Source organism: Dermacentor andersoni, chromosome 2 (genome assembly GCF_023375885.2).
Source record: "Dermacentor andersoni chromosome 2, qqDerAnde1_hic_scaffold, whole genome shotgun sequence".
NCBI lineage: Eukaryota > Metazoa > Arthropoda > Arachnida > Ixodida > Ixodidae > Dermacentor > Dermacentor andersoni.
Window position 1 is genome coordinate 123,522,918 of NC_092815.1, and position 144,179 is coordinate 123,667,096.

The following is a 144,179-nucleotide window of genomic DNA, read 5'->3' on the forward strand; positions in this document are numbered from 1 at the left end:
TAGATCCTAACAACAGAGACAAGTGAAAATTGTGTCACGCATACGCGAAAAACATCGTGTAATATGTGTAATGGGTGCTGTTTTCTGTTTTAGTTGATCGTGTTATTTTTGTTGGTCAAACAGACATACAAAGGGGGAACTTTTTCATTGGATTGAAGAAAAAGCCTAGCTGAAGTTCACGAATGGACAGTAATAGAAAGTGGTGGTGCGCCCTTTTGGGAGTTGTCGGTTGTCATTGGAATTTTCGCTCGCTCATATTTTTTTTTAATTCTCTGAAATGAAAGACGTAGTTCCACTTGTAGGTAGAATCGGGTACTGCTCTGTTTTTTTTTTATTGATGCGCAAAGATCAACGCGATGGTCACAAGGATAAGAGTAAAAATTTGAGCGATATCAATTCAGAAGTTCATATGCACGAGTACAAAAAGATTGTCTCGCCAGTTCACAAGATGCGAGTGTTCCTGCGAAGGCACTAATGAAGTTCCTCGAGAATGCCACATTTCAAACTCAATAGTCGCGAACACGGACACTAAAGCCGCAGAAGCACACAAAGAAAATGCAACACATGATCAAGAAGAGAGATTGCAAAAAAGACAGCAGATATCATTGATGATTTCGACAACAGCATTCTCCCGATGGGAAGACAAGCATCATATTTTCTTGCTTGTCTTGGTTGCCTGCTTCTTAAACTATTTCATCCACCCTCTACGTGGAACATTAAGAAACTCCAGTGGTCAGGGAGTTTTGAGGGCGGATGGATGCGCATAAACAATTTACTTATTATAGTATTTGAAAGGTAAGTAGAATTTGTGATTTTACAAAAAGTGTTGCGTGCAATAAATAAGATCTCACGTTTTCGTCTTTTTAATGTACGCAACCTCCTTTCTGTACGGCATAGTAATCCATATTGTGAAAATCGAACTTAAGTGCAGGAATATACTTTAGTATTCTGAGACTCCCCTTGTATAAGTAAGCTATATTTATTTACCCAAAACGCATAGCGTTTAATCAAATCCAATCAGATCTTTATTTTCCATCAGGTGTATTAAGATGTATTATTCTCAATTAAATAGGTAAATCCTCATTCCGATGTTTCATTTTCTGCGCCATTAGAACCTTTTACAAGTTAAATGTATTTCATTCCACTAGTTTTGCTAAAGCTCGTTTATCTTTATTTGCTTTCTTTTTGCCGTTGTGGAGCGGAGCAAAACAATTTCAAAGCACGTACACCTTTGAGTTGGACTGTCGCATGGTATTTCTTATTACTTCCAAAATTTAAGTTTCCTTGCATCATTGTTTTGTATCCAGTTTTTCTGTAAATCAAAACTGTAGTCTGTGTGGAGCGCAAGACCTTGCCCTAATTCCCCAGCACTGTTGTAGGGACGATAGCACGTGCTTAGCGCGCTGGTTTCACAAATGCATATTGTCATAATGCCATGGGTTGGTATCCTACTGGCGCCGCTTGTGGGAAAGCTCTATTTTTCTTCACGCTGCGGCCGTGACGACGCTGGAAATCACGAGGTTGCCTGACGACGACAGAAAAGCTTGGCTGTCTGTCGTCGATGACAACAGTCGTGCTCAATGTAATAGAAACGACGGCTGGACAAGGCAAACCCATTTGCGAACTCTTAACTGCTCACACAGTTAAAAATCATCCATACCACATTCCGTCGGAATCTGTGTATGCCAGCTTTCATTGTTTCTTGCTGTTCTTGTTTATAGACCATCTGCAGGTATAGAGCACACAACCAACTTAGGCACAATGTCACAGGGAAATGCCTAGCTCAGCATAAAATTGTGGCGCTCGAACATATGCGTCCTGTATAAAACTAACGAGACGCCAAGAAACCAGACAAAGAGCTACTCATTGTTCCAACTTCTTCTCCGTCTTCTTTTGCAGTGCCCGCCTGCTCCGTTTATTCGTCTTTTTCTACATACTCCCGCCCCCCAGTATTGTTGTCCGATTGAAGCTTGTACAATTTCAGCACTGGCCTTCTTATAAGCTTGCCATCTTGAGCTCTCACGCGGCAGGCTCAAATTATTCCATCTTTAACAGGGAAGACGTCCACAACTCGTCCCAGTGGCGAAATATCTCTAGAAATGTTAGGTTCCTCGATGAGTACTACATCATCTACTTGTAGACTGCTACTAGGATGCAATGGGTAGAGCAGAAGCGCCCACAGCTCGAGGAGGTATTCTTTCTTCCATCGGATCCACAGGTTGTCCACGAGCTTCTGGTGGTATCTCAACTTCTTGCTGAGGTCACGTCGCGTAACCTGTGCACTTCGAGTTTCGTCGTCACTGTTGGTTCGCTCTTGAGAGGCAAGAAATGAGCTCCCGACCAGAAAATGAGCAGGACACAGAGGAGAGGGCTCTCTAGCGTCCGTACAAGTATAGGTTAGGGGTCTTGAATTGATAACCACCTCTACCTCCAGCAGCACAGTCTCTGTTTCTTCGATGTTATGCTTGCTCCTTCCCAGCACTTTGCGTAAAGATGACTTGACTGATCGGATAAGTCTCTCCCACCAGATGCCCCAGCAAGGCGCACCTGGCGTAATAAATTTCCATTCTATGCGATGCGTCAAGAGCAAAGATGCCAATAGAGAGCTCTTCATGGTGTTCCAAATGTCGCATAGGCCTCGCGATGCTCTCTTAAATGCGAGAGCATTATCGGAGTACAGTGTTGCGGATACTCTACGAGCCAAAAACCTACGGAACTCTAGTTGAAAGGAGCTTGTAGAGATTCCACTCGTCAATTCAAGGTGTACAGCTCTCGTGGTCGCACGTGTCATCAACGGAATATAAGCTTTGTATGTAACTTCATCAGTCTCATGTTGATTTGCATATAGTGGGCCTGCAAAGTCTAATCCCACAACTTCAAACGGCCGTGATGTGAGAATACTGGCTTTAGTCATTGGCGCAAATTGCACCTTTACAGGTTTGCCATTGTATTTTTTGCAGAGAAAGCAAGCTTTTAAGATCCGTTTAACTTCTTGTCGAGCACGTATAACCCAATGACGCTGTCGAATGCTCATCATAGTGCTTGCCATACCGCCATGTAAAACTGCAGTGAGCCTCAGTAACAACTAAGGCCGTGAAGGGATGCCTTTGCGGTAGAATAACTGGGTGCTTTTCGTCATACGTAGCGTTCATTCTTTCAAGTCGGCCACCAAGTCGAAGCTGCCCGCTGTGTTCAAGGTAAGCGTGGAGATCGCGCAGTACGGAGTGTTTCTGGACAGTGTCTCTAAGCCGAAGGTGTTCAATGTCATTCGTGAATACTTCGAGCTGGACACGACAGATCCAGAACATTTCAGCCTTGCTTAGCTCCTCTGTTGACATAGTTCCACCGAGCGACGTTTGAATATGACGACATCGATCCACGAATCTAAATACTCAGGCGGTGATGCGCAGGAGCTTCTGTAGGTTGCCAAACTTCCTTAAGTAATTAAGGGTGTCCATTATTCTCGGCGCTTGAAGAAGTACATGTTGCGTGTCACACTCTGACTTTTCGTTGATCGGTGTGCTCATGTCCGAGTCTGTAGGCCAGGTTGATCTTGGCTGCGATAACCATTCAGCTCCCCTCCACGAGCTGCGACATGTACGTAGAATCTTTAAACATACGCCCCTAGTCAATAAATCTGACGGGTTGTCTTCTCCTAGGCAGTAACGCCATAGCAGTGGGTCAGCAAATGCTGTGATTTCAGTCACTGTGTGCTTTACAAGCTGACCCAACTTGTTGCCGTCACCCCGGATCCAGCTCAGTGTGATCGTTGAGTCTGTCCACATGACGCAGGGAAAATGCGTTGAATCCCACGATGAGCGGATATATTTTAATAATCTGGCTCCTACAACCGCAGCCATGAGCTCGCGCTTCGGCAGTGTTAAAATCTTGGTAAACGCTACTCGAGACTTCGCTACTATTAGTGATGTAGCTGTATTTCCGCCGTCATCAACTGTTTTCAAATAGGCACATGCTCCATAAGCCTTCAGGCTGGCGTCGACGAATATACGCAGCTCTGCCTTCTCGACCGCTCCATATAGCCCATCTCTCACGCAGCGCGGAATCTTGATGAGGCTAAGCTGCATTACGTCTGCGCACCATGCTGTCCATGCCGTCTTGATCTCCTCTGGTAACCAGTCATCCCAAGACTGGCCTAAAACCCACAGGCGTTGAAACAAAAGCTTTGCAGTGATGGTGAAAGGCGAGGGAATACCAAGAGGGTCGAAAATTCGGGAAGCAGCCTTGATAAGTGCACGTCTTGTGTCCGGCTGAGCTGAGGCTGAGTATTGGGCAATATGTTTGGAAGAAAATTTGAAGTAATCAGTTTCTGTATCCCATTGCATTCTCAAAACTGCAGTTGATTCCCTTGACGCACCTTCCACTTGCTTCTCCTGGTTGTCGACAATGTTCTGTAGTTGCTGGTTATTGGTCTTCCATTTTCTGAGACTCATGCCTGCATCTCGCATAATTGCCTTCGATCGCTAATAGATGCTCCTACCACCTTCAAATGTCTCTGCAACCACCAGTAAATCGTCTACATAAAAGTACTTCTTCAAAATAGAAGCAAGCGCTTTGTCCTCACAAGCGTTGTCCAAGCGATGATGAATAGTCGTCATGAGCAAGAAAGGGCTTGATGTCGATCCTAATGGCACCCGGGTCATGCACCATTCGACAATGTTACTGTTTTGGATGGCGGGAATGGCATCAAACCAGAGGAAGCGGAATGCATCTCGGTCGGTCGGACCACCGAAAGCGAAGCAGTACTTGTAGTAACTATAGGTTGAGGTCCACCCCTTTATCCAGGCAGTCGTTGAGTGATGGAAAGCCTTGAGCGTGTGACGATGCGTCGAACCCGACCCGGAGCTTGGTGGTCAGCGATTCCTCTCGTATAACTTCCCGACGTGGCATATAATAGGTGGCCCGATCAATAGGAACACTCTTAGGCACCACTTCAGCGTGTCCTAGCTACAGGTATTGTCGGATGACTGCGTTGTACCGCCCCAATAATCCTTCATTCATTGATAGCCTCTTTGCCAGTTTTTGTAGACGTGCGAGCGCGGTATTACGGTTCCTTTCAAGTAGCTGTTTCTGATCTTCTTTCCAAGGCAGCGCCACGGTGTATCTGCCATTTTTCTTGCGAATTGTTCATTGGAACCGTGCAATGAACTCAGGAGAGGGAGGTTTGCCAGAATCTGTGATGCCCATTGCTTCGAGCTGCCTGAGCGATTGTAGAATCTGCAATGTTGTGTCATCGTCAGTAATCGTTTACACTCGCCAAACGCAGACCATAACGTTAGCGTCGCAGTCAAGAAAGCCTTGTGGCGACTCGCTCCTTGCAGTGTCCATCCGAATTCCGTGTTGATTGCGACCAGTCCTGGAATTTCTATGCTCCTTGCAACTTCTCCCGTCATGATTTCCCAAAGATGGTCAGCTCCAATCAACAAGTTGAGGCCGTTCTCAGTATCCGCTTGAAGAAAATTCTTGCCGTCAGCAAGAAATTTGCCCTCACATCGCAGCTTCCGAATGAAGTTATCAGCTGTCGGCGCAGCAATGTCGTGACAGATAACTGGAACTATAATCGCTTGGACAATATGGATGTCGGAACAGTGCTGACTACACAGTGGTACTTCAACAACCTTTCGTATTTGAGCAGAACTTGGGGATACGTTGCCAAACATGTTGAATGAAATTCTGGTTTCTCCCAGTACCTGCAGTTGTAGTTTTACAGCCAGATCTTCTGTGATAAATGATCACTGACTGCCTCCATCCATAATCCCTCTGATGTATCTGGACCTCTTATTTTTAACGACAAAAGCGCGAAAAGTCTGCAGGTACACTTCTCTATCCGTCTTTGCGCAAGCGTTTGTGGAATCTCTGTCGCAAAGCGTTACTGATTTCGACGAGGCTATTCCTGCTGTGCTACCGCTGGTCTCCAAATTACCGCTGTAGTATCTTTATTTCTGTAGTTCGGGTCACACATACTCGAGTCGTGTCTTCCGTGTCAAGCTGAGCACGTGAGTTTGACATGGCAAGACCGTGCCTGGTGACCTCGTGATGTACATCTATAACAGCGGTTATCCTTAGCTAGCTTCTCTTTTTTTGGAAACAAGAGATAGGTTGGCGTCACAGGCGCGTATACCGTGCTTCTTAGACTGACAAAAAAAAAACACTCGCTCCAGCTGTATGATGCACTGTGCAGTATGGAAGCGGTGCTGCTCCCTCGAGTTCTCTCAGCACGGTCATCGACAGACCGTTGGGAAGCTGTGTTGCACTGCTCTCGGCTGTCTAACCCAACACGTGTGAACATAAGCACCTCTTTTTAACTCCGCTTCCGATGTTTCAGCTGCCAGTGCTGGCTCCGAAAGGTTTGTATCAGGCCCATGTTGACGTAAAGTCTGACTCCGCTTTCGTCGCGTGTATGCAAGAACAATCTCGTATGGCAATGCCTTCTGTAGAATATCTATTAGCATTGCAGAGAAACTGAGAGTGGGTACTTTTAGTGCAGTCAGACAGCGGATATTTAGTTGCGCGGCATCATATAGCTGCCTGAGGCCTCGTACGTCGTTTTCGTACATTACATGAGGTAGATGGCGAAGCGCTGTCAGATGGTGCTGCACTATCCTTTGACAATCACCAAAACGTTCTTTGAGAAGTGCTACGGCATCTGAGTAGCAAGCTTCAGAAGTCGGTAAACCGGCAATGGCCGTTGCCGCTTCCCCAACAAGATAATGCCGTAAATAGAAAAACTTCGTTGTTGTCGATATAGCGTTGTTGAGATGTACAGTCTGCTCGAACTGCTCCCAGAAACGGGCCCATTTGTGAATGTCGCCTTTAAATGTCGGCATATCAAGATTCGGTAGCCTTGGTCCAATTCTGGGCATAGCGTCAGGAACTGTCGGGGTTGCCTTCTGAGGAGCAGACTCCGCTGTACTGTCCACGCGTCCCAAAGCGTCGATCTTGCACCGAATCTCAGCAAGCATGCTGATAACTTGATCGTTATATTGTGCAGCAGTTACGTATTCTGCTTCGAGGTGATCGTCGGCAATGTGCCCTTCCAGTGCATAGTTAAGTTTCGAGAGCTTGTTGTTGCTAGCAGATAGACGGTCAAAAATACCTGAAAGCTTGGGCTTGCCCACGGTAGGATTTGTAAGTAGCAACTGTGCTTCCTGCAGAATCTTCGCATACTGTGCTCGTCGAGCCGACCGCTTGGTTTTGAGGCAATCCATTCGATTAGCTCTTGATAGATGTCTCGTCTCCACGCCGATCATGAACGATGCGTTATCCAGTCATTCCTCGCCGCTCGCAGCGCGAAGCGGTAGAGTAGAAGGCCCTTGGAGACGTGCGATGAAGGTAACGAGTCGGCACGGAGGTTCTCGGCACCAAAATGTATAAAACTAACGAGATGCGAAGAAACCAGACAAAGAGCTACTCATTGTTCAAATTTCACGGGGCAGGCAGTGCCCGCCTGCCCCGTTTATTCGTCTTTTTCTACACGTCTTTTTATGACGGCGATGGAATGACGATCGGCTTATGACGGCGACCGACTGCGGGACGACGGCGGCATGACGATACTCCGTGACGGCGATAGAAGGAAATCCTGGCATGGCATGACGACACCAGAATGGCTGGGAGGAAATGTTATGTCGTGAATGTTTATACCTCATACAAGCGTAGCTCTTGGCGCGATAAAGCATCGCTGTTTTTACTAAAACATTGCATACACATTATTTGCTCTCCTTTGGCTAGAAGTTTTATTCACGCATGTTGCACGCCTTACAACTAGCCGAGGTGATTCCAATATGCAAAAATGGAGACAGTAACCTTCAGGAGCACTACCATCTGAGTACTAAGTGTTATTAACATAGTACTCGAAAATGTTACAGCGACATGGGTACTAAATTTCTTCGATCACAAATACGTGCTAACACGTAGCCAGCGTGTCTTTCGCAGAAAGACATCAACCTGCATGCCAATGTTATCTTTTTCAGATAAGGTGAATTACTAACGAAAAATAATATGATTCCAGTTGCTTTTTATTGGTGTTCAAAAAAGCTTGCGATACGGTTCATTATGATTTACTACTTAACAAACTGAAACGCTATGTCTTCCGGGACGCGGGGGGGGGGAGGGGAGGAAGTCTCAAATTTATTCGATACTACCCTTAGAACACAATACAAATGGTTCTGTTTTTCTACGTTAATTGAGATTTTTTTGGCAGTCACATCGAAAGTCCCCCAGTAAACAGTGTAGGGCTCATCTTATTTTTTCGTTAGGTGAATAACCTTCTCTTAAGGCTGCATAGCTTCACTCCTGTCATGTATGCAGATGACAATGCACTTATTTGTGCACATGAGCCCATGACTGAACCCCTCCGTCAGCTAACGAAGAAATTGGACTAATTTCCGTCTGGTTTCGTGCCAGTAAGGTGCTCTTAAACATTAAGAAGACGAAATATAATGTGATTCTTCACACAAATGTATCGCATTGGACTCGTGGGTGCTTCAGGCTGAAGAAAAAGCTATAGAAAGAATGAGTAACCTAACGTATTTAAGCACCCTATGGGACCCTCATATCAGCGAGAAAATTCATATTCATTTTCTGTACGGAAATGTTATTTATTTTAGTTTATGTGCTTTACGCTTTCGAAATTTCGCCGTTTCCTTGATGCAGCGACTTTCATAATGACCAATCTTGCCCTATCTTTTAGTCAGCTACTATATCATATAGGATCTTGAGGCGATACATACAGTTCTTACATAAAACAATGTGCAGTACTGCAAAAACGCGGATATTTTGTCAAACTCAAATTCTGCGACCCCTACTAAACCCCTTGCCAAGGTGCTTATTGACAGGGTACGCAAGGAGCGAGAGGTGGAACTCAGTGTGGCAGTCAGAACCCTGCGAGCAGTCAGAACCGGCCCCGTGCGCAAAGCGCTAGTGATGCGCCAGACTGTCTGGCACTTCTTCTTCATTGCATATAATATGCAGGAGATGCGCCTGCCTAACCGCTGGTTCTTTGTTACATTTGTCCCGCGGACAAAGCGCTATCCTGGCGATCTAAGCATATATTGACACAGAGGGATCGTAGAAGGGCTTGAGCCGCTCTACGGGAACAGTTTCACGACCGCGGCGGCTTTGATCAGAAGATGGAGACACAGGGTCTACGGCATAGTTCATAGTGGAGGTTTGCGCATTTGCACGGTAGAAGCCATGGTATCTTGGATACAATTTAAAGGAAAGGCCGGAGGCTAAAGGTGCGACCCACGGCCAAACCAAAGAATCGGAAGGCAAGCTTGGGGGGTCAGAGGCACCACGACGGTGCTTCTTGTGTGTTTGATCAGTGGTGCTAAGGCAATGGGCGAGTTGTCTGCATTCTTGAGCATACTGCACCCTTAATATGCAGGAACACATTCCGATGAATCAGGCTTGTAGGGTAGAATTGTATCGATGGCGCAGGAAGGTTCGCGGCCATGCAGTAAGCAAAACGGAGAAAACCCAGCGGTCATCTAAGTGGCAATATTATAGGCGATCATTACCAACGGAAGCACAGTGTCCTAGCTAGAATGGTGGGACGCGACGTACATGGCAACCATGTCGCCAAGGGTACGGTGGCAACGCTCCGTCAGCCCGTTGGTCCACCGGTGGTACACGCTAGTGGTGCGGTGCATGATGTGACACTCCTTCAGAAGCAACGTCACGAATTCCGATACAAAAGCGTAGCGTCGATCCTTAAGACATTCCCGAGGCGCTCCGTGATGAAGAACAAAATGCCGCAGCATAAATTATGCAACGTCTTGGGCAGTTGCAGATTGGCAGCGGTTTCTGTATACTGTGTGAGATAATCCACTGCAAAGATAACCCAGCGGTTACTTGCATCGGTACAAGGACACGGACCGCAAAGGTCAATTCGGACCCTATCAAAATGACCAGATGAACAAGGAAGCTGCTGAAAGGTGCGGCAGTGGAATTAAGGAGGGACTTTTGGTGCCGGCAGTCGAGGCAGCAGCGCAAGTACTTGCAAACAATCTGGTACGTGCCAGGCCAGCAATACTGGAGCCGGAGGCGGGTGTAGGTCATTAACACGCCACCGTGTGCATATGGCGCAACAGTTGCCCGATCAGCGAGAAACTCCAAAAGCGAACAAATCCACGAGTCTTTGCTCTCCTCAGAGCACATGCCATGCATGGCAAATTCTGACAGGACAAAATTTAGTGGGCAAAAATAGCGTACGTCAGATGAAATTTGTGAGCGGGAGAGAGCGTCGGTATCGGTGTGCTTGCGTCCAGGGTGGTACACGACCTGGATGTCGTACTATTGCAAACAAAGCGCCCAATATGTAGAGGGGCCAGGGGGGCCTTTCAATGAGGAGAGCCAGCACCACATCAAATGGGCGGCCGCATAAGTAAGCTCAAAATTTGTAGCAGCCCAAGGTATTGCTAATGACTCCTTTTCTGCAACAGAGCAGTTAGCTCCAAATTTGTGAGCGTGCTGCTAACATAAGCAACGATGAGAGGTGCTTATGTTACGTAAACCAACTCAAACATGTTCCTCCTCAAGAACATCTTTGAGTTGTGCGAGAAGCGCCCCAAGGTTGACTCCAGTAGCATCTGAACGGACTTCAGTTGGGGCCTTCAGTTGATCAAAATGTCGCAGAATAGGAGAAGAGGTGAGCATACGGCGTATGGTCGTGAACGCGTCATTAGACGCTTTCGACCAGGCGTAGAGGGTGTTGTCTTCAGCCAGCAGCTGTGTCAAAGTAGCGATTATCTTAGCGAAGTTTGGAGGGGTGGACGTGGAGCAAAGTGTGGCCTTGCAGAGACGTCAGCGTACCTCAGGGGCGCGGCGATGGTAGGCTGTAGAATAGCAGCTGGCAGGCACTCAGCGACTTGTTTGTTGACGACAGTCTGTATCCCCTAGGTCAATGGGGATTCTGGTTGCACGTTCGTAAAGGGTACCACGCAAAGCTGTCAAGCAACTTCTCGCATGAACTCCTTCATCTGGTGTACTATAGAGCACTCATCAAAGCCTAGAGTCAGACCGGCGACAGAGGAGAATTCTGAGGGTGGATGTCGTGCGACTATTCGCTGCCTTTGAAGTTCGTTCTAACTCTGGTACAGCACAATGACGAAAGACACTGTGGTGTGTTTCAGGCAACCAACATCTGGAAGGCGTCATACTCAATTACACTGGGAATATGCCTGATCTTGTCGGCTTTAGGCATCGTGGCGTCGGCTCTGTTGCACAGATTAACGATGTCATCGACGCAACTGGTGAAATGCTCATCTGGTTGCTCGGCGCGTCCGCGTAGGTGTTGTTCGGCCTGAAGTCTACAGACAGCAAGACGGCCTCAGACTTTCCTGAAATTGGTCTTGAACCTAGACCATGTCCGACGTCGGATTCGTGGTTACGATACCACACATGTGGACTGTTTCTCAAGTAGAAAATTACGTTGTTGAGCTTTGCCCTATCGTACAAGTGGTTGTGCGTGCTGACTCTTTCGTACGCGACGAACCAGTTCTCGACTTCGTGATCTCCGGTACCCACGACAATTACAGGATCCCACTGACTCGATAAGCCAGGACAGGTGACACCGTGCCTGCAGCTCGCTTGGCCGGAGAGTCAGGCATGGCTCGAGAAGTCTGGGCTAGCTCGTGCGGCGTTGGTCGAGATTGCTCAAGAATTCGGCTTCGAAGTTCCAGTGTTGATGCAGTCGTACGCTGCAACCTCCACTAATTGTCAAGGTGTATATTGACAGGGTACGCAAAGAGCAAGAGGTGGAACTCGGTCCTGGAGTCATAACCCTGCGAGCAGTTAGACCCGTCCCCTTGCGTAAAGCGCTGGTGATGCGTCTGGCTAACCGGTGGTTCTTCTTCGTTATGCCCTATGAAGTCGATACCAAATCGCGCCTCTACACCTGCTTCCTATTCGACAAAGAATATCCGCAGGACTTCATGGATTGTCCGCAAAAGAACCGAACGTACAGAGCCTATAGCGGACGTCCGAGGGACGATCGATAGACGTAAGTCGGGCCGATATTTCTTGTCCAAAAATGAAAATCCTATGGACGTCCGCTCCAAATCACTTGCTGACGTATTCGTACGTCTGGTTTAGGATTGCAAAGGGACGTTCTCAGGACAACGCCTGTGGAGTTTTGCTAAATACGCTGGATGCAGATTTTATACTGCAGGAAAGCACACGGGCTGTTGTGTCTGGCTGCTGTGTAAAGAAGTAGCCTAACCATTTTTAATCAATTTGTTCATGTGCGTGTGGATTATATTTACTCAGAGGCGGTGTAAATAACTCTGCAAATTTCTCGACAGTCAGTGCACAGCACCTGCTATAAATTGTACATTGTGCATGACTTTCCTCACAAATTACGCCGTCACACAAACATCGCACGATACATGCATATTAATTACTAAATGTAACCGAGACGTCTTTATTAAACACTGCAGAAAGATAACATATTGGGACACGCGTTGTCTTCATAAATTGCATAGGTGGACGTCAAGCTCAAACTTTATTGGTGTCCTCCCATCAGTGAGATTTTTTTTTCTGTAGCATAATGAAGTCATGACAAAAGGACTCATTGTCTGTGTACTTTTATATATCTACCCATGAACACAGAACTATCTCAAAGATCCCCGTTGGGAAACCACAGACACCTGAATAACATGTTTAACAAGGATAATGAAAATCTGGTTGCAAACGCAGAATACCCTCGGACGCCCTTCTTTTTACTACAACAAATAATTTCTGCCTAATACAAAACAGGCTGTCTCCGGGCACCGCGCGCCTTCGTGTTTGCTTACAGTCAACGATGGTGAGGATGATTAAGCATTAATAATGATGGCATGCACTTCGCAATTATGTAATTTGATTATGTAAATAAAAAGTTGGAAGCACTGTCCTGTGTGTGTGTGTGCGTGTGTGTGTGTGTGTGTGTGTGTGTGTGTGTGTGTGTGTGTGTGTGTGTGTGTGTGTGTGTGTGTGTGTGTGTGTGTGTGCGTGCGTACGCGCGTGCGTGCGTGTGTGTGTGTGTGTGTGTGTGTGTGTGTGTGTGTGTGTGTGAGTGTGTGTGTGTGTGTGTGTGTGTGTGTGTGTGTGTGTGTGTGTGTGTGTGTGTGTGTGTGTGTGTGTGTGTGTGTGTGTGTGTGTGTGTGTGTGTGTGTGTGTGTGTGTGTGTGTGTGTGTGTGTGTGTGTGTGTGTGTTTAAAGAGAGAGAGATCTTGGCGTTGGCCCAGTGACTGGAGTTGTCTACTTTCGTTGGCCAGGCATGTGCTCATGGTCGTGATGCTGCTGTCGTTCAGTTGTCGCAGTCGTTCCATGGTCCTCATTCCCGCTTCAGGATGCTGCTATCTCCATGCCGTCGGCGTCCCGCCTTCTATCCTGCACCCAGTGGGCCCAGTTGTCTAATGCCGTTGTCCACTAGGTATGCATTTGCGGTCGGGACGCCCATCGTGTTCGTTAAATAGTTTTCCTTCCAGCTTTGTCATACGAGTCTCATCATACCGACGCCTCCACGCCTTCGTCACCATACGCTCCCCATGCATTTCTTGTCACGCTGCTATCGCCATGCCGTCGTAGTCAGTAAATCGTTGTCAATCCAGCCTCGTGGTCTCACTCACGTCATGGTGTCGCCGTCATGCATCTAACTCCAACCCCGGCGGCCCATTGAACTTGTTTACGCTGAATATGACAGCAAGTGCTTTCTTTCCTCGCTTGCTATGTCTTTCTCTTCGTTTTCTTGTTTTGCTTCCGAGAGCTTCCGTGCAGCTGGTCTTGCGCAGGCATCTGGAAAAGTATAAAAAACAAGGTATTGAGGCTAAACTCTAGTTGACATCCAGGAAAAGTGAAGCATTTTTGGTGCGATTGTTTCATGAAATGTTTGTCTAAATGAAGTGTGGTTTTCGAGATGTAAATATTAGTATTAAAGAGCAGCATGTTATACGAAAAAATTGTTTTGTTTGCAGTGAATTATAGACATGCTAGATATTTTATAGAAGTGTTTACATGCAGTACATCATGTATTACTGGCTTAAATTTCAGTGGTGTCCATAGTGTCGTGCTGCCGTAGCGGCGTTTGTGGGCCATCAGATTCTTCTGTACAACTATGGATCGAAACGTGCCAAGTGCCTCAACGCGCCGGCTTGCACGAATACAGTACTGTGCCCGGCGGTGCTGAAACAGTTCAACCCGGCATTTTCGGGCGAGTGCCCGCACTGTGGGGAGGCATTTGCGGACACATACCACATGGTGTGGGCGTGCCCCTCCAACCCTGCTTTCCCCCCAAACCCCCATCCTACCCGAGAGGACAGGGAGGCCGCCCTGCTCGGCTGCTCAACCCTCCAAGACCAACGTGCCCTGGTGGCCCGAGCCATAGCCGCTGCAGAAGCTACGGGGGTCCCGGACTAGGGACCCACCCCCTATACTTTGTAAGGGCTGGGCCCTTAGGGCTCAGCTCACACCTGTCATGTAAATAGAACAAATAAAATTTATCACCACCACCACCACCACCTCGAGAAAGGGTATTCTATGCCACTTGCCGACGCATACGTTCCTGGCGTAACGGTTTCAATATGTGTTCTAATCCTCTGTTCGAATCCAGCGGTCGGACAATGTTATTAATATTTATTGAATTATTTATACCACGGCACATTGTTGCAAATTATAGCGTTTACAAAGTCACAAAGCCGTTCAAGCCAGGGGAACGAAGTTTAGGTAAATCCATGTAGATACTAACCATCAATCTGATACTGGCTGAATTGCCCTGCTTGCCGCTCTCTTAGACAATTGGGACACAGTTCCTTCTCGCAATTATTGTATGATATTCACTGCTTGAAACGGTAAGCAACCTCTTCGCTGCACCGTTTCTAGATGGCACCATCCTTTTACGCGTTTAGCGTTAGACACCGGATACGCACAAAAAAGGGCGAGGAACTCGGCAAAAGAAAGCTTCGCTTTAAATGTTGTACGTCAACCTCGAAAAACGGCTTGAAAGTCAACACTAGCTGCACGATCAATAGAGTCTACCGTGGCCGTGGACACGCATGCAAAGGCACACGCTTCGGAGTCCACACTATCAGGCGACACAACGCAACCCCTTGACCAGAAGTAGAACCAACGTCCCTGCCGCCAGTGATGAAAAAAGCCACATACCCTAACGCAGCTCTCCAAACTCACAATCGGCGACTGAACGAGTTGCAAGAAATGCATACCAATCCAAAGGCCAAGATAGCTGAGCAGGGTGCTGCCTAAGTTGAAGCGCCATTAAAAACATACGCTCAATAGATAATGCGCCAAATATTCGACCGTTTCGCGAGCTACTCAATAACCACACAGAGGGAATGGTCTCTACACAAGTGAATGCTCCGATGGCTGCATTACCGTGGCATGAAGAGTACGACCCACCAGCATAACAGGACTCCTTCTTACCGTACCACAGGCACTCGGCCAAATGAACAGTACAGTAATGACGAACAATCCCGCAGTGTGGCAGTCGAACTGTAGAGTGGCTGCTTGAAAACGGAACCTTCTCATGTAGTACATTGCCGCTCAAGACCTTCGACTAGAAATGCTTCTACTTCAAGGCACTAACCAAGCACCTCATCTTACGAACCATACCAGGGTGTCTACCAAGTTGACATTTCCAAATTCCCTGAGTTTTCCATCCTTTCTCTAAGTGCCTTTGCAAAATTTTCTGAATGAGACATACCTTTTTTATATGTCAAGGCGGGCTGACACCATGTTGCGCTATGCTGTCACTCTCTAGTAAGCATGTTGATACAAAAAATGACTTTTTGCAATTTGGATACTAAGCTGTAATGTTTATTTTATTCAAAAAAACAGAAGCAAGGTGTTAGAAAAATGTACAACGAATAAAAGATATTTGAAAATATCGCAGAACTCAGTCCAAATCGAGTCGAGCATGTTCAAATACCAATGAAATACGCAAGCAGATATTTTCGAATGTGAGCTCATCAGTATGAGGCCTGAACTTTTTCGCAACTAAGATACTCTCGTAGCAGCTGGAAAGTCAACCTCAACTGTCCTCACATACTCTCAGCCCGTACACAACACCTCAAAGTTGGGTTGCACTGCTTTAGAGCTTATTTTTGTTAGGATGAGGGACATCTGCATTTCGGCTCAGCCAACACTTTATTTAGTACAATCTTCTTCGAAAAGACAGCGGCACGCTTCCTTTCCCGTTGACTCCTCAATGCATGAATCCTTTCCGTTCTCGTCCTTCCACCACGCCTTCGCCCCAAGGACCATTTGAAGCATCCGGTTGGTCAGTTGTAGAGTCAACGTCCAATTTTCCGGACTCCCAAAGGGCCTCGAAAATGTCCGAAAAATTGGACAGTCGGAAAAAATGAATGCATGTATAACTGCCCTTAAACGCTCACATCGCCCCAGGGACGTCACAAAAAGCTCTGGAAGCCTGCTAGTAAACATATTAGGCATGTCGGTGCTCATCGTGCGATAGCATACGGGTATGCACGCATGTATAATTAAGAATACATACTGTGTCCCGTAGTATTCGCCCCTTCCCACGCCTGTTAAGCTTCACCGCAATAATTTGTGTATGTTTTGTCATTTAACGGCACTGTAATGAAGTGAAGCTGACTTTCATAAAACGTCATTATGCAACGGGTTGTTTTCCGAGCTTCGAAGCCAATCTGGAGGATCATAACGGCGGAGTCGGTGTCATTGCTGACAGAGGTGAATTCTCTTAATGAAAAAAATGGTAACGCACTTCACGAAGCTTAATAGCGAACGTAAAAGCCGCTAGACCTGGCGTTGCCACGGTGGTGGCTACGGCGGCCAGCGGGTCTGCCTGCTAGAGCGCCGGTTCGAGGCGGCAACATAATGAAAATGGTGGCGGTGGTGGCTTTGATTAATGACGTTTTGGGCCTGCAGTTACGGCAGAAATTCCGAAATATAGGTCGGCGAAGTCTGCTTGGATCCAAAATTTCAGACGTTGACTCTATGGGGCACGTGGTGGCGCCGCGAAGCTGTCACCATGGAAAATCAGAAAACTTGGGAGGCTGGAAAATCGGTCATTTACTGCACTCTACAAACTCCTCGAGCCGACAACACGCCGTCAAATACGATTTGTTGCGATTCATCTGTTACAGGAGCCGGCATTAGTGCGACTTTTGATCACTATCAATAAAATTACAGTTAATTTTCCCTGATAGAAGTACACATTCCCTGAGTTTTCCTTGATTATTACCATAACATTCAACTTCCCTGAGAATTCCTGGTTTTTCCTGTTGGTAGACACCCTGCATACGGCGTACAGCCATAGTGGAACATTAGTCATTCTGATTCGCAAAGATATAGAAGTAGATGCTGTCCACAGCACGGAGCAAGGCTTCACTGTACGCAATTCTCCCAATTAAAATAGACAATAGCAAGACGTAGCCACAGATTTTTATCACAGTTCTGCAGCCCACGCAAGCAAAAAGTAGACTTTTTCAGGGAGATGGCGAATCTGCGGCCAACACAATCGTTGGACCATCTAATAGCAGGCGACTTCAACGCACTACACACATCATGGAGATACACGAAAAACATGTCCACGAGATGCGCATCACTCCTCCCTGTAAAACAGGCCTGCTAACTTTCCTTAACAATACCGAATCCCCAATGCGTCACGAAAATTTTGCAGACAGCGTCAAGACTCCCGATCTGGCCTTCGTTAAGATGACCGTCAGTGCAATGGGCACACACGAATGATACCTTAACCAGTGACCGCACTCTCAAACAGAGAATTCTGCAAATCAGCGGATTTCCAAAATGTCAGCGCAAGCATCATTTCACGGACTGGGATTAGTTCCGCAAGTAACATGTAGGATACTTTCTAGAAATGAGCCTGAAAAATTAGGTACGGGCTGCTTAAGTAAGGAATCCACACACACACACGATGGAGATAATAGGGATATGGGAACAGCCCAGCAGAGCTGAATATCTTCTTCATATCAAGGAGGCCCGACATGTCCTCCTCAAGAGATGGAAAAGAAATAATCTCCGTCAGAAACTACACTCACGCCTCAATATGCTCCACGAACAGATCGTTCAATGAACATCTCACTCGTGAGCAAAGGTACGATATGTGTAACAAGCTCAACCTCGCACTTAATATAAGCTCCATGTATTTTTAATCTGTTCACCCATTGACCCAACGCAGACAAAGAGGGAAACATCCCATGAGCTCCGGAAGCTGATGGAAACATTCGAGAAGACCACCTAACTATTTAACGAGCTTAGCCAAATGCACATTGCGTATCCACAACCACACTATGCAGACTACAAAAGCACAGAGACAACAAATGAAGGTCTCATTGGCCCGATCACTCTGGCAGAATTACAAGCATGCCTTAGCAGAAACGAAGTCATATAAAGTGCCCGGATCAGACTAAATTATGACACAGTTTCGCAACCTTAATAAAGCCGACCATGCAAGTTGCTTAAGTAAATGAGAAATGCATAGGACACGGGCAGCTTGCCAGAAGAATGCAAGGCAGCCATCATCATCTTCATTCTGAACCCTAGCAAGCCCCAAGCTATTGCTGATCTCAGTCCGATATTGCTAACAGCACGCGTCCGTACACGGATTAAGAGACATCTTAGTCACCCTCAAAAAAACCTACACCTGCCCCAGAATTTTATTGCATACTGGTATCACTTATCTGCTTAGTCGTTCTGCTACAGCTCCGCGAAGATATCACGAAGCAACCAAGCAGCAACAATGAACAGCATTCATGAAGCTTTCAGAGCATTGGCCTTAGATGTGCGCCAGAAAAATACGAGTTGCTTCTGGTTCATCAAGAAATGAGTTAATCACTCATCGTGCTAATTGTTTACGAATATTTGCCAATTGGCCATCCTAACTGTGCTAAAATACTCGTCCTCCATATTCACAAACATGGTGGTCTGGCTACGACGGTGCAGCATCGGCTCAGGCAAGGAGAACAAGCGCTGCACATCATGCATAGGGTCTCCAAGCTAACCAATGGAGGGAAGGAGGTGGATATGCTGCAACTGCGAGACGAACTAATTATGTCGCGCCTGCGGTACCACCTGCCACACATCATCACTGGCCCGCAATACATCATTCGCTTTGATTCCCTCATCCAGAAGGCGACAAAGCTGGCCCTCGGCATTCTGTTTAGTGCCACTGCTAAGCTCCTCCTAGACATGGGCTGCTATAATATGTTCACTGAACAGTCAGTATTTAGCAATGCCAACGACCAACAGGACCTTGCTGCGTTCATCAGTGCTGCACTGAAGAATACCGCAAGCGAGGCTCTGGACTGAGGGGTTTTCCACCACACCCACCTAACCTCAAATAAAGGTTTTCTTTCTCTCTGTCGATTTCTCTTTCTTTCTTTCTCTCTCTTTCTGTCGCTCTCTCTCTCTCAATATATTACCGGAACATATAGAGAACTGTCAAGTATTTCCATATGTTTCCGTCCAGATTTGTGTTGTGGACACAGCGGACATAACTGACACATAAATGTATGTCTTAGCGACATATGGAGAACAATGGCAAGTTAGTATTTTCGCCCCACACGTGCACGTCATATGTGTAGTTTGGGCAATATAACATCTTGTGCCAGCACTTCTTCGTTATTTGTGGTTTCTCTAACAGGAACCATTGACGGTGTGCGTATTCGCGGGATCGTTGCTTAAACAGTTTATCACCTACTTTTTTAACGGGATATAGTGCCCTCCGCAATAGGACTGGCGTTGGAAAAACTCAACGTGCAGTTGCTAAAAACGTGTTCGCACAAGCTGTCAGCTTCTGATCACCTTCCTATATAGTTCACTCCAGTTCGCAGGATCATCTGTGCGTTTAGGGGACATCTCGTTTTTAAATGAAAGAAATGATGGCATCTACAAAATTAACTGACGAGATCGAACATATGCACACTTTATGGTAAGAAAAAAAAATCTATTATTGAAATGTTACACATTTTTGTGAAGACGTCGCAAGATTTGGGCAGTTCTTGTACTTTTCTTGCCATGTGGCTAAAACAGGTTCCTGTCTCTTAAGCGTAAAGCCCCTTTAAAGTAGCTGTAATAAACTTTTTCAGAGAAGATATTGGGTAGCTGGCTCCAGCCTTGACTCGGCGTATTCTTTCTTGTCGAAACGCCGCGTTGTCCCTGCAGTTGTCCGCTATTCCGCCACCTATAGCATCGATGTACAGCCACAGTCTACTGGATTTTAACAGCTCTGTAAGTAATACTTATGGTTGGTTAGGCTGGATACTTCTTTGGCCATGAATGAGGCTGAATGTGCTGAAGTACGCTAGCAACTGTCGCATGTGTCAGAGAGCGAAACATCACTTTGCGTGCCAACGAGGGTTGTATAAATTCATTCTTTTAAAGTCACAATCTAGGGCTAAGGCGTGTAATAATGTGCAGTGTTTAGGGTCCGTATGCCACGAAGCCCGCAAAAGGATTATTGCGTCTTCGTCCTCAGTAACCACTTTACAAATTTGGTCAATCTATTTCCACTTCGCACCATCCTTCAGGACAACCTTACCAATCGCTTAGATGTTACATTGCTATCATTTTGTCCCTAGACTGGAAAACTTTATTATGGCCGTGAAGGACGCTCTTATAGCACGTAGCGGGTGTCTCCAACGTAGGGACCGACAGGGAGTACCTGGCGTCCGTTTCGCGGGCCTGCTGGACGGCCCATTACTGGTCGGCAAGCAGCAAGCTTCTGAGGGACTTCTCCCACTTGTCCAAGGTATAGTCGGGAGTAGCGTTTCCACACTCCCAGAGCATGTGTGCGAGTGCCACCGCGTCTCCGCACGAGGGGCACGTGTCGCTGGGGTACGCGTCGGGGTAGAAAATGTGTAATTTGGCAGGGCTTGGGTACATGTGCGTATCTAGTAAGCGTGGTGTTAGCATCTGCGGCCTGTTTGGGGTGTGGTGGCGAAAAGGTGCGGGGCATCAGGTAGAAGTGTTTTGTGATTTCGTTGTACGTAATGAGAGCGTCCCGGTTGTCCTCTAGCTCGACAAGATGGGGTTGCCCGGAGACGGCGTAGTCGGTAAGCGCGCACGCTGCGTTGTGGACGATTTCGTTGAAGCTGGACGGGGCGCCCGGCGCTCGACCGAGATGGACAGGGAACCACATCACAGTGTGGTGCTTGAAGGTGCTAAATACTGCTGCCAATATATACAACGTGTTCTGACGAGCGCTGATAAAGCACATATTATAGTCTTATATTATATCCCTTTATGAGTAAAAAGGACGGGCACGGCTCAAGCGCATAGCCACTATTACTTAAGCACTAAAATCACAAACAATTATATTTTATTTCTTCGACACCGTCGCGAAATCATAGCTGCACTTAGCCCTCGTCAAACCTTAAAGGAAGGTAGACGAGCCGCTAGAGGTTGGCCATCACAGGGCTGCAGCTTTCTTCATTGTAAGCCTCAATCCTTGTGCCGCAGATGTCGTCGTAATAGCCCACGCAATTTTGCGGTATATTGCTCACAGCTTCCCTGGTCACCCACAAGATGCACACTGCGAGGATGGGAAGCATGAGTTACATTAGGAACTCGACCCACAGAATAAACGTACACATAAAACAGCATAATCTGCTACGAACGCATAATAAATCTCGCGTTTTTCTTTTCTTTTCTTTTCAACGCGTACTCACAACGAATAATAGATTTGCCTTATGTGAAATGGACAATTGGAAATTCCACGTTCGCGATACTCACTTGGCCCTTTCCTACGCTCAATTAATAACCGCAGTGATACATTTCGACAACCATCAACCCTCATTAACACACACAAATGCTCACTATTTCCCCCTGCAATCTCTCAATGGAAAAGCTTACCTAACAGTGTTGTGTGTTGTAATACCATGGAGTCTCTTGTTCCAAGTTCAAACCATTCATTTATTTTCATGATTGCTTCTTTTTCACATCTGTAACCGCTGCTACAAAGGCCGTTTAGGCCTGCGGTATGTTCAAGTAAAAAAAAATCAGATTGTAGTTTTATTGCGTGCCAAAACAATGGTCTGATTATGCATCAAGCCGTAGTGGGTGGGATCCCAGATTAATTTTAACCACCTCAGGTTCTTTAAATTTGAAAATGTGGCTGCTACGGCTGAGACTCAAACCCGCGATGCATTGTCGTGTATGAACTCTTTGCAGTTTATTAACTGCTATGGCAGCCATCGCTTGATTAACACATTCCACCTCACTGAGCCAGGCGGTGCAGCTCATTGAACTGGATCATTTGTTGAATACATTTGCGTGATCATTTAAGTGATGTTTACCGATTGTATAATGCATCGTGGCACGTGTATGAAAAGCTGTTTTCTTTTTTTATTTCAACATAAAACATAATCTGACCCAATTAAGGACGCGATGAAAGGAGCATACGATCATAGTTGTCATACACTGCAAGCTATACGTTCCTGCTTTTAGTTGAATTAAAGCGAAGCCCTAATTCATCCCAAGATTTGACGAAGTGGGATAATGACAAGCAGGATTGCTGGAGCTATGATCAGCAATAAGTCACTGACGAAATGTCGCAAGTTATATTCGCAAATTTGTCACTGACGAAATCTCGCAAATTTGTATTATATGCAAATAATTGTTTTCTTCCCGGCAGCTCCAAGTATAGCCAGTGACAGGGCGATCGGTGAGCAAATCTCTCCTATTTCTTTCGGAATGGATCAAGCACAGGCTATTGCGAAAAAAATTAAGTTCTGTTCAATATATCTATGCATATTTAATGCGGGTACGTCACTGTCACGTGGTGAGTTTTCGCAGTCTTGTGATGTGATGTGAAACAATGGCGAAGTGAGCGCACCATGAAAACGTTTGACCATTAACAAAGGGATAATGTCGAAAAATATGTGGAATCGGAACTGATTATTTTCATTTTCTCGGGTCTAATTATGCATAATCACTCTATACAGGTCATGTCAGATGGGAAGCTATCGCGTTTTTCGTGACGTCGTGTGACAGACGGGCGAAGCGAGGGTGTTGATCAATGTTAGGCAAAATGTTGACCAATCGTGGAGGGCTCATTGCAGAAATGGAATAAAAACAGTTTAGAATAGCTTTAGGTTACAGCTCCCCTAGCTAGAAAAAGTTTATTCTGAGGTATTATGTTACAGACCCACGATATGATTATGAGGCACCCCAGATTACTTCTTGGCCCCTGTGGTTGCGAATAAACCTAGAGCACGAGCGTTTTTGCATTTCGCTACATAAAATTACCGCCGCCACGGCCGGACCTGCAACTTCGAACTCAAGATGACTAGGCCATAATCGACGAGGAGAAAGGAAACCGAGGGCCCCATTTTTATTAGTCATATCATGAGAAACCCACAAACAAGCGCACCTTACATTACATGCACAAATTAAATTAATTAAAGTGATAAATTATTTGAAGTGAAAGTGGAAGAAAAAATAACTGGCCATAGGTGGGTTCGTTCCCCTTTTCGGCCAGCTGTTTTTTGTTTTTTTTTCATTCTCTTCAATTTGCATTTTTATCATTTCTTTAATTCAATTATTAAGTGCATGCAATTTACCCTATGTTTTCCTCGGTGTTTTTATTAATGCTACAAGTGCCATCGCAAGTTTCCCGCTCTGACACGACAGAATTGTGCCACCTCTGGCTCGCAGTGGCATTTGTGAAGGCCTACTCGTTCAGCATTGGAATGGGGGATACGTGTATGTGGGACTCTTCTGGAACTATAGAAACGATTGAACATATACTATGTCTCGGTCCTCAGTACGATGTGGAGCGTGAATCTCTCCGGACATCGTTGAACCGGCTGGCCGAACTCTAGACCACTTTCGGAAATGAAAATCCTAGGACCATAGCCGTACGCATTGATGGCCCAGAAATCTACGAAAGCGTTGTTACACTACCTCAAATCTACAAGCCTTGGCTCCCGTGTGTAGACTCGGTGCGAATGTTTAAAAGCGCGAAACTTTGTTCTCTCTATGTTCTTTCTCTTTTTTTCTTCCTATATCCTATAGGCTAGTTTAGCAGAACAGACATTGTTTGGGATATCATAGGCCTTAGTGAGATTAGAAGAACTGGTGAAGCTTATACAGTGCTGACTAACGGCAATGTCCTCTGCTATAGTGGCCTCCCAAATAAGAAGCATTACGGCATTGGATTCCTAATCCTCAATGACATAGCGGGCAACATTGACGAATTTTACAGCATTAATGAAAGAGTAGCAGTTGTCGTAATCAAACTTAATAAGACGTTTCGATTGAAGGTAGTACTAGCCTACACTCCAACATCCAGTCACGATGATGAAGTAGATCAGTTTTACGAACATGATGAATAAGAATGAGAAAAGTGCAAACTCAGTATACTGTAGTAATGGGCGACTTCAACGCAAAAGTGGGGAAAAAGCAAGCTAGTGAACAAACAATATGCAACTACAACGTCGATGCTAGGAAAGCTAGAGGAGAGATGTTGGTATAATTCACAGAAAGAAATAAACTGTGAATAATGAACACCTTCTTGAGGAAGCGCAGGAAAGAAACGTGGACCTGGAAACGCCCTAATTGTGAAACAAGAAATAAAATTGATTTCACACTTTGTGCCGATCCCAGCATTGTGCAGGATGTAGAAGACTTAGGTAGGGTAAAGGGCTGTGATCATGGGTTAGTGAAGTCTAGAATAGACCTCAAATTGAAGAGCGAAAGAGTAAAGCTGGTCAAAAAGAAACAAACCAACCTAGACGCAGTAAGGGTAAAAGCGCAATTCAGGTTGGCACTTGCGAACAAATATGCAGCCTTAGGCCACAGAGAGATGATAATGACATAGATGTATTGAATCAAACCGCAACGTGGCTGGCTTCAAAAGCAGCAATTGAAGTGGCAGGTAAGGCACGAAAGCAACCGGTACGTAAGCGTTCTCAAGTAACAAAGAGTCTGATAAAGAATCCACAAAGAATGAAAGTGTCCAACGCAAGAGGTAATATAGAATTCGCGCAACTGTCAAAACCGATCGACAAGGTGAAAATAAGGGACATTCGAAATTATAACGTGAGAAGGACTGAAGCAACTGTAAAAATGGACCCAGCTGTAATCAGTGAGATGGAAACCTGGCATAGGACAAACCAATATGTATGCACTGAAACATAAGCAGGGTATTATTATCAGCAATCTAGAAGGTGTGGTAAGATCCGCGGAATAATTCTATGCTGACCTGTACAGCACCCAGAGGAGTCAGAATGCCTTCATTCAAAGCAGTAACGTAGATATAGAAACTCTTCCTATAACTAGCGATGAGGTCAGAAGGACCTTGGAAGACATGAAACGGAGAATAGCGGCAGGAGAGGACGAAAATAACAGTCGATTTAATCAAAGATGGAGGAGACATGATACTTGGAAAACTGGCCGCTCTATATATCCAGTGTATATTGACTGCAAGGGTCCCAGAAAACTGGAGGAATGCAAATATTATTCTAATCCACAAAAAGGGAGACGTTAAAGAATTGAAAAATTATAGGCCCATTAGCTTACTCCCCGTATTATATAAAATATTGACCAAGATATTTTCCAATAGCATAAGGGCAACAGTGGGCTTTAGCAGGACAAGGGAACATGCTGGCTTTTCAGTAAGCGATGCTCTACAATGGATCACTTCCATGTCATTAAGCAGGTAATCGAGCAATGCACAGAGTACAATCAGCCTCTCTTTATGGCTTTCATAGATTACGAAAAGGCATTTGATTCAGTAGAAGTACCAGCAGTCATAGAGGCATTACGTAATCAAGGAGTACAGACCGCTTGTATAGACATCTTGGAATATACCTACAGATTCCACAGCTACCTTAATTCTGCACAAGAAAAGTAGGAAGATAGCTATAAAGAAAGGGGTCAGACAAGGAGACACAATCTCTCCAAAGCTATTCACCGCGTGCTTGGAAGTATGCAAGCTATTAATCTGGGAAGGCATAGGACTAAGGATCGACGGCGAATATCACAGCAACTTTCGGTTTCAATAGAACATGGTGCTTGGCTAGTTGGTGATGAATTCTTTAAAACTTATGGTAACGCTTAAATGGACAAACACGCAGTTCGGTTGTGCGCATGTGTTGTGCTTGTCTTAAATTTTAACTCTTTTCAAGTAACGTTCCCTCGTCGTCGTCTCGTCTTGTCACCGTGTGTTCGAACCTTCGGTTTGCCGGTGGCATTGTTCTATTCAACAATACTGCAGACAAATTACAAAAAATGACTGAGGGTCTTAACCGAGAAAGTGCAAGAGTGGGGGGTGGGTTGAAGATTAGTATGCAAAAGACAAAGATAGTGATGAATAGCAGGGCAAGGAAACAAGACTCCAGGATCACCAGTTAGCCTCTAGAGTCTGTGAAGGAGTATGTTTACCTAGGTCAACTAATCATAGGGAACTCTGATCATGAGACGGAAATTAATAGAAGAATAAAAATGGTTTGGGTTGCATACGGCAGACATTGTCAGCGCCTGACTGGAAGCTTACCATTATCATTAAAAAGGAAGGTGTACAATCAGTGCATTTTACCGGCGCTTACATATGGGGCAGAAACTTGGAGACTGACAAAGAAGCTTGAGAACAAGTTAAAGAACGCGGAAAGAGCGATGGAACGAAGAATGCTAGGCATAACGTTAAGACACAGAAAGAGAGCGGTTTGGATCAGAGAGCAAACGGGTATACCCGATATTCTAATTGACATTAAGACAAAAAAGTGGAGCTGGGCAGGTCATGTAATGCGTAGGTTAGATAATCGCTCGACCATTAGGGTTACAGAATGGGTACCAAGAGAAGGGAACTGCAATCGAGGACGGCAGAATGCTAGATGGGGCGATGAAATTGGCGAATTCGCGGGCGCTAGTTGGAATCTGTTGGTGCAGGACAGGGGTAATTGGAGATGGCAGGGAGAGGCCTTCGTCCTGCAGCGGACATGAAAAGGGCTGATGATGATGGTGGTGGTGGTGGTGTGCTGATGATGATACCCCTTCCCCCTGTGCAACTTAGCAAACCGGACGCGCGTCTGGTAAACCTCCCTGTCTTTCCTCTCTTCTATCTCTCTCTCTCTCTCTTTTGTTAGTTGACTTCTCATGGTAGGCCCTAACTAGATAAATACAGCGGTGTGTGCGATACCGGGCTTTTCTGTATGGTTACGCTCGTCATCCCACCACATAACCAGATTGGAACAGAACGTTTATCAGATTAGCAGATCACTGAAGCGGATACTCAAGTAATCAGAGAGAAAAGAGCGATATTTTTATTTCTGGCGCGTAACTGCACATTGCATACGTAGGAAAAGGCACACCATTGTAGAAGCGGCACGCACCTGAATCCACCCAGCATCGATTTCATTATCTTCACCCAACTATGCAACTGAGGCTGTTACCTAGGCTTGCGCTAAACGAGGAAACAATGCTGTGCCACTTACACTTGGGCGTCACATTCACCTATGCGTATACATGTCTGATTGGAGTGCCTGCTCTGGCAATGCCTGCGGTGTCAAGGAGACTATAGACATCTAATGTGCTTCTGCCCATCTTTTGAAAATTTAAGGCATGACCTATGCATAGCTTTAAGTTAGTCAGATAGAAAACCTTTCACCTTGAACAAGCTTTGGGGACTGCGGCCTCGCATATGGCAGCTACAAAAAGCCACAAAAGCGGAGCTACGATTTTTTGAAACCTCCCGGTTTGAGCAACCATCGGTAATCCGGGCTGAGTGACTGTCAGTGGATATAGAGCAGAAAACTTTACCACGTCCACGATATCGGCGGTGGACTTCCACTTCTTCTTTTAATCTTTCCCTCTATTTTCCCTTCCCCTAGTACAGGGTAGCCAACCGGGCTCAGTCCTGGTTAAGCTCCCTGCGTTTCATTTATCATTTTCTGTCTCTCTTTGCCCAAAGACACCTCATTCTATCTGTACAAGAAATTCATGAAGAACAATGTGGAGAGCTTGAACAAGTCTATGCGTGTGAGGTTAACGACGCTGATGTCATGGAAAATTTTATGGCATTTTTTCTATTATTGTACTTGCTAATACGTCAGTTGTATAGTTTTCGAGCATATATTTAGCTAGTCTGTGCGGCGTTGCTGTCAGAATAGGCCGTAGAATGTTTCCTGGGGTCGTTTCAGGTTATATGATTTCATGGCACTACACTATCTAATGTTGAATTCCAATGGCGGAGTCGGAGCAAGTTTTTCTGCTCGTTTCGGAGCAAGTTTGTTTCAATGGCAGAGTGAGGGCGGGAGTAAGATGTTCCAATGAGAGAGTCGGAGGGGATTCAGAGCGGGAGTCACTCCGTGGAGCAGAAAAAGATGCTCCGCCAAAATCGGCGGAGTGGACCGGAACTCTGCGTGACGTATTTCCTTTACCCCGTTTGTCTACTGGGAGGCGCCACCGGTCACGACTCGCGAGGAAGCAAAAGCTGCTGCACGCTTGGCGAGATATCCATTCCGCACTTGTAAAAAAACAACAGGTGAACGGCGTTGAAGAGACAAGTGAGCGGTGCGGCGGTGCTGGGATCAAACAGCGGAAGGAAATGACAACACGCAAGGTATCCTGGGTAACTCGGCGATAGAAGTTCCGCTTCCGCCTTGCTCCGGCGGCGCAGGTTGTGTTCCACTCGCGGATTTCGAGGCGTTGCTCTACGCCAGAGTCGAGTGCTCGCTCGTGGAGTCTGTCGGCTGCTCCGACTCCGCCATTGGAATCCAGCATAATGCTCCCAGAGTACGCGAGGACGGCTGAAGGTTTCGTATTACACCCGCCATGGTCGCGTTGTTGCTTTGGTGTTGCGCTTCTAAGCACGAGGTCGTGGGATCAAATCCCAGATACAGCAGCCGCATGTCGATGGGGGCGAACTGCAAAAACACACGTGCTTACATTTTGGTGCACGTTAAAGAGCCCCAGGTGGTCTAAATTAATCAGGAGTGCCTCATAGCCAGATCGTGCTTTTGACAAGTAAAACTCCACAATTTAATTAAGTTTCGTATCACACCTTGTTTGGTCTTATAAGGAATTTCCAGCACAGTGCACGCCTTGTAGTCAGTATAGATAAAGTTGGCAACTTTGTCAGATCCATCCCCTGAAAGTACGAAAAAAAAATCCTTTGCAAAACACAGAGCACATTAGCGTTTGCAGATAAAGCACTCATAAATACGAGTAAATCATAAGGAGAACTATTCCTCTTCTTCCCGTTCACTACATAGCAGAAGTCTCGAATCTGGCAGGTTAGGGCTTTTCAGGTAGTATACGATGGCTTATTGGTCAGCTGCTGGCTCCTAACGTTCACTCACTTCGTGACGTCATTGGTCAAAAGGAGGTTCTACATTCGTCGCCATCGCCATGAGTGGCGCTGAGGAACACTCCCCGTGTTAGATTTTCTACGCAACACAAATGCCCAAAATGTGGACGTGGGAACAGCCGCTACCGTAGCACAATCATTAGGGCAACGCGCGCATAATACGGAGGTACTGAGTTCGGTTCTGACCGGCTGTAAATTTGTTTTTCACCCACTTTCATATCCCTTTACCTCATCATTTCTTCATTTAAATCAAAAGCAACAAATTATTTTCCCGCTGCTTTGCATGGCTTCAATAACTGTTGGTTGCATATGGATATACCTAACAAAAGTTGGACCCCTCGTTTCCCGTTCTTCTCGTTCATTACGTAAAAACAGGCCATGCCAAGCGTTTTTCACATTTCGCGTTGCCAACTCATTCACAACTGCAGCCAGGATCCCAGCCCATTAGGTCACGCTTGCCTTCAGAACGCCATGCCCGTAATATCAATCAGTTCAGGTATTGAAAACGACTCCTTCTCATAATCGGCGCACGTAACTGCGCGCTTACCTTCTAATGGTGTGTACACAGGTTTGTCAGGGCTAGCTCCTTCTCTCAGATTGAAGGTTATGTTTTTTCTGTAAAACAGAATTGTCAGTTGGTTAGTTTACGTAACATTTTCATGGCCCACAAATATTGAGTTTTCAAACTGTTTCAAGGTCAACCTAATAGCTCAAGTATTTTACACGTGCTGGAGTCCGGCCAACGGCCGCTTGCCATGACACAGCGAATAACATGGTTTTGCTGCAAAATGTAGCGCCTCGACTTGGAACGTCTGTTCAAAGCTACAGTATCCACGATTGTGCGTCTTCTAAGCAAGAGGCTTGGCATTTGGTGCCATGGTGCCCCCATGAGATGATACTTCAATGTTTGAGCGAGCATTAGGATAATGCTTGGACTTCGTATATTAATATGTGCCAGAATTCTGCTCTGATAGACCTGGGTAACTCGAGATTCCACCTCAGGAAAAGTTGGCACGCACCCCCAGCATAAGTGTCAAGACGTCGTATAGTCCTTTGGCTGAATTTGTTTTCCTACCTGCTTTGTCAGGACAGAATTTCTGCAACATCCAAGTAGAACTTGAATTGCGCCGTCGCCTGGCTAAGATGACAGATTATAAACATGGAACATCCCTTTAGTGAATCGGCATCCCTGCCCAGCTCCTGAGCCTTCCAAATGCCCTTTACTGTAAGCGCATATTTTTTTACGCCATTATCATTCTTCGGCCACTTTACCCTCTCTGCGGTATGTTTGTGTCTCCAGTGGGCATTGGTCTCTGTCGATGACAAAGAAGAAAGTTCAAAAGATGCTGGCATGCCAACTGTCTCAAGCGTCGCTGACACATAGTTTACTACTAGCCGCTAACCTATTAAATGATGTGCGCCGCTGTTTCTCCGTATCTAACCTTCCTCATGCCGCAGCATGGTTCATTGGGTTTAGATAACTGAGTTGTGGCCAAATAGACAACTTGGACCCCTGGGTATTTGCAACTAGGTATGTACAACTTAGTATGTGTCCATTCTTGTTTAATCACTCAGAATCGGCATGTGCGCCACTCTCTAAAGACAAATGCTTTAATATTTCGCAGGTGCGGGGCTGACTGTGACCTGCGTCACACGGCATACTCAGGCACAGTATCCCAGCGCATTAACGCGCTGCGCAACAAATGCGTACGGGCAGTGAGGAAACAGTTCTCGGCGTTCGTCCCTACCAGCGTGCCAAGAATCTCGGAGGTTGAGGGCGGACTTCGCGGCAGTGCCGCTAGGTAGCACAGCTAGGGAGCCCAGAGATACGCGTGAGAGAGATAGATGCCTGGCTGCATTACACGCCTTTACATAACGCGTTTCGGCGGTGGCAATATGCTGCGTCGCTACATTGCTTTAATGCTGACTGCCTTAACGTCGACATTCATCATAAGATGCGTTCTGTCGGATCCTTTATATTTGTATTCCTTGATTTTCTTCGCAAATCGTATCATTAAAGTATGGGCAGTGAGGAAACTCTGCTTGCACGTTGCGGAACCAGTGAACTTAGCTCTCTGAAATCGCTTTTTGGAGCGTTGTTCGCAGATAACAGCGCTTCTTCATTCCCAACAAATTTTCGACGCTAGGATATTCGCACTGGTAAACGTGATTACCGCGAGTAGTGTGAACGTGGCTTGTTGATCTAAATTACAAGCAATTTTCGTTCGTATCACCGACATAAAAAAGCTCCTACTTTTGACCAAAGCACGAAGCGTTGGCAAAACACAGCGCAGCGTAGCACGCCGTAGCAGTCGCAGGGTTTAAACTTGTATTACTTTCAGTTTCAGCAGAGATTGAAAGTGGTGTATTGACTCCCCTAGTGTTAGACAGGGGTAATTGGATATCGCTGGGAGAGGCCTTTGTCCTGCAGCGGGAAACAATAGATGATGGTAATGACGATAATGATGATGAACTTTCTGCGCATAGTCAAATTTCCCAACTTGTGTTCTGAGATGACGGCGTGCTTTGGCCACCGAGTATCCTGAAGCAGACCCGAAGAGTCAAGTGATCACGGCCGACCCGCGAACTGGCCGAGCTACTGGCTTTCGACTTAAAACACAAGTGTCTGCAGACACCCACATTGCAGATAACCGAGCCCATCAAACGCCTCGAATGCCTCGAGTTTTCCCATTCTCATCGCTGGTTTTAATCCTCTGCAACAACGTACTGCAACTCCTTGACATCATTTACGTTGTCTGAAGGCGTACATTTCGAGCCAACAGTTTTTTTTTTTTTCTCTTCATTTCTTAACGGCCAACTATGGTGGCTGTGCAATTTCTGGACATGTTTATTCACATAGGCATTTTCTTCTGCGGTAGACTACAAAGCTACACAATTCCTTCATGATCTCGACTCCATAATCCCGATATGCCGAATACTGGAACGATTGATGCTGTTGAAATCACTTCTTTTGAGCTTGCTTCTTGCTTGGGTTCACTGAAGTCAAGTGGTCGACTGATCCTATTGCAGTTTATTTCTGCAAATACCTGATGATAACTGACAGCTTGCTGACCGCTTTCGTGTTCCTTAATTTCATAACGCTTGCCTTTTTACGCTAGGAATATAACGTATTTGATGCAATAAAGGCCTTGAAGAATTGCCAATAAGGGCTCGCACTCTTTCGAGGATAATGTATCCGTCATCTTTGATCGGAACAACTTCTATTCCACATTCCGAGGGGTAGGCAGCGCACCGCGGTTGAAGGACAAAAGGAAGTGGTCGAGGCGAGCGCGGTTTAACAAATGTTTATTTTTTCAAAGAAGTGATTAAATATGCAGAGAATCGGATCATGTGATGAAGTGATGCGTAGAAGTTGTTGCGCTGCTCACCCTTAGAAATATGTTCAGTCACCAACTCGCCCGGGTTTCTGTGCTAATTCTATTCCAGCTTTCCCGCCCGTTTTTCACGGGAAATACTCAGTAAAACTATGACAAGATTATCCAAAAAAACTTGAGGCTTCCATATCCTGTGTACAAGTCAACATTTCAGTAAAGAGTTCATCTTGGTCTTGGATTACATCATTGCAGTTATTCATGAAACTTTTCTGTTTAACTTTGCTTGCAAACAGCTTCTGCTCGCTCCTATTCTGTTTCATTTTTTTTAGTAGTCGTGTATGAATATTTTAAACCTCGAATAGAAATTGAATAGCTTTGCTAATCCGTTCGTAACTTTTTAGAGATTTCACTCTTCGAACTTCTCTAATATTCATCCCTTTCTAAAAATATTAGGGACAACAATAATTCTAGGCTGCATGAAGAAATACTGATGCAAGGGGAGGTTCTCCGAAATGATTCTGCTGTACAGAACTCTGGTTCTGGTTCAGGCATGCGCGTTTCTGAGCGAACGCATCGAGAGGATAAGTTATGGACAATAGTTACCAGTCGTTAAATGAGCACATTTCGCCTTACGCAGCCTACGAACTTGATCTCTCCATTTAAGCAGCGCAACTTATCATTTAGCCAATCGCAACATATAGTTTGATTCATTCATAACGATATGCGACGCTAAATTACTACAGTTAGTGCTATCAACTAATAGTACAGACTACACTACATGCTCCTGGGGAGAGGTTGTGGTTATTTTTTATTGCTCTCACTTTCTTTGTGCGCTAATAAGTTCACATTTGCTTTCTTTTACATTTAAATGTTTCACGGTTTGCCGGATATTAAGTTATTAACAGCAGTGGACCGCATAAATAAGATAAATGATCCTTTTGTTGCCATACAGACTTCCAGAAATCATTATGATTCAGTTTATTTAGAAATTGAAACCATTCCGTATTCTAGTTGATGTTCGAAGATAACTTTTCGCTAACATTCGTGTCCTATTTCATTATAAAATACCACTACTGGTATACCTCTTGTTTTCACGATAATATCGTCGTCTTGTGATTGTTGAATGTTTCTTGTGTCTTCATTTCAAACGGTTACATAATATCATCTTTCTTGTAAATCTCGACAGTTCTTACACTTAAACCTACGCTCGACAACTCTCTGGCGCTTCGTTCTTCAGTCTATCGTAACTTGGAAAACCTTATTGTTTTCCTAGGCACCTGAACCCTGATTGCAATTTCGGCTTGTTCAACCACTTCTGCGTAGTAGCCAATTAGCACCTCTAAAATGTGCACGTCCTCTTCAATTGAAGCTGCATACTTATTTATAAGACTAGCCTGAAGTCCTGTGCTTTATCATGCGAACTTTAGCATGCAAATTAACATAACATCTGAGGTAACATCTGACATAACATTTCAATTCATGTTCGTTCTTTGCGAATCTTCTATTGTACCCACTCCTGCCATATCTATTGTAGGGCGGCAGTATGTAAAATCAATAAATAAATATAGCAACTAACATTTGACCCATAATCAAGCGACCTCTTCCCTAATTACCCTAACAATTGTACTTTTGCATGATGCTGGAAATATTAAACGCCATCATTGTGACTTTGTAAGTGCTGCTGATAGAAATTAGCAAATTGCAACCTGTAAAAATTTCAGGTAGAAGATATGATCTGGACACTCAATTTGATCTCACTTCTCGTGGCCGTTGAGGCCTGGTATAAGCCACGTGTAGGTGACCGTGTGGCCTTCCTCATTATAATTAGTCCGGACAGTCGTGAGGCATTCAAGGTCTCCGTCTTTGTCGGTGTCGAATATTGCGATGGCAACTGGGAAAATCTCGAACATCTGCAACACATGAAGATTTCCACTTGAAGAATTCCTGAAGTGCCCGCAATTACAGCGAATTCCGACGCGGTTTTGCTTGAATGCCAAGTTGGCTGTAAAACGCAAGAACCTATTCATGTTAGTAAGTGATCCGCGCTCAGAATTTTCTATAGAATTTACGTACGGCACGGTGCATGCAACCCTGATAAAACATATATGCTGACCACCACACAGAGTTAGCTCGCTCTCAGCAGCAGCAACGTGCAAAGCAGCAAATGCATGTGTTGTATAGTAGTTTATGTAATATTTATCTTCTATATCTTATATTTTATCTCGCCTTCACTGTCCGTCATTTACTACATTTTTTGTGTAGAGTACTGATTATCGTTATCGTGCGATAAAAATTATTCTTAGAACTACGTTACGACATAGCCAAAATACCTACGTACAGCTGGCTCCACGACGAGATTGGCACCAGAATAATGGGTAGACATGTGCGTACATGCCAATCATTTAAAAGCGAGCAGGCCTCGACAGATTGCCGCTATAGGACGTAGAACATAATTTACTTTTATTATTTGCTGCGCAAATAGCCTTGCAGGGGGTCTGCGAGCGCAGCATGTCACCTATCACAACATTGAGAATCTTTAATCCCCCACTCGTATCGGCTCCCCACGCTTCCATACGCTGTTTATTTAATTATCCTTTGTTAATTATCTTTCTGTTCATGAGTGTCACGGCTTTTTACCTTGTTCTGTCCTCTGTGCTGCTTTTCGCTTTTAGCGCAAATCAACTCGCTCAGCTCAATATTGCATTGTCATTTGCTTTTCGCTTCTCTGAGAATCATTCGTAGATTACCTTACGCCATATTGATTTCTGATGCATCGCGAAAGAGCAGAAAGGGGTGAGTGAGCGATTGCTTTGCCTCAAAGGGCATAGCAAGTTTACGCGCCCTTGCTCGAGGAAAGTTACAATAAAGGAGTTCGTCACGCTTGCTTTTGACAAGCCAAGCACGGCTGATGTTACCTTTGATACGCTGTAAAGTCCACGCGATGTAGCTAAACGTAAAGCAAACGTAAATCTACAGAGAAAAGATTATAGCGACGGTACTAGTAAGCAGAAAGCAAAACAAAAGCAATATCAAAACATTTGACTTTCTTTTTTTAAAAGAAAGTATTTCTACAAAATACAGAATTTGCTAAAAGGGGAACTAAAAAAAATTCGCGCTGTAATCACACTGTGAAAATTGCCAGAAACAGCACATGAATAAAACGAATGTTTGCATTAAGCAGAAACGATTAAGGAAAGCCAAGTTTTGGCACGAATGCCTGTTCCTAAAAAAATATAAACGTTTTGATTAGTGAGACGGCTCGGAAGGATAAGTGTTGTGACCAAGCGCATCGGGGAAACATAGCACACGGAAAATGAATCCACCTGTATTCTAGCTACAAATGTTAAGGTTACGCAGAATGACACTGCGCCAGTCATTAACTAATTCTTCCTTACGGAAGTTCACCATTCAGTGCTATGGGCGTGAAAAAAAAACGTCCCTCATGTGACACATGGTGCCGGACGCGTAGTTGTTGTCAATGAATGACTTTCTCAAACTTCGGGAAATGAAAAATGGATAGTTGTTACGTCAATACAGAATACTGCTGGCTCAAAATAACGCAGGAGACAGGCGGCCTTGGGTTTGGATAAGTAGTTTGGACATGTGGTTTACTCTGTACTTTACGGTATAGCGGCAAATATGCTCGACCCGACAAGAAGCTGAGCGGGTTTATGAAAGCATGCGCTAAATAATCACAACGAGGAACGCAAGCGCTGCCACTTCCATGCTTCGTGCTCGGCACTGGTTTCTCGTGCTTTCTTTTCTTTTTTTTTTTTTTGTACATCTGATGCAAAAATCATTTCCTTACATGTAATCAAATAAGTGATAAAATACCTGGTTAATTTATTCATTAATTTTCTGGGTCGCTCCCGATAATACGCGTAGCAAGCAAGAAATATGAGCCAGCTCATAACCAAAGCAGGCGCGTTAACCAATGTTCACTCTATAATAATAATAATAAGACGAAGAAGAATAGTAATAATAATAGTAATAACTACATACATAAGTATACAGAAACCTGGCCTACCGAAGCCAAGAGGCGGTTTTAAGGGCAAGTGTAGCAAAATCTGCGAGCTGAGGAATGATAGCACGTTTTTGAGCTAGTTTCCATGTAGTTTAGAGAATAGTAAGAAAAAACCGGATGTGGACGGTATAATTAGGCAGGGTTTACATCTGGCTTATCCATACTTCAAGCCCATGTCGTCTAGCGATGTTCGTTAAAGCTGCGGCTTCACCTTAAAGACTTAGCGCCCCACGACCTCAGCGCACAAACCTTGAAGGCATCTGTAACGCCGTGCGTTAGACGGTGCTTGGCTTGGCCCGCAGCAAGTGGGGCGCCTAGCCACAACATGGCGCCAACGACGAAGAGGCAAGGAACAGCCGCCCGCATGTTTCCGCTAAGAGCTTCTGCTCGTCTACCAGCCTGCGCTAGCTATTTGGCACTGCAACAAAGCTGAACTTGCCAGAGAACAGGGGTAGGCCCTTTACAGGGAGGTGGCGTTCTTATATATAGCTCCTTGTTGAGAGTGTACGATAAGAAAAAGAGAGGCGTGCCACCTATTTTACCAGGAAATGTCCAACATCTGTGGCATTCATTCAGGCAGTTTTGACAAGAAAAACAAGGGATTCCTCGGGTGGTCAACTAATAGTTCCAATGAATGTGTCGGAGTGTGTCACATATGAAATCTTTCTAGTCCGACAACTCATGCACAGCGCGCTTGGTTCTTATCTGGAGCTCATTAAGTTTCCTGATTGAAATTTTTCTCCAACTGGACGTAAGGGCGCAAGAATATTACAGGGCATATTGAAAAATCATAACACAGGTGCTTGCAGCCCTAGCCTCATTTTTGTAGCTGCGCCATTCAAACGCCTCATTACGGAGGCCTGATATACTGTCGTTCGCTGGCCTATGCAAGGTGTTCATTTCCAATGTGTCAAGCGGGTCTGTTACTCACCGCTTCTGGTATTGTTCTTCGCACTTAATTATTTTTCCGCGATGTGCAAAAACGATATCATCCGCACATGCGTAAGGCGTATGATGCACCATTGAATGAATTAATATAGTGACACTGGCAGTGGCACAACGACGTCATTGTACTGTAAAGCTACCTCTGCCCTCCGAGATTTTTTATGTTACTCGACTGTTTGTCGACCACCAACAATATTCCGATCGCGCTCAAATACCAAGGCTTGGCATAACTACTGACAACTAATCCTCAAATAGCGCGTTCTCTCTATCGCTGTGAGGTAAACATCCTGAAAAAAAGGAAAAAGGACAAAGCTGAATCTATGGATATGGCTTGGCCGGTTAAGACTTATGCCAGGTCTAACTGGAAACGGGGGGGGGGGCGGAGGGGGGGGGGGGGAGGTTTGCATGTCTCCTAGTAACAGTACTAACTAACATCGACTGAACCTGACAATACGACGAAAATAAAGAGCGACCGCTTATCAATGAAGCTCGCAGCAAGCTAAGAAATATGGTAAAGTTGGATTGTTAAGTGCTATCCAAAATAGTAGCTTACTATTACAAGCTCCTGGCGACGTTTTCGCGACCCTCAAGACTCCAAGCGTACAAGGAAGCTGGAAGAATGCCGACGTCGCATTAATCCATGAGAATAGATGTTTAAAGAATCGAAGAATAATACCTCCATTAGCTTGCTTACAGCATTCTGCACAATATACACCAAAGAAACTTGTAATAGAATCAGTGCAGCACTTGACATCAGTCAACGCAGCGAACAGGCTTGCTTCAGGAAAGGGGTATTCTACCATAGATCGCATCAGTTTTGTCAATTTCATCATTTGTTTAGTTGAGAAATCTGCGGCATACAACCCGCCATTGCGTATGGTTTTCATAAATTATGAAAATACACTCCATTCAGTAAACATACCTACATGGAGTCACGAAGGCATTGCGTATAGTCAAGCAGTACGTGAAGTATACGTGAATATCTTAGCAAATATCTATAAAGACCCCACAGAAAATTTAATTCTTCACAAGAAAAGGCGAAAAATATTGATCAATAAAGGAGTCAGGTGAGAATGCACAATCTTTTTATTGTTATTCAGTGCTTCTTTAGAAGTATTCACTCTAGTAGACAGTGACGGACTAAGAGGTGAGTATCCACGGCGAAGAACTCAGCACCTTGCAGCTTGCAGATGACACCGTCCTGTTCTGCAACGCCAGACAGGAGTTGCAAGAAATTATAGGTGATCTTAGCCGATAAAGTGTAAGAGCAGGTTTGAACAGTAATATTCAGAATACAATGTTAATGCTCATAGCGCGACAACCGTACAAGAATTCATGATGGGTCGCCACCCTCTAGAATCTTGGCAAAAGTACGTTTAGATTTACAGAAGAATAAGCATACACTGGTGCAGTCAAAGGCGGTGTGGCGACGATGGCACAACGACAATTTGATGGCAACTGTGAAACTATTCCGATGGTATAACGACGGCAGCATGACAACGACGGCATTAAGACAGTGGGTTAAAAAAATTGTCAATCACGATGATGGTGTGAACACACCGGTATGGCGAGATTCGGATGACTAGGCTGAAATAATGAGGATGGAAGGACAACACCGGCGGAAGGACGACACCGGAAGGACAACAACCAGGGCGGCATGGCAGCGAATTCATGACAACGGCGGTATGATAACGGGGCGATGACGATCAGCAAATGGTACCGATAGTATAACGACGACAACGTGGCGATGTCGGCATGTGGACAGTGGGATCACGACATCTGCATGATGACGACTCTATGACGACGATGGCGGAAAAAAAATTAAATATTGATTTTCGGATATTATGGGACAAAACCACGATATGACTATGAGGCACGCCGCAGTGAGGGGCTCTGGATAAATATTGACCAACTGGGGTCCTTTAACGTGCACCCGATGATGGAACACGATTGTTCTTTTTGCATTTCGCCGATCATGGCGGGAAGATGACGGCATGACCAAAATCGGACGACGAAGCTGTAACGACCACGATGGTGTTTCAGAGTCGGTGCCTCTCCCGTGCACTTTCCTTGTCTTTTGTCTATGAGTGCTGCGCAAACATCAACATGAACACGAGGGCATTCCTTAACTGTTGTTACTCAGATGCACAAAAACACTTGCGGATTATCATCTATGCCGCTCTTTTTGTTCTTTTCATGGCAGGATAATTATTGCCAAACTAAGTACTGATGTGGCGAGAATGTTTTAAAATGGTACACACAGAGATTGAGATTGTTTACGGCGATTAATAAACGTCGAAGGTAAAACGCTTCTCCCGCAACTGACTCACGGAGGTGTTACATGCCGCAGCCACGTCTTCAGCAATACGATCAGAAGTTCAACCCTTTTTCAATATTTATGTTTGTTTAAAAAAAGTTTGTTTAGAACAGTGGCCTAATGTGCATGTCGTCGTCGGCCTGACATGTCTGAAACGCGGATTATATAGAGCGGGATAAATCGTATCGTCACACTGATCCTCTCACTGATGTTTGCTGGTTTTCTTCCTCTACTTCTCTCGTAACAATGGCCGAAGTTCTAATCCACGCTGTCCTTTTGAATGTCGGCATCGATTTCATAATCCTGTTGATTTGTTAAACAGCGCGAACAAAATGGTGCTTACTGCGGAACCATCTGCAAAGCTTTGCTTTCCTTTGGTTTCCGTCTGTAAGATCAAGCAGAATGGTCACTACACTGTGAAATGAGATATGTGCGCAAGCACATAACCACAGTCCGTTTATTTTGTGTTCTTGCTGTATTATTGGCGATTACTGCTAACCGCACAGTAATCGCCAAATGATAGCAACAAAAAACGAATTATCGTGTTCGTATAGAAAATAAGAAGAATTAGCACATCTTGAAATATATAAGTACATTGGTGCAGCTTGTGACGCATTTCAAAATTAAAGTAAATGCATAAATAACCTCTGCAAAACAGAAAGCTGCGCCTGCTCCACACTCCGACCAGGTGTGTCAACTATAAGAATGATATATTTAGGCATACTTCTCAGTCGCCTAGCATGTCATCTTGCATCTTCGCAACTTGCGGAGTACTGTTACCTTGGTGCTCTAATAGCGCATATGCGAACTTCCCACAGATCGAGTTTGACCCCCATAATATGGCGGACTTGACCACAGAAGTGGAAATAAAACAGGCATGCACAAGTACGTGCCGCTATTCATGTCGCTGTTGCTCCCTAACTGTAATCTTGCTGTTTGCCAGCCTACACTCAGCTAATGGGGTGGTGAGAGGGAGGTCGGTCATCTTCTGTAGGGCAACCTAATTATATGTAAAAGCCCGCTTCCAATATTTCGCGGATCCCCTAATAGTATCCAAAGGCAAGTGATCTGAATAGTGTCGTACTCTAGACGTATAGATCACGCAGGGCCACTGTTCAGTTAAGCAGATGAGGCTAAAGAAAACTGGACTGCTTCAGAAAAATAAAGTGATACAATTTTGCTCCGAAAGACTGGGCACGGAATTCACGACAGCGCAGTTTGAAAGGGTACACCGATAAGGGAAGATTACGAAAGGTAGGGTGAGGCCCATTATTGCGAAAATGACATTTTTCAAAGACAAAGGCCGCATGTTGTCTTCTGCACGCAAACCAAGAGGGTCTGCTTTTTTAATTCGCGAAGATTTTTCGGCATCTGCCCGGCAGGCAAGAAAGCAGCTAATTTCTTTCGCCAAAACATAAGCTAAGCTTTTTACGTTATCAACCGACCGACTGTGCATTGGGAAGCCATTTACATTTTTGATAGCGCTCGCAAAACCGTTGTTCCTTGCGGGAAATAGCAACAAACCACACTGCATGAGGTGAACCGTAGAAAGTTAAAGCCAGCTGTAATCGCGCTATCATTATCGATATCTTTCACAAATATCCGAAGTCTGTTGCCTAAACGCGACGCTATTGCCTCATTTATTGATCACTGCAGTTCAGATAGTCTTGTTCTTACTGAAACATGGCTACACCCTGAAATGCCAGATAATGAAATATTTCCACATGATAGCACATTTAACATGTTAAGGTGTGATCGCACTGAAAAGAGAGGTGGTGGCGTACTCCTTGGTATCAAAGAACAGTTACCTCGCAAGTTAATAATGTAGATTCCAGTATTGAGATAGTATGGGGGGGGGGGGGGGAAGGGCTGAATGTCGAACCTACAGGAACAAGCTACTGATAGGATGTTGTTATCGTCCTCCTGATAGAAACCTGTACTTTCTTGTCGAGCTGTGCAATATTATTTCACAAGCTCTTGAGCTCTGTCAAGCTGATATCGTCTATCTTTTTGGTGACTTTAATTTTCTTTGATCGAATGGAATAATCTATCATCCTCTTGCCATGCAACAATGGAGTTCATTTCTTTAATGTTATATTTCAATTTATTCCAAATGATTGTGCAACCCAACCGTGACACTAACGCTTCGGATTCAGTTTTCACTAACGCCCCATGAAACAGTTGGTGAAGTTGCTTGCTTAGACGGTTTCAGCGATCACAAGCTACTACAACTTACTCTTAAGATCCCCTTGCAATTTACAGGCGTCTCAAACATAACCATAAGTGATTACAACAGAGGGGACTATGACAAAGTTAACAAAGAACTTCAAACATTTCTTTTTGGCACCTTTTTACATTCCTTTTCTGCTCGGTCAGTACACCAAAATTGGCTTCTGTTTAAAGAAAAGCTGTCCGCATTAGTGGAAACGTATATCCCTGTAATCAGAATAACAGGCGATGGACAGAACCCTTGGTTCACCAAGTACCTTCGGAGGCTAAGAAACAAGAAAAAAAAGGCTATACGCAATTGCAAAGCGTAGAAACTCACCCGCGGTATGGGATAAGTATGGCTCATTTTAGAAAGATTACTGCTCGTCTTTAAGAGAGGCTAAAGAAACATTCTACTCTCAAAATCTACTTTCACTATTCAAAGACAACCCCCAAAATTTCTGACAGGCTATTTTACCTAATAGTGGCTCGCATCACATCTCACTAAGTGATGGTAATCAAGCGCCAATCAGTGACAAGGAATGCCCAGTCATCCTTACTGCGTTTTTTCCATCCATATTCACAACAGGAACCCGCCGGGGTTGCTCAGTGGCTATGGTGTTGGGCTGCTGAGCATGAGGTCGCGGAATAGAATCCCGGCCACGGCAGCCGCATTTCGAAGGGGGCGAATGCGAAAACACCCGTGTACTTAGATTTAAGTGCACGTTAATATTTCCGGAGTCCTCAACTACGGCGTGCTTCATGATCAGAAAGTGGTTTTGGCACGTAAAACCCCATAATTTTTTTTCACAGTAGAAGACCATTCAAATTTGCCACAAGTCACTGATCTAGATTACAAGCACATGAAATCCATCGATGCAACAGAGGATGGTATTACAGGTCTCATAAGTAACCTTAAGTTGACTAGTTCTTCGGGTGCCGATAATATTAACTAAGAATTCTCGAAAAATACAGTCAGACTATCTAGCAAATATTTATGTCTTATTTTCCGCCAGTCGTCATCATTAGGCCAGCTTCCCTTAGACTTAAATATTCCAAAAGTAATACCAGTACGTAAAAGTTGCAGCAAGAATTCCCCAGAAAACTATCGTCCAATATCTTTGACTAGTATTTGCTGCAAAATGCTTGAACATACCATTGCATCTCACCTATATCATCATCTGTAATCAAATATATTTTTCTTTAATAACCAACATGGGTTTAGGAAAGGCGTCTCATGTGGGAGCCAGTTACTAGAATTCACTAGACTTGCATTTTAACATGGACAGATGGACAGGATTCTTTAAACAGATGGCATTTTTCTCGACTTCTCCAAAGCCGTCGACCGTGTAGCTAACTGCCGTTTAATTTCCAAGTTATCCGTTCTCGAACTAAACTACCAAACGCTCTCCTGGATTCGTAACTTTCTAACAAAACCTGAGCAACTTACAGTCGTTAATAATTTTACGTCACCCCTTGTATATTTCAGTTCCGGTGTACCGCAGTGCAGCGTACTAGGACTCTTGCATTTACTAATTTACGTCAATTATCTGCCCAATAACATCTCATCCTGCTCGCGTGTTTTTGTCCATGACTGTATATCACATCGACAAATTCGCAGCCTTGATGATCATCGCATTCTTCAAGAGGACCTTCATCTCGTTACCAAATGGTCCGAAGACTCGCAAATGAAACTTAACTCGTCTAAATGCAAAGTAATGACATTCACGCGAAAAACTTCAAATGATAGCTTTGCCTATTATATAAATACAAATCTAGTATCTCCGGCATCAGTATCTAAATATCTAGGCGTTAATCTTACACCGAGCCTTTCCTGGGCCTTCGACATCGGACAGTGCGCACGTCGCATTGTGCGCATGTCTGTTCATTGGCGCACATCGCGCAAATGAGCAGACAACTACTGAATCCGCAGTTTTCATCATAACAAATATATTCATCTGTACGTATGTCATGGCATACAATACGTGTCACATATGTGCCATGTGTCTCTCTCTCTCATCTCTTTTTTTCAATTTATTGTTTCAGTTTTGTTTGTTTTACGTGCTCGCGCTATGTGCGTTATCTTGTGTGATTGATACGCCGCTTTTTATGCTACCGTGAACTGTACTTTTCATTCCTTTCCTGACAACTATTTGTATTGCTTTAGCGTTTTATTTCTAACGCTGTTTTGCAAGCACGTTATCATTGAAAACCTTTTTAGCTCCCCTTTCTAGCTCTCACGTATCGGTTTTCTGTTGTCATTTGTTCAACGACGCCCCCCTTACTGAGTGCTCCCCTTGGGGCCTGTAAGGTACTTCGAAGTAAATAAATAAACGAACTTGAAGTCACACCATATTTACTAACACAATGATAAAATACAGCGTGCGGTACGTACAGAATACTCGCCGAAATGAGCCTATTGTCATCTACAATTATCTGAGTGCCATCGAGACAAGCAGAAAGCCAATCCAATTGCACTTTTATTATGTATTGTACGGAACTCTTGTGGCAAACGTACTTGGCAAGGGGCGCCAGCCAAGGGCGTCGATACCAAAAATGTGGTGCGTTCTTCCTTCACATATAAATATGAGCGCCAACTTCCCCTCTGGAATGAAGTATTTAGTTACAACAGCTGGATTTTGAACGCTACATCAGTACCGAAAGTAGTAAGCGAAGTCTCCTTTCCTTCGCATCCGCCTATATCCTGACACAATGACTTATTGTTAATATATGGGTTGGCGAAAGTGTGTTTTTCGCATTGTGTTCCTTAATTTTACTGACTCTTATTCCGTCCGAGTTGCAACATGTGTTTCAGTTCTTGTTCATTGGCACGAGAATATACCAATACTTCTGAGGGCCCTGATGTGTATGCCACATTTTTTAAATATAGTTCTTACACATGATTTTAACAAAGGGAATGGAAAATTATAGCTTGCTGCGAAGCTCTTAGTAAAACCTGCAGACTGCTTTGATAGAAATTTGGAATGGATTGTGTGCATAAGCTCTGCAGGGGGTACGGGATAACGAACGGTAGAAAAATCGTGCAGAAACTATCGAATAGGGTATAGGCGTAGCTCAGCACTACATCTGTCAATCCGAGAAGGAATGACCACGCTTAAAAGATGTCTCTTTGCCATTGTAGACATAATTTATCAAACTCATACTGGGCCTTATCAGGAGTTATACGCCCTACAAGTGTCCAATTTGTTACAAAAACATCCTGCTTGCTCGGATATGACCCCCCCCCCCCCCCTTCCCCATCTCTCGACAAGTACGGTCCCGACGGCAAGACAAAGGAATACCGAACACCTTCGAACACAACGTAACGTGTCCGTCTCCACAGGGAGCGCAAACGCGGGAGACTGAGGCGAGCGCAGAAGTCCCAATCATCTACGAGTGCGTCTGGCTCGAGTGGCGCAGGGCAATCTCAGGCGTAACCACTAAAAGGAGGTCATTTCGCATGAGGGTCGATTCGCTCGCTGCTGCTGCTGCGCTTCCTCACTGCAGCGTTTTTGAAAGCGAGTTTCCGCGGTCATCAAGTGAGATGCGTTCATCTTTGCTTGTGCGCCCGTGACACCATGCTTGGTGATTCAGTTAGTATGCCTTTGTTTATGACTTCAGACGGCCGATGAAGTGCTATCCATACTTCCTATAGCTGTCGACTAATTTGCTATTTCAAAAGATGCTTCGCTTATCGGTCGAAACTGCGACTTCTTATTTGCTTTTGCAGATCAATTATTTTTGCAGACATTCATAATCAATTCTCATGTAATCCTAAAATTAGTATTGCTGTTTTGCGTCGCGCGCAAGTTTTCGTGCCGGTTTACACTTAATTTCGCGTACTTTCGCCAAGCGGTAAAACGTTCGTAATTACACCTTGTATTCTTGCCTCCGGTGGATACAAGGTCTGTTGTCTGGTATTATGTAGCTACTTCGCTGCCTGAGCTCAGAATAAAATGCAGTATAATATCATATCAGAGCTGAAACCCTTCGCACCAGGAGGCCACTTTAGCGCGTTCGCTCGTGTATGGTCGTGTACGCTCGTGTCCGGAGAAGTATACTACGTAGATGAATGATGACCCAATTTCGATCGTGCATTCAGGTGGGATGGGCGTATAGCGTGTCTGATAGCATATGACAGATACAACAGTCGGTGCAAGTTTGATGAACGCTTGACATGGCTGCTAATGCACTTCGCAGTCCTTTCCTGTGGACCTATGAAAAGTGTCACCGAGATTGTCTTTGTAGTACACAATGCACAAACTAAAAAGGAAGCTGATCCACGCAAGTGACACAGCGATGTATTCAGAATTTGTCACAGCAGTTTATGTTAGAACGTAATTTTTTCCGACACCTGCAAGAAGATAACATTTCTATGTTTCAGTCATTTACCACAGTGGGGTTTCTTTTTTGATTAGGGTTTTTGGAATTGTGGGGGGTGACTGACCCATGTAATGTACTCGTACATTACATGGGTCAGTCACCCATGTAATGGGTTGTACGTTTTACAATTGCTCGTGTACAGGTCGTCTACGTTGTATGCTGCTAACAGACATGCTAAATAGCTCGATTGTTAATTTTTTTTTTCTTGTTACAGTGTATGTTAGCTGATGTGTTTCAAATTTGCTTCTCGCGTATTCTCTTACACTTGTATGTTCATCAGGTTGTAGGCATACTACTCATTAATTATTTGCACAGTTCTCTTGTTCCGGTAGGTAGGCCGTAGTAAGGTGTTAATGCACACCTTTCGCCGGACCTATGGGTCACAAACCAAGGTATACCTTTGCTCGCAATTCTGCTGTGAACAAGAATTCGTTAAACGAGCATAATGAAATATAGAAAAATATTTATTTGATTCGAAAGCACGAAATGTAACACCTTTGAAGACAGAACTGGCTACATATTAAAAACTCACTCAGATGGGCGGATATTTGGTCCTCCTTATAAGGAATAGCAAAAGAATGTAGTATACGTAAACCTAGTAGTTTGGCCCGTTAGTTAAGCGAAAGAACATCACGCAAGATTAACCGGTCCTAATGCCGCTGTATCAAGAACTGGTGAGCACATTGTCGATGCCTTGTGTACTCCATTTCCCACATTGCAAGCATCCATACGAAAAGAGGCTTATCTCACTGCTCTTATTCACGTCCCCCCAAAAATGGACGTCACGTACTGAAAAAACATACTCGGGAGCAAGAAACGCGCTCAAGTAATACGCGGCGATCCGTCGTAACAATAAGTGCGCGAGTTGTGCCTCTAATACCTCTATCATCGGCCTATCTTACGTCCATTGCAGAGCGAAGACTTCTTCCAGAGATCTCCAAGGATCCTCGTGTTGCGCCAGCTGACAGCTTCTTATATGACTGGAAGATATTTACGAATTACTTGTCCCACAGATAAAATAAACTACTGCATGGTGAAACCAGCGGAATGAGACATCTATGACTTCCGTAACATTTGAAGCGTGACCCGCAAGCTCTGAAACACCCTACATTGCATCTCCTACATTATTGGGACAAAAAATAACCTATACTATATTGGCATGTAACTACTAAGCATTATCATTTTTTTAGTTATTGCCGGCTCAAGGAAATCGCAATGATTAAAACAACGACACCTATACGTCGTCTCAGCAACAACTTGCAGTGCAGCAAATGCTACGAGGCTTGCTAAGGCACCACCACGTGCTCTGCTTGAGCAGCATAGTGCGCAACAGAATATAGTTCCATGTTTTAGCGTCGGTTATGTTACAGATTCACAGGTTTAATATAAACAATGGCTGTATAACACTTTGTGTATTTAATAACGTCCCAAATAGGTATTTTTATTACGTGCATTTTCGTGCCTTCCCAACATAAATTTGACGCTGGCTTAGTATACCCGTTATCGATATAGCCCTTCGCTAATGTTACTGATGGCCCGACCTCCGTTATCCAATCCCCAGTAACATTTTACCAATGAACAGTGAAATTCCTGAAGAAAAAGTGCAAGGTAAAATAAAAATTATGCAGATCCAATGCACATGTTCGCTTCTATGTGAAGCGAAGCTTTAGTAAAGTGGTTAATTCAGTTTTTAACAACTAACGGCGATGCGTCGAATTTTGTTTACTTCCATCTTTTTGTATGCCCACCACAAACGTCGCAACTTTGGCGTCATGCAAGTTTTATGGTTATGGACTGCATCGTTCACGAGCCATGCCGAAATGAAAAGGCTCATTCAGGTGGATGCACAGAAAAAATACCAGACGTATCAAGCAAGGTTTGGGCGTTCTGTAACTCTTGTGTCACAGTGAGACTTATTCATACTGCAGGATTCGCCAACAACGGGCACATTCTCAGCGGTACATACCGAATGGCTAAACAAAACAATTACATGAAGAAACATGAAATATAATGTACCATTCTAATAACAAATCGTTGTCCTTTAGAGATATCTGTGAACCGACCTCAAATACTCAGGATTCGTGCAGCAATAATATTGGGTACATGCCCAATCCAGTAAATTTAACTGATTCTTGAATTTATTTTTTCAGTAGTGAGCATTATTATTATTATTATTATTATTATTATTATTATTATTATTATTATTATTATTATTATTATTATTATTATTATTTTACCAGTTCCTAAAAAACTATTTGTCCGGCCGCTCGCAGGTGATATCTTTAGATAACGAGTTATTCATCAATAACAAGCTACCTTTGAAAGCTGGAGTGCCTCAAGGCTCTATATTGTCTCCTCTTCTTTTTAACATATTTATAAATGATTTTTCTTCAGCTGTATCGAAGTGTATGATATTTCAGTATGCAGATGACACTGTCCTTTTAACTAAACATATCTGTTATTCAAAAGCAATTGCGTTACTTCAAGAGAGTGCGTACGATGCAGTGACCTGGTTTGCTAACAACTGTTTGTCAATAAACAAAGAAAAAACAAAAATGTTATGTTTTAGAAATCTACTTAAAGCAACGGTTACAAATTTACCCTTGTTTCTGCACTGTCGTACTTGTCAATCGTGTCAGTGTGCCCCTGTAGAATATGTAAACTCCATTAAATACCTTGGTGTTTTCTTTGACAGTGACCTCTCATGGAATGATCACATGACATATATTTGCGGCAGGCTCAGAAGTGTTTCCTCGCTGCTTTTTAACATTAAATCCATTGTTCTGATGTCTGTAAAAATCACTATCATGCACGCCTTAGCATACAGTGTGTTACGTTATGGCATTACATTGTTCGGGTTTTGCTCATCTCGATGGCTCTGTCGAATTGACAGAATTCTAAAAAATATGTTGAAGTCCATTGCTTATAACTCTTCCTCGGCCGGTAATGTGAACTTATCTATACATCTGGGTCTTCCGTCATTTAAAACTTTGTTCACTCAAACGGTTGTGGTAAAACATTTTTGGAACCATGATTTCAAACAGGAATATATTGCTCCCCGTGCACTGCGGAAAACATAGCGTTATTTAGTCCCGCACTGCAACACAAGATTTGGTAAAGCTAGTAGGTATGCTTATGTCCCAAGAATATTTAATGACCTACCTGATCATATATTTACTGCGACTTCGAAACGAACATTGAAAAAAATGTTGAAGGCGCTATAAGATATGTGTAATACTACATTTCTCTTTTCTTGTTTCTTGTATTTCTTTTGTCAGTGATTTCAGCTGAGTTTTTGTTTCATTGTTGTGTGATTAACTTCACAAGCTTTTAATTTCTGTACATGTTGCCATTTTGACTTTGTTTGCCGACATGCCGGGCCAAGTCACGCAAGCCACTTCCTTGGCTTTGACGGGCCTGCCTTCTGATGTACGATTATTGTAAGATGGCAACAATAAATATTATTATTATTATTATTATTATTATTATTATTATTATTATTATCATCATTATTATTGCCGCCCAAAATGCAAAGCAAACGCGAACAGGCCGGTCTAAGGCTCAGTAATAATAATAGTAAAAATAAAAATAATACGCTCGTAATGTACCATGTGATTTCAGGTGCACTGTACTCAAGGCGACAAAGAAGCCTCACCACGTTTCCTTACATCGTGTTTGTAAACTAGCCACATTTAAAATTGTTTGTGCAGGTTCCACTTTTGTTTCTCTAAATTTCAGTACTATAGTTTGCCCCGTCAAACCGCCGGCTTCATGGCCGGTATTATGTATTGGGTAAGCACCATATTTAGAATCAAACAAGCAAGGCTATCCCATTAGTTCCAAACGCCGTCACAGACAGTGCAGTACAGAAGCCCTGAAATGAGGGCGTCCTCTCACTAAGAAAATAAACTGTATTCTCACATTCTGTCTTTTTCTCTCGCTCTCTCGCGCTCTCTAGGTTTGAGAGTATGACTTTGCAAGTTATGGCTGACAGCCTAGAGGAGACTGTGGCCGTAAAGAGAATGCTGCGCGGTTATTGAAGCTGTAGACATTTATACAAGAAGCAGTAATTACGTCTCTTATTTCTATGTTTTGCGAGATCGTTCTTTTTTCGCTCAGAAAGCTTTTACTAAAATAAGGGCGTTCCCTGGAAAAAGAAATGACAACCTTCATCATCGCCATCATAGGGGGGACGCCAGGAAATCTGCAGTTAGAAAATTCTCTTTCAGTTCTGACTGGTCGTTCTTTTTAAGGCTTCCTCACTACATACCGGCATTTTAGCTGAGATTCTGGAGGTTACATTGGCTCTACAAAAAGTGAACTCATCAATCTCGGAAGTTGTAATAGTAACGGATTATTTATCGTTATATCCAACTAGCTCTCACTTCAAATAGTGGTTCACATATTTCACGTACATTTCATTGTATAATACCCTCTCACTCAAGATTAGTTAGATTGGTATGAGTGCCTGGTCACAAAGGATTAGATATGAATTAATTAGCAGACAGTTTGGCGATTGCAGCCCTTAATGGTCCGATTCTCTCGGTCTTTTCTGTAACAGCTTTCATAACTGCTGCTAGGCTCAGGAGACGTTCAATCATGCAAGACTCCTGGAAATTATGATTAACAAATTTAAATGATTATCAACATCTCCTATTTCCATGGACCAGCAACTTCTGCTATAATAGAGAAGTCGAAGTCCTGTCACTAAATTCCAACGTCGAATACCTACATTAATCTATTATCTACATCTCATTGGTCTGGCGCCCTCCTCCTTGTGCTCATACTGTGGTGAGGACGAGACAATAGAACACTCCTCCCTGTGATGCCGCCATTTTTCTTCCTTAAAGAAACCTACTTTAGAAGGACAAATTCATGGCGCTGGATTGAATATAACGTTTCCCGATATTCTATCTTTGGGAGTGTCTTCATTGGGAAATTATCACAGGGACGTTGGTGCAGAGGTTGTGTGGTATGTAATTGAATGAAGACGATTTTCCTGCTAAATTTTAAATTTTTTGTTTGACTTCACTCTTTTTAGCTATTCAGAACTTCCCAATAGTGATACTTTTTAGGTTCATAAAATCGTTTTCTTAGGTCAGACAATTCTTTGCCAATTCCCCGCAGTGGGTATGAGCCACTGTTGTAGGCAAACAAACAAACGGAACAGCCTGATGGAGAAAGGAGCGCCGGGGCCCAGCAGCCTGCGCTCGCACTCACTGGCTGTGCCAAACACTACTCCACCCAGTGAGGCTGACAGTGTCTGCGGTCAGCACGGCTGCGCGTGCTGCCTTGAGAGCAGAGTCTGTGAGTCATGTCTCATCTTTGCCTAGCAAACCGCGGGTAACGTGTCACCGCTAAGATCTGAGCCATCAGCTAGCATTTTGTACCGAAATATGAGAGACAACAGGGCCAACATTTCAACGTTTTTCATAACTGCGTGGGCTAAAGACAAATGTGAGGCTCATCCCGAAGAGCGACCTGAACAGCCTCCTAATTTCACGTGTTTGCCTTGGTTCTACAGCCTTGTTTCTGCAGCTTTGTTTCTACGACAAGGTCTACGTTTTGGTTTTCCCAAAACGGACGCCTAAAGCGATGTCCCAAGCAGTATAAGCTACATGTTGTTACTACTGCATGCTCTCAATATAGCAATTGCATGTCTCGACGTATATTTTAATGAAAAACAAGTAACAGTGCCCACCTTTTGTCCAACCGGGAGCTCCATTCTACAGCGTTATTTTGCATGTATTGGCTGTGCAATTGCAAAGTTCAACCTATTGTCAAAGAAGCGGTCTTGTAAGTCTACCAGTAGCTGTTGGTGTATTGTGCGTTGTTTCAAGCAAGAGCCTCACGTGCAATATTACAAGGACAAATAGTCAGATTTTGTGTCGGTACCATTGCAGTGCATTAGTTGTGAAGATAATACAATCAAGCATACACTTCATGCGGACCAGCTTCACCTATTATTTTACGGTTGCATACTCACGCCTGGCATCATTGATGATCGCCATATGTGTCACCCCTAGTAATACGCGAATACTAGCACATTAACGCCTTGCTGGACAAGGCTAACTACTAGGCACTTAACTGCATCAGCTGCGCCAAATGCTAGTTCTGCAACAGTTTTAGTGTTTTGAGCGGTATAAAGAATTGAGACAGCCTCAGAGTGGGCCCCTGCTACGAGCTGGCGAGCTCTCAAACTAACATGGAAGGCGATGCGCTAATGTTGACGGCGAAAGCTTAATTTCTTCAACGCTTAGTCTAACACGTGAGTGGTTAGTTGATGTTAAAAGTTACCTTGCGTGCACCACTGCTGTTCGTCTGCGTAACACACAGAACAAACAGGGAGAGATGTCTTTGCTTGAGGCGTTGTGTGCCATATTTTATAACATCTGAGAGGGTTGAGCATCGTCATTGCCTTACATGCCACATCGCACCGTAGCATAAGTATTAAACTTGGATTCGGGGGCTGCACGTGCCAAAATCACTATCGGCACGCCGTAGTGGCAGACTGCGGATAGATTTTGACACCGTGATGTTCTTTCGCGGGTCCCAAAATCTAAGTGAACGTGCGTTTTCTATTTCGCCCCCGTCAAAATGCGGCTAGGGCGCTTGGGATCAAATGCGCGACCTCTAACAATGCCATAGCGGCGAAGCTACCACGGCGGGCACAGAAGGGCTGATTTGACGGTCGACCGCTTCCGTAGTGCCGCCTGGACCCTGAGGTGCGCTCGTTAATTAATACGGCTCTGCTTCTGTGCGCCTTGCGTAATTTGTCCACTTGACATATTTGTATGGTGTTTATTTTTCAGAAATACCAGGAACGTACTATACGGTATCTTAAACTTAAGCTTATCCAGTTTCCCCGCAACCGCTGTCCTATAGTAGGAATGTTTCCTTGCCTTCCCACGCCACCTCCCCACCCTCCCTATTGTATCGGAACTGCCTCTTCTCCTGCCTCCTTTCTACAGTTCTATGTACATCCCATGTGGACTCGCACGTTAGTGGAAAGGGAAGCGCTACAGTTTCTTCGGTGCTTTTGAGGGGGGTCACAGATAATTACAACTGTCAAGAGGCTAAGGAGGCGCCGCCCAGGGAGCTCCAGAGGGCGTTGTGTACATTCTACGCTGTGGGGTTCTAACGAGTTGCTTGCATCGCCTTTCATCTCTGACTCGCTCCTGTCATGCATACACTCGCTCTTAACCACCCCGGATCTGGTATGCTAGACAGCAGCAGCAGCAGCAGCAGCAGCAGTGAGAATGTCGAAGGAAGAGACAAACAAAGCTTCGCTTTAAAAAGTTACAGTGACGTTTCCCTATGTGAACACGGGTGCCGCGCAAGCGTATGGGTGTTATAGAGCACACGACGCTATTGGCCCTCGGTGCGCCTAGACGACTACACTGTTAGCCACGCAGGTCATATTCAAGACACGGTTTCGCGTGGCTACGTCATACGTAGCAGCAGCCGGAGTAGAATGCCCCGTTGTAAACATTCGCTTACTCTCTAACTTACTTAGCATGGTGTCAGTGCGCACAGACAAACATGAACACTTCACACTCCATGACCACCGACACTCGCTATCAAAACGCTGACGTGAGGAATCACGGCAGCAGCAGCGAGCGAAGTGACCTCCGTGCTGTCTATCGCTTCAACGCAAAGTGAGTGGTTAGAACACAGCGCACGCAAAGCTACGAGCCATCGGCCCACATAGACTGTGCCCCCAAAGCAGAACATCTTTTAGATAAAGCCCGCACGACCGCGCGTAACCGCGCCATGGCGCAGTATGGTGGTAGCACTGTCAGGGTACTACCGTTCAGCACCGCATGGTTGCACAGGGTTTAAGGAGAGCATTCTCGCTTTCTTCCCTCGTGAGAGCTAACGCTTTGAGACGCTGTCGTTGAAACGCTGTACCTCTATCGCAGCGTTGGCGATCAGAGGAGGCGGCAGGCGCTTAACGAGGTTCCGAAAGCGTTGGCTGCGAAAGGGGCGCTTGAAGTACGGTTGGCGTTGCCCATAGTGCTAATTAAATGTGCAGACGAAATTTGTAGACAAGCCGGAGCCAGCACAGAGACCCAGGCGCCTTCCTCGTTCGCTCGCTTCGCGGCTTCAGACTGTAAGAGTTGAGGAGGACGTCGGGATGAAAACTTGGGAGGTTTATTTACTATATTTACAGCGAGAGTCAATTAACACTCTTAAGGGGACAGGGTAGGTCCTATTCTTGCCATGCATTTTAGGCTATGTTCGTGACCCTTTTTCTCGTGATCCGCTGGGGTTAGAACAATAATTTTGGTGGCATTGTAATCAGCAATGTTAGGTAGTGTTACTGAACCAGGATTATTTTTTTTAAAGATTATATTTTTTGTTTTCATTTTCTTACTCGACCCACCAAATTTTAGAGCCAAAATCTACAGTAAATAGCCTGTAAACAAAAATGCCCTACAAGAATATTTATAATTCTGGTTCAGTAGACTTTCTTTAATGTTTGTTCAATATCTGGAAAATATTATCGCCCTAGTGCTTGTAGTTTCTGAAAGAAAGGGTCAAATGCAGCAAAATTTGGTGTTTTGAGATAATTGGCTTTGAAGTGGAAAAAAGAGCTTTATTGCAATATAGGACAATAGAAACAAATTCTGGCGCATTTTTTCAATAGCCACCAGCCTGGTAGTCCCCTCCATCATCAACACTTCTTTTCTGTGCTAGCTGCCTTGTTTTCCGGGCCTCCTTAGTTACCAGTCGTGTAGCCCTCTCTGCAAAGTACAGTCGCCGCCGGTCAACTTCGCTCAACCACTGGACTGTGAACCGTCCTAGAGAAATTCCGAATGACCTCAAAATGTCGGCTCGAGCAATGCTGCGGTCATTAAATGTTAGCACAGCATGCATTGTCGCTATTTTCAGCGTCTTGAGGCCAAGAAAACACTGTTCGGAGCGCGCTCCCATACAACGTTGTTGAACGCCTCATTCGCGTTGTGAGTTTTTCCATGGAGACATTTCTGGAGAAGCTCAGGCTTTGAGAGCTGCGGAAACACCGGCGTTCTGCTTCGAGCGTTCCGCCGAGCGCGAATGCTTCGATGCAGACGCTCACGTGGTGGCCGCTGCGCCCACTCCTGGATTGTGTTGCGGAGAATTGGCGTCACTGGAGGTCGACTTGTGGCGGTTTCCGTGGAAGAGACGTTTTTTAAAGCATTTCTTTGGCTTCATTGCATTACCGCTAAATGACAAGCACCAAAGTATAAATAAATTCGATTGTCCGCGAAAACACGCCAAAGCACGAGCAAAACACCGCGCGTTGCGAGTAATCCAGCTGCGTCTTAGGATTCGTTTGGCTAAGTGAAATATGCTAGCTAGGTTTTCATTGTTGCCAGATGAGTGACAGCCATTCCGCTAAACGTAACAAAAAATAGGCTGTGAAAAAAATTTTTTTTTTTCAGTTTAGGAGAGGCAAAGATCCCAAGCATGTGTCAAAGGGGGCGTGGCTGTATGCTGCCTAGGTTTCGAAAAATGTTGATTTTGAGGTGATTATTTCGCGTGCGTGCAAATGAAACACTGGGCCATGTTAAGGAAAGAATAGAGATTTTAAATTGCACAAAAACAAAAAATCGATTTTTTGCGGAAAATTTGCCTACCCTGTTCCCTTAAAGTCATTACGGGCCGGCAGCAACTCGGACGCTGCGGCCCGTGGCAAGAAGCTCGAAAGATATGAATCAAGGAATTCTCTAGGAATGCTCTCCTGCTGCTCCCGGTCTGTGTCTTTTAAGCCCTTCGGTGTCTCGAAGACACGTCACGTTCGGCCAATGGGAGAGCCCGCTCAGGTTACGCCATTTTCGGCCAATCGGCGAGCCCGCTCGGGTGTCGTCATTTTCGGCCAATGGTAGGCGCTCGTGCGATGGAGTCACACCCGGCGAAGAGAGTCGCTGCTCGTGTGTTTGTCCGAGGGCTTTCTTCTCGCTGCGGTCTTGCCTTGCTGACTTGCAATGCGCCGTCACAATAGATGGATGGGGGACGCCGCCAGGTTTTCACGGCGCATTACAGCCGTCTTGCTTCGGGACCCACTTTACCCGCCACAGTGCCAGGCTCTCGCTTCACTTTCGGGAAGAGTCAAGCAATGAATAGCTCCACCGGCGGCACACAAAGTGGGGTCCGCCAACTTGTTTGCACGTGCCGTGCCTCAGGAATGTGGTATCCGTGCTTCTGCGCTCCTTAATTAGCTGTGGTGCGATTCGATGTGGTCTGGGGAACTCGAAGTAGGCTCAGGAAACGGTCCCGTATCTAACAAGACAAACACCGCCGATTTCATGAGCTGGCCAGTTAAACCTGCACGTAAAACTTTTAATCAGACTAGAGCATAACAGCCGTATTTCTACTTACTGAAGTGAAACTTAACGAAATTACTGAGTAATTTGTAGTCAGCTTAACATATACATTGAGAAAATACCGCCACCTCGTTATCAATTTATTAACTTTCCTTTTCTTTACAGATTTGTTTCACGGCCAGTATCCATTCGTGTACGACAACACGGTGGTGGCCGCAAAGACCACAGAAAATTCTTCCATAGGCCAGTGTACGTATTATCTTGCATTGAATAGTACATGGCGGCGTCTCAGTTGTTGTGGATTCCGGGCCACAGCGGATGCATTACTATCGGGCTCAATGCAAGAATGATCATTTACACCCGTGAGCAAAAGTATACGGACCACAGGGTCAGAGGAAAAACTGAATTTTTACGTCATTAACACACATAAACTAAAACTGATGAGTGTACTGGAAATTTCGCACTGCCAAGTTTGAACTAGAGTCTTTAATTTTAAATTCCATTCACAGGCAGAGAGGAAAATCAGGTTTATTGCGCAATCCCTGGTCCATATACTTTTGCTCACTGATGTACCTATGCTGGAGAACGAAGGGAAGGAGCGATGTATGGGTGATGACGTTAACATGAGATTGTCAAAATCAATTCTGAACCCTAAACTACCGGCTTTGCTCAGCTGCAGCATGTTAAACCTCATAACTAAAAGAGACGTGGGATAACTACCAGTCAGAAAAGAACATCCCTGCATATCTAACTGCCCTTCGTCCACCTCTCCTCCAGAAGCAATAACAGTGCCGCTAACGCATAATGTTTTACCAATTCCTCTTGCTTATCGAGAAGTATTAAGCATGATTCGCTCCTACAACTGCATAGTAGATTTTATCTGACCGCAACATAATCAACACGCCTACCTACTAGATAGCAGAGTCCCCTTGCAAACTAGTTTATAACTGCTAGAGCTGCATCTTGTTATTTCCAATAGCCTCCATGTGAGGTTTGTTTGTTGGCTGCTGCAATGAGTGCATAATCCATTGTTCGCCTCATGAATACCTTGACGCCGGACGTGCCCACAGGTGAGAAATACTATTGGCGTTGGCAAATTTCATGTCACCTATGGCATGCAGATTTGTCTATCCTAGCGGGAGTGGTCGATTTTGCGAGAGCCCGGTCTGTCATAATAGGTATAATCCGTCAAACTTATACCTGTGGTCATCAGGCGTTATAAGGCCAACAAGTCTGCAATGTACTGCAGAAGTTTCACGCTTGGCCTGTTATGATGCTCGTGCGTTCGCCACGCAGTGTCCAGAAATGGCGTGGGGAGTCTCGGGAAACAAGACAGAGGTATGCCAATTTGCGCCCACCATCTCTGACCACGGCGGGCTCACTACTGATACGCTAGCTGTATCATAAATTCAGCATGTAAGCTTCGGAATGCGTGAATAGATGGCGTGCGCTTTAATTTCGACGTCGTTTTGTACAAGAAAGAAGCCACCACTCGACTACGCATGTGCCGCGTGTTCAAGTGTGTGTGTGTGTGTGTGTGTGTGTGTGTGTGTGTGTGTGTGTGTGTGTGCGTGTGCGTGTGCGTGTGCGTGTGTGTGTGTGTGTGTGTGTGTGTGTGTGCGTGCGTGTGCGTGTGTGTGTGTGTGTGTGTGTGTGTGTGTGTGTGTGTGTGTGTGGTGACTTTTGAAGGGGAGGAAGAGAGAAGTGCAGTGCTGTCTCTCAGAGGAGGACACCTCAACAGCACTGCACAGGGAAAGGGGAGTGGGAGAAAAAGATAAGGGAGAGAAGGAAAAGAAGGCGGAAAAAAAATAAGGGTGAAGAAGCAATGCGGGGCTTACAGCTGTTCAAATGGCGCAGTTGTCGCTTCACGCATGACGCAATTGGAGCTAAATTTAGTCTCGCGCGCTGCGTTCCCCGAGGCTTAGCCCGGCAGTACGTTTGCCGATCCGACCGAAAGTGATCGCGATTGAGAGTTCACTCAGCCATAGTAGGTATAATCCATCAAACTCAAGCATGTGCTGAGCAGCAGTTATAAGGCTGAGACGTGTGCAGTCTATTGCAGAAATTTAACGCTTGCTTGGTTACGGTGCCCACGCGTTCGATGCGCAGAGGTTAAGAAATGGTGTGAGAAGATTTGGACAGCCAGGAAGGACGTGTCCGTCTCTGAAGGAAAAGCAGTCGCAGCAGATTAAGCCAAGCGCAGGAGCCCCAACCTTTTAGTGCGACGGGCTCGAGCGGTGCAGGGCAGTCTGAGGCGCTAAGTAGGGAAGTCATTTATCTAGTGACCGAACAGCCTCTGCAAAACAAGCGGGCCCTCTTCAAAACAAGCAGGCCCTCTTCAAAACAAGCGGGCCCTCTGCAAAACAAGCGGGCCCTCTGCAAAAAGGGAGCATGCCCAATTGCGAAATTAGGCCGTAAGACCCCCAAGAGCTGTGACATAAGTTAGGTGTGCAACCGTTCTGATGCGCGTGTACATCTGTTTTGTATTTGGTTGCATTATTTTTGTATGCCTTATAGTGCCCATAGACCCTCTGCAGCCCGTGAAAAACGTTACATGAACTCCACTGCGGCTGCCTCACTGATAAAGCCTACCCAAAACCTTTTTTTTTCTGCATATTAGAGTGATAGCACACGGGACCGGAAGTGTTTTAGGGTCGCAGGCTAACTGCTGTAAAGGTGCGTGCGAAGACTATACATTTATGACATCATCACGCAGGCGTGATCACTCTGTACACCCAGTGGGGCCCACTGCCGGTGCCAGTGTTGTGTCCCTACTGCAAGCACCAGATCGTGACCAAGACCGTTTATAGTTCGGGATTCCTCACCTGGATGCTCTGCGGCGCCCTCGCGACACTCGGGTCAGTATCAATGTTCAAGACTCTTGCAACGGACGCGGTGAATCCAAAGAAAACATAGGGGATGTTAGCTGCAGTTTTAAATTGACATGTACGAATAATGAGGAAAATGGAAATGAAAGTGAGCGAAAACAAAATACTTGTCACCAGTGACAACCGAACCACAGTTCCACATCACGCGTGCGATGCTCTCCCAATTGAGCTGCGCGGCTGTGCGCTACGGGGGTTTATCGGCCAACTGCCTGCTCCTGTAATTCGCGCACTACACCTACCACCTGTGGTTAAAATGATGTGCAACGTCCACCACCAATGCCTTGAGTGGCGCTGGCCAACAATTCCAGAGACACACTTTGTACACATACACAAGTGCAGATGAAAGTGGATAGCCGGTCACCGTAGCTCAATTTGTAGAACAGCTAGCGCGTAATGCGCGAGATGTGGTTCTGGCTCCCTTCGACGGCGAGTTGAGTTCTTGTGTGCGCGTTCAGATTCCTTTCCCGAGCCTGTATACACGGCAAACAGACGCTCGAGGATCAGCACCGTTGTCCCCACCATTGGCGTTGTTCTCCTGTCCCAGTGTAAACGCGGACCCGCAGCCCTCACGAGGACGGTTAAAGTATGATGGCATCAAACTTTTATTGCAACCGAGAAAGTACAAGTGGTACACGGAGGGGTACTGAGGGGGGGGGGGGGGGGGGCAATGTTGGTCAGCTAGCTGAGTGCATGGTGGGATAGAATTTGTGGAAGAGGGCGAGGTGTTGGCTTATAGCCCGCGCCAAATCACGCCCTCTTCCCACATAAAGCTCCGTTGCGAAGGGGGGGAACCTACGGTTGGTTGGAAAGGTCACCAGAGGTGCGCAGTGCGTTTGGCTGCAAAAGCGACGAAGTCAGCTTGACGCACCATCGCGCGGCACTGTAAGCTCTGCCGGAGCCGGGCATGAAGAAAAACCTTTATTGAATATTATTCAGTTGGGTTTTAAAGAAAAGCCCAACTTTTTTTTAAAACCCCTTGGTAGGAGTCGGCCAGTATCCCTTGGAACCTGGCGGCTGCCTGAGCTTGACTGACGATCGCCCGTTGAGCTTCTAGGTCTGCGCTGCGCATCAGTGCCTCCCAGGAGTCTGTTATGCATGTGCCGTCCGATATCTGTGGGCACGTCCACAGCTTATCGACCATGCTTGCTGGATTTTCACAATGTGTGCACTTAGCTTTAAATTGGCCTGCGTAGAGTTTACTAAGCGGTGGCAGGTTTGGGTATGCTCTAGCATGTAATTTTCGCCAGACTGACTCTTCCTTTTTGCTGAGTTCGCGATCCACATCTGGGTATTCCTTCCTAATTCCTCTATAGTATTGTGTGATTTCTCGGTAGGTGATCATGCTATCCTTTTCTGAAGATATATCTTCTGAAAAAGGGGTGATTGAGTCTGCCCGGAAAGTAGTGTTCTGGCTTCCACTGCTGGTGAGAACGCTGTGCGCACACACATTGGCATTCATGTATGAGAAGGTCTGTGCATTACACACCGTGGTCATGCACAGGTCTGAAAGAACCGGACGATAAACGTCGAGATAAATCTATCTTACCCTTTCTTTGAGCGCTGATGAATGCCGACTGTTTTTCTTCGGCACCCGCCGCGGTAGCTTAGCGACTATGGTGTTACGCTGCTAAGCGCGAACTCACGGCATTGAATCCCCGCCACGGCAGCCGCATTTTAATTGGGGCGAAATGCGAAAACCCCCGTGTCTCGTGTATTGGGGGCACGTTAAAGATCCGGTGATGGTCAAAATTGTTCCAGAGTCCCCCCCCCACCCGTAATCAAATTGTGGTTTTGGCACGTAAAACCCCAGCATTCCTTCATTCGTTATTTCCCCTACGGTTTCATCTCGCGAACCATCGAGACGTGATGCCTGCATCATGCCAGCTTTTTGAGACGCAAGGCTCAATCTTGGTTTCGCTTTGAATGTTTCTCCTGCGGACTACACAGTCCATGTTTTATTTCTATATATTATTATAGAACACATTTAATTGTCCCTGTACATGCGCGGCTTCTATTGTCTGTTGGGTTAACATGGTTGTCACGAAAAAAATGGAGACCCTCGGTTTCTCTTATTCTTGTTCGTTGCGCATGTGCTGAAGTTTGCCTCAAGCCACGAGTACTACTGCTCAAGCCACTCGCTAACTAATACCGCAAGGTCTCTAGAGTTGTTCGTTTCAGAGTAGTCAAACCGGCATTGGACCATATGGAAGTGGCCTGACGTTGAGCTACGCATTCGAAGCCATCGAGGCCCAGGCGCGTCTTAGAATGCTTACTATCGCGAGAAAAGTGACTTTTTAAAACTGACATTGTCGATATCTATCGCTCCTTTTACACTAATCTGTTAAATTTCTATTCATCCAAAGTGATGAAGGCGAGAGCCGGGCCGAAACGTCGAAATTAAATATTTGTTTTTGTGTTACTTTACGTGCGCCAGCATTTCTTTCAACTTATATACATATATATATATATATATATATATATATGCTAAAAATTAGATTACCAGCAAAACACGTGCCCTCTAAACAGCCCTATGAGCATTCGATGTGTCACCTCCACAGCAGCCAGGTACTGTCTAAGCCCGTCCCCTCGGCGGGGTCTTTTGCAGCTGTTTCCTTGGCTGTTGCCTGATGCCCTTTTGCATTAGGGGTTGCAAGGACATCTCCCACGTCTGTCCCGAGTGCAGCCGGGTGCTGGGCACCTTCCGCAGGGTTTAGGTTTTCCCGCTGTGGCCACGGAGTCTTTGACCCGTGAGGAAACCCATGGCTACCTCCTCGGTCTCCGCCAAGGGCTCCTCGACCTTCAAATTCCGCCGCACCAGCGGCAGCCCACTGCGCAAAACCTCGGCCTCGGGCTCACCCGCTCATTCCTCGGCGCTCGACACAGGGCCAGGTAAGTATCTGCCGTTGGAGGTGACGTTAACGGTACAAGAGAAACGCTGCATCGATCTAGACTATAGTGCGCAATTTTATGCATCATTCTCTGTGCACATAAAGTGGAAATGATTCGTTATCAGAATATAAAACGAAACCCAAGCTTTCTTTCTTGTTTTTTTTCAGTTGTGTTTACATCACCGCACACGCCATTGTGATGACACAGATTTCAAGATACCGCTTTCACATTTATATAATTGCCACGCATTCAAAGCAAGAAAGCAGTTCGCAAGTTTCTTAACCGATTTTTTTTATCCGCTACAAAAATATATAACTTCACAGAAAGTTAAGTAGCTGGTGTCTCGCATACTTTTATGTACTTTCTGGTATATTCAGCAACCAGTAATTGTAAGGCTAACCTACTTGCAGTTGTTGAAGCGTATGGAAGCAGCAAAACGGCTGTTTGATGCTTTCTGGCTCTTGCTTATGGAATTTTCTTACAAAGCCCGTATTTAACTATACGCTACGGAAACTTTCCCCACACATAGTTTATAAGATTGGCTTGTTTCTTTAAAACGTTAGCTTTGTGACGCGTTGTGTTTTAAGACGTTGGGGAAACGTCCTACGTGGTTAGTAAAATATGCCTCCTTAGCTGGGGAATGCTTCTGTAAATGATTTGCTGCAAATGCTGTTATTAACGTACACACTACTGATCACCCATAACACCGTCGCCATGTTTTCTAAATGTAAAATTGTTGTCACTGTTGGTTCTGTTAGGTCAAAGTGAAAAAGTTTTGTTTCCCATACTTCCTTTTAAATAAGTAGAACATGAGTGGCTACCAATTTTCACTTAGGCCTTAATTAACCCACACGCTTCAAATTTCATTTTAGCGAAACCTCCAAGGCGTCCCACATTCCTCGGATGTATACACTTGTTGAATGATTTAGCTTTTTCTTTTTATAACATCGTGAAAACACGAATGAAGACTGTAAAAAAGTTTACACTATCCAGGATGTTTCCTTGTCTCACTAGTAACACCCTTATCATTAGGGTCTTAAAAAATTTATAAAGGCTGAGAGCGGAGCTCTAACCAGGCGTGCAATGACAAAAGACGTAGTTGAAACCTATGTAATCTGTCTGACAGCCTTGAGCGTACAGAAATATCCGACAACAGAGTTTCACAGGGAGAGATATGAAAATCTCTTGTCGGATATTTCTTTGCTCCCAAGGCTGTCAGAGTGATTACATAGTTTTTAGCTATACGTATTTTGTCATCGCACACCTAGTTAGAGCTCCGTTGTCGTCCCCTGTAAATTTTTGTAAGGCCCTAAGGGTAATGGTGTAACCAGTACGTCAAAAAAACAACCTTAGGAGTGTAAATTTATTTTACAGTGTGACGCTTTTGAGTGATTTAGGCGCACTAACAGATTTCCTTGTAATATCATGGTAAAGCAAAACTATACACACGACGATGTCATAAAATCCACGATTCAAAGTGTTCTTGTAGTTTTCTGGGTGTGATCGCGAACTTCAGGGACCTTAGCCACCTGTTTATTTTAATGTAATAAGCCCTTTAGCGCTGAAGAAATCAAAATAAATTCTCAAAAAAATATTCTGTTGACAAAGTTCGTATGCTTATGTCGAATGTTTCTTCGGTCGGTCTCCAAATGCGTTGCCGTCAGTTTGCGTGCGACAAGAGTTACTTCTCGTTAAGCCAGCTGTATACCCAGCTGTCCACCTAGTCGTCATCCTAAAGGCTAAGCGCAACACTGCTTCTTCTCTTAATATTACGAAATTAAAGGGTATACTACGTCAAGTGCACTGGTTCCGCTCTCTGCAGGACTGTCATTGTAACAGCGAAGTTTGGGCTAAATAATCGAACTGTTCGACAATAGCTCGTCCTGCTTGTATAAGTTATATTCATAAATAAATATATACGGCGATAATAAGCTAGAAAAAATACACCACACTCCGGCTCTCATGTAAACGCCTGGATTAGAAGGCGCTCACATAAAGGTAACGAATTGCCTTGTTTTTTTTTTCCTTCTTTGTTTTGATTCTTTATTGCTTGTGGTTGGCGTTTATCTGTGTACATAACTAAGTTTCAAATTGCTGAACATTGACCGGAACTGATAAAGCCCCTAGTCCATAAAAATTTTTATTTACCAGTCACATTCAGGCTACCAGTTAGTTATAACCATTGGCCTATACCTGTTCTTAACAACTGCTCTATTTCGTTGCTCAAGCTACAAAGCGTTTTTGATCACTAGCGTGAAGTTTGCTGCTTTCCGACACCTAAATCATGCGCGTGCCGTTATACAGGTGTCAGGTACGCGTGCAGAAACGTTGCCCCCTCCAAGAAGCCTCACGTGTGCGTTATATTCGTTATCAAAGCACAATGTTCATCAGCTGTTTACGTAGCTCTGCTTACACCTTTTACAGAGCTCTGCTTATAAAACTCTGTTTACACCGCTCTGCTTGAATGTGATCTTTTACTTCCATTTTTCTCGTCGTTACAGCCTTTCAAGATCGACGCAAGGATGAGGCGAAGCAAACGAAGCGACCCGACCGCAACGCTCCAGGTCAGACGAACTGCTTTGCGGCTGGTGTGCAGGCATGAAAAAGAATAAAATTATTCCCCAACGGCATTCCTTTGTATCACAAGCCTCACGGGTCATGCTTTCATAACGTTACGTGGGGATAATGCGTTACACTTTACCAAAACAGCCAATGTAATCTCATGGTAACCACCCCCGTCGTTGGGCCTTTCTAACAGTCGTGCTGCGCTCTCTTCTACTTTATTTCCCTTTACCTCGAATATCAACAAAAACACATCATTGGCGTTTCCCTGTTCGGGAAACTTCAATTGCACTGTCATTTCTTCCGGGTTTCAAAGAAAGCACGCACAGATGTTTCTGCGTGCAGTTGCAAAAAACACGATGCAGAGACCAGATTGTTTTCTTCCCTCCCCCCCCCCCCCCGAAAGAATAAAAATCTGGTGTGATAAACGCTTGCACGTGGCCATAAGGGATGAACCAGTCTGGCCGTTTACTGCAAGCGTAGTGTATAGCTGTGTTTTTTTTACCCAGCCACGCGCTCCTCTTCGTATTCCTTTAGAGCAGACCTGCACAGCCTCTACTTCAAGTTGTATTCCCAATGATTTCACAAGTGTGCAGAGGTTCCAGATACATCTTTTTGGTCATCCGTAAGAAATGAGAGAACAGCTTTGGTAGCTAGGCCTAGGCCTCTACAGACATGCGTTCGCATTTCTACAACCGCATACACTCAGAAGAGATCGTACTTTGTATCTCTGTGGCGTGAAACATCTCAAAGGACTCATGTTTGAAATTTGATTGAAGCGCACGTAAGACCGGGACACAAATAGGGAGGTAGACAGGGCGGCGCTTGACTCTCTGCTGAATTTATTGATGGACAGAAAAAAACATTTATAAAGGTGTTACCGTATTCTCGCGCATGCGCAGGAAAGCAAGATGACACACCCATGAAACCAGCGCCAAGACTTCAGACCCTTCAGGATTCTATCGTGATTATTGTCTACGTAGATACGCATACTCTATCATGCAGCGTAATGGTTGTTTGACTGACGCAATCACTATTCCTTTTCCTAATATTGTATGCCTCAACTATTTCACGAGTTGTTTGATCTTTGTGTTTAAAAATAATCTGTGTGTCACTTAACTGGGGCTTACACCCACCGTTGCTGCAGTTTATGCAGTGCATGGCTAGGTGATTGAGTATACCTTGTGGATTTTAACGATGCGTTGTGTTCCCTAAGTTGATCGTTTACGCATATGCCGGATTGTCGCACATATACTTTACTGCAAGGGAAGGAGATCAGGTAAACCACCCCGTTTCTGTATTTAACAAACTTGTTCTGAAGATTCACAGAATTTTTCATTGGTTCTGTTACTTTGTTAACGCGCGGGCAAATAAGCGATCTTGTTTCTTGCTCTGAGCACCACGTAAACATTGTACCTACTTCCAATATCTTTCAAATTATGTGCCAACTTATGAACATAAGGGATAAAAGTCATTTTTCCCTCACTCTTATTTGACGGTTGCTTCTTTTTGCCCTTTAATTCTATGGCTATGTTATTGCATACCAATGAAAGGTTCACAGTTATCAAAATGACCAAACTAGACCCCTTTCCTTTCAGTTGCGTTTTCACCATTTACATTGTGCGATCCCTTAATACGTTCCTGCTCTTTTTTTTCTAACAGATGAGGGCTACACCTATACTCCTCCTGTGCCACTAAACACCTGCGCAGGCAGCCCCCTCATGGTGTTCGGGCAACCAGGGCCAGGTGAGAGAAACCTAGCTGCATTCAGGCAGCTTTCTTTTTCCACTTTTTTGATGCTACTGATGCCGTGCGTCAGTTCAACGTTGTACTACTGGTGACTGTGCTGGCCATTGCCCACCTGCGGTAAAGACTCAATGGTGATCTACAAGTGTAGACTGATATCGCAACGAAGATGCCATTGGGATAGGCACTCTATGTCCGAGCGTTATACGGCACATACAGTATTGACACGTGTACTTGTTTGTCTTTATCGGGCGACATGTTTCACCGCCTAACAAATGTTTCGCACAGCGCAGGACGCGCCTGCATGCATCGGAAGTTTCTAGAATGTTATCGATGCTTCGATCCGCTGTTTGTTACCGAACCATGTGTAATCTGATTGCATGTGTGCGCGACGCGAATAATGTGGAACTTTGTGGAAGGCACGCGAGTCCCAGCAATTACTCTGGAACATTCGACGACTGATGTATAAAGGCCGACGCGCTTGACCCGCTGATCAGATTTTCGACGATCGCCGACTGTGTTCGCCGCTATCGTTGTTCTGAGTGTAGCCTGCATTTGAGGGCACAAGTTCGTCCAATAAAATGCTAGTTTCGTCAATCGCCGTTTTGCTGCATTCTTCACCTTCGCTACTACGTGACAGTATACTGCGGAATGCACATGTAGCACGTATTGAATCCGTATGGCAAAGGTTACCTTATTAACGACAGTTTGCCGATATGTATGAATAAAGAAGTACTTGATTAGTGCAATCCACCAGTACATATCTACGGCGATGAAACTTGGAGGATAACAAAAGAAATGAGGTATGGCGTGGCGAGCAATATAGCGAAATATGATAGGCGTAATGTTCAAAGTGTCAGGAAGCCGGTGGTGCGGGTGGAAGACGGGATGGCCGTAGCTAATACTCTGTTGAAACTAAGAGGGAGTATATTTGGGACAGCTCACATAATATACAGATTAGATAACCGGTGGTATGGTAGGGTAACATAATGGGTACCAAGGGAAAGGAAATGAAATCGAATACGGCAGAAGATTCACTGGTGTGGTGAGGTAAGATTTGCAGGCTTAGGATGCATTATGCGGACGCCAGAAAGTAGTAACTGCAGATCGCTGGGCGAAGCCTTCCCGTTGCAGCGACTATAAAGAAAAGTTGATAAACACAAGTTTCGTAGAAATGCAGGCAAAGTTATGGGGACGAAGATTCTGCACCACGCACATGTCACTCCGCTGAATAGTCCGCACGGTTTGAGTTTGTTCACATGTCTGGTTTCGTTTTCAACTTTATGGTTCACTTGTGGCCATACACGTGCACAAAAGAAGAGGCAGTTCACAAAAAAGAAAGCTGGCAGGTGCTACGCCCTATGGGAATCGATGTTATGCGAAGCAGTGTGCGGGGAGCCTACCAAGTAAACGAAACGACCATAAAGTGCCATGACGTAGGCGGCTGTTTCATAACCTACATGACATGCATCTCAGAACATTCACGTCACGACCTATCATTTATGTTCTTCATACACTGTGGTCATACTATGCCAATTTTGGTACATACCAAGACGTAGGCAGTTGTTTCATGACCGACATGACACGCATTTCATGAGTCATGTCACGACCTATCATTTATGTTCGTCATACACTTTTGTCATACTATGCCAATTTTGGCACATGCAAAGCTAACGAAACGACCATGAGAGCACCAAGACGTAGGCGGCTGTTTCACGACCAACATGACACGTATTTCATGATATTCATGTAGTATTAAGCCAATTTTGGTACATACCAAGTTAACCAAACGACCATGAGAGCACTGAGACCTAGGCGGCTAGATAGATACTGTCAAAGTGGCAAATGTTCGCCAAGAAATGCTTCTCATTAAATAAAGGAAAACTAATAAGGAGGCCCATTGCTTTGATAAGAAGCGCTCACGGCGAGCGCTTGGATTTCTGGTTTACTCGCGGGCACGTTTTTGTGCAAGTCAACACTTGTAGCGTTTCGGGAACGTGCAGCGGACGGAGTTCTTCACTCGCAGAAGACACACAGAGTTTCAAAACGTGCGGAGGGACGCAACCCTAATGCACAAAACGTGTTTTGTCAGTTTCTGTGTTTGTTTTGTAAGTATCATACAATGTCCTACTTACACATACTGGTCATCAGTAATACGAGTGGTCAGTAAGCCACGGGCAACTTAGAAACCAACATAACGGATGCATGCATGAAACTACGCTATATTTGGCGGGTTGGTAGAGCCACGGTATGCGTTCGCTAACAGCACCAACGTGTCTTATTGTCCTGAAATACCGTTATCTCAGGTTTCAGTGCTTGGGGTCCTGTGTTCGAATCCTGCGATCGAACAATTTTTATACTTGTGATTTGATTATTTATTACGCAGTACTTTGTTAAAAATGACTAGTTTAACATTGACCCTGTGAATCGCCCGTGAATCATCGAGTAAGGTTCACAAGAAACAGCAACGTGATGCACATGGAACACACATCGCCATGAGCTGCCAAAAAAAGTCCCACTTGCAAGATACCATGTCTTTCTGTTGAAGGAACGGCGGCACCCATCAGCATATTTCAGGCCGTGACTCCGAAACAATTCAATCGCACCTCTATTCTCTTGGCTCTTGCAGCCGCTTTTCCGTTTCCCTTTGGTTACTTGTCTGTCCACTCAGCATAGTTGAGCATTGCCCTTTAAAAAAAGTGCACATTATTGTCTGCGCCCGCACACAAGATGGGAAGGAGGGAAGGAGGAGGAGGATGAAGAGGAGGGGGGGCTGTCGTTCATTTAGGCGCTTGTATGCTCGTCGGTACACTTGGGGACGGACCACAGCAGCACTTGTCGTGTTAGCATCGTGCACGCAATATACGAAGCAGTCTGCTATGCGTGCCCGCAACAACCAATTAGAAATGACGAGTCCAGGAACCTCTAGAAGCGAAGCTTGGGCGCCCGAAACAAAGTGACGGCGTAGCCAAGCCACTGGCCTTTCCTGTGATGGGAAGCAACGCCTGTGGTTGCGCATATCGTACACTTGATCGGCAGCTGTTTCACTCTATACGTGGCATGTACAGACTCCGAGATCACCAATGCGGGGCCCGATGCCGTTGTTGTTGTTGTTGTTGTTGTTGTTGTTGTTGTTGTTGAAACTACTTGCGATTTCCTCTAGCATCTCGCTATGTCTTGATGAACGCCTGTACGCCTTGGCGCGCGCAGTGTCCATCGTGACAGTGTTCAGCAGCTGGGGTCCTCAGCCGGTGTCGGTGTCGTGCCCGTACTGCAAGACGTTCGTGACGACACAGGTGTGCCCTCAGCCTGGACTACTCACCTGGCTCATGTGCAGCGGGATGGCCATGCTCGGGTGCGTCGTTTTTTTTTTTTTTCATGAAAGCATGTGTGCATGGAGGGCGCTGCGCACTATTACAGAGCCAGTTTCCTCTAGCTTCACGACACACAGGTATGAACATATGCGCACACTCGTATAAATGCCGCAGTGAACTGCATATTGATACAAATTGCACTGATTTTTGTATATATTCCTACACATTGCAATAAGCTCATTGTACGTTACTTTTTGAAATAGTAAAAGGCGGACTTTTTAAAATCAGTGCAGAGAAGATTGCGTATTTCTTTCTTCCACGCGTTCACCATGGTAGCGACCGTGGATATCTCTGTATTAGTGTCTGATAACCGCTGAATACGTAATTTAGTTAACGTTTCCAAGTTCGCTTCAAAGTGAACTTGTAAGGCTAATTAAATGATGAAATACTTAATGGCACATTGATGAAGTGAAGCCGGTCACTAGTCGAAGCACGTCCATTAAGTAGGAATACAGAGACTAGCCCGCGTTTCTATATATCCGTCCTCAAACTACGTCATAAAACCCACCGGCGTCCGCTTTTCCCCGTATCACACAATTGTACCTCTACGTAAAAATATGAACTCTAACACCATCACATGTCTGTGCCAGTGCGTGAAGCTGTTCCTCGAAAGTTCGGCTCGCCTCAAGGTTTCTGCTAAGTCGTGCACATGAATTGAGCTCGGAATCGCTCTAATTTTAGAGCTGAAACCCATGCCCTAGAGCAGTTACAACTTTTTTTAGCGAAAATTCTTATTATTTCATTTGAGACGGCTTTATACATACTTGCTGATATTCGCTGCCAGTAGAAATGCGTTACTGAAAAAACGAACGTCGTCATACCATTGTCATCAAAATGTATGGCTCATCCCGTGTGAGGTGGTATATGCGACGGAAGTTTACATGAAACAAACAAAATTTAAAAAAAAATTAAGCTAGCCACGTAAGGCATGCAGGCACCTTTCTGTCATACTTCAGCAAAGAAGATTTCTCAAGCATAATTTACTCGGTTCTTGTCGCTGGTTCCGTTTTCTGTTATTTCGTATATTCTATATGTAGCATGCACGCACGGCATATATACATCCACATGCCAGCGAAATGAAAATATTAACATCAATATACAATATGCGCCTCGTTGAGCTTGTGTGTATACGCATTGTATTTCATATGCGCGTTCTGCGTGCATCTGTAGGATCAGCATCTTTCCTTTCATATGCTAACCCTTTCACGCAACTTCGTTGCGTCTTTCTTCCTATTACTTCACGCGGACAGGCGCGCGCGGCAAACGTTTGCGTATCTAAGGCACGATGCACTAAAGCTTGCTACAGTTTACAACAGTGCCACAATACAGAGCTTACAACAGCGACAGAATGCACCGCCTAGCCAATGGCGAAAGCAAAATCGGAGAGTCACGATGCACATTTGCCGCGGCACCTCTGATCGTTTCTTACGAGGCAGAAATGTCTGAGACTTGAAAATATCGAAGTGCGCTTGCTCCGTCTAACGTGTGTCTCCAGCCGCTGCTTGAGGTCGAGGACTTAACCGTATGTAGTTCTCATACCTTCGTTGAGCGCCTGCTCGGTCCAAAGCTCCTGCAGTACGCTCGGTGGCTTTCTTACCTGTCGACCGTAAATCACTCTGAACAGTGAGAAATCTAAGCTTGCCTGTGGTACCTCTACGTACGCAAATCGAGAAAGGCCGCAATACTTGTCCCAGGTTTCTAGCTGTTCGTGACAGAGTTTGTGTAGCATTTCTTTTAACGTCCCATTGAAGCGTTCAACCGAACCGTTGCACATCTAGTGATAGGACACTACGCTGAGATGTCTGATAGCAAGAAGGTCATTTACTTCCTTCAACAAATCTGAAATAAAGCGAGAGGCTTGGTCGCAAAGGACTTCTTGTGGGAAACCGCCTAGATAAAACATTCCTTTACATCTGTCAGCCACGGTAGCCTATATAGTTGATCGTTGGCAAATGTAACGCGTAGTAAAATGCGTCAATGTTCATTTGTACCGGTTACCCGCAGTCGAGGTATGGCATAATGAATTATTGATGTTTGCGCCTACTTGCTCAACGGTGCATCGATAAGGGCAATACGGCAGAACGGAGTTTTGCCAACTTGCTTCTGGGAAATGTTCTTTTTTTCAACACTTGCAAGATTTGACATATTTTTCTATGCCTTCCTAGGCACCTGGCCAATAAAATGCTCCTAGTGCCTTTTCAGTAGTTTTTTTGATGTTTTTCTTAATGTCCAGAACGTGGGTTTTCGTGTGCCAGGGATAAAATTTGGGAACGTGTGCCTTCAGTTACCGCCGCTTGCTGTAACGTCTTTCTTGAGCAGAGCTCATATAATTGGTACGGCACTTTCCTGTCCCGGTAAAATAATTGTGCCGTGGGTCCTCTGCCAGTAAAAAATGTTCACCTTGTTTCTACATACTTCCAAACTGGCATCTCCTCCTGTTCCGACTGAGAACGTTTTGTATATACTTGAAGTGTGCCGAGGCCATCTATCCAATGGTTCCTTACTACTTTTACCCCATCGACAGCTAAAGATAAGTTACTGTCATCTGTTAAGAGTGTCTTTCACGCTGTTGGTAGATACCTTTGGAAGGCAAAATCGCGACACGCGTCAAAGTGGCGGTTTTGAATTCTCTACATTGTACCTTGAGCTCAGGTATAAACTGCGCAACAGGCTTTCCATTTTTTCTTACCTTACCTGGACAAGAATTTCTGCACATCAAAATGGCTTCTTCCTTAAGATTTCATTATATACGTCGTGTGGTGGAGCCTAACTAGACTTAAAGCAGCCGCATATTACCACTGACTCGAGACTTCAAAACGGCTTAAGATTTTTATCTTTAAACTTCTATGACAAAAAAAAAAAAACTTCTTACATCATTTAGGGCTACCTAGTAACCTGCTCGCTGCCCTTTATTCCTGTTTTGCCTTCAAGTACTACGGTGAATCTTGTGTTTGATTTACACTTCACTCTTTTGACCGCATAACGGTAGGTGTGCAAAAGGCTTTGCGCGCTCAGCGCTTAACTAGAATGCAAGACAGGTGAAATGTTTATTTCCCTGACAGTCAATAGCCAGGGAGAGGAGAGGCAGGGTCGAAATCTGTTGAATTCAACGTGAAAAACATCATGCGCCTGTTGATCACATAACAAGCTCGTGAACATGGCCGTGGCAGCTATACAATCGCTATTCCCCAGATGTAATACATTTCTACGTATCTTCAGAATGAACACTCTGTAAGCCCGGAGTAAACACTGACACAAAATACTTGCGCTAAACATTAAAACTGGCGTACCACTACGGCTAACCGTGTATAAGCAGCCAACATATTCCAAAAGCAAAACAGTTCCTATCGAGAATGGTGTCTCTCAGGAAAAGTAATGAACGCATGGCCCGAGCTTATTATCAGTTACTGTGGATGTTGCTCTTCGATATACGAACAGGCACTTCGCGCTCATTTTTCCCTAATAAAGTTAAAGCCTCACTATCAGCATAATTCATAATGCGCGCTTGAAGAAACGTTGTCGATTGTCTCTCTGTTTCTGCAATAGATGGCGCTTTGATGCCAACCGTTAACCGTTCGTGGGGAAAGCATGTTGGATATTTGCTTTTTTTTCTCAACGCTGACGCGCCTATTGACTGCTCTAAGAACTACTAAGCTAACCTAGTTGCTGAAACTTTATGAACACTCATATCACTATTTTCCTGCTCGAGAATAATAGTGATACCCCGGCGTTCCATGCTTTCAGCACGGTCAAAGGGTTGGAAGTAGTTAAAAGAAATCATTCGTTGTTGAGGCAGCCGTTCACGTTCACTACATTGTTGAAACCGCAAGGCTAAACAGCACTACTCAAACTTCGCTAAAGTTGTAATTCCCGCCTAACTTGCATAGTTATCTGCTATTGGTGCACAAGAAAAAGGAAAAAGAAATACCTACGGAAGTACCTGTTTTCGGAACATGCTGCTTTTCGATCTACTTAAATCTTTTATGCCCGTGAAAAAGTGTGCGCCTTACCAAAGCGCAAACCTCAAACAAACACTACTTTCATTTTGAGGAAAGCGAAAAAAAAAAAAAATACTGCCGTGACCAGGATTCGAACCTGGGTTATTGCGGCCACAACGCAAGGTACTAACCACTATACGATCACGGCCACACCACCGGGGCGGTGACTGCAGAGTTATCTGATTGGTGGAAACTGGAACACTGGGCATATTCCGTCACACCAGCACGTTTTATACAAACACACCCTTATGTTTCTTTGAGACCGTCTTCTTTCCACTAGCGTTATTTGCGCTTAATTCAACTTTTCCATCGAACACTTTCAAAGCCCTTACACGAACTGCTGGCTGCTATGAGAAATTCAAAGAGTGCCCGGTCGACAGAGTAGAGGCCAAGGACTTTCGAGGTTTTGTTAACACACTAAAATCGATATTCTGATTGTGTTTTCATTTCATTTTAATCAGAACCTTTATGCTGCACTTCCAGCCTGCGCCACCTCAACGCAGCTGTCTTCATCGAAGATCAGTAATGGTGTTTTTCGCCTTGAGTTGAGACATTAAGTTCAATATGGTGAATCAGTTCTGCGGAATCCCCAAAGGTGCAGTGCAGGAAGTATTATGAAAGGGAAGAATCGTCATCCACCCGAACGTAGCACCAACCTACAACAGAAACCCACACGGTTTTCTCATAAATAAGGATTCGCAGTTTAGGAAAAATTCGTCCTGCTCCGGAATATGTTCAACTTTCATAAGTTCAAGACGAGGGCAAGCTCTGCCGTGACCTACTTCACTTCTATTTGATTGCTCTTGCCGCTCAACAAGATTTCCATTGCATACAATACTTTGTCATGCTATGATCATGTTGTCATATTAACAAGCACAGAAAATACAAATTTGACGATATTGAGGACGTCTGGGCAGCATTAGGTTGTTGGCCCCAAGTGCATAAATCATTCGCACTTTTTAAGCGCAGAAAAAAAGGCAAAGCTGACGCTTTGACGAATGACGCGCAAGTCACATAGCGACAATTTGTTTCGTTCATACGAGAGTACGTCAGTTTCACCACAATAATCCTTCTTTTTGGCAGCTAGTGCTTTCAGACATTATGGGACATTGCAAAACCTTCGGGATCACCTCAGTGCTGCAAAGCTCTACATTCGGAATAGGTCCGATTCGCAACGCATAAAGCTGTCACCATTTATCGCCGCACTACAATAAATGATCGGTCGGGGCCCCTTTGTTGTCGTCGTGTAGAAGTCAATTTCGTCGCTATCACCAAAACCACATTCGTCGTCGTGCCGTAGCTCCGACGTTGTCGTCACGCTGATCATTGCGTCTCACACACAATCGCTCACAAGCACTAGAGTGCCTCGATGCACGCGCACACGCATCGAGGTACCACAGCATTCACGGTGGTGCTCACCTTCCTGTAACACTTCGCGGATTTCCGAACGATGTTAGATAGCTAGCTACCTGCAAAATGCGCCGCATGAGATTTATTTTCGCAGTGTAGGAGCTCTGCGAATATATTCATTAACTCAAGTGAACGGCCCAGTCACACGAGAAAGCAAGGTTGCAGGCGCGGTTTTGATCGGCCATCTTTTTGATGCCGCGCGAAGCCTCAGTGGCTCATACACGTTGCATGCCTTTCATGCATGGGACACCTGCGCACAACAACCGCTTACCAAAACCTGCTATGCTGTTCTATTCAGCACGATGTCCCAGCATCACGGCCAGAATTAAGGATTTAAGAGCAAAATTTTCTTTATGTAGACTGTTCGATCGGGGCGCACTGTTTACGCCCAGATCGTCAAAATTAATCCAGTGCCTGCGGTGTGCTTCGAAAGGCTGCGAAAATAATAATGATGATGATTCATATTTCGTTGGTCTCACAGGTACCTAACTGGCACAGGGTGATAAAGAAGTTTGAGGCTTTAAGGTATACCAACCGCACCAATTACACACATATTTTCCTAAAACATGAAAGCCCACAGTCACAAGTCATGCAAAATTCTCGCAGTTCACGTCGTTAACTAGACTCTAACTATTAAAATACTTTGTATCCTTTCGTGACATCTTTCAGCTGTTGCGATGAAAGGTTATTATTATTCTTAAACATCATTTAAATGTCATCATGCAGTTCGCACGTTCAAAATCTCGCCTTTTGTATCCTTTCCAGAGCATATAAAGCTGTGCTTGTTAACCTGCAACATGTGGAGTCCAAGATTCTTGAATAGAGCTCAAAGAGGCCTGCAGCAACCACTTCAATTGATAAGTGTCGTCATCAAAAGCAGCTAACAAGGCGTTATAGCAAGGCATCTGAAGTGACGCTGTATCATCGCGAAGCTAGATTCTACTCAATGAATGAGACGAAATTAAAATTTATGAACAAAAATAACGCATGACCAATATTTATTATCTATACACTGAGATAAACGCTATCGCTTTACAATTTAATGAACCCGCTCAAGAGCATGCAGAGCACCTAAAAACGCCCTTCTAGTTTGTTCAAGGTTACTATGGCTCTATCTTGAAGCCACTTCTGTGCGTGTATGTTTCGTAAAAAGATATAAGCAGGTATTAAAAGAGGCAACTGTAAGCAGGTATTAAAAGAGGCAACTGAGTGTCATACGAGCCATTATAACCTTCCCACATGGCTAAATGATTGAATACCACTAATACTGAGACGTTAAAACACCAATGTTGCAATCAACCATGTTCTAGCAGTGAGCGGACTTGCGTAAAATTTAGCTATTTATTAGCTCTAATGAGAAAATACTTGAGATTTAGCTCTAAACAACGCCCCAGGGAGGGCTCTATTATATCAATGAAGATATACATTTAATTATTTACCTATTATTAAATATACATTAAAGGTACAGCAGGTTTACAGGAAGGAGTGGAAAAAACATTAATACAATTCAGTAAATTAAAGAAAGTATTACAGAGAACCATAGGTATCGCGTACAGCAATCTTAAATGCTTGCTGTCAGTGATGGAGCCTATGGAAAAGGAAGAGCGCGCTATCGTAAGTCACAGGCAGCAGAGTGAACTTAGCCAAATCGCTGGGACTCTGGCACGGAGAATGGCAATCGACGCCCGACCGCTTTGCAAACGTGTCCTGGGTCACGACCCAAATGAAGTACTTGGGAGTACCTCTAGAATGCTATCGCGATAGCGCGACATATTGGACAGCGCAGACGCATGACACGTGGAAAGGCGGAAAGGTGGAAAGGAGCGAACCTATCGATTTTTGCTAGAGCCACCGTGTGCAATCTGTTCCTTATTAGTAGGCTATGGTATGTAATGCAGGTGTTACATTGTGCAAGGCTCAATGTACAGAAGCTGCATCGAATTTTCGCCATTTTCGTGTGGGCTGCGCAATAGGAAAGGTTGTTGTAATCGCACCGCTGGCACGAGTTGTTGGGGTCTCGGTGCTGACGCCCGTTATTGCCAATGGGTCGCAAGCCCCAAGGGTAGCGTTGGCCTGGCGGCCTGGGGCACTGGAAGCATCCGAAGGTCCCGGCAAAGCAAGAGAAGACTGGTAACAGAACAACTTGTTTATTCTAACATAGCAAAAGAGCGGCCGGTCAGTTCGACCGAAGTGGAGAGACGGGAGAGCACGTAACTCAACAGTACAAATCGGAGCCTCTCTCCTGGCGTCCGGGGGCAGCTGCTCTTATACTCTCGGCGTCGCGGTCCAAAAGAGAAGGTCACGGGATGAAGGTCACGGGATGAAGGTCACGGGACGGCGCAGCAGGAGCCCACGACGGCGCGAGCGGTTGAGCCGAGAGACCTGCTGAACCGAGTGTAGTGACGCATCGCCAACCGCCCACACGACGGCGCGAACGGTTGAGCCGAGAGACCTCCAGGCTCCTCATTCGGGGAACTCCGCTCCCCGGCTGCCGCGCTTTGACAAGCGAGGGCACACACACACGCACACACGAAGACACGTGGCACTGAAACACGCCTGGACACGCTTGGCGGGTAGGCGTCGCGGCGGCGTCGGACGGGCCAAAATGTCCGCCGCTTTGAACAAAGCCCCGGCGTCCGTTGCATCCGCGCCGGCATTACCGCGCGTTGTAGGCGAAACGTAACAGACCGCCCCGCCGGGGGAAGGAGATCCCGAAGGTCAGGGGACTGCATCCGCTGTCCGGAGGGATGTCGCTCGATGATGCTCATTACCGAAGTTGGGCGTCCTTGGGCGTTTCTTGAGCGCAGCGCACAGAGAAGGCCTCGTTCTCACGTTCAGGTGCACACAGGACACTGCAAGGTGACTTCGGGAGAGTTGACATTTTTGTTCTCGTTTCCGGCAAGCGTTAGAACCACGCCAAAAGTCAACCGCTCAGTCAGCAAGCACGGCACAACCCTCACTAAGCCCTGCCAGGCTCTTTCCCCTTTTTTTACTGCTGCCTAGTTCCTTACAGTAGTTTAGCAGCACTCAGAACGCGTCCACAAATCGAAAAATTGCACTAGAAAGCACATCATCACTTTGAAACACTACACAAAAGCAATAGGTTAAAAATCCTGCCTCAGGAAGAAAAACATCAGTAACAAGCAATTTTGAGGCTGATTCCCACGTTAGGGGCTTCGACTTAAGCCATCGGCGTTACCGTTGAGACTCCCCTTTTTGTAACGCACCTCAAAGGAATATTGTTGCAAAGCGAGGCTCCAGCGCAGGAGGCGGCCATTTTTGGGAGAGATGGTCTGCAGCCATTGGAGAGGGCAGTGATCCGTTTCAATGATAAACCTCGAGCCAGCTAGGTAACATGACAATTTCTGAACGGCCCACACGATACACGCACACTCTTTCTCGGTGGCGCTATACGCCTGCTCACGACTGGTCAGCTTACGACTAGCATACAGGACGGGGTGTTCTACTTCTCCATTTTCCCGTTGGCACAGTACAACGCCCATGCCTCGCTCACTAGCATCACACTGAACAACGAACCCTTTTGTGTAGTCGGGCGATCGTAGCACAGGCTGGCTTGTTAGGGCGCTCTTTAGGGCGCTAAAAGCTCTTTCCTTCGTCTCATCCCAGACGACTGTTTGCGGCTCTGTCTTTCTTAGAGCATCCGTCAAGGGAGCCGCGATATCAGAGTACCTGGGGATGTACCTCTGATAGTAGCCGGCGACACCTAAGAACGACCGAATATCGGTCTTCGTGCGCGGTTGCGGGAAGTCTCGCACAGCGGCCACCTTTATTTCAGAGGGGCGGCGTCGACCCCGACCAATCACGTGTCCGAGGTAGACAACCTCTGCCTGTGCTAACTGGCACTTGGGAGCCTTGACTGTCAAGCCCGCATCGCGCAGGCGGGTTAGCACTGCCCGCAAGTGCGCCATATGTTCCGGCCAGGATGCGGAGAATATCGCTACGTCGTCTAGATACGGTAAAGCGAATTCTTGCTGTCCCCGCAACACTTTATCCATGAGGCTTGAAAAGCAGTATGGCGCGTTCTTCAAACCAAAACTCAAAACTTTAGGACGGAATGTCCCCATTGGTGAAATGAACGCCGCATACCTACTAGCCTCTTCTGTAAGTGGAACCTGCCAATAACCCCTGACAAGATCTAGGGTGGAAATAAACTGAGCGCTACTCACTCTCTCAAGGCGCTCCTCGATGTTAGGGATCGGATAAATTTGATCCTTAGTGATGGAATTAAGCCTGCGGTAGTCGACGCAAGGACGAGGTTCCTTGCCCGGTACCTCAACTAAAATCAAAGGGGAGGTATAAACACTCTCACCCGCTTCAATAACACCGAGCTGTAGCATTTTCTTTACCTCAGCCTCCATAATATCGCTCTGGCGGGGTGACACCCGGTACGCCTTGGATCGTACTGGCTCTGGGGAGGTAAGTTCTATGTCATGAGTAAGGACAGAAGTCCTACCAGGCCTCTCAGAGAACAGACCTTGAAACTCTTGTAAGAGCTGGTGTAGTTCGGTTTTCTGCTCAGGCGACAGCGATGCTTTACTTATTAAGTCACTAATGACTTGATCGGTGTCTTTCCTGTTCGTCACTGAGCCTAGTCCCGGAAGCTCGACCGGAAGCTCTTCTAACTTTCCCGCATCGGGAATTTCCTCTCCAGTATCTGGTGCCTTTAACGCTACAGGCTCAATTTTATCCCGTTCGGGCGTGCCCTGAATACCAGCTTGCTGCGCCTCTGACCCTTTCTCATCGTTCATCAACGTCGGCCCCGCAACTATCGCCTTTGCAGCGAGCTCCCGAACCTTCGATCTGGTTAAGGCCTGAACGCTAGCCTCACCAAACAAAAGCCCCTTCTCGCGCAGGAGGTGATCGGACCTGTTCGAAAATAGGTACGGGTACTGGGGGGGCAGCATAGATGACACTGCGGCCTCCGTCTCAAGTGCTCCGAAAGGTCCTTCAATAAGCACTTTTGCTACCGGCAGACACACGCTATGAGCTTCCACTGCTTGCTTGATCCATGCGCACTCGCCCGTGAACATATCGGGTTCTACGTAAGAGGGATGAACTACATCCATCGTAGCTGCGGTATCGCGAAGCACTCGGCACTCTTTCCCGTTCACGAGGAGGTCTCGCATGTAAGGCTCGAGAAGCTTCATGTTCTCGTCAGTGCTGCCTAATGAAAAAAACACGACTTTTGGTTTTGTTTCAGGGCACTGCGCCGAAAAGTGTCCCGGCTTCTGGCACGTATAACACACGCGCACTTGCCTCATCTCGAACCGCTTTCCGCGTTCGGCTTCGGCTGCCGCCGTCTCCTCACGTTCGGTCGGACACTGCGCCGAAAAGTGACCCGGCTTCTGGCACGTATAACACACGCGCGCTTGCCTCGTCTCGAACCGCTTTCTCATGGGCGTGAACTTCGGCCTCTCAAACTTAGAGCCAAATTCACCCTTTTGACCGTCCTTAGCTCCACGAGCCCGACGCGTCACAAACTCCTCGGCTAGCTCAGCGGCTCGAGCCACCGTACTAACGTCTGGCCTTTCCAAGACCCAGTACCGCACGTTCTCAGGTAACCGACTATAAAACTGTTCTAGCCCGAAACACTGCAGAACTTTCTCGTGGTCACCAAACGCTTTCTCTTCTTTGAGCCACTCCTGCATGTTTGACATAAGCCTGTACGCAAACTCTGTATATGACTCACTCTTGCCTTTCTCATTTTCCCGAAACTTCCGACGGAACGCCTCCGCTGTCGCGATCTCACCGCTGGCAACCAGATGTTGTAATCGCACCGCTGGCACGAGTTGTTGGGGTCTCGGTGCTGACGCCCGTTATTGCCAATGGGTCGCAAGCCCCAAGGGTAGCGTTGGCCTGGCGGCCTGGGGCACTGGAAGCATCCGAAGGTCCCGGCAAAGCAAGAGAAGACTGGTAACAGAACAACTTGTTTATTCTAACATAGCAAAAGAGCGGCCGGTCAGTTCGACCGAAGTGGAGAGACGGGAGAGCACGTAACTCAACAGTACAAATCGGAGCCTCTCTCCTGGCGTCCGGGGGCAGCTGCTCTTATACTCTCGGCGTCGCGGTCCAAAAGAGAAGGTCACGGGATGAAGGTCACGGGATGAAGGTCACGGGACGGCGCAGCAGGAGCCCACGACGGCGCGAGCGGTTGAGCCGAAAGACCTGCTGAACCGAGTGTAGTGACGCATCGCCAACCGCCCACACGACGGCGCGAACGGTTGAGCCGAGAGACCTCCAGGCTCCTCATTCGGGGAACTCCGCTCCCCGGCTGCCGCGCTTTGACAAGCGAGGGCACACACACACACACGCACACACGAAGACACGTGGCACTGAAACACGCCTGGACACGCTTGGCGGGTAGGCGTCGCGGCGGCGTCGGACGGGCCAAAATGTCCGCCGCTTTGAACAAAGCCCCGGCGTCCGTTGCATCCGCGCCGGCATTACCGCGCGTTGTAGGCGAAACGTAACAAGGTGCAGCCGCGCGAATTTGTTCAAAGGAGTCAAGAATGGCGGATTGGGCCGGGGACATCTTTTTTTGCGGCAGATTGTTAACAGGTTTCTTTTCCTTCGCGACGTCAGCGATCCTTTTTTGCGCACCGCATGCCAAGTAAGGCTTGGGCGCGCGTTGCCAGACTTTGTTGTTTCAACCGAAACACTCACGGGGGGCATTTTTGGATATTTTAGAGAAGTTGTCGCAAGTGTACGATTCCTTGCAACGAGGTTTTCAAATGAATATTTATCTACTGTCAGAAAGAAAAAATTGTACAAGGATTTGTGTGACGTTGTTCTGCCGGAGCCCATGTACAGAGCCTTGTACAGTGGAGGCCCTGGTAGGGACGTCTTAAAGAGAGTAAAGAAAATGCAAGTAGCGCCAGGGGTTAAAACCTTTTTTTTTTTGGTTACACACTGGAACGTTGCCAGTAAAAATGTTTTTTACAGGAAAAGGGCTTATTTCTTCCATGGGGATCTCACTGCCTTAACTGCAAACAACCAGAAACGATAGATCACGTTTTTCTTCATCGTTGGGGAGGGGTTCTTTCTTCGGGGGGGGGGGGGGGGGGGACGTACTACAAAGAACGTTAAAGAAACAATTTCCCCTCGACCCTCATGGAATACGGTATCTACCCATTACTAATGAGGATGGTTTTCCGTTTGATTTAATAATGTTAATTGGCCTCCACAGTATTTGGCGCTCTCGAATGGCAGGATACTACTGCGATCCCGACGCACGACCTACGCGAATTTATTTCCGTGAAACTGTGCATCGGTTTGTTTAGATATTGAAGGCCGGTGGCGATACTCCTGAGTGGCTGTCAAGGGTGGAGCCATTGATGGCTCTAAATGAATTTTAACGTGACGAAGCCAGCCCCCTACCAGGCTGATCATGTCAATACGACGTGGTCATTGTATCCTGTATATTTTGTTTTGTGTACTGATATTGCTGTTCTTTCTTTGTCAAAGTCAAACAGTAAAGAAAAAAAAAGAGCGCTCTATCGCACGCTGGTTTTCGGGATGAAAGATTCCTTATGTAAGCTGTTCCTGTATGATGGCACTGCTATACCGCTTAAACGCATGATTTGACACAATGTAGGCTTGCATGGTGCAATAAAACAGATTTTTTTAGGACCGAGCTGTGACGGTATATTTTATGAAACAGACGCGGGAGCATTTACAGCGTAATGACAGGATGGCCAAATAAGGCAAGGATATGCTTCCCTGATGAGATACCGGTATAACGAGAGGGACAGAAAAAAAAAAAACATGCAATGAGCACGAGTTTTGGTGGATTCAAGGCCGACGATAAGTATTTGACTGGAATCTGAAATGGTCAGTCAGGTCACTTTATTTTTTTATGCGAAAGCGTAAGGCAGGACTCTACTGGCCTACATGGGAAAGAATATATCAACTTTACCACAACGGCCATCCGACATTTCATTGTGGGATGACATTGCTGTCGTCGGCACTACGCCAACGCCCCGAAACATGGGCGCCCAACATGCGCACCGCTGGGCAGCATTCGCTGCGCGTCATGCACAGAGATTGGTAGACGCAGCGCCAAGTCATGAACAAGTGTACACTGACACAGCTTTCGACCCACGCACCATCGAGGTAGCAGTCGCCTACCACGTAGTGGGTTCTTGTGCGACACATTCTACCTTTACAAATGCTGATGCCGACGACTCAATGGAACTTGAACTCCGCGCAATAGTCTGGGCATTAGATAGAGCATCAAGCACCACGCAAGCAAAACACATCGATATATACACCGACTCTCAGTATGCGCTGCATACCTGCAAGTTGCGCCACACAGCGTCATCGGAAGTACTCCTAGTCAAGCAGGCCTTCAGGCGTGCGGAGGCCCACGGGGTCACTGCAACACTTCACTGGATCCCTGGTCACCAGGGCATCGAGGGAAATGAGAAAGCCCACGAGGTGACACGCGCCCTTCTTTCCAACCGCGTCGTCTCCCGGGATCCTTCAGAAAACCTCACAACCAGCACAAGCCGCACGACAAATGGAGCCCCGTATGAGCCAGACAGAGCTCAGAGAACAGCAGCGAACCGACGCAAGAGAAAACTCCGTGCGAGTGTGCCCTCAGAACCAGACCCACTTCCCGCGGGTCTTCCCAGGTCGGGGCACGTGCTGCTGCATAGGCTCCGTTCCGGCTTGGTCCTCACACCGGATGTGCTGGAGCGGTTAGCGGCAGTAGACACCCTCCATCTCCGTCTCCCAACTCCCTTCCATCGCAGGAACCCGGCCCTCCCACAGCCTCTGTGGACCAAGAAGCACCCCCGGCGCCACACAGGTGCCCTGACTGTGACATGGCCACGCGGCCATCCGCAGCCCATCTGTTTTGGGAGTGCCAGCGACACGTTCAGCTGCGGGACCACCACCTGAAGGCGGTACGAGTGTCGTCGTACTAGGAGTGGATTAGGCCGGCAACTGGCTCGATGGATTTCGACAGGGTCATTCTGGACTCGCCCTTGGCTTTCGCCAAGGACGCGCAGCTCCTAGGGTGACTCTGAAAACGCCTCCCCCTCCTCTCCTTATTCCCCATTATAGGCCTTCGAGCCATCCCTCAATAAATACATCTTGTCATCATCATCCGAAAGCGTCAAACAGCCCATTGAGAGAAACGGCCGGCGACTGTCGTCTGTAGCAGCGGAACGGCACCTAAACTCGCATTGCCATTGGCTGCGACGCCACGTCACGAGCGCGCCTCGACGAAGCAAAGCGGGTGAAAGGGCTCATGCGATAACGCGCCAGGCGTTCCGTGAGGGGAGAGGGCTTCGCCGCATTGGTGTCATGCGGCGTTGGTACCGCAGGCTGCTGCTGCTTGCTGGCTCAGGCAGCACATACCGCTATGGTACATTACTCGCACCGGAAAACTCGAAGAACCGCTCAGCGCCTTTCAGTTGGATATTAATGCTGCACTCACAGCTCATATGAAGCGCTTAGGTGTTCTTGGATTTTTGTACTTCCTCGTAGATGTATATTCCCTCATGGAAGATGGCTATCGAAGATTTATACGTTTGCCCTTGGTGGTATATGTATATTCAAGTTTAATATGGACAAGTGTATCTTATAGTAGAGGTATAGTTTGCGAGACAACTCTCGAGAAAAATACCAGCGTGAATATAAGCATGCATGTGGTTATTGTTATGGATGACGTAGTCAATATCGGCATGTCAAGAAAGAGAGATAAGGACGCCGAAAGGTATTCGTTTGAACTAATGGAATTCGATGTTAGACCATTAAGAAAATATACTACCCTCTCTATGGTGGTATTGTCACTGTGAGACGCCCGCAAGGATTTGCAGTTCTTACATTGGGGCACACATAAGCCCTGTTTATTTATTTATTTTTTAGTGAGTTACCGCAAGGCATATCTACCAAGATATTAGCAAATGGGTGTCAAATAACCGCATACAGCACTGTTTGATGCTGGTGCTGTTGCAGCATCAAACAGTGCTGTTGCAAAGAGTTAGCGCACTTGTCCGTTATCTGGCGAGTAAAGACATCTGGAACATTTGGCTTTACTTTGGCCTAGGTCCCTGTGCTCTAGTGCCTAATATCTTGAGTACCATAGCGCAGCCACAAAAGCTGACGAATGTCACCCGTACACACGTGAAGATGTTTCATTAAAATCTGCTCCAAGTTCATGGGCATCAGCGAGGTTGCACAAATTATAGTAAATTACAGTAATCGGCCAACGTTTGCTGCGTGAGAAATCAATAAAATCGGGCAAATCATTTATATGAATAAGGAAAACCAAGGGTCCAAAGGCAGATCTTTGAGGAACGCCGGACAAGACTACTAATAAACTGTGGTTAGCGGTAACGTATGGGTGAGATGGAAAAATAATATTTAATATGGAAAAAAAACACTACTCTCCATATTAACTTTACGAAGCTTTAAAGGGCCCCTCACCAGGTCTGGCCATATTGAGCTGACAAGCGCACAGCATACATTGCATGATAACGATCGTGTGTGCAAAGCATTACATCGCTACGCGCCGCGGAAAGATATGAAATCTCAAACCGAATGCCGCTTTTCCTTCCCCTCGCGGCCGCCGCGCTCCCAACCGGAGGATGACGTAGTCACGTCCCTGCGCCTACGTACTCGAGTCCGCAGTGTCATGTCGCTCGTGGTTACATGTGACTTGGAGAATTATTCAAGACAACATCTGTTATCTGTGTGATCTGTTGCTTGAATGGATGAATTGAAGTTTAGACAAATGATAGAACGCACAAACGGAATGTCCGTGTGTGTGTTTTTTTTTTTTTTTTGCTTTACTTTGCACCGAAGCAAGAGAGATGTACTTCCACTTCGTCTGCTTGTTCCCCCGATTGTGCGGTCACGTGCGCAGGTACCAAAACTGTGCCGGTTTCTACCGTGTTCCGGAGCCGTTATCATGCTCTGCGATCTGCTTGTTCTGCCTCAGTATTCGTGTAACACTAAATTATACCGCTAGTCATGTGTCCTTGAGCAGAGCGCGCAACACGATAACAGCTAGCGCGCAACGCCGCCAACGGAAATGCGCATCGCCGAAAAAGAAAAGCAAGGAGAAAAAAATAAAGTGAAGGCGGGGCCCGTGACGTATTCGTCATGCGATCCTCGAGGTCCGGCATGGAAGAACGCAGGGTAGGAATTTCGCTTGCGAAGACTAGACGGGGTTAGTGGAGAGGGAGTCTCGCTATGGAGTGGAGCCCGCCTGCTGAAATCATGGGTTCGCGGCACTGAAATATATTTATCTCGGCTATTAATGAGCCGACTTGGGCCGACTTTTTGCAGCAGAACGCTCCCTAGAGGACACATAAGAACTTGCAGCGTATAGACAAAGTTTGCTGTGGGGCCAGGTGAAGGGCCCTTTAATAGAAGCAGTTTATATCAGACCATGTTGAAGACTTTTGCGAAGTGGAGAAATACGTAACCAATGCCAAGTCCATGAGGGAATGGCTGAAAAGAACATTAGTAAAAGAGAGCAGCTGCGTTTCACAAAAGAAAAACTTTCTTTTTCTAAATAGATTTTAACAGTTGATAAATAGATGTAAAATCTCATAATGTAAAAATGAGGTGTCTCTCACAAATTAAGTGAGGTGAGAGCATATCGCGTGCTTTCAGATCTCACATCGATTGCTTGTGAGCGATTTTTCTCCGATGAAGGCTGGTTACCTCATTCTGGGACGGGAATTACCTTCTCTACCTTCCAGTCGCCGGCGAGAGCAGCACACTATGAAGATTGCGCAGAAGTCTGTCAAGCAACAACATGTGAATACACTTCAGTTATCTTGACTATCTCTGAAAAAATTAAATCGGAGCCTCACGATAAAATGAATTTTTAATAAGCTAATGTGAAGATACGCGATTAAGGTATCGGTTATATCGGTATATCATGTGTATCTAATATTGATGCAAACAACTAAAGAGGCATTACCTCCACTCCAAATAATACTCTGCATTGGCCAACCTTTTAAATGTTTCAGGATGTACGCAATCGAACTCATCACGATTCGAAGTACTGTGCTGGTGAACACAAGTGGAGACCGTTCGCGGCGAAAGGAAGGGAAAAAAGTTACCCGCATTTCGCCGTCAGTTCTCATGCACCACACTATTGAAAACTCCATTTGGGACAAATATTGCCAGCACTCCACTATTACTTACGCACGTTCAAGAAGTTCGTAACTAACACCGTCAAGGACAAAGTCGTTAGAGTCTGCTCAAACAGCCATGTATTGCTATAGCCACATTCCCGTCGATCATTTGGTAGATTTACAATCGCGCTTTTTTTTCTTCTTACAGCCGAAGGCGTTCATCATTGCCGTTTCTCCTTCCTCACGTCCGACATGACACATTGCGAGGGACGTTACAGACGTTGCCTCCACACTTGCATCTAAGGTTGCAGGGCATCAGCCGTTCCAAATCACGATTCATGTCTTACGCGCCGCCGACGTCAATGGGGCAGGAGGCGTACGGGTCCTGGCTGGTTACCAGGCGACTTCCCATCTGTTTACCAGATGTGAAGTCATTGCGAAATCTATAGATCAAGGCCCACTATGGGCCGCGGAATAATGCCACTGAGGTGGAAAACGAAGCAGGTACTATGGTGGAGAAATGAAATTCAGAGCAGGGGGCCACGAAACTAGAACAGCATGCCTGAGTTAAAGAGAGATATTTTCTTTCTTTTACTTGCGAGTTTTTCTATAGTCGTACAATACGCCGATTGGACAAAATGAACGGCATCCCTCTGAAAATTCCGCCAACTAATCCTTCACTTTATTCATCTAAAAAAAAAATAAATGAGACAATCGAACTTTTTCTTGTAAGCTTGTACGGGTTTCTGTTGTCCCGTTCGCATTTCATTTTTCCTCGATAGTAAAAAAAAAACGCTTAAGCGCCGCCCCGCGGAAGTCAAGCAACCCTTGATATTCTTACATAGATGCCACGTAGCATGCTTCGCTGAAGTATTTTGTTTTGTGAGCGTTGTCATGTTTTTTTATTATTTTTTTTACCTGCTACTTTCCCTCTGTATCCAGTCTCTGAGGCCATGTTGCTTTAAATGGCGGCGGAGCTGCGGTGTCGTGCTGCCTAAAATGTTTTTTGGACTAATGGTGTTGAAAGAAAGGGGGGAGTTCTTCTATACATACATACATATATATATATATATATATATATATATAGCGCACGAGCCTCTAAACGTATCGAGCAGCGGAGAGGGGTGGGGGGCTCGTAACTATAGTGTACGCAGTAATTTAGTTTACGGGATCAGTGTTACTGGAGTCCCATGATATTTGACTGAGATGCGGTCAGTATGACCTCAAAGCAAGCAGTCCGCCCATAATGCTTAAAATTGTGCGATTCTTGCTACTGCGCTGAAAAATTTGTCAGCTATGTCTTTTTTGCGAACCCTATTGCTTATTCCACTCGAAAGAGTTCTGCTGCGCCACTCCCGTTCCCCTCGCCGCCTCCTCAGCTCTCTCAGTACACAACGCTTGCGTGGATCTGCGAAGGCTTTTCATCAATTGTTCATACCATCTGCGATTGAATCATGGATGCGTTTGCTTACTCATTCTGTCGGTGGACGTGATGCTAAAGGATTCAGAGACTTGTTAATGAAACACGTAGCATACTGAGACCTTATATCTCCATTTTCATTCATTATACGTATTGACCAAAATTTATTTCATTTTTCTACGGTTTCGTTTTTTTTACTTTCTTTTTGGTTGATTTACTTCTCACAGTTTCTTTATCTAAATTTGTCGTCTTATGTAATAACATACAAAGACTTCACCCATGAATGCCAATATATTCGAACAATGCTCCCATGTAATACCCCGCAAATAGTGTTTGTGGGTGTAATAAATTATTATTATTATTATTATTCTTATTATTATTATTATTATTATTATTATTATTTCCTTCAATATGCTGATGCCATCAATATTTTCGAAAATATGCACACTATTGATGACTGTCGAGTTCTTTGGTCTGGCCTGTTGTTTGCAGAATGTGGGAAAAATAATTGTCTCAGCTTCTTATACCAAAATTGTGACATTTACTGGTAAAACCGAAAGTATTGTTATCTTATTTCGTGGATTCTTTTCCGCTAAGCTGAGGTCACTAATTACGCCGTGCTCTTTAATGCCTCGTTCAGCCTTTCATCTCATAGTGAACCCATTTCTATGCGTGGTCTGCGCTCGCTAGGTTCTTTTTTGCCGCCTTTCACGGGAATTAATATCTTTCACTCCTTTCCTAATGCTGTATCAGGCTATCTGCATTTGCCAACTCGTATACGGATCGGTGGTGTGGAGTGGGACTTCCATATCCCACAGTGGTAGAACAGAAAGAGTTCAGAAAACATTAATTGCAATTTACCGCCATCGTTATTGCACTAACATTGGTCAAACTAGGGGTGCTATAAAATAAGGCTACTCCATACTTTACTATTCCAATTCTGTTATCAGCCCTCCACGATTGATCAAAAAAAATTCGGATGATCCCCACTTCGCCTCTCTCTCTCTCACGCAACGGCACGCTAACGGCGAAAGCGCCCCATTTTATACGATACGTGCACTATTACTGTGCGTGATTATACCAAACGAAAAAAACATAATTATTTCTGATTCGACGCCTTTTTCGCCATTAGCCCTCTACTATTGGTCAAGCGTTTTCGGGCTGCGCCCACTTCGCCTGTCTGTCACGTGACGTCACAGAACCCCGAAAGCTCATTGCGTCAAAGTTACGTGTACGCCTTAAAGATGCATTAATACGCCGAGCAAGACTGTATTTTTTTTCTGAATAGGCGGGCTGTGCCCCGTTCCAAAAGGACTAAGAGATGGCTACCCGCCGATCGCTCTGGCACTGACAAGTCGGAGCTGCCGGGGTACATCAATTTATTTGCGTATAATAAACATTTTTGCAGGCCAGTGTAACGTTATCGAGACCTTTCTGCACGTATAACACGTCGCTCCGCCAACTCTTCTTTGCTGTGGATCCGTATTAGTGACTTTCTTAACCTTGCGTTGCACGCCGCCGCGATTATCGACCGGCCACCGCAAGCTAAGCAAGGGAAAACGGACCAATCGCAGACGCCGGTACCACCCTCCTCGTCCGGTTATCTGCTTTAACTGCGCTGGCTCGTCCCCATCAAGACCATCGCCACTTGAGCGTGCTCCTCGCCTCGTGCAAGCCAATTAGATAAGAAAAGCCGCTCAGTGAAGGCGATGCTATTTGCTTTGAAAGCAAAGTAAGTGTTCTATAAAGGAGCACCGCGTTTGATTGGGCTTTTCAACGAACGCTGTGGGTTACCGCCCGATCTTGCGTCGGTGGTTACGTGAATTTGACGTCAGGAGATTGGAATAGAAACAGCTCGGAATAGTTTTACGTTATAGGTTCCTTGTAGCGCTTGTACTTTACCTTTACTACCGTCCCCTACCTACCGACGTATTCGCGCAGACATTCTCCTTTTTTTGTATAAGCTATTTCACGCAAACTTGAACTGCGCTCAGCTACTTAAGTATGTCGCGCTTCGGATTCAACAGAAAGTAACCGACCAGCACGCCAATTCTTCGTTCCTTCTGTGTAATTCCTATTTTGCTGATCTTGATATTTTTCATCAGTTGCTTTTGTCGCTTTTCTCACAGCTTCGCATTGTCGTGCTAGTTTTTCTCGGTGTACGTGCTCTCTTACACCATGTGATTTCAGGCATTTTCGGCTGGTCTGGAGATGTCTAATGTAACAGCTGTTCTTTTTTCTCTCTCGCACGTTTAATGTCCTTGGTGCGTGGCATTTACATATATACGTTGCGTGAATCGCTTCCCCTCTCTTCATTCACTTCCCTCACAGTTTACTTTTAACTGTATAGTTTCTTTATATTGTACTTGCACACTAATTGAAGAAAATGAGTAACAACGCTAAACAACGGGGCGTGACTGAGACAGACGAAGACTGTTACTCGTTTTCTTCAGACATGTACCAACCGATTCAAGCTAGCACGTTATGCTGCTCATCAATTTTAAGCTCATTTTCAATTGACCTTCCCTTTGCCGATAGATATGAGCTTGTTTTAGAAACTTTCCATTTCCTATGTTGTGTGCTAATATTATGGCAAAATTGCATGTCATTACATGCATATGTCATATGTCGCTTTTACATTTGTATTCCTTCTTTTTTTAAGTGGGGCATTATATTTTCGTTAGATTGCCTGTGCACCAGTATTAAAATCTCATGGTTTTTCCTGGACACATAATCCAAAGGCTGGATTTATTCATTCATTTGCATTGACTCTCACGCATTGTTTGTGTTTTTCTTCGTCTTTCTCTTGGGAATTCCCCTAGGCTTTCGTTAATTTAAACTGTTGCTTTTCATAACTCTCATTTTCTATTGCATGTTTTATCGTGTGTTTGTATTTATATCTTCAATTATTTTTTTCCCGTATTCCCGTACACCAACGCTCATACCTTAAGGTTGTTGCTGGGCAGACTGATTGATTGATTGATTGATTGATTGATTGATTGATTGATTGATTGATTGATTGATTGATTGATTGATTGATTGATTGATTGATTGATTGATTGATTGATTGATTGATTGATTGATTTATGTGCTTTGGTCGGTAAGCGCCACTCACTGGCTGACAGAATAATTGATAACGAAGTTACATGCGAAGGGGGCCAGCGAGTCTGTTCAGCACCCACTCGGTGTTGTACAAAGGCTCAAAGCACCAAGACGGCCTTCGCACCATATGCCACATGAGGGATTTTTCTGTCTGAGACCGACTTTCGACTGTGAATCCCCTAGCTTTGCGGCTAATGTGCTGCCTCATATCCTCACAGAAACAAACAACTCCTACTTTCCTGCGGACCACAGAAAGCGCTTCGACACCCAAGTGCGTCATACTTCACTTTCCTCAATGTCGCGTACGCTTGCGACAAGTTGCGTCGTTACCAAAAGAGTGAGGGTCACTTGAACTGGATTGAGAATATTATGCATACGACTGAATCAAGACTACTGCGTCATCTACACGCCAATGCGTAATACTAAAGCAGCCTAAAGCAGTAAAGCACTAAGCAGCCAATAACATAAATAAAGTAATGTTAACAAATGGGGCGTGGTAGGAAAGCTGAAAATAAGCACCCGTTCGTACTCTCACGGCTATATTTACTATATTTTACTGTTATTACTATTGCTGTGTGTTGCGCTCCTAAGCACCAGTTCGCGGGGTCAAATCCCGGCCGCGGCGGCCACATTTCGATGAGGGTGAAATGCAAGAACACCCCTGTCCCGTTTATTGCGGCCGCGTTAAAGATCCACTGGTGGTCAAAATTAATCCGGAGTCTCCCACTATGGCGTGCCTCATAGTCAAATCGCGGTTTTGGCACGTAAAACCCCAGAATTAAATTCAATTCGATGATATATTTATATAATACTTGCTATATTTGTGTTCAACTTAGCCAAAACAACAAGACTGCCATGTGAAAGAGAAAGGAAAGAACATTAACTTTAGTCGCCGGTACAGTGACCAAGGTTTGAAGTCGCGTGAACACAAGCTGTCACAATTCGAAATAGTAAACATTGTTTGGCGGTATAGTGCACAGCCTTCGATTGACCGATATCAGTGGAAAGGTGGTTCCAGTCGATGGTTGTATCTGGAATAAATGAGTACAACTGAGTATAGAAACGTGTTTGTGCGAGAACAAAATGCCGTTTTCTTTACGACGGTGATCAACTCGAGGTGACTTATAAGTAGGTGTTAGGATAAACTCACTGCGAAGGATACGGTGACGATATAACATTATCTAAAAGAGGCGTAACGAAAACTTTTCTGCACAGTGATAACAATGGACATAAGCTGCTTTTTATTAAAGTTACACTCGACGTACTATCGTGTTGATCTGCGAGGTCGTGTGCTGTGAGGATTTCGGCTATCGAAAACAGGTGGCCAAATTCCCTTAGGTTTCCTTTTTTCCGAATATCAGCAGTAGTCCCGCCCATCACATCATCGGTACCAGACGGCGGTGGTGTCTGTAACAGATGTCCAGACGTTCTCTGTCAGGTCTATTAATGGATTATGGCTGCCGTAAAGCGACTTCTGTGACCACTTTGTATGTTTTCCTGCAAAGCACGTTGTAGCACGTGACGCTGGTAACATCCAGGTGCTATCCTCTATTATTCAAACACGTCAAGTTTGACCAGACTAACCTTCTGACCTTTGCGAGGTATCAATCTGAGAGCCCTCAAGTGCCCAACAGTTAGCCAACAGACGCAATGCCAACAGACAATGATTACTTTATAACATGGCCCACGGTATTTTTTTGTCTCGTCGACGCTTTCGCAGTCGGCAGGCAATGAGGAAGTATTGGCTTCTGTTGATGTGCAAAGCAAATACTGCACCAGACAAACTTGTCTCCCCACTTCCGCGCCTCCAAAAGCATGTCGGGTTGTTCACCTCTTTCCGTTGAACATTCTGCTCCAATCAAAGACTTGTCGTCATGAATAATTGAGCGACACTAGAAATCATAGTGCGTGCGAAACGTTATCCGTTATTACCACGCTTGGAAGAAAACAGCTACAAGCGTTCACATTTTGGCTGTGCCATATGTCGCTAATGTTAACAAAAATGAAATCCGGAAAATGCGTTCACGGTGCTTCAAGAATGCGTTTGCTGGCACCCTAACTGAAATATTCACCAATCCTGAAAGATAAAGGACCGAGAATCGTTGATTAGATGAATTGGTGCTATGAAAATCATATGCAAGACTACGTTCCTCAGACGCAGCGCAGATATATGGAGTTCTGCGGAAGACACCTGCTTCAGGCATTGGATTAAGAAACCGGATAATATTTGTAACGATGATGATGTCGATTAGGATCATATGAGATCTGCGACGGTGATGGTAATGATGATTGTATTTACGACGGCTTGATGCGTTACATTGCTTCACTTTGTCTTTGCAGCTGCGTCTTCGGCTGCTGCTTCCTCCCTTTCTGCGTGTACGAATGCCAGGACGTCGAGCATTTCTGTCCGAACTGCAGACGCATACTTGGCGTCTTCCGGCGCATCTGAGCGGAGAACAGCTGCCTGCCATCATTTGAGCACCAGTAAATCCATTGCGCACTGCAAGGCACTTCCCTCATCAACATCTCTCTAATTTTCCATCTTTCAACTTGCGCCGTATCATGTTTCTACGGTTACCTATATGGCTTACTACCTGCAAACATTGTGACATTTTGCCAACACAGATGAAACGTGTACACAGTACATGATGTCCATACGCAGCGAAAGACGGCAAAGCGCACAACGGTAGGCACGTACTGAAAGATGCAATGTTTGGCTCTGTCCAGCATTGTAGGAGAAATCGCTGTTTCGCTTCTCAGAGGCAAAACAAGTGATCGACACCTGTCGAAGTTACAGGCTTCGACAGCTGTCGAATTGAAGATATATGATTGAACACCTGTATTTTTGTTCCCTCCTGCAAACCATTCTTGAGGTTGTTTCTTTCGGTATTCCGGAACAGTGCGCAGTCACTCATCAGCATTGCCATCTTTATTGCCATATGCATTGCCATATGCATTGCCACATTCAGCACGGCCAAAATGCATATAGGAGTAATGTTCTCAAATCTAAAAGAAAGTTCGCAAGCTCACAGTAATACTCCTGGATATTTCTTGGGCGGGAGAAGCGGATAATTATTCAATAACTACCACGTGCTTTTAAATAGTTACTGAAATACCTATTAGTCATTATCTAGATCTACAAATGATATGTAATTGCTATTCAGCTCGTGTAAATTTTGCCGCAACAGTTCACGACGTCGTCATGCATTGTTTTGTGGCCGTTTGCCTATGTTTTAATAGATTTCCTATAGTCATGGTTTCTAACAATCCATCTCATAACACGTTTTACACGTGTGCAAAGAATACATCTTCTCAGTAATGGTATTTATACTGCAGTTAATGCAGTAAAATGTGCAAGAACCTTTCACAAGAACACCAGACTGCGTAGTACATGGATGTCTAAAGAAAGTACAAGAAATGAAGCGTACCAAGGTTCGGGCACCATTCAGGCTAGTAGCCCATTAGATAATAGCAGTTTATGAGAATACTGAGGAAATATTTCGATACGCATCTCAATTAACCGTACACGCTTTGTCCACTTCGCGGTCCAATAAAACAACATCTCGAGGGCCATGTCATCGTCAATGGGCGGGATCACGTATGCCACATTTTCTATGCCCCCTGTTAGGATCGGCCTGCCGGGGTACTGCCCTCAAAGCTATTTCAGCCCGCTGCAGGTGCGTCGATCGATCCGGGGTGGGGACGCCCTTCAAAGAACCAGCGAGGATAGCGCTAACCAACCGTGAACTTCCTTTGGAGAAGTGCGGACTACGTCCGCTCTGGAATTTAGAGGCGCCGGCTGGGTTCGGGCGTGACCTTCTGACTCCAGGGACGCAGGACAATGAATACCGCGATGACTGCGCTGCAAAGGTCGTTGGCCCTCGAGAGAGCACTGAAACCTGTGCGGCACGTGTGTGTGAGCCCTCCTCCTCCAAAAAGGCGTGTAGTCTGCGATGACGTCGAACAATGACGTCGAACTATGACGTCGAGCGGAGTGCTTATAAGCAGCGATTGTCGGCTGCTAGTGTGTGCTCGTCGTCGTGCTCTGTGCTCGAAATGTACTCGTGAGCTGTGTGCTCGTAAGCTGTGTGCTGTATGTACGTCTTGCGGGCTCCATTTGGGAGTCACGCTAGACTGTGTAAATGTATCCCATGTTCAAATGCAAATACTGTAAATAAATCCTGTTCGCCTAAGTCCCGACGAAGAGCCAAGTCTCTCCCTTCAACAACGACTGCCAAATCCTACATCTGGATGGCAACGGTGAGATCGGCCTACGGCTCGTAGATCGGCCTACGACTCGGAGACAGCAACGGCAGCTGACGGACGTTGGCACATGATGACCGACCGGTATCCTGATCAAGTTGGAGGCGACTTGGGATTGACCACCTCTTGCAACTGACTGGATACGGCGAAGGACTGGTGATAGGGTGCTGCTTCAGTGGGTAAGCGTTTGGTTTTGGCTGTAAGATTTACTAGGCTTCAATTTTGCTGTGTTTGTTGATTTGATTCGCTGGGATCTTTTACTTGTATATTGATTTGCGTGGGTATCGCAGCAAGTATTGTGTGACAGCAGAGCCAAAGCTTAAAGTAGCGACCATGGTCCTAATGTGTTTGACGAGAGCTGACCTGTTGTAGTTGTGTGAAGAGATCGAGGTAAACGTAGACGAGGACTTGACGGAATCAGAGATTCGTAAAACCATTCTGGAAAGTAACAATGATTTGAAATTCATCGAACAAATGGGTAAACGAATTCTAAGTAAAAGACAGGAACGGGAATCAATTAGGCAAGAACGCCAAGTGCGTGAGCAAAAACGGCAAGAGCTGGAAAAAGAAATGGAAGCAGTGAGGAAACAGATACAGGATTTGCAGCAGTTAAACGCAGGAAATCAACAGCGGCTTGAGAAATCTGTAGGCTGGACGCAGCGAAAACGGCAGGTAGATAGCAGATTTTGGTCGAAAGCCGAGGGAAGAAATAGCACCTGCGAGATTAGCAGCACGTACACAAGTGAACTCGAAGCGTTGGCCGCCAACCATACCTTAGTGGCAGCAGAGGCCGTTAAAGGCCAGAGTGAGAGCGACGAGGTGCTGTGCCAACAGAGGACTGTAGAGACAGCTAGGCCAGCTGCGAACAAATTGGCACAGTTACCGCGCGTGTGCGTCGCTTGTAACGTTAGCGAGGTTGCTAACGAGGTAGTGAGTACTGTTGACCCGACAGACGCGAGCACCCATGTCGAGTCAGATCTGCGTGCCGAAGTGACGTGCCAGCTGGACGATGCAGTTGAGGGTAATTCTCAGGATTGCGAGCTGCGTAGCTCAAGAGAATACAACTGCATTGTTCAGGGATCGGTGCAGCTCTCCGCCAGTCTAGGTAGCCAAGAGAGGGGTGATTTAGTTTTTAATCACTCAGACTGTGCTGGTAAGAGACCGATCCGGGCCTACGAAATGTGTACCGGCCAGCTCGAGGCGCGAGAGGACGGCATGAAAGAGACTTCAAAGAGAAAGCGCCGCAGTAACAATCGCGCTAAAGATCGGAATGCGGTGGCTAAGGTAGCGCAGCCAAACACGGCGACAGATGCAAAAAGCCAGGGCGCAAGAAAAAGAAAGATGCGCTCGTCGTTGACGATGTTGTCGCATCAAGCAAGTTCGAGCCACCGGTCAAAAATAGACCAAGAAGCATGTTCTACACGGACGTGGACAAAGGGCACGGGGCAGTTATGTTCCTTGTCGGTCCGTCGTTCTTTTCGAAGTTCAGCGTGTAGTACAAAGAAGCGCAAGGTGGCAAGACGAGATCAGGTGGTAGGGAATCGCGACGCGGTCAGTCAAGTTAGCGTTGAAAGCGGGGCGCCAGGGCGCAAATTGGCAGGAGACTAACGTCTTGGAGGAGCTGACAGTGAGTCAGCCCTTTTGTTGTTCCTCGGTAGCCAGAGTAGCTTTCGAACCGCGACCACCTCGGGTACGGCTCAAACGCATGAGTCAGTCGTAAGCGTTTGGAACGGGAGGCCAGGAGAGCTTCCGTAGAAGCAAAACGTGTTATTTTGTTTTATTTTTGAGCACTTGAAAATTTCGCGTTTTAAGTTTATTTCAATATGTAAAGGTATGAGCTTTGTTTATGTTTTGTTTGAGAAGCTCCGAGAGCTGAAAGACGCGTTTTAAGTAAACCTGTAGTCTAGCGAGTTGTTAGTTAATGCGTATATATAAATAGGCTTTTTGTGTGTGTGTGTGTGTGTGTGTGTGTGTGTGTGTGTGTGTGTGTGTGTGTGTGTGTGTGTGTGTGTGTGTGTGTGTGTGTGTGTGTGTGTGTGTGTGAGTAACCTGAGTGTCAAGGTTATCGATGAGAGGCCTATGGTAACGCGCATGTGTGTTATTTAACCTTCTTTTTTTATAAGTGTTTCTTTTTTTTTCTACGGTTAAACGCGTAGATTTTCAGTGAGTGCGTGATTTGCACTAAGCGTTCTTAGTTCCTTTATCGCGTGTCCTTTGTGGACGGAAGGAAGCAGGTTTATGACTGGGTTGCTCGTGTGTGTTGAGGGCAGCCGTATTCTGACTTTTTTAGTGAGCGTGCGTAGAACTAGTAATTAGCAGACGCATTTTTAAGGGTTCTGCGGTGTGCGTAAGTTACGCAAGTGTAGTTGCTCGGTTAAGTTACGTGTCCTGATTGGACTAGAGAAAGACACGTGACTAAGCGTGATGAAACGTTTGCGTGCGACGCAAGCACGTGTTCGGAATAGGGACCACAAAGCTAGCACGATTGTAATTACGTACCTGTGGAGTTGGCCAGACTGTTCAGTGGCCATCGTACATGAGATAAGTACGCCACTTTGATAGGGTAAGAACAGAGTGTTCGTGAAGCTAGGCTGCTTAAGTTATGTTCGGGTATTGGTGGTTAAGAGCCTTCAGTTTAATTCTGCGTAAACCTTTACTCTTGTGCAGCGCGACGGTCAGGTTTGGTCGAACTCAAGAGGAACGTGAACGCTCGCTTTGGCGGCACGAAATTTTGGGGCAAAATTTGGGATTCCCAGTTGAGCGGCATGCATGAAAATTTTGATAGGAGGCCTGGTGGATTAACAGCTGATTCCGGGCGTTTGCACGCTGAGTGCTATTGTGTTGCCGGGATCGACTCTTCTGTGCCAGTTGTCGTGAGATGGTTGAAGGCATTCCAAGTGCGCAGAGGTTGCAAAGAGCAAAGCCATCGTCTTGCTCGCCAGCCATTCTCTTCCTGCCCAGCGGTTGCCAGCACTGGCCAGGCGAGATTTTCCGGGCCATGGAGGAGCTCTTAGGTTCGGCCTGCATGGGTACTGCCCTCAAAGCTATTTCAGCCCGCTGCAGGTGCGTCGATCGATCCGGGGTGGGGGTGTCCTTCAGAGAACCAGCGAGGACAGCGCTAACCAACCGTGAACTTCCTTTGTAGAACTGCGGACTTCGTCCGCTCTGGAATTTAGAGGCGCCGGCTGGGTTCGGGCGTGACCACCTGACTACGGGGACGCAGGACAATGAATACCACGATGACTGCGCTGCAAAGGTTGTCGGCCCTCGAGAGAGCACTGAAACCTGTGCAGCACGTGTGTGTGAGCCCTCCTCCTCCAAAAAGGCGTGTAGTCTGCGATGACGTCGAACAATGACGTCGAAATATGACGTCGAGCGGAGTGCTTATAAGCAGCGATTGTCGGCTGCTAGGGTGTGCTCGTCGTCATGCTCTGTGCTCGAAATGTACTCGTGAGCTATGTGCTCGTAAGCTGTGTGCTGTATGTTCGTCTTGCGGGCGCCATTTGGGAGTCACGGATAGACTGTGTAAATGTATCTCTTGTTCAAAATGTTAATATGTACATAAACCCTGTTCACCTAGTCCCTCCCAAGTTCCTCTCTACGACCTTGAACACCTTCAAATGGTGGCAGCGTCGAGATCGTCCGACGAATCTAATACCCCCTCAATGTGAACGGCATCTTTGTTTCAAGCACTACGAGCAGGATCGCCTAACTAATAAAGATTGCAAACACCGCGCCACCGCGCTCGAGGCAGTAAACCACCACCAATGTCAATGATGATGACGAAAAAAAGCAATAAACAGCCACCGAGGTGGTCAATACCACGAGGCAGACAATACCTTGGTTTTCCAAAGACAGCAGGTCCTTTGCGCGTGCGTGCGTGCGTGCGTGCGTGCGTGCGTGCGTGTGTGTGTAGGGCGAGCCGCCCACACGTCAGCTCTCCAAAGCTGTTGCGAATGTTTCTTGCGACACTGCGCAAATTAGGGTAAGTCTCGGCTGCTGCACGCGGTCGCTATTATTATGCTTACAGCGATCGGTGTACCTTGCCATCGCCGACATTGTGTCACCCCTTGTGTAAATCAACTGCGATTAGTGACTACCTTGCAAGCGCAGCGTACAATTGCATCGCCGCTAGCTTTCCTTGCCGCCGCCGTACACCCCGTATTCCGGGTAAAACAACTGGCTTACAGTTGCGCATACGCGGGTGGCGAGATAAGCGCCGCACTCTGTCGTAATGGCAGTCCTTCAGCACCTGTGTCTGTGCGCGGCCAAATGGCCGCGTGCGCGCTTCTAAACGAGTCGACCTCTTTCCTTGAAAAGAAGAGGCGTCGCAGTTTCCGGCTGCCTTGGGCAAAAAGAAGAAACAAAGAAAGAAAAAGAAAACTATCTCGCCATCACTGTCCGCAAAGGTACTCGGCGACGCCGGATGCCTGTTTTCGCGTCCTACAGTTCGCGCTCATTCGTATTCTATTGGAGTTGCCGGCGTCATCTCCCATCCAAGAAGAAATCAGAATAACGATTGCCGCTTATCTGACTTCTTCTTTTTCGTTTCATAGTTTATACCTCTCACGGTTCTCTGTGTCACGTTCTGCTGGGTAGACTCGCGAACATTATTTGCTTTCCCTGGTACATCGTCGGTCATGCAAGGTCGAGAGAGCCTCCTATACTAGTGTTCTTTTTTAGGTTGCTTGCATCTCTGTCATAGTAAGATCGCCAGAACTGCCGTGGCGAAAGCATCTGATTTAGATAAGGAAAACCATAAAAAATTCAAGGCACACTTCGCAGTAGACGAAAACCCAAAAATTACGCAGTGCGCGCACTCTTAACCTTGGGATGAACCTCGCACGTGTACTGTCTCTCAGGTATCAAGCACGTGTTACTTCTCGACCTAACCCTTTCGTTGGGGTCAGCCTCTCGGTATCAGTAAAAAGAATAAAATAGGAACATCACGAGCAGCTCCTTTGACAGAAACGTTTATCGCGAGTGAGACGGAATTTACTTAACATATCTTTGATTTGATGGAAAACCTGATGTCAATATCAAGTACCAAAAAATTTTCTGGCAACACTGTGACCGAAATTGTTCTATGCACATGGTGTGAATAGTTAACGCTTTCAATTGCTAGCAGCTGGAATGCATGCAGTATAGGTGACCTTGGTGAGGATGATTACTGTGATATGAACGTGAGGGTTGTTCTAATCAATAAAAGACCAAGCTCTCAGTAAGCAACAGGTGGGTGTCATTAAGCATTAAAACTTTAACTACGCATACAACTTCATCACGGGTCCCTCACATTGAAGAAATCCCACTGTGATTCACTGGGTCCTGATAACGCCAGAGACCCAAGCGCTAGCTCTCTCGAATATTCAGTGATAGCTGCAAAAATGACACTTCAAGGATTTTGCGAGGCTAGTGACATCGCAACAATCAAACGTTCATTGTCGATCATGCCGCCAATACTACTATAATCGGTATACACGCAACTTAAACATGTATAATGCACAACAGAAAAGACGCCCGGTTTAATTTGGAGGATCAATAACAGGGCACCGTACGGCCATGGTGCCGCAAGCTGTGCTGAAAGCAGATGTGCCGCATTTTAACTAGTTAGTGCTGACCGCATGGTCTGCATTAGTGGCCCGTACGAGACAGAGTATGAGAATACAGATATGCCATATTATAGAAAAGGCACCTGTCTTGACATTTCTCTCGTTCATGTTCGTTTCGTAAATCTGTGTAAGAATGAATGCTTGCCGATTCATAATTAATTTTAAACTTTCACACTTTTAAACGACGCGACAAACAAACAAACGACCCATGAAATGCAGGTGCCATTACAGTTTGAATAGGAGTAAGTCTCACTGGGACTACTGTATACTGTAGTAAGCGCATTCCAGGCGATTGTCAATTGGGGTAATAGGTGACCGCTATCGACAATGTGCTGATCATGTACGGTGCTTTCGCTCGTGTAACGTACGCCGCGCAATGCAAAAAAAAAGATTAAAAAAATGCTCGTGTATCGTGCTTTCAATGTACGTTAAAAATTATCATGTGGTCAAAATTAATCCGGAGCCTTCAACCATCATTACCCACTGTGCAATTTCGGGACGTAAAGTACCATAATTGAATTAAAATTATGGTTACGTTTCCACGATTTCTACCGCGCTCTATATACTGCTCGGTTTGCAGTGATTCGGACGAAGACCGCTCTAGGTTTCAGCCAGAGAAAGCCGGCCCGAGCAGAATCTTTAGCCACGAACGCAGCGATGGGAGAAGCCACGTGGCTGGAATGTTGCCGGATCTCGCCGGCGCTCCAAACTGAAAGGTGAATGCCCCTGCGAGCGCTAAAAGTTGGAGTGCGGCGCTCTGAATGGACCATGTGACTGTGATACGAATGCTTGATTACAACCCACCAAATGGTCGATGCACTGCCAAATCGCTCGTAAGCGACCAACGTACCGTTACATTCTTTCTTCTTTTTTTGGCTTGGGATGTACGAAGAACGCTAGGCATAACTTTAAGAGACAGAAAGAGAGCGGTTTGGATCAGAGAGCAAGCGGGTATAAACGATATTCTAATAGACATTAAGAGAAAAAGAGGGCGCTGGACAGGTCATGTAATGCGCAGATTAGACAACGGTTCGACTATTAGGGTGACAGAATGGGTGCCAAGAGAAGGGAAGGAAAGCGCAGTAAAGGACGGCAGAAAACTAGGTGGTACGACGAAATTAGGAAATTTGCGGGTGCTAGTTGGAATCGGTTGGCGCAGGACAGGGATAATTGGAGATCGCACGGAGAGGCCTTCGTCCTGCAGTGGACATAAAATATGATGATGATGATGATGATGATGATGATGATGATGATGATGATGATGATGATGAACGCGCATATTGACAAGCAATGCGCGAGTGCCTGTGGTCCTGCGCATTCGTTTTATTCCGCGTTAGAAATGGAGGTCTTAAGCCCCAACCACTGGCACGCGCCGAAAGCTTCGGCGCGCGCTGGCAAGCGAATGCGTCGCTTCGCTTCGGCTGGAGGGAAAGGGCGCGCAACCACTGGAGACAAACTCCGACGCGCGCCGAAGCTCGCTCCTCGGCTGCGGCGCACTGTCGCTGGACTATTCCGTCTTCATCCGTCAAAGTCCGGCCTAAAACAGCTTGCTGTAAACTAAGCTTGAAACAATAAGTTAGTGATCTGTATGTGCTTTTAGATATAAAAAACACGTTTGAATAATGAACATACACCTGCCGCAACCGTTTTTTATTTTTGAAGTAACAATAGTGTACAAAATATCGACATCAGCGCTCGCGCGTCGTCTGTCTGCAAGATCGCTTTGCAAACACCTGCACGACGATGCCATATATCAAAAACTGTTGTACCATTTCATTTTTTGGTAGCTTATTGCACAGCCAACTATGTAAGAATTAGGCGTGCAATGTATAACTGAAAAAAATCTGTGTTGGAAATATTGCCACGTAGTAGTGCCGGTAAATAAATAGTGCCGGCTCAATCGCAACGATAGCGGCGAGCAATGTCGGCAATCGTAGAAAATCTCATCTTTAATCTCATCTGCAGGTCAAGCGCGTCGGTTTGCATACGTCAGTCGTCGAAAGTTACAGCCTATTCGCTGGTGCCCGCGCGCCTTCCAGAAACTACAACACAATTCGTGTCGCGTATGCAATCAGATTAGCAAGGTTCGTCGACAACAGACAGAACCATCGATAACATTCGCGAAACTTCCGATACGTTCAGGCGCATCCTGCACCGAGCGATAACGTTTAACGTTTTTTAGCCGGTGAAATACGGTAACCGGATACAGATAAAGCATCCGTGTCAATATAATTATGCTTGTTGGTGCATGAGAGAAATGTGAAAAAGTGGGTTCTGAGAAAATCAGCAAAACAGAATTGAAACACCTGTAGCACTCAAAAAAAAAAAACTAGAATAGCTAAAATGTATGTAATTCGTATCTTGTCTCCCCCCAATTCTTGATTCTGCCAAATCTAGCCCATGGAGCACCTCTATCATTCTAGGTTGTTTTGATGCATCAACACCGCATCCGGAGGCCTTCACATTGATTGTATTGCTACAAAACATTTTCACAGTGTAAGGGCCACGTTCTATTGTAACTGGTTTCCACATATCAAGTTTGCCTTTCTTTACATTAATGAAATGACATACCGTCAGATAATACAAGCTTGAGAATTAGAGGGTTTTAATAGGAGTCTTTCGTTGCCCTTTGCCAAGTCGTACTATTGAAGCACTTATTCGAATGTATGGGAGCAGCTCATTTCCATAGTATAAGAAATATATAAACAGGTTATTTTCACAATTTATACACTTCATCACCACAAAAAGAAAAATTGCAGTTTATTGTTTTCAGCCTGCTATGATGTTTTGACTGAGAAAGATATATTCAATTTGTTCTGCGAGGCACGCAATAATTGCTGTGGCATATTTTTTTGCACAACACTGCATACAGTAGCCAGCCATTATTAAAACTCAGAAGAAATTAATAGCACAATGCATATGATCAGGCACATAGCATATTATTGCACTTTCTTAATTCATGCCAGAACAACGACCACAGGCGTCCTTCTCCAACAAGGTCAGCATCCATCGTGCCTCCTTACCATCGGGCTTCACACCTTCAGCACGTTCAACCTCAGCTTTGTGGTGTTTAAAACAACCTCAAGTGCGTCTTACGGTTCCAGGGATAAGAAAGAAGACCGTCCTGCCTACCTTGGCCTTGAAGCAAGCAGCTCTGGATTGTTTGCACACTTTCTACTTTGATCGAGTCCACATATATACGGATGGTTCTTCCACTCAGACCAGCTCCACCAGCGCAGTGGTTATACCATCACGATCACTAAGCATCCAATACAAGATTTCTCACTTGACAACATCGTCCGGCAATATTCTGCGATTCAAAGGCGGTCTTACAATGTCTTCTATCATCTCTTCGTCGCGGGTCATGTGAACAACTCATGTCGGAGATACGAGAAATGCACCATCACATGATCATGAAAGGACACGACGTCGTGTTTCAGTGGCTGCCTGGTCATTGCGGTATCTCCGGCAACGACCTCACTGACGAAGCTGCTAGGAAAGCCCACGAAGGAGCAACCCTTGTTTCTGTACCTTTATTGCGGACTGACGCAGCCCAACACTTAGGCAAGCTAGCGCACTCTTTTGACATTGGAAAAGTGGCACACACCTGAATTCACTCAACATCGATTGCATTCCCTCGATCCCTCTATGCAACTGCGGCTGTTACCAGGTCTTCTGCGAAATGAGGAAACAGTGCTGTGCCGCTTACGTTTGGGCGTCGCATTCACCAGTGCATATGCATTTTTGATTGGAATGGCTGATAGCGCCGAGTGCAATGCCTGCGGTGTCGAGGAAACCATAGAGCACCTAATGTGCTACTGCCCATCTTTTAAAGATGAAAGGCAAGACCTCTGCAGAGCTCTCAATCAGCTAGATGGAAAGCCGTTCACCTTGAACAAGATCTTGGGACCATGGCCTCGCATATCGCAGCTACAAAAGGCCACAAAAGCGCTGCTGCGATATTTGAAAGATACCGGATTGAGTCAACGTCTATGATCCAGACTGAGTGACCGACTGATATCCCCAGTGGACTTTCTCTTTTAATCTTTCCGTTCCCCTTTCCCTTTCCCCAGTGTAGGGTAGCCAACCGGGCTCAGTCCTGGTTAACCTCCCTACCTTTCATTTATCATTTTCTCTCTCTCTTCTTAATTTATGCCCTTTTTTTAATTGCACGAAAGCTACTGCACTAAAATAGTATACTAGTACATACTTAAAAAGCACAATTTTACACTACGATAATAATCAATCATTCAAATTTTTATTGTAGTACCCAGGAAGAGCTAGAAAGCCTTTGTACCGGTGCACTTAACGAGCACTATGTGAGACAAAATGTAGAGAAAACATGAATGTAGTAGACAAAAAAATGGAAGATAGAGAAACAAATAGGGAAAAAAGGAAACGCGGAGAAGTAAAAGGGAGTTAATCCTACGTGATTATCTACAGATACACAAAACACAGGAAATGAACTCTGAAGTATGTTTTGGAGTCTAGTCTTATTAGCAAAATCTTGTAACAAGCCCAGGCAACGAATGTGGAATGCTACCTGGTATACTGTTGCGGCACAAACAAATGCATATGATCAAGAAGCTTTAAGGAATGTATAATGTCATGGACCACCTTATACAGGAACAAGAGGTGCGAGTTAAAGTATATTTGAGAAGGCTCAACTGTGGTCGCCAGAATGGCAAAAGTGGTGCTTGAAGATAGACATCAATTTATTCTGGATGCGTTAAATGAGGTTAGAATTAGATTTGCTCATTGCACCCCCCTCCTACAGAGGCATACTCTAGTAGTTGGAGGCACACAGCAGAATTTCAGAAACACAACAGGTGAGTGGAAATCATGCAATATACTGCATGCAATTCCAAGAGCGTGAAGGGCATCTTGTGTAATTATCGATGTGAAGAGAAGCTTAGCATTTTGTCGAAGTACACACCAAGATCTTTCATTTCATCGACCCTAAGGAGTGGAGCATCACGTAGGGTGTATCAAAATTTCACATGGTGCGTTTTGTGCATATAACTTAATGCCATAGTGTTGGAAGCATTTAAGAGTACTTATTGCTTCTGCACCAGTTCGAGAGTGAAAAAATGTCTTTTTGGAAGTCGATGCAGTGGTGAACACCGTTGACCGTCTGAAATAGTCTGAATGTCTGAAATGTCGGCACACAAAGTCATGCTGTTCATTTATTAAAATGCTCTTAGCACTAACAGAAAGCGAGGAATCCCATATCGATTCAAACACCTGACGCACTGAAGAGGATAAATATAGGTCGGCAGTTAGTAACTGCACATCTAGCACCTGATTTGTGCATGGGCAATGTTCATGCTACCTTCCGAGTGCTAGAAAAGGTACTAGACTTTAGGGAGCTATTGAAGATGCTTGTGAGAACGAGGAACAAGTATGCTTCCATACGTCTTAACCCTTTCAGACACCACTTTATCCCATTGATTGAAAAGTTGTTTTCACCACATCTCTTGCATCCTCAGAATCGTAGAAAATGTACAGCTGTAGCAAATATTAAGAATTTTCAATTGTTTAGCGAGTCTTGTCAAGTTTACAAAATTTCGACTCCATGCGAAAACTCACTACAGGAACACAAGATATGAGAACATGTACTATTTCGTGTTTTGAAAAGCATGAAAAGCACTTATCCAGCCACGTGACAATTATGCCTGGTGCACAACATTGTAAAAAACAATGAAAGAAGTGAACCCACTACATACTGACACAGTAACAACACCCAGCCGTCTACCTTCCCACTCATTTTGTTAAAACATTCTGCACGTTATTCAAAATTGCAGCACAGTTCCAATAATAAGTGTTTCAATATGTATGAAACACATTTTAAATACCATTACTTTCATCAGTGCTTTTGCTATTAATGCACACTCCTGCTGTGTCCAATTGTGTAGACAGCGTCTCAAAGGGTTAAGCTCTGTGGAGGAAATAGGCAAAGTTTAAGGCACTTCATATACTTGGAAACGAGGTTTTCATTGACTGTTAGCATACACTGCGCCAGACTGAGAAGGAAGGTTACTTGAAGCATATTTCACACCATATAGCAAACAGAAATGTTCTGCAAAGGCATCAGCAGTCTTCGAGACAAGACCACTATTTTCATGAAGAAGACGTACATCTTTGGCACTTCTTTTAGAAGAGAGAGCCCACAAAGCTCCAGAAATATTTTGAATTATGTGTCACGCTGGCTTCAACACAATCAATGTGGTCAAAGTGATGATTCTAATAATAATATTAATAATAATAATCTTAGTGGTAACTTGGCACACTAGACTAAAAAGAAGGCTGATGCCTGTAAGAGCATCTGATAACCAGCCATCTAAAGCAGGAATTTGCAGGATGCAGAAGACACTTCCTTCCCCTCCACGTGCACACACACTTGCTCAATAACACAGCACGGCACACACGCACACATTCGACAGGTGCACAACACACAGGAGTGCCAATGAAGTCTGGTTCCAAGGAACGAGAATCCAAATCGCCAGGGGGGTGGAGAGAAAGCTCTGCATGCCAGATATAATCATGGAGTTGTGGTGTCGGGCCATAGAGGCGTGATGAGGGCTCAGGCTGTGCTGACCACTTGTTCAGACGAACTGAAGAAAGATTAGTGCTGTCCAGAGAGACGTCAAACATCCTGCAGTATAGACTAGTGCAATGTTGCGTTGGTATTGCAGGGTGTGCTACTTGAGGGGTTTGAGGCAATCCTCGAAGGCTGGCATGAGCTTGTGACAACCGAAAAGACGGGAGTAAAGGGTGCGTATTGTCCGGCGCTGAACAAGCTTAAGTTTGTTAGCGTCGCGAGTTTGGTAAGGGAACTATACTGATGAGCAGTACTCAAGTTGTGACAGAATGATAGAAGTGTAGAGTGCTCGGAAAACCTTAGGTCATCAGGGAAGGGAGACACGGGACACAAAGCCAAGAAAGGGCCGGTGCTTACATACAGTGCTGGTGACATATGCGGAAAAGTTGAGAGAACAGCTAAATGCTGCACCCAGAATGGGAAGAGCCCGAACAGTCTTTATAGAAGTGCCTCCAAGGAAGAAGGTTGGACGTGCAGCAGTTTCGTTGTGGCTGATTCGCATGGCAGCACTTTTTACGGTGCTACTACAAAGTTTGATATTGTAGGCCCAGTCGTTCACCTTTACGGAATGTATTTATTGTAAGCACATATGCTGTGCATCGGCATATTGTTGTTGTGGAAGCGTTAACTTGTTAATCAAACATATTCTGCGCAGATGCATTAGTAACTTGGTTTTGAGTAGATCTTTGTCCTGACTACAATTTATAGTATCGCAGCAAGAAACATTTTAGTAGAGGCTGAAGGGATTCCAGTAGTTTAAGCATACTGACTGCACAAAACACTGATGACACCTTTTCACCTTCCCCACAATGCACTCACACCATCTACACTTTCCATAAGCAAAAAGTGAGATAAAAAATCAATTACAGTTTCACTGACTCAGTACTTGCTGCTTCTAAAGCGGGCATCGAAGCAATCGTGGTATACGCTGCTACATGCATAGGTCTTGCATGATGCAGGTCCTGCTATGCACTGCACACAGGGCACACGTTGCAAACAGATAATTTTTTTTTGCAGTGCTCAACTATAACGACACACTGACTCAAACATGACTCTGTTGTCACGTATGCTTCAGTGCGTCAGTGTTCTTGATTGCTACACGAGCGATTTATGCCCAACTAGCCCAAAAGACGGACGCACTAGAAAAAAGTGAGTGAATGAGTACAGTGAACTTGTACTGAACTGGATTCACACGCCGAATAGAAGAGCGCAGTGTCAGCTGAAACAGGCGGCACGGCTGATTATGTAAGTACTTCCAATAGTTCGGCTACTAGTGTATTTCGCTTTCGGAAGTTATCTTTACCACTGGAAACAGCGCAGAGCTTGCCCGTTAAACTTGAGTCAACCGACACCACACGAAACACGCCACGGTTGAGCAACCCAACTTCCACACGGTTCATTCACCACATCACAGGTCACACGAAGTCAAGAGCGCCATATTTTAAATCACTGCAGCACCAAACGGACCTGAAAATTCATTTCCTTCGACAGAGTTTCTCAGGTGAGTTCGTTCACTCGCCAGTTACGAACTCGATGGACGCGCTAGGCCTACGCGTAACGTAAACAACATCGGCGATAGGCGAGTGTTGATTATCCAGACTTCGGAGCTCGTAAACGTGTTTCCATTCGTTTTGAGCACAACAAAATGCACATACAACAAGCACAGACGTTGCGGCAATCATGATTCGGTTGGCTGTTTTAGCAGACGATCGTACCGAGCCCGGCGGAACCCAGTGCGCAGGTTGGATTAGTCGGCGTCGTTCGAAGTCGCTTCGGATCCACGTAGCACTGCCACAACCCACGGTCGTCGGTCGGTCGGTCGTGTCGTTGTCGGCCTACTATTAAAACACTGTCTTTCAGGAACACTGTCGCGCGCGTCGTGCGTCCAAAAAACTCGGACGATCGTTGGTGCCGGGGCCTTCGCAATGCTTCGCACGGTCGGCCATTACAGGCCTAGCCACAGAACACCTATACAAACTTGCCTAGCAGCCAGAGACTCCGCAGCCTCCGATTGGTTGACGCCTGCGAGGCGTCGCAGCCTCCCATTGGTGCACGCCGGCGCAGCTTCGCCGCGCGCCGGCAAACTTCTAGCATCGGCAGTAGACATAATCGCTGCGCGACGTTCCGCTTCAGCGAGTTCCCGACCGACGCTTTGACGCATTTGACCCTTCGGCGCGCGCCGAAGCTTTCCAGCGCGTGCCAGTGGTTGGGGCATTACAGTTGACAGAGTATACAGAACCAACGATTTATTTAAACCGCTTCGATTTCCGATTCAACAGCATTTCACAACTCAAACTTTTTGATGAAAAGTGTTCGTGAAATTATCTTCTCTCTTGCTTTTTTTTCGTTTTGTTTGCACTTTTCTTTGTATTTCGCAGTATCCTCCTGAATCTTATACCTCCAGTGTAATTTGCTGTGTTCACTAGCGATATCGTTATTTCTACGCTTACTTATCTTAAATGGGCATACGCAACATGTTCCCCAAGAAATGAAACGCCATTATATTCGACGCGCACTGCACAACTGGCTTTACGCAGCGCGATTGTGTACACAAAGAATTCACTTGACGACATTATACAGGGAAAGCGGGTTAGGGTGCGGGTAGTAATTATAACTCGCAAATGCGTGAACTTGCCAGAGCTGAAGAGTGCGCTCTGTAACTATTACTATTCATTCGATGAGCAATCAGCCTTCAGAAATCTAAATTCAATTAGATCTCACTCCGGATAACATTAGCTTTTCGTTACTTTTTTTTTTCTTATCTGTGCGCGCTCATTCATGTGGCTCAGAGTAACAGAGTTTTTCGATGGGGGCGGAATGCGAAAACGCCCGTGAACTTAGATTTAGGTGAACGTTAAAGAATCCCAGGTGGTCCGCATTATTCTGGAGTCCCCCACTACGGCCTGCCTCATAATCAGATCATTGTTTTGCAACATAAAACCCCATAATTTCGTTAGAGTAACGGAGTTCGAAGTTTCCGCTTTTCGAGACTCTCCTAAAGCTTCTCCGAAAAGGGACACTTTCAAAGAGAGGGAAGTAAGGGTAACTTTCTATACGATGAAGAAGTCGTTTCAGCAAAGTTCACCTCCTAAGCACTCTTCTTCTATGTGCGAGCATGTGCAATATGATATACGCGCGCTGAAATTTAATCCCTCGGTTTACGCGTTACAGCGCGCAATTTGGTGACGAAACGTTGCCGTAAGCACCTTTCCTTTTTTTTTTTCACGTGTTCTCACGTCGTGGGGTTTTCCTGGTCTTTGTTGGCTTACCTACACTGATTACATATGCAAGCTCAGACTTCTCGTATAGACAGTACTCGGAGGCCCCATTCCCAATCGATCATTGTCCATGACGCTTTCACATTCGTCCGACGCAACATTCATCACGGTGACTAACCGTGATGAGTGGACCATGTGACTTGCCATGGACCATAATACTTGCCATAGATCGTTTTCACCTGTGAGTGCGGTTGACAACTACATTCGCAACCCACCACACGTACGTATCTTTCTCAATGTCACTTTGCGCTGGTCTGGTTACTGGGCACGTCCAGAAGGTGATTGCCTAATGTGTGTGTGTTTTTTTTTTAAGCAAATGGGCCATCCTTCTCCTGTACGCACGCTTTCTAGGTATAGTAATGTTGAACTGGCTTCAGAAAGCCTCCAATGAGGCACGCCGCACGGCCCGACTTCATGTTTCTATATGACATTTTAGAGGAGTCATGGCCTGCTTCTTGTATAAGCGCGCAAGTCGTACCAGCCCGTCGTTCCTTCTTTGGGCACAATATTAGTGTCCGGTGCGTTATTTATAGTGCCTTCTTTCAAATTTTCGCTGCAGTATTCTACCTTTTAGGTGCACAACAGCAGCAGGTATTCGGTGAGTGGCAGAATCAATTAAGAACACGGAATGAACCTCACCTTCCAGCAATCTTGACAACTTGCTACATGCCAGTTATCGACGTTACGTCTGTTGTGTTCGTTGGTGCCAATTCGCTTAGCGTCGCTCGCGTTTCAAGCCGGAAACAACACTGCGGTGAATAACGTGATGCCAGATATTTTGAAAACAACACATCAAATCAACTTTTATTCACAGTAACAGCCTTCGCGGCCCGGCACAAATGCGCACGCAGACTAGCAGTTACAGTTTCTCATCACTGCTTTCCAGCGCTTTTTCGTAGTATCGTCGGCCGCTTGGCTATAGGAACTTGATTCTGGCTCGCTGCTCGCCGGCGGCATCCGCACATGGATGTGGTCCTCGGACGTATGCTTGGTACTTTGCCAAAGTCACGGCGACGCCTGATGAATACAAACTCGTCAAGGACGGCCGCGATGGATGCGGGGCGTATGCGAAAGTTCCCAAGTGCGCTCCTGCCAGCCAGCGTTTCGGATCTCGGAATGCATGTACGCAACTCGATATGACTAACAGGGCACACGGCTCGTAAAAATTCCTTCACCGCGCACATCCGGCGCCTGCGATCGCGCGTGTAGTTGTAAACACGGCTCAGCTTCGCGTGGAATGTTAAAAAAACAAAGCGGCCGACTACAGGCAAGTGCCGAGGATGTAAATCACGGGAGTTCAAGATTCGTCGAGCTGGTTTGCCTTAAGCATAGAATGAGCTAGCAGATTGGTTAAGCTCGACACGTATACGCGTAAAAGTCACAGGTATTGTATTGTTTGTTGGCGCACTGGGTCTTTCACACACGCTGAAGGCGTCCCAAGAAAAGCAGCGTCTGGGTTCTCACGTCCTCGATGAAGAAAAGGAAAGGATGGTCGGCCTTGAACTCGACCTCGCCTCCGGGCGTCTTGGAGTGGCGAATGATGCCCGACGACACCGCCACGGCTTCGGTGCCTTTCTCGTCGACGTCGAGCAGGGCCTTGTGTAAAACATCGTCGAGGGCGAGCGGCCGCTTCAACGAGATGCCCGTCAAGTTGGCGTCCCGCGAGCTGAAGACATCGCGCACTCCGAGCGACTGCAGCGCTCCCTTGAGACTGTAGGCCTGTTGCAACTGAAACTTGGGGAGCCACATGTCCACTTTACGCGGCAACGCCGCGGCCAGAGGCTCACGCGCCGCTTCTAGACTGAACTTACGCTCCAGCTCGGCGAGTCCGTCCCGGCGCCTCGGGAGCACTAGGACCAGATCAACGCGGTCGCCGACGTACGGAAGCTCGAGGATGTGCGCGTCCAGGGACTCGCTCAGCGCATATACGAATTCGCCCTTCTGGCGCATCATCGGCACGGGAACAGCACGAGAGCGGCCCTCGTTGTAGAACTCGCCGGTCACGGTGTCCTCCGGCTTGAACGGGTGCTGCCACAGGCCCTTGAAATACACGGCGTTCAGTACCAGCATGGGCGCTGATGGTGGCAGGGGCCTTTCGATTATTTCGGGAATGCGGTTCTCGGTCATGTCGCGCACCCACGCGTTGACGTCGTCGGCGGCTTCCTGTGCATTGTCGGCGAAGTTGGCCGAGTAAACGCCCGAGGCGAAATGCTTCTCCAGGTCGCGCTTGTAGCGCTCGAAGATGGGCAGGCCCGCGGCCAGGAACACTGCGCTGGCCATATTCAGTTCGTATCCCTTCTCCGAGTTAAGGTCCTTGAACAGTTCGCCGAATCCGGCAGCCAGGTCATCGTTGTCGCCGCTGCTCGTGCGAGCCAGCCGATTGGAGTCGGCGCCTCCGGCAAGTGCCACGTTGATCTGTTGCCGCGTGCGGCCCCTGGAGCCGAGCTGGACCATGCCCAGAATGGCGGCCACGCTGACTGGCGAGAGGAAGATGTTGCTGCCCTTAGGGTCCGTCTCGGCCACTTTCCGGTAGAGAACCATTCCCAGTTCGTTGGTGGCACGGCTGACAGCGTCGGGCGCCGAAACGACAGCCGTCGGAGCCGCGGCTAGCCAGAATATGGTAACGATCAAGCCTGCGGAAGGCCTCTTGTCCATGGCGGCGACTGAGCGATGAACCCTGCAACGGTAAAGTTCGCGCAACTGCGGCGTACGCGAGAGAACTTAGCGGCGCGCCGGCCTTCCACGAGATCGGTGCGGTCGGCTCGGTCGCGGAAGAGTTTATGTCCCCGAGACGCGGCGACCCAAGGCCAGCCTCTCAAGTTTGCGCAAGTGCTCCGCCCTCCTCCGCCTCTCGACGCGACCGATGCTCGCTGCGTCACGAGCAGCGCCCTGCGCTGTGGCGCCTTGCAACGGAGCGCGGTGGCGGTTCTGCTGGGTTTCCCCGCTCGCGGTCGCCGGAACCGGCTCCCACGAGTGACGTTAGAGCCGTAAAAAGAAAAGCCTCGACTTGTTTTCTATGTTACCTTCCTTTTTTTTCCATCTCTCACCATGCCCTCTTTCTTTTGATACGCTTCATCGCCCGGCACCGCGCGAGTGTCGTCTCGCATGGTAAGCAGTACGTGGCGTCGCTTGCCCGTCGCGCGCTGATAAAAAGCGCACGATGCGAAGATGAATGGCGCGCAGACTGCACGTTGAGAGGTGTAAATCCTGTAGGGGGCGGGGTGTTGTTTTGCAGAGAACCGCTACCGCATCGACGTCTGACGCCAGGGCCTTCCGCAGGAAGTGCTCAGTTAGTCGCCTAGCTTTGCGTCACTTGTTCTATATTCTTGTAACGATGCATTGCTCGCCGTGGTGTCATCGCCCTCACTCTTCCGACGCGCAATCTGGGACCGGCTACGAAACAGTAAAAAGGCAGATAAGTGCAGGCAAAAGTCCTTGCTGATAGAAAGCGAGAGATAACTTCCCAAGCTTGTTGCTCTGTAAGTAGTACCGGTTACATATTTTCGCCATGCGTCTCCTAACTCGGCATTGTCATCTTTAATATCTCACCTGGCAACTACGCTTTACATATTTCAGTGCAGCATTCACAAAATCTTGACTCGTGCAGGTCTTGGGCTTTGTATGACGTCCGTACTTGTGAGTGCATAAGTAGCCCCTTCGTGAAAGTAGAGCCTTCCGTCTGCCACGTGATGCTTGCTAATTGCCAGACATTGTAGAGAGGTCAGCTTTAACTCATACTTCATGCATTCGCCTTGGGATTGGAAAGGAAAAAACAAACGTTAGGAAGACATTTTGTACCTTCAAAGCGAACGATAAATAGCGACAGACTTTTAGCTTTTTCTCTGGCAAAGATCAACGCCATGCCATTCTCTGATGACATTATTTTTGGCCCTTGGCCCCACTCGAGATGGGCTATGCTAACATTGCAGGCCGTGGTATAATTTTGCTCACAACACAGGGCTCCACTCGTGACTTTAATAAGGCGTCTGCGTTAGCCACCATCATTAATCGCACCACTCTTGCAGTCCCCATTTTTCTCCATTCCTTTCTCGTGCCCTTTTAATTTGCCCGGTCCCCGGCGCAGTGTAGCAGATTAAAGCAAAGGCACTTAGGCCAACTTGTTCGCGATTGTAAAAATAAATGTATTTCCCTCTCTTTAATGAAACTATTATTAACACCATTTCCACGCGATACTGTTACTTTACTCTGTTTAACAACAATGCCCGAAAGCTGTTGGGAAATGTTTTTTTCACTATGGCTATTTCCCCTTGGTAACACCTTATTATGGTTACTAAAGGAGCTGGTTTGCTGATCGAGCGTATACAGTATACGCGAAATTGGCACTGCAGTCAGTAGAACGGTGCTCCTGCGCCTGTCGTTCGTACGCAGGGAAGAGCATGGTGTAGATAAGAGGCGTCTATATCGCTGCTGCTGATTTCAGCTATGATATACGCTTCACCTACCGTTCTGAGAAGTGCAAGCAGAGCTGTATGGGAAATTTGGCTATGGTCAGAAAACATCAACTGCTGGAATTATTTTTGCAGCTTCTGTGTAAGAACCTCGAACTGCAGTTCTGGTGGTTCTGAACAAATGCTGGGTCATTTTGTAGTTTTAGACAGCGAAATAGTGCGTAGGTTTTGTTTTGTTTTTGTAGATTTGGTGCAACCAAGTATTGTTTGAATCAAATAAATTATGAGGTTCGAGATCCAGAAGCAATTAACACAATTAACGCATGGGCTATGAGAGACGCCGCAGTGGAGCACTCCTGATTACGTTTTGAGCCCTTTATAATCTTTAACATGGACCTAAACCTAAGTACACGAGCGTTTTGCATTCCGACTCAATCAGAATGCGGTCGCCACGGCAAGTATACGAACCCGCGATCTCATCGTCAGCAACACAACGATAACCACCGAGCCATCACGGCGGCTAAGAATTCCATTTGGAGCCCGAATGTGGCACTTGGTGCTAGACTTACAGCTCCTGTGTAAATAAATATTGTTGTCGTACGTCTTTCCGAAAGCTTATCGAAAACTCATTACGACCAATCACGCCGTAGCTGGCAACATTTTGTCTATTTCAGCAACAAGCGAACGTACGTTTCCTGCAGAGTTATGGGGTGCATCCGTCGGTCCCTTGCATGAAAATTCACGTGCTTCTGACCGAACTTTATTGAGGGTGACGTTACAACTAGTTTCGCACAAACCGTAAACGCGGAAGCAATGGAACCTTCCACTGTCAGATCCAACGACCAAGCATGAGGCAACACATACGCGATGACAAGCTCCACAAGTGCCGGCACAGAATCCTTGACGCAGGCTTCATTGGAAGCCTGTTGCTGTGATCTTTCCGAGTGTTTGCGGTCATAATCACATCGTGGGATCACATTCCCAAATAGTGTTCGCTCTTCTTTTCTCAGGTATCGTATCGTAATATAGACTAGACCGGAAGCACCATGTTACTGAATCCTTGGTAAACCTCTCTTAACCGACCACATGGATGAAATCGCGCTTGAGGAGCAGTTCCTGAAAGCGTCCTTCTCCCACAAGCGGTGTCCGCTGCTGCTCCTGCCGGCTATAATAACACTGCTGCTTTAGGCTCCCCAACGTACAGTTCAGAGCGAAGAAATAAGTGTGCATGTGGATCTCCTTTGAGGCAGAAATATCGCCACTATATGTGGTGCAGACTCCGCTTATTCTACCTATTACTATATAGGAGATGAGCTTCCACTAACCATGCCAGCCGCTCACCTTTCCGTCTTAGTAGCTTCAACACCTTTTTGGCGACTTGCAAACACGGAATAACAGACACCCGTTTCTAGTCGTTTCACAAACTGACGGTTACAAATGATAGTTTTCCACTCCTTTATTTATTGCGCGCCGTCTGCCACAGGTACCGGACGACATGCGCCTCTCAGCACCTTTGTAATGAGTGCAGCGCTACTTTTGCGTCATGATGCAGAGAAGTAGCCAACTACGCTCCAGACGGGTCGGTCGGTACACCTGCTCCTCTAGCAACCATAACCTTGTCCTATCCTAAGCCTTAGGATCATAAATACGTAACTAGGTCTGTCAGACTTAGCTTTCACCAGCGGAAAGGGTTCATTTGTTTCTGGCCATGGAGAGCGTCGAAATATAGTAGCGCCGTGTTTCGGATTTCTTCGCACTACGATCTCAGTCCTACGACCACAATTGATATTTACATTGAGAAGCAGGATTGTTGCTGCAGGCGTTTGAAAAGCGGGTGAATGGCTATTTTCTGCTGAATCCGAGAGAAAGAGAGGTATTTATTATTACAGAAAAGCTCGGAGATCGGTCTGAATCAATGTTCTGACCTGCTACTCGGTAGTCGGCGTTAGGGGAAGGGGAATGAGTGCAGAAAGAAAGAATAGAGAATACGTTGATTATGAGGATGAAGATCAGGGTGAAAATCTTGCATGCTCCAATACTCTTCAAAGTCTCTTGTCCAGCCCGCTCTCATGCAAACAGTTGTTGAGAGCCTTCAGACTATCAGGCTGATGACGAGGATCAGGCGAAGGTCCCAACAGAACCTTTTCAGTTAATGGTGCCAAGACAAATTTGACAAGCTATTAAATCCAGGAGTGCAGATCCAGGGCGCACGTGCTGTCGTCTTTCTTGTCCGTCTCAATCCAGCGCTATGAGTTCAATTGATTTGACAAGATGTCTGTCAGCCATTTTCTCTGTACATCAAATCGCTGGCAGATACACAAGAGGGGTTCTGTTGTCTCAGGAATACTGCATTCCACACAGTTCGAACTATTCGCCTGGCCAATGAGATGCAGGTAGCACCGGGTGAAGGCCACACCTAATCGTATTCTGTGCAGCGAGCTTGCATTAGAACTTTTCATAGTGAGTGGTATCCGTATTTTCATCTCTGGGTCGAGTTCGTGAAGGCGACGATGACGATGACCTGGCGAGGCCCAATATACTGCGGTATTATCGCTCAGAAGTCTAAACACTAGGGCATTAGTGTCTGGTCGTGAAAATGGGATGGACACTGGCGTGGCGTTAATGTGGGCCATCTTTGCCTCCGCGTCGGCGAGCTCATTTCCATGTAAGCCGCAGTGTCCCAGAATCCATGAAACGTTATGCAATGACCAGCTCTTAGGGCGACACGTGTGATTCGATCACCTCTTGAGCAACGACATAGTAAGCGCCTCAGCTAAGTGCAGAATCGATCACTTGGAACGCCGGCTCGAAATCGCAAAATATAGCCCAAGTCTGATGCGGTTACATACATATATAACGAATTGCCTCCCGAATGGCAACAATCTCTGCGGCTGTTGATGTAGTTTGGTGGCCGAGATGGAAGCGCTTACTGATCTTCATATTCGTTATGACGAATGCCGCGGCTGAAGTGGTTGTTGACACCGACCCGTCAGCAAATATGCATATGGAAGCTGCATATCTAACAGATATATGGGTTAAAGTAAGTTGTTTAAGTTCACATGAGGGCATACGTGATTTTTTCCTGACTCCGGCAATGGATAGGTTCACCACAGGTCTTGACAAAGTCCAGGCTGGTATGACCGCTGCTTTTAGTGTAGTAAAGCCTGAGGGGAGGATGCTGTCATGACGCGAAAGTGATTCCGAGAAAGTGCTGTCTGGACGTAGAATGCGAATAGTCGATAGAGGGTGACGTTCATGGCGGGTGAATAGTCGAAAATGTACCCTTAAAGGTTCGCATGAGAGATAAGCGTCTATAGGAGGTACACGTGCTTCCGCAATCACGCCCTTTGTTGAAGCGCATCGTGGCACACCAAGACATGTTCTCAGTGCTTGAGCTTGTAAGCTGTACAGTGTACGTAGGCAGGCGGGGTGAATGTTTGTAATAATCGGTAAACTGTGTCGTAAGTAGCCTACGAAAAGTGATTCATATAGCTTTGAAAAGTGACTCAAAAGTGATTCATATTCAGGTTACCATTAAGGGGCCTACATACACAGCTTCGCTGGTCATCTTCTATCTCCCCCTTCTACTCTCTCTTTTTATCCCCCTTAACCCTTCCCCCCTGCAGGGCAGCCAACCGGAACTACCTCTGGTTAACCTCCCTACCTTCCACTGTAATCTCTATCTCTCTCTCTCTTCTTCACAGAGTAGAAGGGCTCTGAGTTTTTTTTTCTTTTTTCAGATGCCCAAAACGAGAAGAGGCACCAATCTACCGACGTATCTATCTACGGCGGTGGGATACCATACATCCCATCTACGGTGGGATGTAAATATTGTTTCACATTACAAATATTAGGTTTAACCTTCCATATTCGAAGTTTCTGTTCTCAGAATATAAATATATAATTCAATAACCTTTTCTCTCTTATTCAATTTTCTCTATCAAATATATTAGAACTGCGCACAACCAATATGCTGATTAATCATAAGTGCTAGGCGTGGATGGCGCTTATTACACATCGTCATAACAAAATATTGGTTCGCTATGTCGACGTTTTTCGCAATGAACATCGCCTCTTTTTTTGCTTCAAGGGCTCCAAGTTGCTTGAAGAGCCGTAGAACACATCTGCCATACTCTGGTCGAAGCTGTAGACTGCCCATAAAAGGCTGCTGGGCAACACCTCATTAGAGCAACTTGTTTTGCTGACTTGGGTTACATGGTTTCCTGTTTTTTTCTCAACTACGTCTACACCGTCAGGCACCAAGAACGCGCCTTGAGCCATGATTTCCACTCCGCATCCCGATGGGCAGCGCTGTTTGCGATCGCGCGTTATCGCATACGCGTGTGGGAACGGGGGCGTTGCCGCCCATGTGCAACAGCGCGGGACAAAAGATCCAGGCGGCCACGCGCCCGCGCTAAATGCGGTGATAAGGTCGATGGTTCGTTCGTCGTTTCCTCCAGTTTATCATCGACCCCGCTGTTCACTTAGCGTGCAGGGGCCTCCGGATGCTGCTGTCCGTGGCAGAGAAGGAGCACTGCGCAAGCATGTGTGTGTGCGTGTGTGTGTGTGTTCCTGCCACGCGATGACGTCACGCGACCCTGGATGCAATAGAGTCTGCCTGCAGATCCTGTGTCGTATTGGCGCGCAACTACAGCCTCATGGCCGGTCTTCTTGCGATCCTCGCGGGTTTATATCTGGTTTTCTTTTGCCGAAATAGGGACCGCTTTAGAGCGCCTCTCGCGAGACCTCGGGGAACGTCCGGCTATCGTGTTTTACGACACTCGTCGTCTGCTATGACTTAATCTCGCAGGAGCGTTTGCTTTCGCTATGATAAAGAAACTAATCGAACGCTGATAGACCTCACTCATACTCCATGTGATAAGCTTAAGATAGTTGTGCACATCATGCCAAAATGTCTAGCAATTTTTTATGGCGTACCTATAGAAGCTATTTAATGACTGCGAAACAATAGCACAAAAATTGCCTGGAACACCAATGAGCTGATTATTACGCATCGAGTTTAATCTCAAAATGTTCAGCAACAATCACGTGTCGCAGCGCGCATTCACAACACGTCACAGCTTTACAGTGGCATGAAACTACTGTAATCACTAGTGTAGCTGGCAGAATTTTGTATTCGGGTGGAATGAATGTTAGCGCTTAACTGGACCCTGAAATAAAACATCTCACATATATGTTGGTTATAATTGAAGTCCAAGCCAAATAAGCAACGCAGAGGTTACGCACATGACGGAGATACTTTTAATATAGCAATGAAGAGATAATCAGAGCCACATTGGCGCGAAGCAGTCAAACCTGCAGTTGCTGGTAAAAATCAATGGCTTCTGCCTATCAATAAGTGGAAAAAAACCTTCGACAAAGGAAAATCTTAAGCCGAGATAGCAGTGAAACGAGAGAAGGTAAGGTCACGCATAGAATGCGTAAGCGGTCGTCCACTGGAATACCAAAATGGGCGCCAAGGGAAGGAAAAGGCGCTCGAGGACGGTCGAGAGAGAGAGAGAGAGAGAGAGAATAAACATTTTTATTGGGTGAATGCAGCTTTGGAGAGGCATCCTCATTCCAGAATGCCTTCAGCTCGAAGTTTGGATGGAGGGATGACATAAGGAAGTTTGTCAGTATAAGCTGGCTCTGCTGTTAAATTACAAGGCTATTGTCCTTCATTGGACCAATATAGGCTCATGTAGAGAAGGTAACCTTTTTTTCAGTAATCCAGATCCGAGTTCACCCGCTTTGCCCAAATTGCCATCTGCCAAACTGCCAAGTCGAGGTGTGTGATAAACTCGGTCATTGCGTGTATATGCAACGGGACAGAGTCTGCCAGCCACTGCTAACGGAAGATAGCAGACCTATGAGTGAGAACTTGTTAGTTCAGGCTGTTCAGGTTATTCACGTGTATGAATGACGCGATGGTATTTACTTTGACTTAAGAAGTCGTCGAAGCTGAAGAACAAATAAAAAAAGCATAGACTTCGAAACAATGCATGTCCGCTTGAAAACGAAAGAAAGCAAGTAAATGTTACATTTTCGAAACCTTTCACTGTGCAGAACCCTAGAAAGTGATCTAAAGAGAGGTTCAGCTGGGGCAAGCTCCGATGTTCCCACTCAATTATACGCAAAATGCAGAAATGCTTTTATGAAACAACCGCTGGACTAATTTGGATGAAATGTGTCGCACCTGATAAATAACGCTAAATTCTTGTGACTCCAGAAAGTGCTATCCATGTCGTTAACATTGTAGTAATCTTGATTTAGGGCCTCAAATCTTGTCATACATATTGGATAAGATCAGTAAGTTAGAAAAAAATGAAACACAAACACGAAGTTCGCAAATCCGCAACTCTGTTCCAAAATAAGATATAGCAGCTCTGTAAAATGCACCTCCTAGAGGATCTCAAGCGGACAAATGTGGTATGTAAATTTACAGCTTACAGAAATTTTTACAATGTTTACAAGAGTTTTTAAAATGTTGTATTAAGAAACTACAGTAGTACGTGCTATAGAGTGATGTATAATGCGTCAGTTTTGTCCACTTTAGATGTAGTATTAAGTCAAGTTTACAGTATTTCGACATCGTTTTTATTGGTGAGTTACAATGTTGTAAACTTGATACCTTACTTTCCTTGAAATTTTGCAATCTTCAATAATTTTCTTTAAACGTTGATAGCATTAATCGAAAATCGACACCTCAGTGTTGTTAAAGTTTAACTTCTTTTAATTACAACAAACCACATCGAAATTGGAGCAGTGTTCCCGAGAAAAGGTATTTCTCCATTCCCATATATTTAGATTGAAGCTCTTGAGCTAAAGTATTTTTTCAAAAGCTTGGCAGTTTTGCCGAAGCATTCACAGCAATAGCAAGGTTTAGGGTTGCACTTGAACTCTTCGGACGGTGACCACTAAGAGAACTTCCCTCATTAAGTGTGCTTTCTCGTGTCTATAAGTCACTCCATTACACCCATAGAAAATGGTATTTAGGCGAGGTAATACACCCATTTGAAAGGGTTATTTTTTTCTTAGAATTGCACCCTCTCCGCAACGCGTGTTTTGCCAAAATCCACACTACATTTTGTTTTTGCAGCAATATATTTTATTCTCACACTACCCTGGTCTTTCAGATGTCCGCGAAAATTACCCCGCATTGTTTTTAGATACATTTGTAACAAAATAAAGCGAAAAAATAAAGCCTGGATTCAACTGTGGACCTGCAGATTGCGAGTTTGAAGCGTTACCTCTGCACTTTCTTTTTATGCGTCAAATGCCTTTAGCTCCCTTTGTTGACGAACTTCAAGAGACCTTGAGCTAAAAGCCAGAGCCGCTATCCGGGCACTCTAGACCAGAACGGCGCGAGAACGAAACGCCAGCAACCGGGCAACCAGGCAAACCTTAAGAAAATACGGTCTCTGGCCCTCAACCCTTTGTACAGTACCGCATTACGTACGCTAGTTACTGCCCAAACAAGTTACAGAAATATTCCTTCCGATTTCTTCCTAATTTATTTATTTATTTATTTATCACTTTACCGACAGCGCCACGAATAGCATAGCAGTGGCGAGGGGGGGGGGCGATATAGTACAATGAAGGGGAAAAAAAGTAAAGGTGAATCGTCATGTGCATAAAACACTGCGATAACACACACACATGAAAACAAACACTGCAAGAATAAACCATACGAATTGAAAGCAATTTTAGCATGAACATAAACACGCGTCACAGGGCTTAGTAATTATGCATCAATTACGGGGCCTAGAATACATTCTTTCTATTCGACAGAATTCACTTTCGCATTAATTACATTGCCCACGTAAATGCACTACTGGAGCAACAAGAAGAAGTTATCATTTCCGGTGATGGTGGCAACTTCCCGTGGTAGTTGGTTCCAATCCGAAATTATCCGGGGAAAAAATGACATATTAAATCTTACAGTTTTGCACCTTGTCTCATTAATTTCCTTGACATGGTCTCGTCGTAAAGTAACATAATCAGGGGGAAGTAAGTACGTTTTGCGCCGTATACCTGTATGAGAGTGAAAAATGTTATGCAGAAATTTCAGTCTGGCCATTTTCCTACGTGTAGCTAATGAAATCTAGCCAAGGTTCTCCTTAGCACGCCTTACACTGAAAAGTCTTGTGTAAATTCTGAAAACATGCTTTTAAAATGTTTGTTCACAGTTTTACTCAAGCTGTTAACTTCTGGTACGCTGAAGTTTAATTTGTCATTTCCAATAGAGACGTTCAAGAGGCAGATACAGAGCAAACACAATTCATGTAACAATGAGAAATAACTGAAATGAATGAATGAATGAATGAATGAATGAATGAATGAATGAATGAATGAATGAATGAATGAATGAACTTGATTGTCACTTTTTGGCTCTTAGACAGGGTCGCCTGTGCTCTTTTCAACGCCAGCGGTCCGTGAGTGCCGCGCGCGGGTTTCGCGGCACATCGCGAGATGGCGCCACGCTGCGTGGCCAAGCCGGTAGCGTCCGGCACGCCGCGGATGGTTGTCAGTGTTGCCAGATTGGGCTATTTATAGCCAAATTGGGCTACTTAAAATATTTCCTGGCTGCTTTTTAGATAATTTGGCGTTGTGGCTATTTTTGGGCTATACGCTCCCTGAAATTTTTAATGGTAAAAAAGCGTGTTTTTGGAAGAGCGCTACGTTTAATTAGTAGCTGCTGCAGCCTTTTCATGGCTTGCTTGCATTCTTTGCTTCCGTCTACGTGGCGTGTTTCCGTGGAGAATGTCGTGGCTTTTGTTGGCTAGGAATTCTGCGTACGGCGCATTTAGCCAAAGCCGCTCTCCTGCTCGCTTGCTTGAAAGTGAAACTATGGTGTCTGGATAGTGAAACCATGCATGCATGAAAGCTGCTGTGGCGTGTATCAAATCACTGCTAAAAGGCTGCCTGACAACCTAGAGCTACTGCAGAACTTCAAACTGTTGAGGCCCAGATGCATTCGTGACACGCCGTTTCGTACGTTTCACGGAATCATTTTCATTGTTGCAGCACCGAGTAGTACATCAACCCTTGAAAGCGAGTACGGAACTTTGCAGTCGATGCTCCCGTCTCTCGCTATGAGTGAGAATGTGAGTGAATTCTGGCGAGCGGTCGCGAAATTCACTAACAGTGCAGGCGAACCTCTCTTTCCTAAATTGTCGGCAGTTGCCTTCGCACTTCTGTGCTTGCCAGTGTCAAACGCCTCTGTAGAGAGAGTTTTCAGTCTGGTGACCGTAACTAAAACAGACCATCGAAACAAACTAAGCGTGCGTACTTTGGAAATGATACTCCATGTGCGATGTGGCTTAAAGGAGTACGGGTGCTGCAACAATTTTGAACCAAGCCCGCGTTTCTTGGAGAAGTTTAACAGTGCTGTCATATACGAGTAGTGATGTGAATGAATGAAGAGCATAAACTGGTGTGCGGTAATCTGAAACATGTTCTTTGAGTGGCCATGTGTCAACGCGAGTAAGATTTTTATAGCCTAGTGATCTCGCTTTTTTTTACGAATGCGATAGTTTGCGCTTTCTGCTGCATCACTTGGTCTAGTCAACCGTAGGTATCTTTTCTAACAAGTTTATTGTTTTCTGTTCGAATTTTAGTTGCGAATAAAAAAAACTTCATCTCACTGTCCGATGGGTAATGTTGGCTACATTTTGGCTGCTAACTGTCTTGGCCTGGTTGTGTGGTTGGCTATTTTTGGGCTACAATTTTCCTATACTTTGGCTACGGCACTCTGCGCCATCTGGCAACACTGATGGTTGTTTGGTCGAGACTAGACTTGCAATGAGGTTGAGTTCAACAAAGTTCACATAAGCTCAGTACGCTTTCAGGCCTGCGTCGCGTCGTGGCCTCATACGCTTCTGCATCATTCTTCATTTCAATGAGGTCACCGTCACAAATGCTTAAGCCCAGCAATGCAGCCCAATGAAATGAGAGGTAGGAAACGTTTTCCGGAAAACCGATCAGTTAGCGAGTTATACGCCAGAGCAGAAGACTGCTCGACTGTGCCAACAAGGCCAGGACTATGCGGCCGTTCACTAAGGTGACAACACCGTGACGGACCGCGGCCACGGACTTAAGGCCGCATATTTGCAGCCGATCACTTCGACGTAACGAGAAGAAAAAGTAGCGGCATACGTTTCACTGTTGGAGGAAGAAAAGCGGCTGAAGGCGACGGCACCACAGGGTAGCAAAACACGCCATGTGGACGCAATTGTTTCCTGTCACTTTCTGTGATTGGAAATAATTGCGTCCATACAGACCAGTGCACCGTACGTGTGGCGTGGTGCGGTGTGGTGTGGTGGGGTGTGCCGTTGCCAAAATGCAGCACACCCATTTTAAGCTTGTGGCTAGTATCATCTACAAACAATATGCTTTGCCGGTAGCCATTTCATGCTTACATCTACTCTCGATTACGGGAGAGCCAGCAATCTTTTTTAACAGCAAAGCTGTATACCTCTACCGCCCAAGGAAATTTTCAGGTCATTGCAAAAAACTCCCCATGCATGGGCTGATCCCGAAGATAGTGCAATGCCAGGATGACCCGCGGGGGGGGGTGAAGCAGGCGTTAAGCACTCCCCATATGTGTGCCAATCCCGAAGATAGTGCAATACCGGCCGGACCCGCGGCGGAGGTGAAGCAGGCGTTAAGCACTCCCCATGCGTGGGCCGATCCAGAAGATTGTGCAATGCCCGGCCGACCCGCAGCGGAGGTGCAGTTCACCATTAAGGGGCCCACATACACAGCTTCGCTGGTCATTCTTCTACACATAGTGGAAGGGCACTGAGATTTTTTCTTAATTTTTCTCTGGACCACTCCACTGACACTACGAGAGGGAATAATACACCGCCTTAAGTGTGCACTGGCGCCTCTTGCTACTCTGATAGGCTGACTCGGATCCACGCTCTGCAGTGCTTCAGTTTATCTAGATATCTGCAGCAAGGTGAAACAATTTAATCGAAGCAAGCAGTAAGATATGAAAGGCAAGAAGGAGAGAAGAGGCGCCTTTCCACTTTACGAACAGAGTACGCTACCTCCTTAACAATGCCGCGTTCACACTGAAACATTCGGTGTCTGAAGCGGAGCGGAACCCAGTTCGGTGGCGACGAGACCCGCCGGAATAGCCGTTTCCGCGCCAATCGGTCCCCGACCGAATTTTGCGGCAGCTGTCCCCGTGGCCCTTCACCGCGGACCAATCGGAGTGGGATTCCGAAATTCGAAAGATGGTGGCCAAGCCCGACGCGCTCGCCATATCAGTCTTCAAGATCCGTGGCGACATCGGAAATGCGCATCGTATCTGTGCCTAACCACCCCGTGCGTTTCGACAAGAGCCATGTCAAGCGCCACGGAAAACGCCAGAAGGGGTAACAGTTTGATTGGTGTGACCAAGCATCTTTCGCTCTTGCAGAGCAAGACAAACCCACCACTGCCCCTGGCGTCGTCTCGTCGGTGAATGCTTCATCTGCGCGTCATGCATCGCCAGGAAGGCGCTTGCCAATAGGCCTGACAGTACTGCCTCTTCTTGCTCAGTGTTTATCATTGTCGTCGCAAGCAGTGATGAAGAGGCGCAGAATAAAAGCACGCGAACTCTACGTGAGCGGAGATAACTGCGCAGTTTCGAGCCGCGGGAACATCCGGGATATCCCGCGCTTGCTTGGAGGTTAGTACATAACACGGCAGATGACGCTGTATCGTATTCCGGCTGCGCTGTGAGCAAGCAGTGTGAACGACGCCAATTTCGGAGGCTGGAGATTTCCGTTCGCTGTAGACGCCGGATTCCCCAGTGTGAGCGAGCCTATGTCTTCTTAGCTGCAGAATACTGCTCCGTATGCACCTGTGAATGCTTATTCTCACCCACACTGCATGAAACACCACAACACTTAAATAATATTGCGCCAGCCCCGATGCTACAAGAAATAACATGTGCCTGAATAAATATGTTTGGCCCTACGCGCTATGATTCACTGACGATTGGCACCTGGTCTATAAGAAAACACGGAGCTGAAACAGTTTAATTGCAGCCAGTGTTAAAAGTTCCCGACACGTCCCACTTCGTGAACGCGGGTTACGCGTGAGCGTATGACTGCTATTCCCATTTTAAGGCGAAAGCCTTTCCAGGCTCATGGTGAAGTCTTTGTCAGCAGACCTGACCGCCGGAGTGTCCGCCGAAGCGTCATCACGCCATATGAAGACAGATTAAAGAAGGAAAAATGATTGATAGTGACAGTGAATGATAACGTTACAAAAGAGATTGGTAGAGGTTAATAATGACTAGTAATGACTAATAATGACAACTAATGACTTCTAATCACTACTAATGACTCCGAAATTACCAATATGTCTGACGACGGCTTGTTATGACCACAATTGATTACAAATTACTAAAAATGCTTGCTAGTGAGCAATATTGACTAATAATGGCTGTAATCACTTGTAATGACTAGTAATGACTATGAAATGACCAATATCCCTAACGACTACAGTTGATTAGAAATAACTAAAAATGCTTAGTAATGACCAATAATGACTGAAATGACTTCGTCAACAAGTGTCTAAAGCTACGAAGTTTGTAGGCTGTGTGCTGTTATATATCGTGTTAAAAAAGTAACATGCGTTATTATTGTACTACGGTCAGTCCAAGCTTTTGTTAGGCGCTGCAAATACATTTCACAAGAGGGTGAACGAATTAACGCGTTTTACGTTCGTGTTTCCGCACAAAAGACCAACATTTGCAAGGTGCTCATAGATGGAAACCATTTCTATGCGTATCTTTCGTCCTTTCAAACAGATTGTTCACTAATGAAGTGCAGGTTCCACTGTGATTTGAGCGCTTCATAGCCGGCGGAACCAATTTATCATAAAGGCGTAGTACCACTTTCACAGCATGCAGAGATGACAGCGTCACGACGAAACGACGAAAATTGTTTAGATGCTCCGCGTTCATCGCGCACGTTTTTACATGACGCTCGCGTTATCCAGGCGAATATGTAATGTAACGCGCCTTACGCTAGATCATCGAGGCGCTAACATGGTTACATTATGCAGCTGCACAAGCTCGACAGACGGCAGCCGATTCTGTACACACGTACGCACTTTCGAGCAGCGCAAACACATCGAGTTACTGAATGAATAGGTGCTGCATAGTGCTATACACAGAGTGAGGGGCAGTATGGGAACGCCGGCGTGATGAACGGCATCGGAGACAGCTCTGGAAGAAGACGACGACGACCGCGCGAGCAGTGGCACGAGCGCAAGGGGCAGTGCGGTAGCACTGGCATGATGAGCGGCATTGGAACCAGGTGTAAAAGAAGAAGACGACGAGTGCGCGAGCAGTGGCACGAGCGCAAGGGGCAGTATGGGAGCACTGGCATGATGAGCGGCATTGGAGCCAGTTGTAGAAGACGACGAGCGCAAGGGGCAGTAAGCACTGGCTTGGTGAGCGGCATTGGAGCCAGGTGTAGAAGACGACGACGACCATGTGAGCAGTGGCACGAGCGCAAGGGGCAGTGCGGGAGCACTGGCATGATGAGCGGCATTGGAACCAGGTGTAAAAGAAGACGACGACGAGTGCGCGAGCAGTGGCACGAGCGCAAGGGACAGTATGGGAGCACTGGCATGATGAGCGGCATTGGAGCCAGTTGTAGAAGACGACGACGACCATGTGAGCAGTGGCACGAGTGCAAGGGGCACTATGGGAGCACTGGCATGATGAGCGGCATTGGAGCAAGGTGTAGAAGAAGAGGACGAACGCGCGAGCAGTGCCACGAGCGCAAGGGCAGTATGGGAGCACTGGCGTGATGAGCAGAATTGGAGCCGGATGTAGAAGACGACGACGAGCACGCGAGCAGCGGCACGAGCGCAAGGGACAATGCGGGATCACTGGCTCAATTGGTGAGCGAAATCGGAGCCAGGTGTAGAAGAAGACCACGACGACCACACGAGCAGCGGCACGAGCGCAAGGGACAGTATGAGATCACTGGCTTGGTGAGCGACATCAGAGCCAGGTGTAGAGGAAGACGACGACGACCGCACGAGCAGTGGCACGAGCGCAAGGGGCAGTATGGTAGCGCTGGCATGATGAGCGGCATTGGAGCCAGGTGTAGAAAAAGATGACGAGCGCGCGAGCAGTGTCACGAGCTCAAGGGGCAGTATGGGAGCACTGGCATGGTGAACGGCATTGGAGCCAGGTGTAGAAGACGACGACGACCATGTGAGCAGTGGCACGAGCGCAAGGGGCACTATGGGAGCACTGGCATGATGAGCGGCATTGGAGCCAGAGTAGAAGACGACGACGAGCGCGCGAGCAGCGGCACGAGCGCAAGGGACAGTGTGGGATCACTGGCATGATGAGCGGCGTTGGAGCCAGCTATAGAAGACGACGATGACCGCGCGAGCAGTGGCACGAGCGCAAGGGGCATTATGGTAGCACCGGCATGATGAGCGGAATTGGAGCCAGCTGCAGAAGACGAAGACGAACGCGCGAGCAGTGCCACGAGCGCAAGGGCAGTATGGGAGCACTGGCGTGATGAGCGGAATTGGAGCCGGGTGTAGAAGACGACGACGAGCACGCGAGCTGCGGCACGAGCGCAAGTGACAGTGCGGGATCACTGGCTCAATTGGTGAGCGAAATCGGAGCCAGGTGTAGAAGAAGACCACGACGACCACACGAGCAGCGGCACGAGCGCAAGGGACAGTATGAGATCACTGGCTTGGTGAGCGACATCAGAGCCAGGTGTAGAGGAAGACGACGACGACCGCACGAGCAGTGGCACGAGAGCAAGGGGCAGTATGGTAGCACTGGCATGATGAGCGGCATTGGAGCCAGGTGTAGAAAAAGATGACGAGCGCGCGAGCAGTGTCACGAGCTCAAGGGGCAGCATGGGAGCACTGGCATGGTGAACGGCATTGGAGCCAGGTGTAGAAAACGACGACGACCATGTGAGCAGTGGCACGAGCGCAAAGGGCACTATGGGAGCACTGGCATGATGAGCGGCATTGGAGCGAGGTGTAGAAGAACACGACGACGACCGCGCGAGCAGTGGCATGAGCGCAAGGGGCATTATGGGAGCACTGGCATGATGAGCGGCATTGGAACCAGCTGCAGAAGTAGACGACGACGACTGCGCGAGCAGTGGCACGAGCGCAAGGGCAGTATTGGAGCACTGGCATGCAGGGGCGTAGCCAGGGGGGGGAGGGGCTTATGGGGCTTCAGCCCCCCCCCCGAAATTTTTTCCTGCTGTCCATACACCAAGCAACCCCCGGCGCCGAAAATCACTCTGGATTTTGTCTAGAATGTCTTTTTCACGTTCGAAAAAAGATTTAACCGCGAACATTGTGAACTCGGGCTGGATTTCGCGGCAACGCCCATGCACCGGGAGTCACATAACGCAAGCAGCCCCAACCTAGCACAAACATTGAAGGGCGTGTTGATGGCGAACGGGCTCGCCGCGGCATCTCGCGGAGGCGGCAGAATCTACGGAGCGCATGGATGTAAATTTCGGAACTTTATGGGTATAAAGTTCTCATAAACTTTTGATGTGAAAGGTGCATTGGCATTTCTAAAGTTGTGCTTTAGATCTTCAACTGCGGAACTTTGTGGGTCTAATGCTGTTTTAAACATTTGATACCAAAGGTGCATTGACTTTTCTAACGTCGTGCATCAGAACATACAACGAGACAAGTCAAATCAACAATATGTCAGACAAGTTCACAAAGTACGCAGCGAGGTCCGATGAGACGAAGCGTGTGGTTGTTCATTTGTGCCGTCATGTAACAAAAACGTATCAACATGTTTTTTTTTTCACTTACGCCAAAGCATCCATGTCAAGACAGTAAAGCCAGCAAAGGTAACTACGTTATTATTTATTGTATCTATTTTGACTTTTATTGGCGAGGACACATTGAGCCTCTTGAATTTTTTTGTTCTCACTACCCTACCCGTGGGCTGCCAGAGCCAGCCAGAGCGTATGCGTTATTTCTGGTGTTGTCCCGACCACCGCGCGGCGCACTTCGGTGCGCGTTCGGTTTTCTCTGGCCGAGTGGATTTTCGCCTGGCAGAATTTTGGACGCTTTCTGGCTAGCAGACGAGAAAAAAAAAACAATGGCCGCTCGCCGGTATCACTGTGGGGACGGATTGCATCGCGTTCGCTTGAGGGCAGCGTCTCTGGAAAATTTTGTCTCGCCGGTGTAGGATACAGAGCAGTATGCGTGTGGTTCTCGGGGGACCAAGCGTCTCACGTTTCCGTCAATATTCCTTCGGTAGCCACACTAGGTGCCCAAAGTAGGCATTCGATTGTGGCCAACATGCTTTCCTTTGCGTTTCTTTTTAATTCCGTGTTCCCGCCCCACAAAAGACAAATTACATTATCGCGGCGCAGGAAATTGTCGCATGGTGAAAGTTCGACTTTGCTGCTTCTTTTGCGGAAAGTAATAGGCCACAGGACGCTTAAGTTACCGGATACTCTTACCATACTATTGCGATAGCAATTATATGGAACTCCAGGCGCATTCCTGCCGTCGCCGTCGTCCTCATGTTCCGTATAAAGCCCAAGGGTGATAGTAGCGTGAGCGCGCGCCGCATGCGGTAGGTGCGAGTGACAGCGTGGGGGGGGGGGGGGGGGGGGGTTGAGCCGACGATGGCGGCTCAGTCTTGTGTGCGCAAAGGAGAAAAGCGGGGAGGAAGCGCGCCGCCTTCCGTCGCGCGCGATACATCGGGGGGAGTGGATGGAATGGGGGCGGGATCTAGGATTCTATGAATCTGTGATAGCGCAACATGTTTATTTCCCTTGTTTGACGCATTACATACGGTAATTTTTTTTTTAGATACGTATATTTATTAGAGACATAGATATATTTCAATATCTTGTTGCGAGGTCTTGTGTATACATGCAGTGAACTTTGTTTCCAGTAACACTTCTTTTGCTCTTTATCAAGCTGTATCTTCTCATTTGTATATTCCATTGTATCTTCGCATTTCTAATGTACGAGGGCGCGTCAAATGAAGGCGAGCCTACCCAGCCCGCACAATAATTGTTCCGTTCATTATCTGCGAGGCATACGCGTAGTGCACAGGCATCTCTCATTTACAAAAGTGACACGCAGGTGTGAGGATAAATGTTCTTTAATGCTCTCATACACTGGGTTGAACATGGTTGCATGACGTAATGCACGCTCCACAAGTTGAGCAGCGTGGTGCCGTGAGGTTTTTGACAGCTGAAGGTGTTTCCTCAAAAGAAATTAGTCGCCGTATGGCTGCCATGTACGTTTAACATTGCATTTCATTGGCCGCTGTGAAGCGTTGGAACAAACGGTTCAAAGAAGGACGTGAAAGTTGCAAATACGATCCAAGACCAGGCCAAAGCCACCATGCAATCCCCCCCAACAAAAATGCAAAGGTTGATAGCTCGATGAACTCATCAACTCATTGGAGGATAAGCATCGATAAACTGGCAGATCGTGTGACCAGTCACGGTTCGGTTCACGCCATAATTCATGAATACATCGGTTATCAGCTCTTGTGTGCGCAATGGATGTCCAAGATTTTGAAGCACCGCCAGAAGACTAAGAAGTTCACTTGACTCCTCTGATCCGGTATCACAGTGAGGGTGACGACTTCTTGTCTGCAATTGTGATCGGGGACGGACCATGGTGCCACTACTACGAGCATGAAACACGACGGCAAAGGTTACAGTGGAAACATTCGTGTTCACCACCCCCAAGAAAGCAAAGGCCATCGTTTCCACCGGAAAGGTGGTGAATTCTTTTTTTTTATCGTCAGGGGCCATTACTATAGACTTTGCTAAATCTTGAGAGACTATCAATTGTTTCCGATATCGTGAAACGCCGGATCGGCTGCGTATCGCCATCAAGGACAAACGACGACGAAAATTGACGAATGAGGTCATCTTGTTCCACGACAATGCCCGCCGCCACGTCGCTGATGTGGTTAATATAAACCTGGCAAAGTTCAAGTGGGAAACGCTGCAACATCCGCCATACAGCTCAGACCTGTCTCCTTGCGACTTCCACATTTTTGGGCAACTGAGAAAACAGCTCAAGGGAACCAGATTTATGTCGGACGATGACGTGAAAGAGTCAGTAGCACACTTTTTGAAGCTGCAGCCCAAGCAGTCCCAAGACGGGAATTACGCGACTCGTTAGTAAATGGGACAAATGTCTGAATGCTCATGGAGGCTACTCTTAAATAAAGTACCCCGTTTGTCATATATTCGCATTGCCTCACTTTCATTTACTCGTGCTCGTATATATGATAAAACTCCTGTTTTTAAACGTGCTCTCTGTTGCGACTCTAATTTCGGTGCAATTATTCACGATACATGACCGGTGACAGCTGCTCCTGCGTAATACATTGGAACAAATAACAGCGGCATTGATATTTTTCACTGGCCGTTGCATGTGTATAAGTATGTAAACAAGGTTCTTGAACGACAAAGCTTCATTAACATATTTGTCCTCAACTTGTTCATTTCATGGCCTTTACATTTTCTATATCAGCGGCATGCACTGCTTTGCTGGTTTCGAACTGATATAATTCTAAAGTTCGTGTGATATTTTCTTTACTTATGAAATAGACAAAAACATGGAAGCATTGATATCAGTTATTTTGGGCACAATTTTTGGCACATACGAGTCTTTTAATAAAAAGTAAATAATTTACTTGTTTTGACCGTGCGTAGCGTTCAAGAATTCGTTTGCAGCATCTTTGGAAATGGCAATGCAGTTATTATTAATGTATTTCATCGCTCGGCAAATTGTTTAAGAGGAAGTTTTAGCTCGGGCCCAACTCCTACGTGGCCTATTCAAGTACATGTAAAACGCGGGAAGGCTTTTCTGAGATAACCCCTGGGCCCATTTTAATGAAATTTGTTGCATTTGAAAGAGACAGTTAAATTCTAGTGACTGTTGGAAGCGGAATTTCGATTTATGCCTCAATTTCGTTAAAAAGATTTTCAAGATTTCGTAAGTTTGAAAGAAAATAGAAGCACGAATTTTATAAATAAATGGCGCTACATCAAGAACAGATATCGCGGTTCTAAAGACGGTATCCACTAGATAATTGAAAGGGGACAATTTTGATATGTCATTTCACATCTCACGTGATTTTCTTACGTTGTGTACAAGGGTTCCGCAAAAGCTGTATTCGCATATTACAATTTTTTTTATTCACGTGTAACATATCAATTTTGTCCGCTTTAGATGTACTATTAGATGGAAATCACATATTTATTACATCGTTTTTCTTTGCTAAGTTGAAGCGTTAAAAGCTTGATAGTTTTATTTCCTGAAAATTTTCGATTTTTGCCACTTTTTAATAAAGAACTGACGACCTAAATCAAAAATTCGAAATCAACAGTAACTAGATTTTAAATATTTCTTTTAAATACAACAAACCTCGCCGAATTTTGGATATACTGTTATTCAAGACGGCGGACAACAGTGTGAACGTCTGCGTGGAACAGCGCCTTGTGATGAAGTTTTTGGTGAACGAGGGCGTAAAAACTGCTGAAATTTACAGAAGACTTCAGGCTAAGTACAGTGACGTGACACTCAGTCGCAGTAAGACGTTTGAATGGTGTAAGCGTTTCAAAGATGGCCGTATCTCTATTACTGAAGATCCCGATCCTGGTGGATCACAGCCCACAATAGTCATTCCTGAGAACATTCAGCGCGTGCAGCAACTGATCGTGGACAATCGTCGCATAAGCTGTCGTAATATTGCAAGGGTGTGCAATCTGTCGTTAGGAACAGTGAACACAATAATTCATGATCATTTGTTGTTCCGAAAAATGAGTGCACGCTGGGCCCGAAAGCAGCTGTCTGCTCTTGACAGACAGAGAAGGGTTGAAGTCTGTAGAGAAGGGAAGGAACTCTATGAAAGAGAAGGCAAGGTTTTTCTGAATCGCATCATGACGTCTGACGAAATATGGGTTCACCCTTTCACCACAGAATCCAAAAGAGCATCGATGCAGTGGAAGCATACGGAATCACCACCTCCCAAGAAATTTCGAACAACTGCGACTGCTGGTAAAGTGATCAGAAGTGTTTTCTGGGATGAACATGGAATCATTCACGTACATTTTTTACCCCATGGTATCACTATCAACAGTGACTATTACTGCCGTGTTGTGCGTGATGTGCACAGGAGTTTATGGAAGGAACGTCCGGGTTTGATCACAAAGGGTGTGGTCTTTTTGCAAGAGAATGCGCGACCGCATACCGCTCAACGCACATTCCAAACAATCCAGGAACTTGGCTGGCAGATATTTCCCCCCCCCCCCCCTATAGTCCTGACTTAGCACCAAGTGAGTTGCACCTGTTTGGGCCCCTGAAGGAATTTCTTGGAGGAACACATTTCAACACTGATGATGAAGTGAAGAATGGTTTCCTACAATGGTTCCATCGTAATAATAAATCTTTCTGTGCCGAAGCATTTCAGGCGTTTTTTAAACGCGGCGATAAGTGTGTAACTGTACCTGAATGTTATATGGAAAAATAAATCCACTTTCCAGACTTTGAAATTTGTTCTTCTATTTGTCTTTAAAAAAAGTCCCGGATTGACTTGAACGGCCCCCGTAGATTAGGGCACCTGAGCTAAAGCTTCCTCTTAAGAGCTGTGGCTGCACTAAAAACGCCATGTATTTCCACTTCACCACCGGAGACGCCACGTACGTGAAGTATCAGGTTGACATCCGTAGCTTCCTGCGACTATATGACGATCTCGAACAATGATTTAGCGCGAACCGCTGCGAACTAGATATTTATGGCTTTTTACTTGGTTTCAATGTTGTAGTGCCCTAGCAGCCTTAAATTCTGCAAGGTGCATGTTTCTCACACAACATCCTCTTAGCATCTTGAAATTACCCCGTATTCAGAAATACATCTTAACTTGAAGCCCATGCTTGACTTAATATAAATGACGCCTGGTGCGAACGCGCCTAACACCCTCACTGCGTTTCTTTTGGTGCGTCCATGACAGGCGTCATCTCAATCAAGAGAAGCGTGTACTTCAATTCAACATGCATTTCTGAATACGGGGGTGGGCTAATGAACGCACCCAATTTCAAAAATTTCAGAGCCAGTCAGGGTGCTGGAAGTGTGTTTCGACACGCGATCAACCTTCGAATATGTGTGTGTGTGTGTGTGTGTGTGTGTGTGTGTGTGTGTGTGTGTGTGTGTGTGTGTGTGTGTGTGTGTGTGTGTGTGTGTGTGTGTGTGTGTGTGTGTGCGTGTGTGTGTATGTGTGTGTGTGTGTGCGTGTGTGTGTGTGTGTGTGTGTGTGTGTGTGCGTGTGTGTGTGTGTGTGTGTGTGTTATCTTTATATTACTGTTCTAACTATACGCGTGGGCAACTATATGTGGATGCGACCTACGCAGGGTGCAAAAATATATGGCATTGTTAAAAGCTTCAACGTGCCGTGTAGGACCTGTGGGCTACCGGCGCTGGTGAAATTAGATTGTTTTCAGATTGCGAGCTGTGCTATTTTCATTCTTATTCTTATTTTATTTTTTCACGTTTAGCAGTCAGAGAATAAAGGCATACGCTCCGAATGAGTTTTATGACTTTTGCTTGCGCGTTGCAATTCTCAAGCATACTGAGAAATAATTCAATGAAGGACACAGACATGGTTTGAGTAACGCTGGCAGTAAATAATAAAGCGTCCACCTAGCGTATACAGCCTAGGTAAAAATACATAATTAATATATGCTACATTATGGCGAAGGGAACGTGGCGAAAATGCGCCTCGTTAGTTGATATAATTGCTACCGCAACCAAGGAAGTGCCGAAGGTGAACATCAGCCTAAATGTAATTGAAGTTCATCAAGGCGGTGACAGCGCGAAAAATTCCCGCCTGTGTCTTTTTGCACGCACATGAAAGTGATCCAACTCATTCGGTTAATTAGAATCTCTGAGGATATATTTCAACTTAGCAATGCATCCATCCTTTCGTTCAGCCTCCTCCTATATGCGCGCAAGGCTGGAAGCCTCCAGACTTTTTCGTCGCTTTGTTCGTACGGCCGTAATAGCGGTGTACGCCTGTGAACACGCTACCTCTGTTTCGGACGAGCGCTCGGACGAGCTGTAGGCACGTGCGTACAAAAGAATCGGGAAGGTTGCGCGACAGCAAACGCCTTCCGGTGGACGTGCGCTAGCGGCATTACAAGCCTCGACCGATTTTCGTGGTGGGTCGAGGCCGCGACTGGTTGTGGCTGTATCCATGGCGGCGGCAGGAACCAGCGCGATGAAAAGGAAGCTTTCTATGCGAACCCTCCCTAACTTTGCTGACCGTGGTGCACTGCTGCTGTTGCTGTGTTGCCGAATAGCGCGTGCTAATGGGACAGCGTTCATATAACAAATCGGCCTGTGTGTGCTTGTGTGCTTGTGTGCCTGTGCGTGTGTGCGTGTGTGCGTGTACGTGTGTGCGCGTCCGTGTGTACCCGCCTGCACGCGCAACATTGCTTCATTAAAGCGAAGCTTTCTATACTTTACTTCCCGAGGTATGGTGGGTCTGCCCCGTCGGCTTCTTGCCGAGTAAAGGAGTACCGGCAATGGGGAGAGTTCAATAGTAAACTGTTGTTGTTGTTGTTGTTGTTGTTGTTGTTGTTGTTGTTGTTGTTGTTGTTGTTCACAAACTTCTTTATCTTCCCGTTTGCCTAATGTAGCAAAGGTGGCTTGAACGGCAGGATATTTTCCACAATTAACGTCATGCTGCCCTTACCTTGGCTGCATCCGAATAAATTAAAGCTCATTTGTTTGCGTTTGTCAACGCTAAATAACTGCATCCGCAGTGGGTCGAAACTGTTTCATGAAGCTGGTCCAATAGTTGGAAAACAATAAATATTCCAGATGTATTCACATCTGGAATTCAGCGACTTCATTTTGCCAGTTGTATTCACTCGCTTGCGCAAAACAATTCTTGAACCTCTACAAATTAAACGAATCTTCGTTTTCACCGCTGCGTTGTAAATGTATTCAAAGCTAACGCAATTGCTTTTGAAGTAGGTGCACTCAATAGTTGCATTATCAATTATTTTCATCTTTTCTTTCTCGGCTAAAGCTTGTTAGCTGGGTAGAGCCAGATATCCTGCGCAAGCACCGTGCGTCCACTGATTGGTTATCGTGGATGTTTCATCGCCCGGGTTGCCCCTAACCAGGCCAATTGTTAGTCACGTGTCTTCTTGCTCTGTTCTCGGGCACTTGAGCCAAGGGGAGCGACGTCCGCATAGAAATCTCAGGCACATGATCGAAAAAAATAAAAAAAGAACAGGAAACGAAGAGGTGGTGGCTTGAGCTCGCGCATGCAAATACGGTCGTGAGCCTGCGTACAGCCGTAATAAAACGCCGGCCCATCGGCGGAGTCGCAGGACTATTTACGGAATGATACCTACGCAAGCTTCGTATATGAGACCACTTAACGGGATTTTCCCGCCAAGGCAAGGCGGCGTGGCCTTTACTACGTTGTCCAATTCCTACGTGCTCGAACGCTTTTTTTTTTTCAAGGAAACGCCCATGCTGTTCGTTTTCTTTGTATAGATGCCTAGCGCTTTGCGGTCCCGTATGGCTTGCACAGCATAGGTATACTTAAAGAGCTAGATCTTTCCTTCTAATATCTAGCGTGAAGCGTTGCTCAATTAACGCAATACGGTTCCTAATTTGGCTGCATCCGGCCTGTGAAGAAAACATCTTCAGCAAGGTATCGAAACTTCACCTATTCATGCTGATAATAACGAGGTAGCAGCAATAGCGCCGTCAAGAACACAGGGAAGTGTTCAAGCAGACCACCTTTGACCTGCGCCTTTCGAACGGGGAAAAAGCAACCTTGCGGGGCACGATGAGGCAGTGAATACAAAATTCGCTTCCTATTCTGGTTATCCAGCTCTTAACGTGGTGAAAGGTGGGCGTGGCATAACAAGTCCGCCTTATACATTCTTATTGAGCGCGAGGCAGCAATTATCTACACAAGTGGCTTCTTGTGGTAAAGACCGGTGTGTTGTTGCCTTTCATGGCTTGTTCTCCTTCGAGATGTCCGTCTGAATCTCGCCACAATAACTGACTGCAATCACGGCCGAAGGCAGGTCCTTACTTCACCCTTACAAATGCACTGCTCGCCAGACTTTTTGTAGAATGAGCACTGGGTGGCAGGAAGAATACTTTCCGAATAAGAGTGTAACAAATGAAATCCTACCATAAGTCGGAAAGTACACGGATGACGTCTTTCATGCTTGGTTGACTATATTCCCATTAAACATGCGCCTCGGCATGCTACAAGGTGTCAGGGCAGCATTGAAGCTTTAAGAAAACTGTCCGCGTCATTGTTATGCGCGTCCTATATGCTTTGGACGCTTATTCGACGAAATTATTCGCAGATCCTCTAAACTGCAACGAAATCTACTTTCCTTTTCCCTGCTCTCTCAGTAACTTGGCTCATTATTTTAAAAACTGATTCTGACTCCATTCGTCCTTGCTGTCTAATCTATCCTATCTTTTTTTCGACACACTCGGACACACTGACGCACTAAGATTACAGGAGGCAGTGCTCGGCACTCTCAAAAACAACCTGCAGGTGCTCGCAATAGATTTATTATGGGCAAGACTACCGCTATAACAACGCAAAGTCTATAATGGGGTACTATATAGAATATGGGGCACCGCTGTCCTTGTCTCTTTCATCGAGCAAGTCTAGTGTTCACACTGTTGTTTATATATACCCTTCAAAGACTTAGCAAGTAATTGATCAGCACTTCAGACAGGATGAAGTAGAAACGGCACACACAGTGCTGTGTCGGTCATCGCTACTCTGTCCTGTCTGAAGCGCTGTTCAATATCCTTCTAACGGTGCACCAACGAGCCCAGTTGCGCGCACTCTTGCCTTAGAGAACGTTGAAGTTGGCACTTGCATAATCCAGAACTACACTTGTACTCTGTCTGACAGCTCTAAAGGCGAAATCAGAGAACTTGGAGCGTGTAAAATTCATATGATTTCGATGCACATCGTTCCAGGATGCGGCGAGGGTTTTCTGTCTGTTTTAAATAGACCCTTTAAGCCAATGGTTGCACCTGCGAACTCGCTCCTTAGTCAGCAGTACGCTGGTTTTGGAGTAGTTAAGTTCCTGGTCCGAACAGCTGTCAGATAAATGGCGTGAGAATTACTTTCCTTTGCTGTGCTTTCCTACGCTTTATTACGCGACGGCTTCTGATCCGGGGTGTCGGGTGACTCCCTACAAGATCGCTTTTAGTGTGCGAGAAGTTAGTTGAGACCTCATTCTGAAAACGTTTGCGCGTATTGGGGTAAAAACTTGCTTCATTTGAATGTATGTGGATCACGTAGCTTTCCCGTGCTCCACAATCAACACCAAGTTGCCTAATATTTCAATAATTTCTCATATATATTGACACGTGTACTTATCTTTATCGGGCAACCACGTTTCGCCGTCTAACAAATGTAATCGCACAGCGTGGGACGCGCCTGCATGTATCTGAAGTTTCTGGAAAGTTATCGATGCTTCTATCCGCTGTCTGTTGTCGCCGAACCTTATGTTATCTTATTTCATCACCTGACACGAATGGTGTAGAACTTTGTGGAAGGCACGCGGGTCCAAACGATTAGTCTGGAACATTCGACGACTGCTCTATAAAAGCCGACGTGCTTGACCCACTGATCAGATTTTCGACGATCGCCGACTGTGTTCGCCGCTTTCGTTGTGCTATAAAAGTAGCCTGTTTTGGGGGCACAGGTTCGCCCAATAAAATCTAGTTTTGCCTTTCACAGTATTGCCACTGTGTTCTTAACGTCACCACTACGTGACATCTGGTGGAGGTGCTAGTGCGTTCATGTACCGAATGCCCCCGCAAAGCCGCGATCCAAGCCGGAAGCCCGAGGACAAAACCAACATCGCCCAAGACCAGCGTGCTAGCCGCAGACTGCAAGGACTGCCCCCAGAGCACGGACTTCTACCTGAGTCGACAAAGAAGATCGTGGTCAAAACAACCCCAATGGCTGCCCCAGCGTCCCCCGTTATCCTACAACAACCTCGGGACCCACCAACCTTCCATGGAGCAGCGACTGAAGACCCGGAATCATGGCTGGAGACCTACGAACGCATCGCGACATTCAACAACTGGGACTCCGACGGCAAGCTGCGGCATGTCTACTTCGCCTTAGAAGACGCCGCCAAAACTTGGTTTGAGAACAGGGAATCGACCTTGACAACGTGGGACCTGTTCCGTAGCGGCTTCCTGCGCACCTTTACAAGCGTCGTGCGCAAGGAAAGGGCTGAAGCTATGCTGGACGCCCGAGTGCAGCTACCAAACGAGAACGTTGCCATCTTTACGGAAGAAATGAGCCGCCTATTCCGCCACGCCGACCCGGAAATGTCCGAGGAAAAGGAAGTCTGGCTACTGATGCGTGGTGTAAAAGAGGAACTTTTCGCCGGTATGGTACGAAGCCCACCGAAGACCGTCGACGAGTTTCTTCGCGAGGCCACTAGCATCGAGAAGACACTCGAGATGCGAAACCGGCAATTCGACCGCCGCACCAACTCTACAAACTATGCCGGCGTTCAAGTGGGAAACGCCGCAGGCCGACGCATTTCAAGAACTCAAACGACGCATGCAGTCGCCGCCCGTACTTGCGCACTTCGACGAGCACGCCGATACCGAAATCCACACTGACGCCAGTAGCCTAGGCCTCGGTGCCGTCCTTGTCCAGAGAAAAGATGGACATGAACACGTGATAGCTTACGCTAGCCGGTCGTTGTCGAAAGCGGAAGGCAATTATTCTACAACCGAAAAGGAATGCCTCGCCATCGTTTGGGCTACAGTGAAATTTCGCCCTTACCTATATGGCAGGCCATTCAAAGTCGTCAGCGACCATCACGCCTTGTGTTGGCTAGCGAATTTAAAGGATCCCTCAGGACGGCTGGCACGGTGGAGCCTCAGGCTACAAGAATACGACATCACTCTAACATACAAGTCCGGACGAAAACACTCAGATGCCGATTGCCTATCACGCGCCCCCAGTGACACGCCGCCGCAAGATGACGAGGATGATGACGCCTTCCTTGGAATAATAAGCGCGGAAGACTTCGCCGAACAACAACGAGCGGACCCGGAGCTTAAAGGCCTCGTCGATTATTTGGATGGGCAGACCGACGCTGTCCCTAGGGCATTTAAGCGTGGATTATCTTCGTTCACGCTTCAAAACAACCTACTCGTGAAGAACTTCTCACCAATCCGCGCCAACTGCCTTCTTGTTGTTCCGTCGGCGCTGCGTCCAGAAGTACTGCACGCCTTACACGACGATCCTAAGGCTGGGCACCTAGGATTCTCCCGGACGCTGTCGAGGATACAGGAAAGGTATTACTGGCCGCGTCTGACCGCCGACGTCGCCCGTTACGTCAAGACATGCCGAGACTGTCAACGACGCAAGACACCACCGACAAGGCCAGCGGGATTACTACAGCCGATCAAGCCTCCTCACCGACCTTTTCAGCAGATCGGGATGGACTTGCTAGGACCGTTTCCGACATCAACTTCCGGAAATAAGTGGATTGTCATGGCGACGGACTATCTTACCCGCTTCGCTGAAACTAAAGCTCTACCGAAAGGCAGCGCAGCCGAAGTGGCGAA

At 46.1% G+C, this 144,179-nt stretch overlaps 3 protein-coding genes and 1 non-coding gene across 5 annotated transcripts; 1 reads left to right on the forward strand and 3 right to left on the reverse strand.

The window, feature by feature from the left end:
* Nucleotides 1-21,317: 21,317 nt before the first annotated feature.
* Nucleotides 21,318-37,116, reverse strand: LOC126541288 (uncharacterized). The gene is made up of 5 exons (XM_050188004.2): nucleotides 36,932-37,116; nucleotides 34,417-34,568; nucleotides 29,871-29,938; nucleotides 29,018-29,104; nucleotides 21,318-21,547 (listed from the first exon to the last, which is right to left on the reverse strand). Exons 1-5 carry the CDS (start codon nucleotides 37,046-37,048, stop codon nucleotides 21,411-21,413), a joined length of 561 nt encoding a protein of 186 aa, XP_050043961.1. The 5' UTR covers nucleotides 37,049-37,116; the 3' UTR covers nucleotides 21,318-21,410.
* A 14,594-nt stretch (nucleotides 37,117-51,710) lies between these two features.
* On the forward strand, nucleotides 51,711-94,863 carry LOC129387529 (lipopolysaccharide-induced tumor necrosis factor-alpha factor homolog). 2 transcript variants are annotated; one of them, XM_055076534.1, is made up of 8 exons: nucleotides 51,711-51,842; nucleotides 57,011-57,094; nucleotides 59,562-59,703; nucleotides 62,339-62,622; nucleotides 65,124-65,186; nucleotides 66,847-66,930; nucleotides 70,141-70,285; nucleotides 94,694-94,863. In XM_055076534.1, exons 4-8 carry the CDS (start codon nucleotides 62,493-62,495, stop codon nucleotides 94,800-94,802), a joined length of 531 nt encoding a protein of 176 aa, XP_054932509.1. In that variant the 5' UTR covers nucleotides 51,711-51,842; nucleotides 57,011-57,094; nucleotides 59,562-59,703; nucleotides 62,339-62,492; the 3' UTR covers nucleotides 94,803-94,863. The 2 variants fall into 2 exon arrangements, with proteins under 2 accessions (XP_054932509.1, XP_054932508.1); XM_055076533.1 differs by lacking the exon at nucleotides 94,694-94,863 and having other exon boundaries at nucleotides 70,141-70,841.
* Nucleotides 74,379-74,450, reverse strand: TRNAH-GUG (transfer RNA histidin (anticodon GUG)). The gene has a single exon. It is a non-coding gene; the product is annotated as a tRNA-His (tRNA).
* Nucleotides 94,864-112,880: 18,017 nt separating the features above from the next.
* On the reverse strand, nucleotides 112,881-115,027 carry LOC126541286 (leukocyte elastase inhibitor-like). The gene has a single exon (XM_050187993.3). It carries the CDS (start codon nucleotides 114,757-114,759, stop codon nucleotides 113,521-113,523), a length of 1,239 nt encoding a protein of 412 aa, XP_050043950.1. The 5' UTR covers nucleotides 114,760-115,027; the 3' UTR covers nucleotides 112,881-113,520.
* Between the last annotated feature and the right edge of the window lie 29,152 nt (nucleotides 115,028-144,179).

What these genes read in the sequence shown, in the direction of transcription:
- LOC126541288 (XM_050188004.2), bottom strand. Translation starts at nt 37,048, where the DNA reads ATGCGGGCGGCTGTTCCTTGCCTCTTCGTCGTTGGCGCCATGTTGTGG. An exon ending in GCGTTACAGATGCCTTCAAG is followed by an intron (nt 34,569 to 36,931) that starts GTTTGTGCGCTG and finishes CATGTGTTGCAG; the next exon opens with ATGTTCGAGATTTTCCCAGT. An exon ending in TCCTTATAAGACCAAACAAG is followed by an intron (nt 21,548 to 29,017) that starts GTGTGATACGAA and finishes CCATCCTCGCAG; the next exon opens with TGTGCATCTTGTGGGTGACC.
- LOC129387529 (XM_055076533.1), top strand. Translation starts at nt 62,493, where the DNA reads ATGGCTACCTCCTCGGTCTCCGCCAAGGGCTCCTCGACCTTCAAATTC. An exon ending in ACCCGACCGCAACGCTCCAG is followed by an intron (nt 65,187 to 66,846) that starts GTCAGACGAACT and finishes TTTTTCTAACAG; the next exon opens with ATGAGGGCTACACCTATACT. An exon ending in GTTCGGGCAACCAGGGCCAG is followed by an intron (nt 66,931 to 70,140) that starts GTGAGAGAAACC and finishes TGGCGCGCGCAG; the next exon opens with TGTCCATCGTGACAGTGTTC.
- LOC126541286 (XM_050187993.3), bottom strand. Translation starts at nt 114,759, where the DNA reads ATGGACAAGAGGCCTTCCGCAGGCTTGATCGTTACCATATTCTGGCTA.